The 144,179-nt window shown below is 43.4% G+C and overlaps 1 protein-coding gene across 1 annotated transcript; it reads right to left on the bottom strand.

Annotated features, from left to right (window-relative positions):
* Positions 1–68,903: 68,903 nt before the first annotated feature.
* Positions 68,904–130,711, bottom strand: LOC121285803 (guanine nucleotide-binding protein G(t) subunit alpha-3-like). The gene is made up of 8 exons (XM_041202636.1): positions 130,594–130,711; positions 126,660–126,702; positions 118,149–118,290; positions 110,219–110,376; positions 109,694–109,822; positions 89,872–90,001; positions 86,407–86,560; positions 68,904–69,094 (listed from the first exon to the last, which is right to left on the bottom strand). Exons 1-8 carry the CDS (start codon positions 130,709–130,711, stop codon positions 68,904–68,906), a joined length of 1,065 nt encoding a protein of 354 aa, XP_041058570.1.
* Between the last annotated feature and the right edge of the window lie 13,468 nt (positions 130,712–144,179).

The raw sequence follows: 144,179 nt of genomic DNA, 5'->3' as shown, positions 1-144,179 counted from the left end.
TTACCTGAAAGGAGTGTTTGGGCCCTTGGATGGTAAGGAAGGAGGAGGTAAAGGGGCTGGTGTTGCACCTTCTGCGATTGCATGGGAAGCTGCAGGGAAGGGGATGAGGTGTTGGTTGGGGGTGATGGAGGAGTGGGCCAAGGTGTCCCAGAGGGAACAGTCCCTATGGAATGCTGACAGGGGGATGAGGGGAAGATGTGTTTGGTGGTGGCATCATGCTGGAGTTGGTGGAAATGGCGGAGGATGATCCTTTGAATGCGGAGGCTGGTGGGGTGAAAAGTGAGGACGAGGGGGACCCTATCATGGTTCTGGGAGGGAGAGGAAGGTGTGAGGGCAGAGGCAGAGAAGATTGGTTGGACACAGTTGAAGGCCCTGTCAACCACAATGGGTGGGAAACATCGGTTAAGGAAGACATGTCAGAAGAACCTTAATATTCAGGCCCAGGCTAATGCTCTGGGAACATGGGTTCAAATCTCACTATGGCAGCTAGTCTCCTTAACGCTGACCATGAAACCATTGTTAATTATCGTAAAAACTCATCTAGTTCATTAATGCCCTTTAGTGAATGAAATCTACCGTCCTTGCCTGGTCTGGCCTACAGGTGACTCCATACTCCCAGTTATTTGGTTGACTCTTAAATTCCCTCTGAAATGGCCTAGAAAGACACTCAGTTGTATCAAACCACTACAAAGTCGAAAAGGAATGAAACTGGACGGACCACCTGGCATTGACCTGAACTGACAATGGCAAAACCAATCCTGTCGACCCTGAAAAATCCTCCTAACTAACGTCTGGGAACTTGTGCCAAAATTGAGAGAGCTGTTCCACTGGCTAATTGAGCAACAGCCTGAGGTAGTCATATTCACAGAATCATACCTTACAGACAATGTCCCAGAAACTGCCATCACTGTCCCTGCCTATGTCCTGTCCCACTAACGGAGCAGAGGTGTGGCACAGTGGTATACAGTGAGGAGGGAGTTGCCCTGGGAGTCCTCAACATTGACTCTGGATCCCATGAAGTGTCATGGCATGAGGTCAAACATGGGCAAGGAAACCTCCTGCTGAATACTATCTACCGACCCCCCCACCTCAGCTGATGAATCAGTGCTCCTCCATGTTGAACACCAGTTGGAAAAAGCACTGAGGGTGACGCGGGAGCAGAATGTACTCTGGATGGGGGACTTCAATGTCCAACACCAAAAGTGGGCTCGATAGCACCACTACAGACCGAGCTGGCTTGAGTTCTTAAAGACATAGCTGCTAGCCTGGATCTGTGGCAGATGGAGGGGGAACAAACAAGAGGGAAAAGCCTACATGACCTCGTCCCCACCAATCTACATGTCGGACATGCACCTGTCCATGACAGTATTAGTAGGAATGACTACTGCACAGTCCTTGTGGAGATAAAGACCTGTCTTCACACTGAGGATATCCTCCATCGTGTTCTGTGGTACTACCACAGTGCTAAATGGGATAGATTCTGAACAGATCCAACAACTGAAGATTGGGCATCCTTGAGGCGCTGTGGGCCATCAGCAACAACAGCAGAACTGGACTTGAACACGATCTGTAACCTCATGGCCTGGCATATCCCCCACTCTACAATTACCACCAAAGCGGGGGATAAACCCTGAATCAATGAAGAGTGCAGGAGGGTATGCCAGGAGCAGCACCAGGCATACCTAAAAATGTGCTGTCAACCTGGTGAAGCTACAACACAGGACTACTTGCATGCCAAACAGCAGAAGCAGTATGCAAAAGATAGAGCTGAGCGATCCCACAACCAATGGATCAGATCTAAGCTCTGCAGTCCCAGCACATCCAGTTGTGAATGCTGGTGGACAATTAAACAACTAACAGGAGGAGGAGTCTCCACAAATATCCCCATCCTTAACGATGGAGGAGCCCAGCACAACAATGCAAAAGATAAGGCTGAAGTATTTGCTACAATCTTCAGCCAGAAGTGCAAAGTGAATGATCCATCTCAGCCTCCTCTGAAGGTCTCCAGCATTACAGATATCAGTCTTCAGCCAATTCGATTCACTCCACTTGATATCAAAAAACGGCCAAAGGCACTGGATACTGCAAAGGCTATGGATACATTCTGACAATATTACTGAAGACTTGTGCTCCAGAGCCAGCTGCACCCCTAGCCAAGCTGTTCCAGTACAGCTACAACACTGGCATATAACTGGAAATATGGAAAATTGCCCAGGTATGCCTTGCCCACAAAAAGCAAGAACAATCCAACCTGGCCATATACCAGCCTATCAGTCTACTATCGATCATCAGTAAAGTGATGGAAGGTGTCATCGACAGTGCTGTAAAGTGGCACTAACACAGTAATAACCTTCTCACTGACACTTATTTTAGGTTCCACCAGGGCCAGTCAGCTTCTGACCTCATTTCAGCTTTTGTCCAAACATGGACAGAAGAGCAGAATGCAAGAGGTAAGGTGAGAGTGACTGCCCTTGACATCAAGGCAGCATTTGACTGAGTATGGTATCAAGGAATCCCAGCCAACACTCCACTGGTTGGAGTCATACCTAACACAAAGGATGGTGGTTGTAGTTGATGGAGGTCAATCATCTCAGCCCTGGCACATCGCCCAGGAGTTCTTCAGGGTAGAGTCCTAGATGCAACTGCCTTCAGCTGCTTCATCAATGACCTTTCTTCCATCATAAGGTCAGAGTGGGGATATTTGCTGATGATTGCACAATGTTCAGCACCATTTGCGACTCCTCAGATACTGAAGCAGTCCATGTCCAAATGCAGCTAGACCCGGACAATATTCGGGCTTGGGCTGACAAGTGGTAAGTAACACTTGTGCCACGCAAGTGTCAGGCAATGACCATCTCCAAAAGAGAGAATCTAACCACTGCTGCTTGACATTCAGTGGCATTACCATCGCTGAATCCCCCACTATCAACATCCTTGGGAGTTACCATTGAGCAGACACTGAACAGAACCAGCCATATAAATGCTGTGGCTACAGGATCAGGTCAGAGACTGGGAATTCTGCAGCGAGTAACTCACCTCCTGACTCCCCACAGCCTGTCCAGCATCTACAAGGCACATCAGGAATGTGATGGAATACTCTCCACTTGCCTGGGTGAATGCAGCTCCAACAACACTCAAGAAGCTTGACACCATCCAGGACAAAGCAGCCGACTTGATTGGCACCCCACCTATCACCTTGAGCATTCACTCCCTCCACCATCGACAGTGGCAGCAGTGTGTACTACCTACAAGATGCACTGCCACAACTCACCAATGATCCTTCAACCGTACCTTCCAAAACCCATGACCTCTACCACCTAGAAGGACAAGTGCAGCAGATGATTGGAGCACCAGCACCTTCAAATTCCCCTCCAAGCCACACACCATCCTAACTTACAACTATATCGCTGTTCTTTCACTGTCATTTGGTCAAAATCCTGGAACTTCCTCCCTAACAGCACTGTGGGTGTTCTTACAATACATGGACTGCAGGGGTTCAAGAAGATGGCTCACCACCACCTTCTCAAGGGCAATTGGGGATGGGCAATAAGTGCAGGTCCAGCTAGTGACACCCACATCCCATGAATGAATAAAAAAAGATTCCCCTCAGAAAGGATCCTAGAGCCTGCTCTAGTTTAAAAGACACAATGATGAAGAGTCATTCGGACTCAAAACGTTAACTGTGTTCCTCTCCGCAGATACTGTCAGACCTGCTGAGTTTTTCCAGGTATTTTTGTTGTTGTTTTGGATTTCCAGCATCTGCAATTTTTTGCTTTTATCTGACTTTAATCATTACAGGATGACATCAGCCTGATAGTACAGACTGACTTTAAGCAGTTTTAGCAAGTTACAATTTTGGCCCCCTACTGATGTTTGCAGCCAGTAATAACCACGATTTGCTGCACACAGAAATCACAACAATGAGTAGACAGCCAGGAATGAGGGCATTGTGATCCCCTTGTCTACTTTTGAGCACTGCCAACTCAGGCCCCATGGTCGAGCAAATACACATGTTGCCAAATTAGGATTTTGGGAGATGTGATTTCTCAAGTAGGCAGGAACAACTTGCATGTAATATTAAGGGAACATGATTAATGTGCAGCATTGTGTGTGCTTTCAGACCTGAAGCTGCCACCAGCAGTTATAATGGGCAGAAATTTTAGGTCAGTGGGCAGGCGCGATCGGCGGGTCTGGGATCGGCTGGGGAACAAACAGCCGACTGCGATCAGCCCCCGACTGCGATTTTTGGCCAGTCAGCATGAAGCGTGTGCTGAAATGCTCAGCGCTGCTGAGGTGGGGGCGGGAGGAAGGCGAGCGCTGATGTAAGCGCGGGCACGGGCGAGCGCTAAATGAAAGCTCCCTGAAAGCAGAGAGCTGCCTCAAGGAGATGAAACCTTGAAAAGAGTTAAATTAAGCTTGTAAAATCAGGAAAAAAAATGTCCAAGCATCACAATCACCTGAAGATATACATGATAAAAATGCTGTCCATAGATTTTTATTTTTTTATTTATTAACGGAAACCCTTGGATGAGGTTTCATGAAAAATACAAAGTCCGCCTGCCAATTCGCCCAGGCGGACCAGAAAAATCGAAGACAATTACAACTTTAATGACCTTAATAGGCCTCTTAATTGTCACCGGGGGCGCTTCCAGTTTTTGTGCTCGCCCACCGATTGAAATATTGCGTGAGCGTGGGATGACATCGGGACATTCGCCCGACATCATCCCGCTCGATTTCATGTCCGATCAGGTTGGGCGCGCGCTCACAAGCCAACCTAAAAACTCTGCCCTACATATTCCTTCTGAAACACATTAATTTTGAAAATCCACGTTTTTATATGTGATTTTATTTGCTGTATGTCTGTCTCTTGGATTTTTAATCTTACAGATGTTTTTGCTGACTGAGATTTGCATTTTTAAATAGAATGAATCACAGGACTTGGTGGTGTGCACGGGAGGGGGAGAGGGAGAAATAATTAAAATTAGCTGAAGATTTCCTCTGTTTGGCAGTTCTGTTACAATTCGTGATGTGTGTATAAAAGGCACATTTAGGTTTCCACTACGAAGACCGCACATATTTTCTCCAAGCACTCAACTTATCTAATACCTCTAACAAGAATTTACAATATTGCGTCTCTAATTTCTGGCACTTCATCACGAGGCCTGTCAACAGGAAAACCTCTGATCTGGAACATAAAGCAGTTACTCTCCTTGGTGCCTTTGCATGATTACAATTAGAAAACAGCATAGCGGATCTTCTTAGTTCCTGACTGCTCAGACCCTTCCCCACTCACAATCTGTGACAGTCATAAGGTGTTTTACTGGGATTTGTAATTTCATTGAGATTGTGCATCAATCTTTGGATGTCTCAGTGAAAGAGAAATTGGTCCTTGGTCACCACAAGTTGTCACTTATGGAAAGGAAGAACTTATCCTCAAATGTGTTGCATGCTCTTATTTTGCTGTCTTGAAGATGTTGAGAAAGTTCTATCTTTACATATCTATGGGACATATTTGCAGCAATACTTAGACCTCTGACAGTTCCAAGGGAGTCTAGGCACCTCTGGACCATTCAATTCTTGCAGATTTCAGTTCAAGCACCATGACATTGAAACAAAATCTAACATTACAGTAATAAACCTAATTCACTTTCAGGAGTAATATAATGCATACATTGAAAATTATATATTTTAAACAGTAAAAGACACCAAACGTGGTTTCCTTCCCAAAAGCAGTGAGCATGCCCCCATTCAATTATTCTTTTCCATGCCCCATTTGTGGGACACACACACAAAAGCTTTTGAAAGGCTACCGTTCAGAAGAAAATTAACATATGGCAAGGTTTTTGAACTAAAAATGTCACAGTGGCTTTTCTGTGTCTAAGTATGTCAAGAATGACCATCCGTAACAGGAAACATCAAGGCAAATATTTATCATTAAGTTTCAGAAGCAAAATGTAGGACTCAAATTTAGATAAATATCCAGGAAAAAAATAAAGAGGGAAATAAATTAAGACACCAAACAAAGAGGGAAGACAGAATTAGCTTGTAGAAAAGTGGAGCAGCAAGGGTTACATCTTGTCTCAGAAGTATCTCTTGGTAGGATGACCTTGACTGTAACAGATTTAATGTTGTAGCTCCACACCAACCTTGAGATCACAACAGAGACAGATATGAGACTGAAGCCAAAAATCAGTGGAGGAGTCTGGAGGGCGATACCACTCTCTGGTCCGATAAAAGTCAGCTGTTCCTTTTTATAGTCTTAGTTTACTTTTTAGCAAAAAAGTAAAAGATATGCAATGTCGTCTGCCTTGTATATTTTACAGCAAAAAGACTGTTTATACTCTCACCTTTCAGTGAAGTACTTTGGTGGATATGTTATGCACATTTTATGGAAAATATCCACTGAATTGATCTCATGGAATGTCAAAGTACGAAGAGCTTTTTAGTTTTAGTGCTGGTTATAACCATATACATCTAGGTGATGAAAAAATATTGTTGTAAGTTTTAGTGAATACTAACATTTTCATATATACTAGTGAATCTCCATATTGTTGTTCACAACAAGTCAGAGAATGTGTACAGCAAACACATAAAAAACAGATTATTTGGTTATTATGATGTTGCTGTTTGTGGGAGCTTACTGTATACAAATTGACTGCTTTGTTTCCTACATACCAATACTTGCTACACTTCAATAAAGTACTTCACTAGCTGTAAAGCCCCTTGGGACATCCCGAGGTTATGAATGGCTCTATATAAATGCAAGTCTTCTTTCCTTTCTTACTTTCTTTACCATTCCCATTCCTGTTCTCAATCTCTCTACCCCCTTCATTTTGCTGAGGGCCTTCAATAGGACTGTCTAGGCATTTGCCTCACTCAGGTAGGAGCCTATGTATATTGTACATGCATGTTGTAGGACCCTGTTGTAATTTTTATGACCACTTTTATACACACAGGACGCAATGATCTGGAAATTGGACAGAATGAGTCGGCCCAAGGCACACCCGATACTGGGCCTTGGGCCTCATTTACAAGAGAGTGATGAGCTAGGGCAAACATTGGGAGGGGGCTGAACAGAGCCCAGCAACAGTTGTTGGCATTCCTGCTCCTTTTGGTTCCACATTCAGTTAAGTATTGGCCCCAGTATTCGGGACAGACCATTTTTGGGAATGGGAATTGAAACATGTGCTGGACTCTTTATTTGGCATATGCAAAAGGGCCGACATACATTTCAGCACAGGCCCTGAAAGCCTTTATCACTGCCTTAACCAATATAATGGGCAGCATACTCCTGGTGCAGAATATGCATATACATGCCCATTACACTGAACACCATTTTGTGCCTTTAAAGCATCAACCAATTTCTCCTAAGTTAATACTGGAATAGGTAAACTACTGAATAAAACTGTTTACAAATGTTAATTTAAACAGGCTTCTCAGACCTCTGCAGTTTACATGCATATGGTATGTAAGTCAGATCTGTAGTCCATCAAGATATTTACATACCTAGTAGACATTACAGTAAATTTTCTACTCTGTAATAATTAACAGCAGTGAAATTTCATTGGAAAATATAACAGTCTGTACATTTGTACTTTGGTGTATAAAAATATAAATATCTCCATGTGGGGAACATTAATTATTCACATTAAACCTTGGGTTGATGTAATAAGGTTTGGCAGGAACATGGGCCTTGATAATCTGATTAAATAGTTCTCCATGACAAAGTAATGAGCAGTTTATGTTTTAATCCTTGGAAAATTTCAAATCCTTTTGCTGTTCTTCAGTAGTGAAAATTTTATGCAATTTCAGGTTCCTCGTATGAATCACCAACAGACAGTTAAAAGTGAACTCATTTTATTAGTCTGTTCAGCATCAGTGTTACACCATTAACTGTGACTGCACTTGATGGACTTGCATCAGTATTAGGCGTCTTTGTTATTGTTTCTGGGTGTGGGACGTGGTGCTTTCAAAGGCAATGCATACTGTCAGTTGTCCATGGTTAGACAGTGGTGCAGACATTGCCTTCCAATTACACTATATTTACGTTCTGTTTTTAATTTTTCAGGGATCTGATATGCAGGGAGAGATTATTCAAAGCTTCACAAACCTTGCTGCACAGAGGCTGCTCCCATGCAAATCAATGGACAAGGTGCAGGGGTTGGGTAGTTGACAAGCATCAGGTACATAGCTAGGTCAGGCCTGAATGATGTTATATATGACCCATAAAATCCCTCCTTCCACAAACAACACAAAACATGCTAGAAAGCAGTTACAATAAGCTAGCCACTGTAGTACCAGGTATTGCTCATCAAGTCCATTGCAACAAGTACTAGGCCACCTCAATTCCCAGTGATGCTCAGCAGGCGGCCTCTGTAAATTCTGTTGCCTTTGGAGAAGCGACCTGGAAGGAGTCAAAAAATAGGTTGGAGAAGACATATATCATGAACTATCACTGAGGGGAAACACCAGGGTGCAACATAACAGGCACATACACTTCCATAGTATTACATTCCTTCCTTCTTTCTCTCCCATGCCTAGTGCCACATGAAACAGATGAAGCACATGCTTGTGTCTATTCCTGTAGCTAGTTTTTTCTGGAACAGGTCACCAGTGACTACTTGAGGGGCGTCACCCCACACCAAGAATGGTTGACCAGGAGACTCTCCCACTCTTACTGCTTGCCATCAGGGATACTGGAAGGATTTACAGGTTGATAATTAACTTGTTTGGGTACGTTATGATCATGTCTTCCTTGGCCATCAGATCCTCAAATAGAACTCGAACCTGGAGCTGCTGGCTCAGAAGCAGGGACACTACTCACTGCACCACCTGACCACCCATGGTATTACATTAGAGAACATTTTATTGAAAATTTATTCAGAAAGCTTACTTCTGATGATGCAGGATAAGGTAGCAACTGAGCAAAGGATAAATATCTATGGTAGTTCTGTTAGTACAGATGACATTGTTGGTATTGTTTTGAGTGGTGTTACCGCACAAAGGCTTACACATTAATTTCAATTTCTTCTTATCTAACCCTCTCTGCCTCTACCCCTCTCTCTTCCTTTAAGGTGCTCCAAGGTTTTTATCACCTGTCCTAATATCTCCTGATATGGCTTAGTGTCAAACTTTGCTTGATAATGCTCCTATCAAGCGTTTTACTATGTTACAGGTGCTATAGAACTACAACTTGTTGATGATGTTGCAACAGAGGTGTTACCCTTTTAGCATAATACAGAAAAGAATTTGATACAAGTTCATTAAGCATTTATTTATTAATAGTGATTAATATCGCATTACTATTTCAGATTTATATTTTCTATTAGCTGGTTTATAAAATATATTTTGTACAGGAGACGTTCATTTAACATCAGAATTATTGGCAATCAACTAACTATTCTCTGTGGTATTTTTAAAAAGCTCTTTGTAAACAGATAAAGAACTCGAGCCTGCAGAAAATAATTCACAAGCCATATGTATGAAAACCAATTAGTTTCCAGATGGTTCTTGTAACAGAGGGGAAATAATCTATGGATGGTTACCTTTTGCAGAATGATCTTGTTAATGGTATTCTGATACAAATGACAAGCATCTGAAATCTACTAAACGCACACACTTAGGGCAGGATTTTACCATAAAATCGTAAAATAACGCGAGTTGACGTTGGGCAGAACTCCCGACGTCACTGCGCCCCATTTAAATTTTCAAAATCAGCTGCGCGCCCACCGACCTGTCGATGGCCAATTGAGGCCATTGACAGGATCAATTAAAGTATTTAGTGGACCTGCCTGTCCAACCTTAAGTTTGGCGAGTAAGCCAGGAGTCCCGGCAGCAACTGGAAAAAACATGAAACCTCATCCATGGGCGGGATGAGGTTTCATGTAGGATTTTAAAAATTTTAATAAAGTTTCTATGGAAATTATGAACATGTCCCAACTCATGTGACATTGTCACATGAGGGGACATGGAAGGGCAGTTTTTTTCTATTTTTAATATTGTTGACAGTGGAGCCGATCTCCCTGAGGCAACACTTAGCCTCAGGGAGATGAGTGCACTCTTTTGTGCGCATGCGCGAAAAAGCGCACTCTCGTTTTTAGGGATTCCCCACCATCCCCCCACCCCCCACCCCCAGCCTGCACAGGGAATGCTCAGTGCTTCTGTGTGGACGTCACGCTGGGCGAGCCTTAATTGGCCCGCCTACGTAAAATGGCGCCGCACCTCCGATCGGGGACGTTGATCAGAAGCACGCCTGCATGCGCCCGCACATCAACTTCCCCCGAACGGGGGGAAAATTCTGCTCTTAGAGCTTTCTGTGTTAAACAAATGTAATTTAATGTTTAGTTGTGGATATTTATAGGCAGCATATAATGAAGTTAATCTTTTTGAAGCAGAGATTTAGCTATTCTGTACGATCCAAATTAAGTGCAGTGTTATAGTAACATAAATTATTTGTATTTTACTGCAAGATTATGATAGAAAACGATCTAGAAAACGAACAGAAGCATATATAGCAAATTAGCCCAAGATGTGGCGTTTGGAAGAAGGAATATAAAAGTTTTATTGATTAACCTTTTGATAATATGCAGAAACTTTCAATATTACCCTAGGTCCACATTGTTTTTTTCAAAGATATGTATGAATACATATAAACATACAGACAAAGGTATTTAAAACTAATCTAACTATTATTTTTTAACTTGGCATAGTGGAAAAATATTGCTATTTAAGGATTGGATGCTAAGCAGCTCTCCCATCAGGTTCAACCAGACAAAGGATCTATGGATTAGAAACTCTAAACAAAATTGACAAGGTAGTATCAACAACTTGATCACAATCGTAATTAACAGGGATACACAAGTGCATAGTGTAGGACAGCTTCTTTGTTCTAATTTGTTTTATTACTTTAAACATTGGACTACACACTCATCAGTTGTGGCAATCACTGAATCAGGTCCCTCATGAGATATCACATACACAATTTAGTATCTGCTCTCAGCTACATCATGTTGTGAGTGCAAGGTTTTATAACATGAGTATGTTTTAAACTGTCCATTAATTCAAGGTAATATGGAGTAATAGAGAGGAGCATGTGACTTCCTTCTGGTTCTGTCCAATGATAGGCCTATGTGACCTGGTTACCATGGGAACCAGGGGCCCAGGTCAAGTCCGATTGAAGCCCATGTGCAGTTTTCACACCTGAACACAAAGGCAAAAGCAGCTGGCTTGACTTTGTGCCAACTTACTGCCTCAGGGACCCTGGAAAGAGAGACATTAAAACCACAGCTGTGTAGACAGCAGGGGTAAAGGCTGTTCTGTATTAGCCACCAGGCAGAATGCTGATAAGAACTTGTTTTCTGGTCAAAGAGATGGGACCAGTAGAAATTTAAGGACTTTGGAGGATTTGCTGAAGTTGGCCTTACTGGTGGAAGTCAGTTTGGAGATTCTCAGAAGACTGAGGGAAATGACTCAACAGACAGTGGATGTTACGACTCAGCAAAATGGGGAAAAGCGAGTTGGAGGCTGGAAGTAACTTTAGCCTGGTTTCATATTGACTACAATTCTGCAGAAAGTGCAGTGTAATGTATAAATGCATCATGGGGTTTTAGGTTGTGTTAGGAAGTTAAGGGGGGTATTTTTCTGTAGTTTAGCATATTAGTTGCCCACTAATTACTATTTAGTCGATGCTGATTTTAGTTCGTTTGCTACAGTGGAAAGTCTTAAAGAATGAAATCTTGTGTGATCTTTTGAGCCGGTCACTGTGGGTGGGGGGTGGGGTTTGTCTAGAGTGTACCATTCCTAACAGTGTAACTGGAACTGTGCACCACTTCCAAACTCTTGCTTTTTGCCATTTCCTTTACGATTATATTTAAAATTTAATGTGCTTGTGGTGTGCAGGGGAAGCTTTTCAGTGGTGACCCACCATTAGCTGACAATGCTGCAGGTACGGGTGGGTTATAAAGAGCCTCCTGGTCAAACAGGGAGGCTCAGTATCATGGCCAAAATATCCCTGCCCAACTCCATTGCAATTAACATAAGACTTGATAGCACAAATGTGTTTTTCAAAATTAAATTGCATTGTAAATACATTACATTGATTTCACTTTATTCATGTGTGCACCTTCATTATTTGTTGAGGTTAGCTTAGTCAGAGAGCTAAATGTACTGGCACGCATCATAGTTGGCTTGCATTAATGGTTACAGGGGATTTAGGGAAATTTCATTTATTGTGGAAGAAACAATGTTGTGTTTTTTTGTTCATTCTTTATTGAATGTTCATGTTGGTGCCCCATGTTGTAATCATCACTCTGTGGGACATGGCTGAACCTCTAGGTTTAGCTGGCCCTCCCTTCAATGCAATGTAAAGGAGATTGTCTGAGATCACTCTTAGTGGGGGTAATTGAACTGTTTTAGGTTAACTCAAAGCCTTGTAAGAACTCTGCCAGCCAATGCCCTGAGATGCACCCACATTTGGACAATACTGACACCACCCTTTGGGCCCCTCATTTTCTTACCTTGACTGACTGTTCTCACCACCCCCCCCACTTCCGACCCCCTCCCCCCCCACCACACCCAGCATGCCAGGCTCACTTCACTCTTCAATCCCCCTGTCCTTCCCTGGATCCCTTTTCCATTCTTCCATGCCCTCGATCCACCTTCTGTCCTCCCTTGAATCCCTCTTCCATTCCTCAATATGCCCAATCCCACTTCACACCACCCACCCCCATCACTGACTCGCCCTTGCCCATCCTGAGTCTCCAAGCAAACTGCCATCCTCCAGCTCCCATCCCTTGTGTCACAGAGTTCAACAAGGAAAACCACAGACCTTACACACAGATGCAGAAAGCCGATTGGTGCATGCCATCTTTGAATGAATGTGAACCGGGCACCATGAGATTCTTGTGCACTGCTGACTTTATCTTGAAGGTAGGATGTAATTAAAAAAAGATTATATGTTAATAAGTATTCATGGAATGCAAATGTATTACAAGTATGAACCGAGCACAGGCTGGCGTCAGGCTTGACACACCACAAACACAACCATTGACTTTATCTCTGCATCTCAACCTGCTGTCAGCACATCAAGATTTCACACCCTGCTTAACTAAGTCACCCTGCATGTCATGTTTACGGCTCTTGTGGGCTCTGTAAAATCCCCATCTGTGGATTAAAATCTGTTTTTAAAAGTTATCAGTTTCTATGGGGATTGTAATACATTACACAATGCTAGTATGTGTTTGTGGGTTTTTAATGAGCTCATACTACATGATTCTGCATGAGTACTCAGGTACATTGTTATGATCTCTGTAGTCATTTGTTCACATATATTCTAAATCTACTTGTAATGATTAGTTCCTGCCTGTCTTTTAATCTAGATGATGCATCACTAGCAAATAGAACCTTCTCAATGTTACTATTAATAACATTCACTGGGTCAGTGTTGCAGATGAGCAGCATATTTCTTGGATGAATCCCTGTTTGAACAATTATATCTATTAAAATTTTGAGACTTTGTGTTCAGTAAGTTCATTCAGTCCTACATGATTAAGGCTCACAAGGGCATCATGATTGGCTCCAATCAAAAGAACACTTCACCACTTGCTCTTTCTGGGCACACCACCACATAAAATTCACTCAAATGCTTTATGCAGCTATGATGCTGTCTCATTTGTTTGTTTATTTTCAGCTGTTCCTCTTCATTTGTTTGCTTATTTTCAATTAAGCCTGTCCCTGGTCTTTCATTTACTTGTTTGCATTCACAACTTGTTCTTTCTCATCTGTTTATTTTCCACCCTCAACCATTTCTGCTCCTAAATTATGTCCTTATTTTCCTGGCATTTCCAATCAAGCATGTTTCATTCTTTATTTCTAGTCCAATATAGCCAATCTCAATTATTTATTTCCCCTCATAACTGTTCATTCATTTTGTTGCTGTTTTGCAGCTCAACCCATTCTTACGTTTCGTTAACCCTGTCTTTCGCTCCACAGATGTTGTCAGACCTGCTGAGTTTTTCCAGCATTTTCTGTTTTTGTTCCTCTTTGGTACCTCAGCTCTTACATTAATTTCCTAACTGAGCATCAACAGTAGTCTCCACTATTAATGTATCATGGATAAAATACAATCGATTCAGTTGTCTTACCTAAACCACAGAGACCTAGTATATTATAAATAAGGCATCCTGCCTCTATATGCTACATTATTCTGCCATTATTGTTCAGTATGAGATATATTTTTTACTGAAATAATTGTTCCCACTGGGGTGATTTGGAAAGCAAGGCTATAAAATTCTACGGTGCACAATTCCAAATATTCCCTGTGGCAATTCCATTGTGTGCAACATTCCATACAGACAGATTTTACACTTAACGTGCAAATGTTGAATTTTAATATTTAAATAAAGTCTGAAGTAATTCAAATCGAAATATGTGCGACTTTCTGTCCGTAATAAGGGTGTTTTTACAGCCAATCCTCCATCTCAACCCCACTTTATAGTTGTAAATAAAACTTTGATACATAATAGAGACTTTAATGGGCTGAGGCATTTTAAGATGTAATAAATGACACCTTCTCATTTTTTTCTCTTTTTATTTGTTCATGTAATATGAACGTCACTGGCTAGGCCAGCATTTATTGCCCATCCTTAATTGCCTTTGAAAAGGCAGTGGTGAGCCACTTTCTTGAACCGCAGCAGTCCATGTGGTGTAGGTACACCCACAGTGCCGTTAGCGAGGGAGCTCCAGAATTTTGACTCAGCGATAGTGAAGTTACAGTGATATATTTCCAAGTCAGGATGGTTGGCTTGGAATGAACTGCTGGTACTGGTATTCTCAAGGTCTACTGCCTTTGTCCTTCTAGGTGGTAGACTTCACGTGTTTGGAAGATGCTGTTGAAGGAGACTTTGCAAGTTGTTATAGTGCATCTTGTAGATGATACACACTGCTGCCACTGTGCACTGGTAGTGGAGGGCCTGAATGTTTAAGACGGTGGATGGGGCGCTGATCAAGCAGGCTGCTTCGTCCTGAATGGTGTCGAGCTTCTTGAGTGTTTTTGGAGCTGCACTTAACTGGGTAAGTGTAGAGTATTCCATCACTCTCCTGACTTGTGCCTTGTGGACAGGCTTTGAGGAGTCAGAAGGTGAGTTACTTGCTGCAGGATTCCCAGCCTCTGACCTGCTCTTGTAGCCACAGTATTTATATTGCTGGTCCAGTTAAGTTTCTGGTCAATGGTAATCCCCAGGTTGCTGATGGTGTTTTGCAGAAGGTCTTTGCTTGGCGCTTGTGTGGTGTGAATGTTACTTGCCACTTATCAGCCCAAGCTTGAATGTTGTCCAGGTCTTGCTGCATATGGGCACAGATTGCTTCAGTATCTGAGGAGTCATGAATGGTGCTGAACATGTGCAATCATCAGCGAACATCCCCACTTCTGACTTTATGATGGAGGGAAGGTCATTGATAAAGCAGCTGGGGAAAATTGGGCTTAGAACTTAGAATTGGGCTTAGTTACCCTGAGGAACTCCTGCAGTGATGACATTGGAATGAGATGATTGGCGTCCAACAACCACAATCTTCCTTTAAGTTACACATAAATAAACAATTTTTCATTCGTTTACAAGATAAATATAGCCCTGTTTCACTTAACAGATATATAGAACATAATAAATAGGAACAGGAGTCAACGGTTCTCTGAGCCTCTCTGCTAGTTGTTAAGATCATGGCTGATCTTCTAGCTGAAACTCCACCTTCTCGCGTTATTCCCATATTTCTTGATTCCCTTTGTGTCCAAAAATCAATCGATCTCTGACTTGAAAGTATAATTTTAAAACCTGAAGTCCAAATATACTCAAGAAACTCTCACCAGATCTCTGTTCAGCGTGCATTGTAAGCCCTTTCTCACTCACTTGTAGTTCTAGTGGTAGAATCTGAAATTGGAACACTGCCAGCAAAATAAGTTAAAGAAAAGGAAATCAATAATCTGTTAAATCTTTGCAGAATGCTACAGGTGATGATTTCTAATTTCTATGGAAATGACCTATGGATGGTTGCTTTAGTTTATTTATTAAAATCAGTTGCAAAGAAGTCTTCCATCTACTTGATTTAAATCACAATTGACTTAATAAATTGCATCAATGAAAAGAATGATAGGTCATATTGAAGTGTAACATTTCTTTGCAAAATGCTAAGAATGACTGATTATAAATTTATTAGTGTGACATTGAAGCTTTGATACAAAATGCATCTCTGTAGAATCATTATTCTTTTGCTAAAGAGTTATTCATGACAAAGAGCAAGAATTCTTGTTAATGGAAGGGCACAATAGTTGGCAGACATCACAAATACTGACAGACATATTAAACCTGTCACCTACAAATCTCAGTTTTCTTTCCCTTTCTTTTGGAATCCTTGAAAACATTTGCTGCTTTTCTCTACGCAGTTGTTATGCACTAGCTTTTCCAAATGAAAGGACTGATGGGTGACCTGCTTTATGCCTTTTGCCAACATGCTCCATAATTGTCACAAAGAAGTGCAGAACTCACATTTCTCAACATGGGGCTGGGTTTAGATTCGACTTCTGCCTGAAATGTGCATGAAGTTGGTGGAGATGTTGTGTGCGGCACTCCTGGGAATGAAGATAGAAGGCCGGAACTATTTTTGGGCTTGGGCCTCATTTGAATGTTCCCACTGAACTATGGCTGCCATGCAAACAGGTTGGTGCTGACGGGAGGGAAGAAAACCGCCTGGCTCCAATGAGCTGGTAGGTATGTTGGGCCTGGGATGGAGAAGGGTAGCCGATCCTGGATTGGGATAAGCATAGGCCTGCAGCAAATCTTTGTGGAGTCAAGAAGAGCATCTTCCAGTTTCTCAGCCCCACAAATATTCTTCCCAAAGAAATTCCAGGTCTTTTCTTGAGTGGTCACAATGGGTAACTTTAAGGAATGCACAACAACCTCAACCTTTGATCATTTCTATTCAACAATCGTAAACAGGCTGCTCCAAACGGTATTGGACCCTAATTTGCATACTTAAGTATCCTTGGGCCTAAAACACAGTTTACCACTAGCCCATGACTAGAAAAAGCAGCAGGTGGGCCCTGGGGATCAATGGAAAGGGCAGGAGGTGCCCTCTGATTTTCAATGGCTCTTTGACATATTTCAACAATTAAAAATTGCGTTAATAATAATCTGAAAGGATAACTTGCAAAGCAAGAATACATAAGCAACTTTGGCTACAGCTTCATCTTGAATTCTCCAGCTGAGGGTTACTCAAAGTTGGGAATATAAGGTGTTGATTGATAGTACTAAGTTTATCGAAATAAAAGCAGGGTAGTTTTGGATTTCAGGCCTATAGCTTCAAGTCAAGTTTAGAGTAAGTATGGAAAAGAGCAAGGAAGACTCAAATATAAAAATACTCAACTGGAGAAGGTAAATCGAAAAGGGATCTGGGTTAGATAGATTAGAATCAGAGTTTGGCAAGTATGAGGATTGGGAGGCCTTCAAACAGGAGATAGCAGATTAGACATATTCTCATGAGGGGGAAAGGAGAGGTTCCCTGGATGATTAAAGATATAGGGCAAACGTTTACATCTCATGGATGGGCGCGTGCCTGACCCGATCATACGTAAAATAGGGCAGGATGATGTCGGGCGAGCGTCCTGACAACATCGCGCACCCGCACAATATTTCAGTTGGCGGGCATGCATAAGAGTCGGCACCGCACCTGCTGAGAATTAAACGGCCTCGTTAAGGCCATTAAAGTATTAATTAAGTCAGATTTTTCGCTGCCCGTCCAACCTTACAGTTGGTGAGTGGCTGAATCGGCCAGGTGGCCTTTGCATTTTTGAGGAAATGTCATTCACAGGCAGGATGAGGTTTCTGACAATTTAGAAAAATTGTTTTGGCATAATTTTTATTATGTATATGTTCATGTGAGTGAGTCCTATGTGGGGACATTTTATTCAGATTTTCCAAACCTTTATTTTTGATTTTAAAATTCTTCAGCACCCTGACGTAGCTCTCTGCCTTCTGGGAGTTTTCATTGCGCACTCCCTGCGCCTGCGCAGACTTCAGCGCTCGCCTTCCTCCCACCCCCATCCTGGCAGTGCTGAGCCTTTCAGCATGCATTTCACTCTGGCTGGCCAATTAACGGGGGCCAATCGCGGGCGGCAGACAGTTTCCCAGCCACTCCCGGGCCCACCCACTGTACCTGTCCAAACACCCAAAACTCCTGCCCATAGGGGATTAAAATGAGCATATTCATCCATTTTGCACTTTTGTCAGAAGATGTTTGCAAATATTATAGTCTTGCTTTTGCACCCATGCTCTACTTTGGTTGAGTACGTGAATATTCATTGAACCTTCTCAACTGATTAGCTGCCAAATTGTTCATCACTATTTCTGAACTCAATGTGGGGAGGGCTACAGATTTTTGATCCATTGTTAAGAGGCTGCAGCTATTCAGCCTGTAACAGGGTGCCTTTGATTTTTTGTAATCTTATATTAAACCCTCATTAGATTTGTGTCTCATTTTATGATATGCTGGACACTTCTTTCGGTTCTTCCCGTAAATCAGGGTTGATTTCCCATCTTGGTAATGTAGGAATGAAAAATGTGCTGGGCCGTGAGATAATAGATGATGGTGGTAATTCTGCTGCTGTTAGTAGCTAAGAGCATTCGATGTGGTGGACCTCACCGCAACTTGTCACAGTTAGCACAGTAGCACTGCTATACTACATGACGGAGGGTGTCCTTATTGTAAAGAGATGGACTCTGGTGGATCCATCCCACAGATGAGATGAAACCAAGGGTAGTAATGAACAAGTTTGAGATGTTGGCTGATAGATACAATATAAGTATGACCATGACTTGTTGCTTGACTAATCTGTGAAACAGTTCTCCCAACTTGGGCATCAGTCTCCATTTGTTGGTGAGGAGGACCTTATAGGATTCACTGAGCTTGGTCTCCATCTGACTATCCATCCGTGCAAATGTTGACAAAAGCAAAACAGATAACTACCTGTTAACAGGGACAGGAAGTGAAATGTTCACACTTTAATTTTATTCATTGACTTTTGTGGAAGCATTTGGACGAAGTGGCCTGTTCTCAATTATGTAACTCTTCTTGATTCTCTTGTGAGGCAGACAAAGAACATGCTTACATCTGTTTCTGGAGCTAGTTTCTCGTGGAAAAGGTTGCTAGCCTGTCACTGGAGGCTATAGCTTGAGTGGCCCACTCCATATCAAGCATTGCTGACCAGGAGACTCTCCCACTCTTTACCACCTGTATTGAAAGGATTTACAGTTGATAATCAATCACATGGCCATCAAATCCTAGAGTAGGACCTGAACCCAGAGCTTCTAGCTCAGAGGCAGGGACTCTACCTGCTGTGCCACATGTATGCAATCAATCCTATAATTGGATTAAAATTGTAAGGACAGGTTCTATACTTTCTGTTACTTGGAAGGCAATTCATTATGCATGATAAGTAAGGATTCAGCACGTGGCCTAACAGAGTATGTGGTACTATCTTGAGTTTCATCACTTTGTAGTTAGCTGTAGCGCCAACTCTGTTTCCTGTTGTGGAATGACATTGCTTATATTCTCGTTCCCAATTCCTTTAGTGTTAAACTGATTAGAGCTAATATAATGTGCTCAGATTAGAGACAGTGTACAATTATTGTAATTTGTTTCACTTGTGACTCAGTTGTGAGCTTTGATCCATATATGTGCAAAAGAATGAATCAGAACATTAAACATCTGAGTAATAATATTTTTGAGCTCAAAGTTCCTTTTATTATTTCAATTTAAAATCAGGAAGATCAAATCTGGACAAGAAATAACCTACAGTGACCCCTCACTACAGCTGAATCTATTTGCTATAAAGCAACCTCAATTTGAAAATGGATTTAACTGCAACAAACTTGGGAATTGTCTTTCTCTAATGTAGAGAGATGCATATGGTCCCTTGTGAACTGGCTAATTCCCTAAGTTTACATTGTATTACGACATGGCTCTTGTGTTTACATGGAAATGGAACATTTCCATTACTTTTCCACATTGAGGCCTGAATTTTCAGCTCAGCGATTGGTGGGTCCGGGATCGGCTGGGAAACGGGCTGCTGATTGCGATCAATCCCTGACTGTGATTTCACGTTGGCTGGGTAATCAACGGGCAGCCAGCGTGAAGCGGGTGCTGAAAAGCTCAGCGCTACTGGGGTGGGGGCGGGCGATGATGGCAAACATGGGTGCAGGAGAGCACTACGAGAGTTCCCTGAAGGCAGAGAGCTGCCTCACGGAGCTGCAGACCTTAAAACCATGAAATAAAGTGTTGAAAATCAGAAAAAAAAAGTCCACGCATCACAATTGATGAAAAATGCAAAGTCCGCTTGGCCAATTCGCCCGTCTGTCAACTGTAAGGTTGGAAGTGCCATGAAAAATTGGAGACAATTGCACCATTAATGGGCTTAACTGCCCTCTTAATTACCGACTTCTGCAAACACGCTGAGCAAAATACTACGCGAGTGTGGGATGACATTGGGACACTTGCCCGACACCTTCTCGTACTATTTTACGCTCGATTGTGTCGGGCGCGTGCCCACCTGTGAGGTGTAAAATTCTGCCCTAAGGGTTTACATTGCAGGGTAACTGTGAAATTAGGTTCTGTTGTTCACAGAAACTCCAACAATTCTGTAATAGGGCTGAAATTAAATATTAATGGATACAACATTAATCAACTTGATGGTTAACTGTTGCATATTTCACTTAGTTTGCTGAAATCTAATGGCTGAGGTGTTGCATTATGGCAGCAAATGGATGAGAACATTTCTTCAAGAAGCTGGGTATCCAACAAAATCACCACCTACTTTGAATAGCTTTTTGGGGGGAGAGTCATTTAATAGATTGTTTCTAAGGTGTTTGGAAAAGGTACTGTTTCTGTCAGTCTGTCCTCTGCCTGATTCAAAGGCAGATTCAATGAGAAATGTTCTCCTTACAAGAACAGCATTTATCTGAGACATACAGTCAGATATCGATGCCAGCAACGTTACTTTCAGGCAGCTAAAAGACAGCGAAGAAAAAGCTTATTGCAACTGCATCAATTTGGACAGGATAATCACCAGCAATGCCATGAGGCAGGATTTTCGGATTGGCGGGCAGGCCTGGGAGTGGCCGGGAAACAGTCTGCGGCCCATGACTAGCCCCTGACCGTGATATCACGCTGGCTGGCCAATTAACGGGCAGCCAGCATGAAGCACACACCGAAAGGCTCAACACTGCCGGGGGATGAGATGAGAGGATTTTACTCTTTGCTGTCACTACACAGGACTCATTCACATGAACATACACATAATAAAAATTATGTCAAAACATTTTTAAAAAATTAAAGTCAGAAACCTCATCCCACCTGTGGATGAGGCTTCCTCAAAATGCAAAGGCCGCCTGGCCATTTTGCCCATCCACCAACCGTAAGATTGGATGGGCAGTGAAAAATCTGTCTGAATTAATACTTTAACGGCCTGAATAGCCTTTTAATTGTTGGCGGGTGGGCTGCCGACTCTCGCGCATGTCAGCCGACTGAAATATCGCACTGGTGAGTGCTGACGTCGGGCTGCTTGCCTATTTCACTCCCGAGTGGGTTGGGCACGCGCCCGCCCACAGGACGTAAATTCTGCCCATGGTCAAGATCTTTTGTGTGTTCCATACAACCTATTGCTCAGACAGAATCACCTGGAGAATGCAACTAAGAACTATGTGATCAGAATGTAGCAAAGCAATTTGCAGTTTGTTGTTATTAATGTCAAACAGAAACTTTAATATTTACAGCTAATCACCCGTCTATAGCAAATGAGGTGAGGCGCCTCTGAATTTGTGTTCAGAGTAGTTAAAGGGGAAGGTAACCGTATGGTTCGTAATGCTATTGGTAAGCTACCTATACAGGACTTCCAGTGTTTTGCTTTTCTCCAATGTTAGTAAGACGCCGAATACAAATATAGTCAACTTTAAGCAGCCATTGACAACTCAAGTACTCTGAACTTAATAATATTGAAAGAATACACTTGAAGAAAGCCCTTTGCCCCACTCTCCCCAAAGCATGTCCAACTGCAAACAACTAGTTGCAGAGCTCTCCAGAGGAGTCTTGAAAATGAGGGTATTTTAATCTAAGTATTAACATCAAATGTAGCAATGCTATCTAGTAATAATATTGTATTACTAATTTATTTGCTATGGTGAGTTATCTTCGGTGGAGAATGTAATCAGGTCCTTTGTAATCAACCCAGTACTTCACGAATAAACACCCTACTTTGAAATCATTCTCTCTTGTTGCCTTTCTATTTCTTTAGAATGTCAGCTGGTAGCATTCTTACCTCTGAATCAGAAGGTTGTGAGTTCAAGTCCCACTCTGGGGCTTGAGCACAAAAATCAAGGCTGATACTCCAATGAAATACAGAAGGACTTCTGCACCGCTGCAGTCTTTTGGATGAGATGTTAAACCAAGGCCTTGCCTGCCCTCTTAGATGGATGTAAGAGATCCCGCGGCACTACTTTGAGAAGAGCAGGCGAGTTATCTATGGTGTCATGGCCAATATTTATCCCTCAATCAACATCACAAAATTCAGATCATCTGGTCATTATCACAATCCTGTCTATGGGAGCTTGCTGTGCACAAATTGATTGCTGCATTTCCTACATTACAACAGTGACTACACTTCAAAAAATACTTCAATGGCTGTAAAACATTTTGGGGTGTGCAGTGGCATGAAAGACGCTACATAAATGCAAGTCTTTTTTTCTATTGCTATAGGATGGTAACACAGAACAATGTGACCTCAAATGCTAGAGAGCTATTTCAGATGATGAATCTGTTTTCCTCACAATAATTGTACAAACATAGTAATAAGTCACTAAATAGCAAATTTATCCTACCAGGCAGCTTGAATAACAAATTGCCTATGTCATTACCACAAGGGAAGCATAAGACATGATGCTAGATAAGACTTGATTTAGTTTTAGCTTTATTTCAGTAGGGTTATTCGTGTGAAGAATAATTTATTATGTTTCATGTTTTTTATTTGAAGTGGTGTTTAACCCTTCAGAGAATTTTATGCTCCATTGTGAACTTATGGACAGTTAAAATTTCAACTAATGTATTTGCTTCAATTTTTCTCCTTTCCTTAAAACGCTCACTCAGGTTCCATGGGTCCCAGATCCCATGTAGTACCTCACCTAAGTGATAGTTCTTCATGTATGATTCTGGGGTCTTCATGGAAGATAACCATTGCAACAAAGCTGAATCCTGTTTGTACCTGATTACCTGATGTTCAAACTCTTGTCAGCCAGAATCAACAGATAGCGATCAAAAGTAGGAACTATGTCTGATCTATCTCACCCAATCCAGGAAGGATTGTAGGGTCCTCACCACTGTCCCTGATAAGATTAGATAACACAACACAGCCAAGAGATTAACATATGAGTGGGTGTAGGACATAAAGCCCTTGATCCTGCTTTGCCGTTCAGTAAAATCATGGCTGATCTTGTACTTCAACTCCACGAAAAAGCCTTACCCTCACACCTCTTGATTCCCCTAATGCCAAAAAAAGGACACACTGGACACTCCTGGCAGTGTTCCACCCCGTGCATTGCATTTAAACATTGGAAGCGGAATCATCCCAGATTGCACTAAGTGCTGGAACGGGTGAGAAAAAGGATGTTTTACCTGTTGGCTGCAATTGCAACTCCTCATGCTGCATCGTCCCAATCCCGCCTCAGTAATTGTGCAGCCACAGGAAACACTCCATCTCGCCGGCAGACGGCCTCCGAATTGCCCGCCACACTGACACCTCACTGTTTCCTCAATCTGGGTGCCATATCTCAACTGCATGCAGTTCTCCAGGACTGCTCCAGTGAAGACATGGCCCCGAAAGCCAAGAACAGTTCAGTGACCCGTCACTGGAATGCCTTTTAGAGGCCTGCTGTAATGTCTTCCACCCCAGCTTTGGCCGCAAGAGACCCAGCAATCTCACCACTCGAGCTTGGGAAATGGTGGCAGTGGTGGTCAGTGCCAATGCTGCATGGAAGAGGTTGGCCATCCAGTGCATAAAGAGAATGAATGATCTCACCCATGCTGCCAGGGTAAGGCAACTAGCTCATCACTCTAAGCTCACAGACTCACAAGCCCATCATAAATTCACTGGCATCTCACTCACTGCCTGTTCAAGGGACATTACCACCACCACCCATTCTCTCACGCATACCCTCACATGTCCATCTGGCCTTGTCTCCTCTGGAGACTGCCTCCTCAGTCCTCAACATCTTGAGGCCACTTGCACAGATCAATATGTGCCCCACACACACTCTGGGATACCCCGCTTCCACATACAGCCCTCATCCTGCAGCCTCTTCAGCCTGAGGCCACTTCTTCCCCTTCTCAAGGCATGCCCTAGCCCTGCAGCCATTGAAAAGCCACCCCCCGCCTTATGGCTGGTCTGGTAGGTAGAGAAATGCCCATGAGACCCCTAAAAGTGATATGATGCTGCCTGCCAAGACTGGCGCTGATGGCCATGAGTGCTGTCCAAAGCCAGGTAGGCAAACACACCTTGAAGTACTGAATGAAGTGCAGCTCACCAGGAGCACGTCGCTTATGTACAGTTGTGAAACACATCAGCGTGTGCTCAGATCACACAGCATTGGGGGATAATTCCAGCCAACTCGGCTTATAATGAAATGCAGATATTCCTGATGTGCGGCAGTGGGAAATGCGGCCTGCCATTGACGGGCGGAGGGGAAGATTGCAAACTGCTTTCATCATGTTGTGAAACTGGTTTTTGGCCTTCCCTCCATATTGTCTGCTCATGGCTGCCATGACACCCGATGCCAGTGGGCACTGAAAATTCCACCTTAGGTCTTTACAAAACCCACTTTTGTATATTTCATTAACTCAGTGTGGGCAGGGGTATAAGATCCCACTATTTTCTTCACATTTCATGTTGTGGCAACAGACCATGTATCGACTGCAGCCATGGGTGATCTGTCCATAGACCTCTTGAGATAGATGGTAATCATTGCATGAGTGACTCTGCTCAGCCGCTCCCTGCGTCTGAGATTGACAATTAGCTGAGTCGAGGCAACGGAGGTTTAAACCTGTGGCTATGCAATGGTTTTCTAGTGCATCGTACAACATTCCCTCTATAGCTAATGTGAAGCTAATATGCCTGATTAGCACTCAATTGGAAGAATGTAAAACGATCCCTGATCTGACCTGATATTTAAATATTTATTTGCATCCTTCCAATATATCACGCAGCTAGATATTTAAAGTAGTCTTGTGAAAAGTTATTAAAATGTACTATTTGAAAGTGTTGACTGTGATACTTCAGTTGATGAAACGATGCAGAAAAACATTCTCGTTTCCACAGTTGAGATGGTTTGTGCAAAGAAGCAATATTTGAATGGAAAAGCAGGTTGTAAATCTAGATGGATAGACACTTGGTAAAGGTACAGGTTTTAGGTCAATTTGAGGGTCATTGTTGTGTCAGATTGAGTTAAGTGAAGGCAAACCAGTTACTAAAGCCATCATAATTGGATTATGATTTATTACATATTTTTAAGAGCTAAATTTTATTTTTAAAAGTTAACAGTAAACAGTGTGCTGCCCTTGTAGTGATATCAAAAAGGTCCAGAAGGAAGTGAGTTTCAAAATTTGGGGCTGAATCTTCGAAGGAGTGGTGATCACTGTTGGACTGCCATTCCACTCCTATTTACTACCCTGCACTGCTGCACCACATTTCTCACCTGGTCTTCCAAAGAGGGCTCCTGAGAAATGTGCAGCGTATCTGCTCCTGGAGTCCTTCCCATGTATTGCAGGAGCCTCAGCGGCTATAAGCCACGTCCTCTTTTTAGGGCACTAGCTGCCACATTCTGCTAAGTTTAAATGTCCCACAGCCACTTTGACAAACTATGGAGAGAAAGTACGTGTGTAAGGAGAGTGGGTAAGCGGGTTGGGTGGGTTACAAACATACACACGAACATACAAATTAGAAGCAGGAGTAGGCAACTTGGCCCCTCAAGCCTGGTCCGCCATTCAACATGATCATGGCTGATCTGACTGTAACTTCCACTCCACATCCCTGCCTACCCTGATAACCTTTCACACCCTTGCTTATCAAGAATCCATCTTGTTGTGCCTTAAAAATATTCAAAGACTCAACTTCCACTGTCTTTTGAACCCACAACTTTCTGATTCAGAGGCACGGGTGCTACCAGCCGAACCACAGCTGACACTGAGGCTGGGGTTTTCTGTGCCGGCCAGTGTCGGGCTTGTTTGGTGGCCTGAGCGGACAATGTGGTGTGATCGGTTTCATGACGGCGTACCAGTTTGTGATCATCCACTCAGCTCGCCAATGGCAGGCCGCGTTTCCTGCCATTGGACTTCGGGAACCTCATTGTAATACATTTACATATCATTATGGGTCGGTGGCTGGGTGAATGAATGGGTGAGTGGGTGGGTGGCTGGGTGAGCGAGTGAGTTGGTGGATGAGTGAGTGGGTAGGTGAGTGAGTGGGTGAGTGGGCCCGCCAGACTCATGCCCCCCCGGCCGGCCCACGTTGGCGGGAAAACACGCTGACATATTTCTCAAAAGCACATAAGCAATGTGCACCTGGCATTTTGCTTGGCATTTCAAGGTTTGTTTGCCTACCTTGCTTTGGTCAGCACCTGCAGTCATCAGCGCCAGGCTTCACAGACACTTTTAGGGGAGCTTACGGGTAGATCTCTACCTACCAGATCAGCCATATGTGGATGGCGTGTCAATGGCTTCAGGGCAAGGTCTTGCTTGGGGAAGCAGGGGTATCCCAGGGTGTGTGTGTGGGGCACATGTTGATCTGTGCAAGTGGCCTCAAGATGGTGAGGGCTGAGGAGACAGTCTCCAGAGGAGATGAGGCCAGATGGACATGTGAGGGTATGTGTGTGAGTATGGGGTGGTGATGTCCCTTGAGCTGGCAGTGAGTGAGATGCCAGTGAATGTGTGATGGGCTTGAGTGTGTGAGTTTAGAGTGAAGAGATGGTTAGCATACCCTGGCTGCACAGATAAGATCATTCATCCTCTATCTGTATTGTTGGCACTGCCCACCATTGCCACCACCTGCCATGCTGGATTGGTGATGCTGCTGCCCATTCTGCAGCCAGAGTGGGGATAGAAAACATCACAGTGGCCTCCACAACACCCAAATGGCATTCCAGTGACGCATCATTAAACCTGGGGGTCGCAGTCTTTTTGCCTTTCGTGGAATCATCCCTGCAGTAGTCATGGGCTGGAAGCCTGAAATGTGTGCGCGCGGCTGGACTTTAAATATGACGCCTGGCATGATGAAGCGGCGAGGTGATGGTGTGGTGGGTGAATGAGAGCCCACTCGCTATGGAAACGGTGTGTTTACCAGGAATGCATAATTAACGCAGCGGGTTTGAGATGATATGGCATGAAAACCTGCCATTGCAGCTATCGGGTAAACATTGTTTTACTCACCTGCTACCACACTTAGTGCAAATCTGGGATGATTCCACCCTTACAAACTATATTTCTAGATATTGGGCTAGATCTTCTGAGAGAGGCGATGCACTGAATTTAAGCTGTTGCTGCAAGTTGAGATCTGAGGAAGTCCTGATATGCACACAATGCTGTAATTGCCCAGGAAGTTTAAACTTATGGTGGGCTGACTTGTGCTGCCCAGGCCTCTCCGTGAATGTCTCTTACACTGATCTCAATGTTGGAGACTTGGGCTAGATACCTGCCGCTTAACCGAATACCTATCCTAGAAATTTTGCACTGTTTAACCTCTGGTGTAATTCAATGATTAACAGCATAGCTCTGCCCCCCAACCACCCACACAATCACCCCTCCCACCCCCACCCCACACAAATAACCTCCAAAAGGTGAAGCTGCACCTCCCTCCCACCCCACGCCCCCAACCCCGACTGGACTACGCACCTCAATGACCTAACTACCCACTCGTATCCCACCGCTCACTCAATCACTCACTCACTCACTCACTCACTCACCCACTCACTCACTCACTCATCCACTTACCCACTCACTCATCCACCCACTCACTCACTCACCCAGCCATCCACCCACTCACCCATTCTTTCACCCAGCCACCTACCCACTCACTCACCCCCCCATTCACTCACCCACTCATTCACCCAGCCACCTACCCACTCACTCACCCCCCCATTCACTCACCCACTCATTCACCCAGCCACCTACCCACTCACTCACCCCCCCATTCACTCACCCACTCATTCACCCAGCCACCTACCCACTCACTCACCCCCCCATTCACTCACCCACTCATTCACCCAGCCACCTACCCACTCACTCACCCCCCCATTCACTCACCCACTCATTCACCCAGCCACCTACCCACTCACTCACCCCCCCATTCACTCACCTACTCATTCAATCACTCATTTATTCACTCACTCACTCACCCAGACACCCACTCACCTACTCACCCAATTACTCGTCCACTCACTCACCCACTCACTCACTTACCTACTTAGTCACCCACCCATTCACTCACTCACCTCTTCACCCACTCACTCACTCACTCACCCACTGAACCACTTACTCACTCACCCATTCACTGACTCACTCACCCACCCACTCACACCCCGCCCCAATTCTCTCACCCACTCTTTCTCCCACTGACCCATCCACTCACACCCACTAAAAGACTTGAGACCTTCAAACCTTACCTGAATATGGCAGCTGATGTTTTAAAAAAGGGATCGTGTCCTCTCTGCTGCTTGTCTTCGCCAGTCTCCTCCCTAAGTGGCTCCACCGAGTCTTCTTTGTTTTAGCCGGGATTGGAAGTCCTGGTTGAAGGTGCACCAAAGACAAACATGCTATGACCTCTGCAGACAGCAAAGGTGCATGCAGCATTGCTGCTGATCGGAAGATCTGGCCCATTATCTCCCACAGTTACCCCATGGTAATGGCAAGTGAAGTTGTACATTCATTTCTTTTCCCTTTTATGTTTGCAAGTCATGTAATTGTGACCCATGTTAGTCAACATATTTAGTTAAATTTTTAACCTAGGCAATGATTTGACTGATTTTCTTTAAAAATGTTTTGTTTACTTACAAGACAACTAGATAAGGGCAAACTGCATTGGAGATGATCTGAGATGCAAATATAATTTGGACCAATTCCTTAAAGGTCATCATTTGTGAAAAACAAGCTGTTTAATTAATCAGTAATTTGCACATCCCTATAGTCCAGGATGATCCTATACATTTTAGGCTTTCACACTGTTCTATGAATTACCTCTTAAACTAAAATTAAAAGCAATTATGGCATCATCTTTGTACCTTTAGAACAACACCAATAACAAAAGCAGCTTGTATTTATGTAACATGTTTAACATAAAAACATCTCAAAGGTCTTCACTGAGGTTTAAGGAAAGAAATGGATGCTGAGAAGGAGCTATAAGTTGGGTGATGAGAAGCTTGATCAAGGAGGTCAGCTTTAGTGGAGGAACTTGAATGTGGAAAGGGAGGTGGAGAGGCAGAGGGAATTCTAGATGTTGGGATCAAGGCAGCTGAAGGCCTGGAAGAAGAGAGGTGGATGTACAAGAGACCTGAGTTTGAGGATTAGAGAGTGTGGGAGGTACACTGTAGTGATGGAAAAGGTTAAAGTCAAGGGTTGGGTAAAGCCAGAAAATAATTTAAAAGCAAGGATCAGAATTTTAAATTTATGGTACTGGGAGACTAGGAGTTGTCAAGTCAGATATTTGGCATACATTACCTATTGTTTCCCAACCATTCATTCTAATTGCCATAAAATTGTGATTAATGCATAGTGAATCTGGAAATAGTGAATGCTGCACAATTAGAAAACTCTAAACAGCAACTGAATATTTCTTCACTGGAGTGTGCCTGAATAAATCGGATATTAGATCATTGCTTTTCCTGTTGATTTTGCGCATAAATGCAAACATTCTTGCAGAACAGAGCTGCATATGACCTAAGTGGGAATGTCATAAGCAAATGATTGTAAAATGATCATCTATTTTCAGGCAGCTTGTAATTAGTCACTAGCAATCCAGCTTCCTACAAGCAGAGAAAATGGATAAAGACATATTGTCTTTGCCACTTTCAGGTTCTCTATTCAGGACACAACCAGGAAAGATTTACCTGAACTGTTGGATTATGCTTGCAAGTTATATAATCCTGACCTATGTCAATCAATATATTGAATTAAAATTTTAACCTAGACAATGATTTGATTGATTTTCTTCAGATTGTAATAAAGCTGCAAAATTGGGTCTTCCAAAGCTAAAGACAAAATTATTTCTCCACATCTGCTTATCTGCTTTGCATATAGGTATACAGATAGATTGTGGCTCTTATTCTCTGTGCCTGTAACTTTACTGACCATTTGAAGGTTAATCAAGGGTGTTAGTTACCTGCTTGATAAGCATGCAATATCTGGACAAAATCAACCCTCGTTTGGATCAATGGACAATGGACATTTTGCTTGATACATTCACAAAGGAAACCTGCAAATGGTTGCTCAGCAACCCACCTCAATTATTTTTCCCAAATATCAGGCTCTCAATCTTGGTTGGTTTACAGATACAGAGCAAATATTTCGGACAGGAAGAGAGAAAGAATTAATCCAAATTGAAGCCATACATATGTCTCCCAGTTATACAGCCAGGGCTTCACTCACCTGTCCTCTTTCTACGAGGTGGTACCATTCTGTTGTGATTAACACTAATTTTTCTCTATTTGAAACAGACCAACACCAGAAGATGAAAATTGGCCTCAGTGGTATAAATTGATGTGCAATTAAATTGCTGTGCTGTGCATGATCAAACTATTGTTTCTCTTCCTTTAAATTGAACTGAGCATCAATTCTGGAACATCATGGAAATTATGAAAAGAATATAAAACATTTGATCTCTTGTGGCAATGCTCAAATCCAATCTGGAACATAGCTTTGATGGTTAGCTGTTAACCTGGCCTGTCTTTTTAAGGAGACGGATCAAAACGGACTACACACTAGAGTGCTAAAAGAGATGGTCATGATTTTCCAAAATTCCTTGGATTCTGGAATGGTCACAACAGATTGGAATTTAGCAAATATTACACTGCTATTCAAGAAAGGAGGGAGAAAGAAAGTAGGGAATTGTAGGACAGTAAGCCTGACATCAGTCATCAGGAAAGTGTAGGAATCTATTATTAAGGAAGTCTTAACAATGCACTTAGAAAGACATAGTATGATTAGAACAGGTCAACATGGTTTTATGAAAGGGAAATCATGTATGACAAATTTATTAGAGTTCTTTGAGGATTTAAGTTGCAGGGTAGATAAGGGCATTAAGTAGATTTTTAAAATTTCTTCATGGGTTGTAGATGTCACCGGCAAGGCCAGCATTGGTTGCCCAGCCCTTCCCTAGTCATCCTTGAACTCAGTGGCTTGCTCAGCCATTTCAAAGTCAACCACATAACTGTGGGCCTGGAGTCACATGTAGGCCAGACCAGGTAAGGATGGCAGATTTCCTTCCCTAAAGGGCATTAGTGAACCAGATGGGTTTTTAGGACAAACAAGGATAATTTCATGGCCACACTATATTCCAGATTTATGAGCTGAACTCAAATTCCATCCGCTGCCATGATGGGATTTGAATCCATATCCCCTCACAGGATTAGCCTGGGTCCCTGGATTACTACTACAGTGACATTACCACTACACTACCATCACCACATAGTATGCTTCAAAGGCATTCAATAAGGTGCCACACAAAAGATAAGGGGTGGAATCATCCAGTCCTGTTGGTGGCGGGCAGCATGGCGTGTGGGGGTTGGGGATAACGTGGCGAGAAGGCCAAAAATCAGTTTCACGCTGTCGTGAAACCAGTTTGCGATTGTCTGCTCCACCTGTCTATTGCAGGCCACGTTTCCCGCTGTTGCACATCAGGGACCTAATTTCAATACTTTAGCATCTCATTATAAGCTCACCGGAATCATCTCCCACACCGGATCATGCATGTTGGCATGATTGCTAAACAATTATAGATAAACGACATGTACCTGGTGAGCAGAACTTTGAGGCGAACCTGGAGGTAAGTGCACACAACCTTGCGCAGTGCTCATGAGCATTGTCCGTAGGACATCAAGGAAGAGGTGCCGTGCATTTGTGGGGGGCCACAGGCAAGGCGCTTTTCCCTGACTGGCTTTCAATGAGATACCAGGGCAAGGACTCCAGTGCAGGTCAGGCTGGGGGTGGAATGGGGTTGAGGTGGGGAGCAAGGCAGCACAGACTGAAGGAAGTACACAAGCACATGACGGGGGTTGAGGGGAAGGGGTTGGTAGGGAACTAGTAACGCACGTGAAAAGGCTGGTTTAAAGTGAGCATTCTTCCGCAGATGAGACTGTTCAGCAACAGCTTCATTGACATGCTTGGAGTTGGGCCTCTGAAGCTTTCCTACCTACTCAAAAGCATGAAAGTGCCATCAAATGTTCCAGAATTTTTCACCCCTCAGGTGTAGACTGCAAATTAATGTGTGTTTTAGGGGAGAGCAGAACAATTGGCTGACTGGGCAAGTTGTAGAATCCCTTTGTGAAAGGCGGCCATGGTGCAGTCACTGGTGGAGGTGCTCACAGTCCCTTGCAATATCTTTATTAAGATTTGGACCAGCATCCCTCATGGTTCAAGCTAACAGCACAGCCTTGCAGTGTGGGTTAGGAGAATGCCTGTGCCTGAGCTGAGAGCACAGCATGCAGTCCAACAGCTGAAGCTGCCGCCAGTTGGTCAAGTGGAGTAGGGCGGAGGTGGGTGAGGTTTTGGACAGCCATGAAGTGCACGACACACAGGCCATCCAAGTGGTGGCCAGCACTCTCCAGCATGCGTGAAGGGGCCTTCAGGCTTAACTAAGAGAGATTCTTAGGACATAAAAGATAACCAATGTATCTCTGTCTTTAATCCTGCAGGAAGAGAACATCAGAATCATGGAGTCTGGTGATTTAGTGGTAGGCCTCATGGCTTACGGGAATCAGAGAAGAAGAAGAGATCAGGGGAGGCGTCTGACCCTGGCAAAAGGAGGAGCACCTCTCTCAAAATGAGGGGGTGGCAGGGCCCGCTGCACACGCAGCTGGAGACCTACAGAGAGCCATCACTTGTAGGCTAGACCCAGGGTCTATAGGCAGCACTTGTCATTCCTGCAGATGACCGAGGACCAGTGTCGCTGAAGACTATGCATGTTTAATGTACTGGTCGGGCACATATGCCACCTACTGCAAGACGTGTATGGAAATAAATTTTGAGGATAGTGTGAACCAAAAACAGAAATGTTTATAAGTACAGAAGTTAGCGCCTATAAAGGGAAAAGAAATAACAGACGGGGACATAGAGGGCATCCACTGCCAGTGGCCGTGAAAGTGACCAGTGCACTTGAATTTTACGCAGTGAGTCCTTCCAGGGCTCAACAGGTGACCAGTGCGGGATTTTGCAAGCCGCCACCCACAAGTGTATCCAAGAAGTCACGGACACCATGTTCGCGAAGAATTTTGTGCATTTCGCCTGGGACCAGGAAAGCCAGGAAGCAAGAGCACTGGGATTTGCGCAGATATCTGGCTTTTCACAGGTGTAGGCTGCCATCTGCAACAGGCAGTCAACTATATCAACTGCAAGGGCTTCCACCTGCTAAATGTTCAGCTGGTGTGCGACAACCACCAACGCAAGCTGCAGGTCTGCACACAATTCCCAGGGAGCATCCATGACTCCGATATCCTTCGTCGGTCTCAGATCCCTGACATCTTCCAAGGTCCACAGAGGCTGCAGGGTTGGCTCCTCAGGGACAAGGGCTACCCGCATAGTACGTGGCTGATGATGCCTGTGTGGTGGCCTCAGACTTCAGCCGAATGATGGTATAACGAGGCTCATACTTTGACTTGGACTTTGGTCGAGGAAACGATAGGCATTTTGAAAATCAAGTTCTGGTGCCTCGACAGGTCTGGTGGAACACTGCAATACAGTCCTCATAGGGTGTCGTGCATCATTGTAGCTCGCTGTGCACTCCCCAACCTGGCACTGCTATGAGGGGAGTACCTGGCTGAGGAGGAACTGGAAGAGCTGCACATCTTCTCCATTGAGGAGGACATCGTAGGGATGATGGTGATAAGGTCCTCAAAGGAAAGGATGCCGGCGATGAGGCCATTACACTGGCCAGACGAGGCAGGCACACTCGGGAGGCCCTCATAACCGCAAGATTAATGGAGGATGATGATGAGATGCAGCGAGGGCAGTCCTGACATCCTCACCATGCATCTGTGAACGTTTGACTCCTGTGCGGCTGATGCCAGTGCACATACACTCAGTGCTCAGGCTCATGTCATGGAGATGCAGCGGAGACCCTAATAGTTGCTAGATTGCAGGAGGATGATGACAACATGCGGTAAGGACACTCCATAGATTTTCACATAGCCGCTGTGCATGTCTGACTCCTGTCTGGTTGAGGGAAGCTTGCTTGCGCTTTGTGATCAGGATCATATCATGGAAATGCAGCCGTGAAACTTTAAATGCACCTGATCCTTTGTTCTTCTTCAGCACCTGACCCCTTGAGGAGCACAGTGTCACTGGTCACAGATGCTGAAGAGATAGGGGCCAGACCCACCTTAAAGGTGCTGGGAGCACACAGAGAGAATGAAGGAAATCTGTGATGCCTGCCAACAACATTCTGGCAGCAATGACCAACACCATCGAGGTGCAATAATGTGTCCAGTGAGTGTGAAGCTGGACCATCACTTTGGTCTGAAGGTTACACACTGCACAGGGAAGAGGCCCTGGACTGAGACACCTGCCTTTATCTTGTGCAGGAACCAAGGTTTCACATCTGAGTTACACGAGCACACATCATCTTAACAAGGAGCCATAGGCAGGGAGACATCCTTGGGAGTTTATTTACAGTAGTAAACATTATATGCAAGTGAGTAACACCCATGCCCAGGCTGTGCAACTACATCTTCTTAACCTTCCTAACTCTGCCACTGTGTCTTGGTGCTCGCACTATATCCACAGCGGAGGTGGAGGCAGCCTGATAACTGCTACTCCCTGTTGTCTGGGATGACCTTGGTGGGTGTCCTCTGGAGGGCCGGGACCTGGAGGGCCCTGGCCTGAGTTTGGGGTCCTGCTGTGTGGCAGTCGCATTCTCCTCAGCCTGTGGTGCTGGAGCTGCTGAGGTCACAGGAAGAGGGGATTCAGATGGGCCGGACACACACGGAGTCCCCCGGGTGGATGGACTCAAGGTGCGCACCCACTGATCCTCCTCCCTATGGGTGCCCGAGGGCCCCTGGCTGACTTCTTGAGGAGAAGGAGAAGCTGGAGTGAGATTGAGCTGCCCCACACCCATTTCGTGCTGACACGGTTGGAGTTCAGCCTGCGCAACAGTGCAGGACCAATGTTCTGGACCAAGGTCTCCATGGCAGCTGCCATCTTACCAGTGTTGACATTCATGCGTTGGCATGCCAGCGCTGACACCTCAGAATTAAGGCAGACGGACTCCTCCATCGTGCCTTGCGATCTGAGGAGTGCATTGGACATCCCTTCCTGATGTTCCCGAGCTTGCCTTTGCAGCTGCAGCAATTGAGGTGTGACCTAGTCCAGGAGCTCGTCATCTGACTTGGACTCAGCAGGTTCCTGGTCTCCAGTTGTCCTCCGCATCCCAGAACCCTTGGATTTCCTTGCCTCCACCTGCTGTGGATCAGACAGTGGAGTGTGCACACCAGATTGTGAACCCAAGGATAATGTAGAATTTGGTCCCACTGAAGTATGTGTCTCTGCACTGGTAGAGGGGGTGGGTGAGCGCTTTAATGGGTCTTCATTGTGGGTGTCATCAGATTCTTATTCCAAGATGTCATTGGGCTTGAGTCGCGGACCAGGCTCATGGTCGCCCTTAGCTGCTTCCCAGTTGTGGCTGTGAAAACAAGAAGAGATAATTAGTGCATAGCAGGGGACTGAGGAACAGGGGATGTGACTCACCGCATGGTGTCTGGTGGATGTTGCACTGCGGGATCCTCACTTGGTTGAGCACTACCGACCTCACCATCAGCACAGGAATGGTCCAGATAGTAGAGGGCCAACCGGATGACTCTATTCAAAGTCTGTGAAGACCTTGATGTCAGGCATTCCTCCACCAGTCTGCGAGCTCTCCCTTTTGTTGTGTGCCAGCTTGTCCTGCATGAACACAGATGGAGAGAGTGTAAGCAGGATGTCTGCCAGGCCAGATGAGAAGGATGCTTGGCATGTGCGGGTGGTGAGTGGTGCTATGGATGGAGTGAGGACAGATCCACAGGGCAGATGGAGGTGTGTGTGAGAGATAGAATGGTGATGTCCCTTGAACTGGCAGTGAGTGAGATCCTTCTGGATGTGTGATGGGTCTGTGATTGTGTCAGTTTGGAGTGATGAGAAGAGTGACTTAAGCTGGCAGCAGGAAGGAGATCATTCATCCTTTTTCAGAAGCTGGCTGTCCTCTTTTGCAGACTGTTGGCCTGACCACTGCTGCCACCACCTCCCAGGCTGGATTGGTGACCTTGCTTGCTAATCTTTACCCAGAGCAAGGGTAGAGGACTTCACGGCATCCAGTAGGCACCCTCAAGACGTTGTTAAGTTTATTAGCAGCATTTTTCCTTCCGTTGGCAGCCATGACTTTCCAGCAGGTTTTGATTCCTTAGAGAGTGCTAGCTCTGTGCAGGGACACACTTTAAGTATGGTGCCTGGATTATTGAAGGCTTGAGGTGATGGTGTTGTGGGCAAATCAGAGGCTGCCTCACCAGTGATCCAGCATGTTTCACAGGAATGCATTATTAATGAGGCAGGACGCACCGGGAATGAGATGATATGGCATGAAAACCCACCATTGCGGACAGCAGGTAAAGTGACATTTTTCTTGCCCGCTACTGCACTTGGTACAAATCTCAGATCATGCCAACCATAGACAGGTTACGTGAACTGACAACGAGATGGCAGATTTGGTACAATGTGGGGAAGTTTGAGATTGTTCACTTTGCTCGTAAGACTAGAAAAGCAGAATATCTATTAAAAGGCCTGAAACTTGTAGTGTTCAGAGAGACTTGAGTGTACTCGTACAAGGAACTCAAGAATTTAGCAAGGAGCTACAGCAAGCAATTGTAATTGCTTTTATTGCAAGGGAATTGGAGTACAAGAATAAAGAAACCTTGGTACAATTGTATATGGCTTTGGGGAGACTACAGCTGGAATAGAATGCAGTTTTTGTCTCCATAATTAAGGAAGGATATACTCGCATTGGAGGCAGCACAACGAAGACTAGGTTGGTCCCTGGGATGAAGGGATCATCCTACGATGAGCAGCTGAGTAAATTTGGCATATATTCTCTGGAATTTAGAAGAGTAAGAGGTGATTTCATTTAAATATTCAAGGTTATGAAAGTAATTTACAGGGTAGATGCTCAGGTTTTTTCTCCTGGCAAAGGAGTCTAGAACACGGTGGCACAGAGATGAGGAGATGAGGAGAAATTTCTTCACTCAAAAATCTGCGAATCTTTGGAATTCTCTAATCCAGAGGGTTGTGGATGTTCCATCATTGAATGTATTTAAGGTTCGGACATATATATTTTTTGTCTATGAGATATGGTGAGTGTGTGTGAAAATGAAATTGAAGCCAAAGATCATATTGAATGGCGGAAGAGATTTGATGGCCCTTTTAGTCTTCTCCAGCTCCTATTTCTTATGATCTTACGTTATTAGATTGTTGAAACTCTTTGTAAACTCTTTGTTCTTCAGTTCATAGATTGAGGGAATTGCCATCACTTGTAAATTTTAGGCCTCAGGTCAATGATTGACCTTTTGCTGCTTTTTAAGATAATGTTGTAGCTGTAACAATGTGTTAAATCTGGAGTGTGACAGGCACAGCTTAGATGCAAGATATTTATACAAGCTACTGTGCCCTAAGATAACATTGGCGACCATGGATTGGTCCTTGATTATGCTTGGCAAAGTACTGCAGTGGTTTGCCGTTGCCTTCTGCAGTATGGCTGACTAGGAAATTCTCCCGCTCTTAATACCTGTTATCAGGTGAATTGGAAGAATTTACAGGTTGTCAATCAACCTGATTGGCCATGTTACGAGCACACGTTCTGTGACTATCAAGTCCTGGAGTGGGACTTGAACCTGGAACTTCTGGTTCTTGCAGCTCAAGACCTCCCGATTCCCACATGGACAGTGAATCCACATCCTTGTACATGTGACAAAATCCCATTGCTTTGCAAATGAAATTGGCAACTTTGAAAAATTGGTGCTGTGAGGGCACCGAAAGCCCTAAAATGGCAGGTAGGAAGGAGGTGCACAATTCCAGCACCATCACAGCTGCAATCAGTAAACCAGCCCTTGGAATGAATTACAACAAGAAAGGTAAGTGTTTTTCCTGAATGTGGAACCACGAGTAATGTGTGACCCCCTCAACCCTTTGGCTTCAATAATTCTTGGCTTCCTGAACTGATCCCAACGCATGCACTCCATGCCCCCCAAGGTTATTGCAATCCCAGGCATGCCCTACAACCACTAGAGTTATCTTGCTCCCATCCCTAACTCCCACCATTTCCCTATCTGTGCCCCAGCCCCAATTACCTGAGGGCCGCTGTGGTCCTAGCAGAGAGCTGATTTTTCTCTACACTTCTCTTGTCTTTGCTGAAGGAGTGTGATGCCATGCTGGCTCCATTACAATGAGATCAGAGACATCCCAGGTCTCACCATTCAGGCATCAGGATGGATTACGGCTTCCCTCTGGTGCTCAAACACTCAAGTTTTTTGGCCAACATGGTTCCCAACTTAGCAATGTCTTCATATTAGATCAGTAATTGTATTTGAAGTCAGTGAATTGTTTTGTTGTCTTGTTATCTGCCATTACTGGAATATTGCCTAAATTCCATAAATCAGATAGGAGGTGGAATTTTCCGAGCCTGCTGATGGTGGGTGAGATAGGTGGCGCGTGCGGAAAATACAACACGACCTGCTTCACAACGACGTGAAGGCAGGTCGCGATTGTCTGTTCAGCCTGCCGACAGCGGGCTGCATTTCCCATCATCGGTAGGCAGGGAACTAATTCTAATACATCAGCATATAATTAAAAGGTCATCCTGCCAGATTGTCCGTCCACATCAGCGGGAAAGCACAGCGACGTGTTTCACAACAGCACGCAGGAGACATGCACTTGGCAGCCTTCACTTTGGGGGAACTGATGTGAGTGAGCAGCAGCGTTCTCCACTGGTTGTTTACAGGCCTCAGGGGTGCCGGGAGGTTGGGGTGGGTGGGGCAGGTGAAACTGATGCCTGGCCCTGAAGATGACTGCTGTGTTGGGAGGAGGGGTGTCCAGAGGCAAGTGCTGACCTGCCTCGGAGGCAACCATTGTTGTTGGTGGGTGGGGAGGGGCAGGTCAAGTGCTGCCCTGGCACTGCAACCCGTACATAGGCAATCGAGGTGGGGGTCAGGGTAAGCAAGGGAAGTGGCCATGCATTAGGGACACCTGTATAAACTGACCATGCCTCTGCAACTGAGACAGATGAGGCACAGCCACAGTGATATGACTGGGGCCAAGCTCCTAGCCTGCCCACCCATGCAAGCAAAGGGCCACCAAGTGCTCCATACCTTACCCCCCCACATCTCCCCCACCTCCAGCACAGACTTTGAGTCCGCCACCACTTTATTGGACCGTGGAGCAGTTGAACTGCACATGTTGTACAATCTCCTCGCCAATGCTGGCCATGTAGCAGACACTGCTGGAGATGCTCACAGTCCCTTGCAGTCTCAGCATCCTGGTTTGGACCAGTGTACCCCATGTCACAGGTTGACAGGACAGCCACATAGCGCACTCATCTCTGGCCATCTGAGGGATGACCAGCACTCTTTGGGAAGCATTAAGGGACTAGGAAAGGGGCTAAATACAGCCATGATAACCATGTCTCTCTCTCTTTCATGCTGCAGGAGGACCATGTCAAGATCATGGATCCTGGTGACCTAGCTGTATGCCTGATGGCCTACAGAGAGCGTAGAAGATGGAGGGGAGAGCAACTGAGGCTCCTGGCTGCACAAAGGCAAGAGGAGCAACCTCATGAAGAAGGGGCAGCAGAAGCGACAGTGAACCCTGGCTGGTTGGCGCCTAGCGACACCCAGGATCTATAGACACTGCCTGCCATTCCTGCAAATGACTGAGAACCAGTGTCACCAATGACTGCGCATGACTAGGGACCTGGTGACTCACATCTGCCACTTATTGCAGGACTTGGTGCCAATGGGACATGGAGGGCATCTGCTGCCAGTGGCTGTGAAAATGACTGTGGCGCTCAATTTCTATGCCAGTGGCTCTTTTCAGGGCTCCATAGATGACCTCTGTGGGATTTCACAATCCGCCACCCACAAATGCATCCATGAGGTCACGGATACCATCTTCTCCATGGCACACAATGTTGTGCATTTCGCCTGGGACTGGGCCATTGGATTCGCCCTGATCTTGGGATTCCCACAGGTGTATGAGGTTTGATTGACTGCACTCATGTGGTGCTCAGGTCTCCGTCGCTACACTCGGTGGACTTCATCAACCACAAGGGCTTCCATTCACTGAACGTGCATCTGGTATGTGACCAGCAGAAACGCATCCTGCAGGTGTGCGCATGGTTTCCAGGGAGTAAGCACGATGCCTACATCCTGAGTCACTCGCAGATCCCTGCAGTCTTCCTGGGTCCACAAATGCTGCAGGGTTGGATCCTTGGGTACAAGAGCTACTCATGCGGCAGCCTCAGACTGCAGGAGAGCGACGGTATAACAAGGCTCATGCTGCAACTTGCAACTTGGTGGAGCAGACCATCGGGATGCTGAAAATGTGGTTCTGGTGCCTGGACTGGTCTGGTGGAGCTCTGCAATATAATTCACAGAGGGTGTCACGCATCGTTGTTGTCTGCTGCGCCCTTTACAACCTGGCGCTTCAATGGGGAGATGAGCTGGCAGAGCAGGAGATGAAGGAGCTGGAAGTCTCCTTGCATGAGGAGGACGTTGATGGGGAGGAGGGTGTGGGGGTCCTCAGTGTGAGGATGACAGGGATGAGGCTCTCACACTGGCTAGATGAGGCAGGCACGCTTGGGAGCCAGAGTTGTGGAGGATGATGACGACATGCAGTAAGGTGTCCCCATAGATCCTCACATCGCAGCTGTGAATGTTTGACTCCAGTCTGGCTTATGACAGCGCCAATACCCTCTGAGAGAATGCTCCTGTCATGGAGATGCAGTGGAGGCCCTAGTAGTCGCTTGCATGCAGGAGGATGATGACATGCAGTGAGGACACTCTATAGATCTTCACGTAGCTTCTGAGAATGTCTGACTCCTGTCTAGCCGAGGGCAGCTCACTTGCACTCCATGATCAGGGCCATCTCAGAGACGCAGCCATGAAACTTTAGACGCATCTGATGCTGTGTCTGCCTTCAGCACTTCAGCCCTTCAGGAGCTGGTGCACAGTATCACTGGTCGCAGATGCTGGTGTGAAAGAATGAGAGAACTCTGTGGTGCCTGCCCAGTACATTCTGGCAGCAATGACCAGCACGGCTGAGGTGCAGGCATCAGCAATGTTTCCAGGGAATGTGAGGCTGGACCATCACTTTGGTCTGAAGGCTACACAGAGCACAGGGAACAGGCCCTGGACCGAGACACCTGTGTTTTATCTTGTGCAGAAAGGTTTCACATCTGAATGACAAGAAAACTGCTCATCAGAACAAGGAGCCACAGGCAGGGAGACATTCTTAAGAGTTTATTGACAACAGTGAACAGTATGTACAAGTGATAAACACCCGTGCCCAGTCTGTGCAACTATTTTTACTTAACTTTCCTAACCCTGCCGCTATGTCTTGGTGCTCCCCGGACATTCACAGCAGAGGTGAAGGCAGCTTGCTGACTGTGACACCCTGTCTGAGATGAGTTTGGGAGGCGCCCTCTGGAGGGCCATGACTTGGAGGACCCCGGCCTGCTTTCAGGGTCCTGCTATGTGGCAGCAACCCCCTCCTCGGCCTGTGAAGCTGGAGTGCAGAGATCACAGGAAGAGGGGATTCAGATGGGCTGTTCATTCCCAGAGTCACCTGGGTGGATGGCCCCAGAGTATGCACCTGCTGATCCTCCTCCCTAAGGGTACTCAAGGGCCCCTGGCTGACTCCATGAGTGGAAGGGGTAGCTGGAGTGAGATCGAGCTGCCCAGCACCCCTCTTGCGTACACACTGTTGAAGGTGAACTATGGCATCAGCAATGGGGTTGAGCCTGCGCAGCAGTGCAGGAATAGTAGATGTGCTTGCGAAAGCAAGGGGAGATAATTAGTGCATGGCAGTGGCCTGTGAAAGAGGACACAACATTCACGGCTTGGTTTCCTGATGGATATTGCTCTACTGGATCCTCACTTGGTAGAGCAGTGCCAACCTCACCGTCAGCACAGGACTAGTCCCGGTCATCGCCGGCCAGCTGGATGGCTCTGTTTTTGAATTCTGTCAGAACTTTGATCTCCGACATCCCTCCACCTGTCTGCGGCCTTTCCCTCCTGCTGTGAGCCAGTTTGTCCTGCATGGGTAGAAATTGGGAGAACGTATCAGAATGCCTGCCAGCCCAGATTGTAAGTATGCTTGGCCTGTGTAGGTGGTGAGTAGTCCCATGGATGGGCTGAGGACAATGTAGATGTGTGTGAAAGAGTGAATGGTGATGTTCCTTCAACTGGCAGAGAGTGAGGGCCCTGTGGATATAGGGTGGGTTTGTGAGTGTGTGAATTGGAAGTGATGAAAAGAGTGACATACCCTGGTGGAACGGAGGAGATCATTCATCTTTTTCTGGCATTGGGTGGCTGTCCTCCTCTGCAGGGCATTTGCACTGACCACCACTGCCACTGCGTCCCAAGCCGGGTTGGTGACTTTGTTGCCCATCCTGCTGCCAGAGTGGGGATAGAGTGCATCCCGGTGGGCCTCCATGGCATCCAGCAGTTGCTCGAGGGACCCATCGTTGAAGCAGCAGGTTGCAGTCTTTTTCTTTTGCTGGCCATGTCTCCCACGCAGCGATGGTGAGCTGGTGGCAACAAGTGCTTTGCTGGCAGCTGCTTTTTAAAGATGGCGGCCGGCATGATGCAACTGTGGGGTGATGGTGGGCAGGTAGATGTGATCCCGCCCACCATGGATAGGGCATGGCTCGGGACAATACAGCTTAAAAACCCACCATTTTCGTCAGCGGGTAGGACTTCATTTTACCTGCCCGCTACCGCAGTTAGTGCAATTCTGGTAAGATTCCAACCAAGGTTTGGTATAACCCCAAAAAATTGCAATCTGCTTAAATATTACATTATGATCATTAATTGTATTGAGAACTGTTTTTTGTTTCCAGTTGCAATACATTTGAACTGTTAGCAAAAGTTGGTCAAAGATTGTTGTCAAATGGCAAAATATCACTGAATATTCACCATCATTACAGACCATGACATTGGCCTGGATTTTGCAGGGGTTGAAGGTGTGGGGGTTGATGACAAACTGTCACTGTTCACGTCCCTTACCTTAACTTCAGGATTTCGAGCTGGCAGTAATTCTGAAGTTGGGGTCTGTTACTCAGTGCTCCGCCATAGTTACACTGTGGACCCCCTCGCCCCACAGAGCCAGCAATCATTGAAATCTGTGAGAACTTCTTTCCTACTCCCACTTCGCTGTTAAACCCCATTAAAAATTCAACTATGTTCAATCAGGTGTAATTGGGTTTATAACAGTGATCTGAACAATAACAATTACTCAATAACAAAATTGGCTACACACAAAAATTGTAATCCTGGAGAGTTATATGTCTCCGTTTGATTAATTAATAGATTTTTAAAACTGTTTTTGAAATAATTTTCTTCCAATATGTTTTCTTTCCAGAATATTTCAGTTTCTCCCTTCAGCAATGTGTACATCCCAATCTTAACTTTGTTCTATGACCTCAAACTTTGGGCCATTATTTAATGACACTTATTTTCATTCGGTAAACTTATATTTGTTTGGGGAGGGAATATTGGCAGGGGAGTTGCGTGCTATTTAAATCACAATAGCACTGTGCAAACATAATTTAATGATGTGCGTTGATATGATTTAACCATTTGTCTATTTTGGAAGTTTTCTCTTGCTGGTTTGTGAATACTCTTTCATTGATTTTCCAGTCAATTGTTTTTAATTTTCAGAGGTGAGGTGGATGTTGGCAATAATTTCCAGTTCTAAATTAAAAGTATCATCTAAATGAAGTTAAAGATGGGGAAGCAGCCCCAGGCTCAGTTTGGGTGCCCTCCAAAACATCCGACAGAAGATTTTGAGGATTGTTGTAGGCTGCATGCTGCACAACTTCATTCGTTCTGCAAAGAGGCATCACCATGGAGACCTCAGAAGAAGCAAGATCCCAAAGACATTAAAGTGACAAGAAAGAGGAACAAGAGTGAGCAGAGAGGATGGAAACTGCAAGAGCAATTGGGGAAACTTGGCAAACTTGGAAAGGTTGACTACTGCATTCACAATCCTGTCTACGGTTTCCTATGTGCCTCACTAATATCCCTTTACCTATAGTACCTTAGGTCTTCCAGGAAATTCGTAAGCGTCTTGTTCATATCACCCGAAGAGATATGTTTAAATCATCTACAAGAACACAATGCTCACAGTTTCAGTGCAACCAGATTTTCAATATCTGAACAATGAAGAAGGTGTGAGTACTTACTGTGTGCTTTAGGATGTTTATTCTTAGCGATCAAGTGAGACCTATCCTGCGAAAGACAACATTGCACTTCAATTAATAATGGATGGCTTTACTGGTTGGTATTAAGATGGCTGGCTGCTCTGTATGCATTCAATTTTCTTGGGGTTAAGTGGTCCTCTAGTCGTGCAAGGAATGGGCTCTGCTGCAGCTGGTCATCACAAATTCCATTGTTGACCTCAATGTTACAAGGCTACATACATTTGACAAGCGGTCTTCCTCCATTTGAGCCATCACCTGCAAGCTGTAAGGAGAGGTCCCTGAAGTTTGTACCAGTGTTTAACATCCAGTAATCATGGTTCTTTTCAACAGACCTTGGAAGGGCAATGTCCTCAAAGTTCAACAGGTATATTGGGATGCAAGATGTCTTTCAGAAAAGCAATTTCCTTTTCTATACTGCTGCTCATTCCTGCTATGTGTCTCCGGCAGTGCCCTTCCTTCTAATTCACTACCTAAATCCCTGTGGATGGATGTAACTAAGCTGGTTTCCAGGTGGGATGCAGGTAAGTCATGTCATATGCTTATGAAGTGTTGGCATAGCTGATACAATGAGGGCTGGTTCACCTGCCTCAGGCATACCTGGAGAAAGAGAGAAAGATTACAATGATTTCCTGATGAGCAAACTTTTACATAGAGTTAGGGACGGGAGAGAGATGGTGGGATAACTTATCCCCTTGCTTCTCACCTCTCGGTTGTCCTCAACAAGATGTGTATTTTAGAATGAGTGTTTTAAAACCTTTTGAGTGTTGTGATTTATAATAATAGACATGAGACAGGCTTTCTGGTAAGTTTAATCAGAAAAAAAGATAAACATTGGTTCACATAACACTGCAAAATATAAGTGCAATGAAAATACTCACTCCCTCAAACACATACACACATGAAAAGATAAATTCTAGAGACAAATTGTGCACTTGGGTTATTAACAGAATAACAAGAAGCAAAATAAAAAGCATGTGTTTAAATCAGCCCTTTTTAAGATGCAGAGTTGCAGGCCTGGATGGGCACCCTCTCATTCTTCTTTGGAGACAAATGAAGGTTGTATGTCTCTGGGTTTCCAGACGAAGTTGTGGCGAAGTTTCTATAGAGACAATCTTTTCAGGTGAAGGCAAATTAGCTTCTCTCTAATTTGTGAGAGAAAACCCAGTCAACCTGGGTTCACTGGTTGTATTAGGCAGGATTTCTTTCTTCTTTTTGTAAGGTGGTCCCTCTTGTGTCCTGTTGGTCTCCCGACTGTTTTGTTTCTGGCTGGTTCTTGGAGTAATAAGATTTGTTATCTGATGTCAGTTTTAATAATGTGACCACATGATCAATACAATTGTCCACACAAATGCTTCGAAGTTAGAAGCCATTGCTACATGATGGGGGAATGAATGGTAAACTGGTTTTTCAGTATCTCTCTTTAGTATTGCTGAAAATAAGAGGCATTTTTTGTAGAAGCTTTCCATCTTGCACTCTCAAGACAATTTGCAAGAAAATGCCAATGTCAGGGGAAACAGCATTCTAATACTGTATAAGAGGGTGCTGATTGGTTGGCTTTCCACACAGAAAAAGCATGTACATACATCATGCCTGTTTCAGCTAAACAAAATAAATTCCCCAGGGCAATGTCTTGCCCAATCAGAGTCAAGCTGTCTAGTTTAACTTTCAAACAATACTTGGCAGTCAATTGTCAGTCACCATCAATTGGTGAATTCTCCATGGCAACACCTCTACCAATCAGAGTCTACTTGCCAACCAATCAGTGCGCTCTTCTCATACAGTATAAATATGTTGTTTCCCCTGACATTGGCATTTTCTTGCGAATTGTCCTGATGAGTGCAAGACGAAAAGCTTTAACAAAAAATGTCTTCTTTTTCAGTTACTACATTAGTACCAAACAATTATTTGCATCTCTCTTTGTTAAGTTTTTAGCTTGCAGACACTGACTTTGTGGGGGTGGTGATTGATTTTGAGTTGTTAGACAATGGAAGGTGTAAATTCACAAGTGGTTTTGCATTTTGAATGTTTTCTCAAGGGAGGGTCTGCCACCCATGGACATTTACATTTTAGTGTCTTTCCAGAAGCATGTTCAGACATGAGTTAATCCTTGTCTGTCTAGAAATTACAAAGATCACCTGACCTTTGGCAGCCATCTTTGAAGCACATTGTCCACTTTTTAAAGGGAAATTCAATTTGAAAGAGTTTACATTGGATAAAGCTTGTATCTTGAAAGTTAGGAATAAGGTATCTTTACTGGGCTGACAATAATGAAAAGAATAACATGGTAAATTAATTAAATATATGTGTTGCTTATAGGTAGTGAATGAGAGAATAGGGAAGAAGGAGGGGGGAGTAGTAGATGTAGCTAATGAATCCCAATCTTTGGGTAAACCTTCTACTTTACCATTTACAGCACTCTCTTCCACCTGGTTTTATAGGATTTTGAGGACTCCTTACTCACGGTAGGGGTAGCAGACTAAAGCTAGGATTTGAAGTCCACCTATTGTCGTAAGATGTCATGGTTATAATGGGATATCCTCTCCAGCAATAACAGTAAAACGATGTTAAGATATCACAACAATACTCAAGTGTCAGTATTACGCATGTTAAATCATTGGGTCTTTTACCTTGTTGCTGTAGATTATTTCAGTTTACACATTTTAGAAGACTCCCATCACCAAATCTCTATTCCACGTACCTTTGAGATCTAGGTGAGATTTCAATAGAGCGTGCAGGAAGCAAACAGCAAACACAGAATAGTAATTTGCAGCTGCTGGATTTATTCTGTGCCCTACCACACTTCAGTCTTTCAAAGCAGTGGATCATTACACCAACCTTGTTTTAAATAAACCGAATTGTCTCATAAAAGATGACTAAGAAAATAAGTATTAATGAGATGATATTAACTTACAAGATACTTACATCAAACCATTAACACTTTAAGTAGAAGGATTCCGGTGGGTTGAATGCATTTTAGATTATGAGTGAAGTAATACTTTTAGATTAAAAGTCCCCTCACTACTTTGTGGGTGTATGTTGTACGGTTTGAAAGTATTTTAGGGCATTTTAAAGTGGAGAACACTGTGAATGCCTTACCTTCTTAGTATGTTGCATTCATGAAAGTCATGGTAACATTCTTTTACAGCAACTTGATGTCTTCCAAAGTTAAAAAATATCAGAATGCCTGCTCCATTTAAGCTGTTTAAGGCTTTAAGTTCTGCAACAGGATATGAACAATGGTGATCTCTCAACAAAAGACAATTTTCACACCTACAGCTCACCCACAATGATTAAACTAGACTGTCTCTGGCAATATGTATGGGGTAAATGCATTCTATATTCACACACTACCTTAATTTTGGTTGTAAAATGTACAGAATGTTTGATCCTGCAGAGATAGGACAAATTATTCCTGTTTCAAATTAAGTTTATTTTATCATTATCCTTTACAGAAATGGTATATGTTATATAATAATACAATAAGACTTGTTAACAATGTTATATAATTAGTAACTGTAATGTTATATAATTAACAATAAAACCTGTTAATAATGGTTCCCTATCTTACTGTCTTACGCTTCTGCTGCATTGGGCTTTTTCGTTCCCAACTCATTCCTCAAGAGTTGTCAAAATTGTCTATGCTGCATAACTACATTATAAAAGACAATTTTGTAGAATTGCCAGGGGTGATTTTCATCTTTGCAGCCCTGGTGTTGTCAATGTTATAGATTTTGTTGAATTTTCATTCCACCAATTTCAGTGTGACAGGATTCTTCAATGGCTGAGGACCTGATATGCCCAGGTGGTAAAGGTGAAAATTTACCCCATCTTAAAAACAATTTATTCACAAGGGTCAAACCTAGTATAATCTTTACAGATAGCAATGCGGCAGGATTATGGACTATAGACTGTAGTTTTAAGTATTACTGATAAATGGAGTGCAGCTGACTAACTGAGTGAAGACTTTGAATTTGGTGAGAGGGGACTTTTAAGTGTTAATTTTGTTCTTAAATTTTGCTCTTAAAACCTAATCTAGTCTGTAATTAGCAGTAACTGGAAAGTACTGTGTTAACAGGCTAAGTTTTTTCTTTCTTGCAGTTTAGGCAGGGTAAATTCACTCTGAGCTGTAGGAGCTAATTGGTTGAATCTGATTGTTGCAGCCCCAGTTCAAATTACTATAAATTCAGGGTTCTTTGGGGCAGCCTTGGCAAATGGAGTGCAGTTGACTAACTGGGTAAAGACTTAGAGTTTAGTGAAGGGGGAAGAAGGAGTTGTTCATCTCCTTTCTCACCCCATAGGAATTGGTTCTTTCTCTACTACAGGGAAAGGAACTAACTGGTTAGTGCCTGGTAAGTGGGTAAGTTCTATTCTATCCCTATGGTTTAAAACAGTGCACAATTTGATGGTAAAGTTAATAAAATACATGAGAAAGCAACATAAACAAAGGATTAATATAATTATTTAAAACACATTAAGGATGGCAGAACAGGTGATGTGTCAAGGCTGCAGCATTTGGGTGCTCCTGGATAGCAGATACATCTGCAGCTTGAGGAACTTTGGCTCAGAGTCAATGAGCTGCAGACTCTGAGACATCAGGGAGGGGGAAAGTTACCTTGATGATTTATAATGGGAGGCAGTCACACCACTTAGGATAGGGTCTTCTGATTTGGTCAGTGTCCAGGGGCAGGAGGGTGTGGCTGTGAGTGAGGCAGGTAAGGAGACCTGGAGTGCAGGAGTGTGAGTATCTGAAATTGTCTAGTAGGTTTGAGGTTCTCTCAGCTTGTTTGGATGACAGCAGGGGCTGCAGGGTGGATGAGCTAACTGATTGTGGTACTGTGGTGCAGGAAGCTAGCCAAGTGGGGGGAGCAAAAAGGAATGTGAGGTTGTAGAAGTATAGTGAGTGGGATTGACACTGTTCTCTGTAGCAAAGAGCAAGAGTCCAGACAGCTTTGTTGCCTGCCTGGTGCCTGGGTTCAGGACATATGCTCAGTACTGGAGAGGAATTTGCAATGGGAGGGCAAGAAACCATTTGTCATGTACCATGTAGGTACCAACCACATGGGCAGGATGAGGAAGGAGGCTCTGCCCACTCAGCATGAGGAGCTAGGCACCAAATTAAGAAGCAGAACCTCAAAGTTAATTATTTCTGGAGTATTAGCTAAGCCAAGTGCAAATTGGCATAGGACAAATAAGATTAGAGAAATGAATGTGTGGCTCAAAAACTGGTGTGGGAGAAGTGGGTTCTGGTTTGTGGGGCACTGACACTGGTATTGGGGAAAGTGGGATCTATACTGACGGGATGGTCTATTGCTGAACCATGCTGGGGCTGGAGCTGCATAACTAGGAGTAGAGGGTTTTAAACTGAATAGTGGGGGCAAGGGGTCAAATTTGGGAAGATGTGGTAGAGGCAAGGGATACAGGTATTAATATAGGCAATGATAAACAGACTGACAGTAAGGGACAGAGTACAAATCTGAGTAAATCAGCAGATAAAGCTAGATGCTACAAAAATAATAAAAGGATAAAACTAAAGGCTCTATCTAAATGCATGTAGCATGTTGAAACAAAACAGATGAACTGATAGCACAAATAAAAATAAATAAGAATAATCTTATAGCCATTACAGAGACATGGCTACAGAATGACATAGACTGGGACCTGAATATTGAAGGGTATATGACACTTAGGAAGGATAGGAAGTTAGGAAAAGGTGGCTTGTTAGTTAGTCGGTTAATTAATTATGCTTTTAGCACATTAGCGGATGACCTAAGTTTAGGAAACCAGGTTGTAGAAGTGGTTTGGGTTGAGATGAGAAACAATAAAGGCAAGAAGTCACTTGTGGTGGGACCCCTACTGTAACTACATGGTAGGGCAGACTATAAAAGAAGAGATAATGGGGAACTTGCAGATAGATACAGCAATAATCATGGGGAATTTTAATCTACATATAGACTGGAAAAATCAAAGGGGCAGAGGTAGTATAGATGAAGAGTTCATAGAATGTTTTCAGGATAGTTTCTTAGAACAGCACATTCTGGAGCCAACCAGAGAGCAGGCTATAGTAAACATTGTATTGAGCAACAAGACTGGATTAATTGATAACCTCCTAGTGAAGGGACCCCTAGGTAGCAGCGATCATAATATGATTGAATTTTACATTCATTTTGAGGGAGAAACCAGTGTGTCCTAGGCCACTATTTTAAATTTAAATAAGGGCAATTATGAGGGCATAAAAGCAGAGCTAGCTAAAGTGAAGTGGCAAATGAGGGTAAGGGATATGTCAATAGAAGTTCAGTGGCAGATATTTAAAGGGACATTTCAGAATACACGGAATATATACATCCCAATGAGGAAGTAAAACTTCAAGAGGAGGCCTCACCATCTGTGGTTACTTTAAAAAGTTAAAGACTGTATCAAACTTAAATAAAATGCATAAAATTAATCAAAAAATGGGTGGCAGGTAAGAAGGTTGTGAATAATATAAAGAACAGCAAAGAATGACAAAAGGATTGAGGGGAAAAATTAGTGAGAGAAAGCTAGCTAATAATATAGAGATGGATAGTAAGAGTTGCTGTAGATATTTAAATAAGAAAAGAGTTAACAAAGTGAATGTTGATACTACAGAAAGTGCACCTGGAGAATTGATAATGGAAAGTAGGGAGATGACGGATGAATTAAATAGGAATTTTGCTTCAGTCTTCACTATAGAAGACTCCAGGGAATAGCTGGAGGAGGAACTTGGGGAAACTTACAATCACCAGGGAAGTGGTATTGAGCAAATTGTTGGGGCTGTGGGCTGACAAATCCCCAAGTCCAGATGGACTTCATCCTAACCTTTTCAAAGGTGGCTAGTGAGATAGTCGATGCATTGGTTTTAATTTTCCAAAATTCTCTAGATTCAGGGAAGGTTCCATTAGATTTGAAAATAACAAATATAACTTCTTTTATTTAAAAATGGAGGGAGACAAAAAGCAAACTGCTAACATTTTTCATAGGGAAAATGTCAGAAGCTATTAATGAAGATGTTTATAGCAGGGCACTTGGAAAAATTCAAGGCAGTCAGGCAGAGTTGACATGGTTTTGTAAAAGGAAAATCATGTTTAACCAAAAATATTGGAGTTCTTTGAAGGACTGACATGTGCTGTGGATAAGGGAACCGGTGGATATGCTGTACTTGGATTTCCAGAAGGCATTTGATAAAGTGCCATATCAAAGGTTATTGTGGAAAATAAAAGCTCTTGGTGTAGGGGGGGAACATATTGGATGGATAGAAGATTGGCTAGCTAACAGGAAGCAGAGAGTTAGCATAAATGGATCTTTTTCTGGTTGGCAGGATGAGACGAGTGGTGTACCACAGGGATCAGTGCTGGGGCCTCAACTTTTTACAATTTATATAAATGACTTGGATGAAGGGACCGAAGGAATGGTTGCTAAATGCGCTGATGACACAAGATAGATAGGAAAGTAAATTGTGAGGAGGATGTAAGTAGGCTACAAAGTGACTTAAATAGGTTAAGTGAGTGGGCAAAGATCTAGCAAATGGAGTATAATGTAGGCAAATGCAAAATTCTTCATTTTGGCAGGAAGAATAAAAAAGAAACTTATTATCAAAATGGTGAGAGATTGCAGAGTTCTGAGACTCAAAGGGACCTGGGACCATTCAAAGTTAGCATGCAGTACAGCAGGTAATTAGGAAAGCTAATATAATGTTATCAGTTTGTGATGGGAATTGATTAGAGGTAGGGAGATTATGCTTCAATTGTACAGGACATTGGTGAGACCACATCTGGAATATTGTGTACGGTGCTAGTCTCTTTAAATAAAGAAAGATGTAAATGGATTAGAAGTTGTTCAGAGAAGGTTTACTAGAATGGGTGGGTTGTGTTATGAGGAAAGGCTGGATAGGTAAGGCTTGTATCCACTGGAATTTAGAAGGGTAAGAGGCAACTTAAATATCCTGAGGGGTCTTGAGAGGGTGGATGTGGAGATGATCATTCCTCTTGTGGGAAAATCTGGAATCAGGGGTCCCTTTAAAAATAAGGGGTCACTCATTGAAGGCAGATGAGAATTTTTTGAGGTTTGTGAATCTTTGGAACTCTCTTCCTCAAGAAGTGGTGGAAGAGTCTTTGAATATTTTTAAGGCAGAGCTAGATAGATTCTTGATTAACAAGAGGGTGAAAGGTTATTGGGGGTAGAAAGGAATGTGAGGTTGAGGTTGTTATCGATCAGCCATGATCTTATTGAATGGCAGAGCAGGCTTGAGGGGCTGAGTGGCCTACTCCTGTTCCTATATATTCGTATGGATAAACATGGAGCTAACTCTTTGAAAATAGACTGTTTCAGTGTGTGCTCAGGTGTAGGACTGATCTGCAGGTGCTTAACAATGAATATTATACCAAGGAACTGTTGTTTGATAACACAATACTCGAGGGCAATGACATTTGTTAATCTGTACTTCCTCAGCAGTGACAAAATGCTTGCGAGGATCACAAGGATTAATAAATAGGCTGCTGTCAAAGGTCTCCTGGGGCACTTGTTTTGCAGTATTACAACCCCAAAGCCCAATAGCAGATTACATTAATGAGGTACCTGTTTGAGATAAACTCCACTGTGAGCACTGTAAAGAAAGAGTCATGAACAAGATGTCAGCAGAAATGAATAACGAACATCTTCAAGAGGCAAAATTGCCACAAGAATATAGTCACAATTAATTAACATGACGCTCTCTCTAAAAGAGAAGTCTAAAACTAATCTACTGTAGCAACACACATAGAATAATAATAATAAAAATAACTTTATAATCCCTGTCCTATTTCTATCTCTTCTCTAATTCTGTTCTCTCATTCACCCTGTTTTTCTATTTTTCTTGGAAATTTAGCAAGATTTTTATTCCTCTCTCTGTACAGCCCTTGTTCTTGACTCTAACCTACATATTCTCTGTTTCTGTAAGTCTCTTCTTCCTTCCATCTTCTCTCATTACCATACACTTCTTACCCTCTTATGTTTCCTTGCTACTTGTATCTCTTTCATTTTCTGTATGTCTGCTACTCTGTTTTTCCTCCTTTTGAATGGAGATTGAGGCTGACTTCAGGCCCCAATCTTCAGATAGCCACAGACATGATCTCATCTTTCTGTGGGTACAAAGTCACGATTCTATCAGAAATCAGTATGATCCTGGAACTCCTTTTTGGAACAGTCTGATGCAGTGAATCTTTCAGTGAAATTATAGGCTGAGTGTTAACTGCCTTCACCTTATCAGACAGCATTCTCTATTCTCCCCATCCCACCCCCCTCCAACTTTCATAGCCCATTGGTTTGTAAAATCAACTTGTAAGAGACTGGGATAGAGCTAGTCTCCAAGTCCAAAAAGCACACTATTCAGAATAGTCCTTGGGTAATGTTATTTCACTTTTTAAAAATAGAAACTATACTGCTACAACAAAAATAGGTGGGGTGCAGCAGGGGGTTTGAGGGAAACAGTTGTGCAATTGGAAAACCTGTAAAAAGTTAGCATTCGTCTGCAGCTGAGACTGTTAATGTGCAGCTCCATTGACATGGAACTAGGAGCTGGGCCTCTGAAGCTTTTCTGCCCACTTAAACATAAAAGCAAGAATGTGGCACCAAATGCTCCAGAACTATTCATCCCTCAGGTGCAGACTGCAAATTAATGTGTTTTAGGGGACTGCAGAACAATTGGCCGATCTGGGCAAGTTGTAGAATCCCCTTGTGTAAAGTGGCCATGGCGCTGTCACTGGTGGAGGCACTCGCAGCCGCTGGCAATGCCTTTATTAAGATTTGGACCAGTATCCATCAAGGTTCAAGCTAACAGTGCAGCCTTGCAGTGGGTTGGGAGAATGCCTGAACTGACTGCACAACATGCAGTCCAATGGCTGAAGCTGCTGCCAATCACTCGTGGAGTGAGATGGAAGTGGGTGGGGTTTCGGAGAAGTGCACTACACACTGGCCATCTAAACGGTGGCCAGCACTCTCTGGCATGCCTGAAGGGGCCTTCAGACTTAACCAAGAGAGGTCCTTAGGACTCATGTGATAACCTATATGCCTCTCCCTTTTATACTGCAGGAGGAGAACATCAGGATCATGGAACCTGGTGATTTATCGGCATGCCTTATGGCTTACAGAGGCCACAGAAGAGGAAGAAGAGAGCAGCAGAGGCACCTGGCTCAACAAAGGAGCACCTCAAGATGAGAGGACAGCAGGGCCTGCTGTGCATGCAGCTGAAGATCCACAGAGCTGTCGCTCATAGGTGCCTCACTAGACCCAGGGTGTATAGACAGCACTTGTCATTCCTACAACTGACCAAGAACCAGTGTCGCCAAAGAATGCGCATGTTTAGGGATCTAGTCAGTCACTTATGTCACCTGCTGCAGGATTTGGCACCACAGGGACATGGAGGGCATCCAGTGCCAGCTAAATTTTTAAGGCAGTGTCTCCAAAGGCAACCTGCGCAGAATCTCGCAAACCTCCACGCACAAGTGGATCCATGGATGCCATCTTTGTGAAGGCACAGAATTTTATGCATTTGGCTCAGGATCAGGAAAGCCAGGAAGCACTGGAAATTGTGCAGATCTCAGGTTTTCCACGGATGCAGGGTGCTATAGACTGCACTGATGTGGCGCTTAGATCTCCAAGGTAACAAGAGGTCCACTATATCAACTGCAGGGAATCAACTTGCTGAATGTTCAACTGGTCTGCGACCACCACAAACGCATCCTATAGGTCTGCACATGATTCCCAGGGAACAACCAGGGCTCCTACATCCTTAGCAAGTCTTAGATCCCTGGCATCTTCTAGGACCCACAGAGGCTGTAGGGATGGCTCCTTGGTGACAAGGGCTACCCACAGAGGATGTGGCTGATGATGCCTTTGTGGCGGCGTCAGATTGCAGCAGAGCAATGGAATAATGAGGCTCATGGACTTTTGTGGAGCAAATGATATTCATCATTAAAAATGAGGTTCCAGTGCCTCAACAGGTCCTGTGAGCACTGCAATACAGGCCAGAGGGTGTCACGCAACATAGCTTGCTGCATGCTACACACCCTGGTGCTGCAATAGTGGGGAGGAACTGACTGAGGAGGAGATGGAAGAGCTGCACGTCTTCCCCCCTGATGAGGAGGATGATGAAGGGAATAACAGTAATAAGGTCCTCAAAGGCGAGGATGCAGGCAATGAGGCCATCACACTGGCCAGATGAGGCAGGCACATTCAGGAGGCCCTCATAGCTGCTAGATTTGTGGAGGATGATATTCAGTGAGGACAGTTCTGACATCTTCACATTGCATCTGTGAACATTGGACTCCTGTGTGGCTGATGGAAGTACACATACCCTCAGTGCTCAGGATCGTATCATGGAGACTCAGCGGAGGGCCTAATAGTTGCTGGATTTCAGGAGGATGATTTGCTGTGAGGACACTCCATAGATCTTCACATTGCCCATGTGAATGTCTGGCTGAGAGCAGCTCGCTCGCGCTCTGTGATCTGGGTCATATCACATACACAGCCGTGAAACTTTAATTGCACCTGATCTTTTGTCAGCCTTCAGCACCTGTCCCCTTCAGGAGCACAGCATCACCGGATATGGATGCTGAAGAGATGGGGGGGCCAGCCCCACCTCAAGGTGCTGAGAACACATGGAGAGAACAATGGAACCCTGACACGAGACAGGAAACAGAAGGAATAAGCGGGTATTTTTCCGAATGGCAGGCAGTGACTAGTGGGGTATCGCAGGGATCGATGCTGGGACCCCAGCTATTCACAATATATTAATGATTTACATGAGGGAAGTAAACATAATATCTTCAAATTTGCAGATGACACAAAGCTGGGTGGGAGGGTGAGCTGTGAGGAGGATGTAGAGATGCTTCAGTGTGATTTGAACAAGCTGAGTGGGCAAATGCATGGCAGATGCAATATAATGTGGATAAATGTAATGTTATCCACTTTGGTAGCAAAAACAGGAAGGCAGATTATTACCTGAATGGCTATAAATTGAGAGGGGAATGTGAATCGAGACCTGGGTGTCCTCGTACACCAGTCGCTGAAGGTAAGCATGCAGGTGCGTTAGGTGATAAAGAAGCAAATGGTATGTTGGCCTTCACAGCAAGAGGATTCAAGTACAGGAGCAGGGATGTCTTGCTGCAATTATCCAGGGCCTTGGTGAGAGCACACCTGGAATATTGTGTACAGTTTTGGCCTCCTTTATCTGAGGAAGGATGTTCTTGCTATAGATGAAGTGCAGCAAAGGTTTACCAGACTGATTCTTGGGATGGTGGGACTGACACATAAGGAGAGATTGAGTCGGTTAGGATTATATTGGCTGGAGTTCAGAAGAATGAGCGGGGTGGGGAGATCTCATAGAAACCTTTAAAATTCTAACAGGACTAGACAGGGTAGATGCAGGAAGGATGTTCCCGATGGTGGAGGAATTCAGAACCAGGGGTCACAGTCTGAGGATATGGGTAGACCATTTAGGACTGAGATGAGGAGAGATTTCTTCACCCAGAGAGTGGTGAGCCTGTGAAATTTGCCACCACAAAGTAGTTGAGGCCAAAACATTGTATGTTTTCAAGAAGGAGTTAGATATAGCTCTTGGAGTGAAAGGGATCAAAGGATTTGGTGGGGGGGTGGGGGGGGGAGGGTGGCGGGGGGGAAAGGGAAGGGAAGTGGGTGCAGGCTATTGAGTTGGATGACCAGCCATGATCATGATGAATGGTGGAGCAGGCTTGAAGGGCTGAATGCCCTGCTCCTATTTTCTATGTTTCTGATGTTATGGCAGCAATGACTAGCACCATTGAGGTGCAGGCATTGCAATTGGTCCAGTGAGTGTGAAGCTGGACCATCACTTTGGTCCGAAGGTTACACACTGCACGGGGAAGAGGTCCTGGACTGAGACACCTGCCTTTATCTTGTGCAGGAACCAAGGTTTCACATCTGAGTGACACGAACACTTCTCATCATAATGAGGAGCCATAGGCAAGGAGAAATTCTTGGGAGTTCATTTACAATAATGAACATTATGTACAAGTGATTAATATCCATTCCCAGGCTGTGCAACTCCAAAAGAGTTACATCTTAGGGGCCTTCATGGCTCCTTGCAGGCATTGCCTGTCTTTTACCAGGACCTGACCAAAGTCTGGAACATGGTCACCTCGTGACGCAGCTCTCCCCCGTCAGGAGTAGCAGCTATCGTCAGCTGCTGCTCAGGAATCCGCCCCTCCGTCCCTTTCGGTGGCTGGTGGAGAGGAGGGCTGTGGCTGCTGGGGTGACCTGGATTGGGGATGTGCTGGGTGGCAGAGGAGTAGGCTGGATGCTCCCACAGGAGTTGGCACATCCATGGGTGCCCAGCTCATGGCCATTGCCATTCAAGACCTCAGGACGGCTGTGCTCAGACCCAGAGTCATACTGGGCCTTGAGGTGGCCCAGGTATGTGGTGGTCTAATGTCTGAGCGTTCCCCTGTTCGGACAGAATTCCACATTGGCCCCGAACCCTCCCTCGGGAGCTGGTGCCCCACAATAGGAGCCACCTCGAGGAAATGCCCTCCGTGCCCTTTAGCATGTTGTGGAGGGGCTTTCTGTCCGGCTGCTGCTGCACACCCTTCACTTCCTTGCCCTTGCCCAGACATGCCCTGGCGTGCCTTGTTGCAGTCCAGCAGCAGAGGCCCCCATTGGCGGGCCATCTACAGAGGTGTCCTCCCGTTTTCCGTCGGGGACCTGGGGTGGAGGTTGTTGCACACAGCAGTTCCATACGTTCTGCCATTGTGTCGGTTAACAGACTCCCAAGATACCTGCTCTTCTGCGGTCTTGAGTCCATGGACCATGCTTATATAGGGTGTTGTAGGCTGCACTCCCTTTTCAGTTATTTAAAAAACCTTTTTATTACTGTTTTGTTTGCACTTCAGTCCCATGCTCCTGATCTACGGGCACCCAGTGTGGAGGGGGGCCGGGAGGGAGGAGGACCTCATCGTGAACCTGCTCCTTGGCCAAGTTAGCCATTAAGAGGTCCAGGCAGCGGGCGATGGAGGGTGTTGTCCTACCCGACTGTTTGTCTCTCTTCCGCGGCTATGTTTGCAGTTGGGTGTCCCTGGAAAGGGAGCATGCGATGTCTGCCGGCACTGTCAAGACCGTCCATGCCTGGTGGGCACCATGGGGTCTGGGGTGCTTTATCGACCCTCTTAATCACATTTTGATTTGATGTTTATTAGTTTTCTTTAAACTTTGTCTTTGGTTTTACAGCTAACCTAACTTAGGGGCTATGTTTACTTTTATCCCTCATTTTATTAACTTAGTTTAATTATTTGACTCTGAAAGAGTTACATCTTCTTAACCTTCCTAACCCTGTAGCTACATCTTGGTGCTCCCTTGAAATCCACAGCAGAGGTGGAGCCAGCCTGCTGACTGCTACACCCTGTCTGTGATGACTTCAGTGTGCGTCCTGTGGAGGGCTGAGACCTGGACGGCTCCGGCCTGCTTTGGATGTCCTGTTGTTGGCCAGCTGCATTCTCCTCTGCCTGTGGAGCAGGAGCTCCTGGGATCAAAGGAGGAGGGGATTTGGATCAGCTGGACATTCCTGGGTGAATGGCCCTGGGCTGTCAAGCTTCTCATCCTCCTCACTATGGTTGCCTGATGGCCCCTGGCTGACTCTTCGAGGAGAAGGGGAACCTGGAGTGAGATTGAGCTGCCCCGCAGTGCTCTCACCTTGACACTGTTGGAGATCATCTATGGTGCCTGCAATGGCGTTCAGCCCCTGCAGCAATGCAGGACCAATATCCTGGACTAAGGTCTCCATGGCAGCCACCATCCTGCCAGTGTTGACCTCAGTGTGTCGGCATGCTGGAGCTATTATCTCTGACTGAAGGCGGACTGACTCCTCCATTGACCCTCGCAATCTGAGGAGTGCACCAGGCATCCCTTCCTGATGTTCCCGTGATTGTCTTTGCAGCTCCACCAACTGATTTAAGGACCAAATCCAGAGGCTCATCATCTGACTGGGACTCAGCAGATTCCTTGCCTCCAGTACTCCTCTGAATGCCAGCGACCAAGGATGCCCCTATCGCTGCCTGTTGTGGAACATGCTGTGCTCACCTGATTGTGATCCCGAGGCTACTCTATATCTAGGTCCCACTGAGGTGTGTTGCTGTGCTGGTGGAGGGTGTTGGTGAGTGTAGTGTGGGGTCTTCAATGGTGCTGCCCTCAGTGTTCTCACCTGAGTTGCTCTTGGCGCTTGGGCAGGGGTCACAGTTGCCTGGGGCCAAGTGTCAGATGTACCTAGGAGAGAGTGGAGATTATTAGTGCTTGGCAGCTGCGTTGAACACTGAAGAGTGGAGTTAGTAGAGGGATGATGTCGTGCAGGATCCTCACCTCACTGTTTGGCGCCAATGTCACAGTCGATGCAGGAACAGTCCATGTTGTCTCTGGCCAGCTCCAAAGCAGGAATCTCGAAAGGAATTAGGACCTTGATGTCTGGCACTCTGCCCTGGACTAGGACCTCTCCCACTATGCATGATTGTGTCCTTCATAAAGACAGATGGAGAGAGTGTGAGCAAAGTGCATGCCAGGCCAAATGAGAAGGATGCCAGGTGTGCATGTGTGCTGAGTGGAGCCATGGACAGGATGAGGAGATCATCTCCAGAGATGATGCCAGATGGAGATGTAAGTGTATGTGAGAGGTGATGTCACTTGAGCTGGCAGTGAGATGCCAGTGAATCTGTGATAGGCTTGAGTGGATGAGTTGAGATTGATGAGATGGTTGACTTACCCTGATGGCAAAAATGAGATCATTCATCTGTTTTCAGCACTGAATAGCTGACCTCTTGTGTGCAGCATTGGCATTGACCATTTTTGCCACCGCCTCCCAAGCTGGAGTGGTGAGACTGATGGGCCTCCTGTGGCCAAAGCTGGGGAAGAGAAAATCACGGTGGTCCTCCAGCATCCAGAAGGTATGTAAAACATTTCTCATGCCTGCTGCTGCACTTAGTGCAAATCTGGGATGATTCTGCCCTATGCCTATACAATGTTTATTATCAATATCATGACTGAACAGTATTAGTGACAATGTTGGAAATTACATTTGAAATCATGTAACAGATACTTTTTATGAAGTGTTGTCACGCTGTATAGTGTAAAAACCAGCTGAGTGGAATCATGGACAATCTTGGTAGGAAATTTCATTCACGCAGCTTGAACTGCTTTGGTGCAAAATATAGTTGATAGCATCACTTGTATAATTTAAGCTTGGAGATCCAAGAGGATAGTTTTGCCAAAATATATTTTTAGCTGTACAGCAAAATATAACTTGCTGATCTTTTAGCTGTAGTGTTGTAATACACAATTTTTAGCCGTCCACCTAAAACAAATCTAGCATTTAAATAGTAATTCCTCCCAGCAATTATCATAATTAACAGTGCTGTTAGGGAGGGAGTTCCAGGATTTTGTCTATGGTGTAGGTACACCCACAGCGCTGTTAGGGAGCGAGTTCCAGGATTTGGACCCAGCGACAGTGAAGGAACAGCTGATTTTATATTTCCAAGTCGGGATGGTGAGGGGCTCGGAGGGGAACTTCCAGGTGGTGGTGTACCCCATGTGTCTGCTGTCCTTGTCCTTCTAGATGGTAGAGGCCATGGGTTTGGGCAGTGCTGTTGAAGGAGCCTTGGCGAGTTGCTGCAGTGCATCTTGTAGGTGGTACACACACTGCTGCCACTGTGCGTCAGTGATGGATGGAGTGAATGTTTGTGGATAGGGTGCCCATCAAGCAGGGGCTGCTTTTTTTCCTGGATGGTGTCAAGCTTCTTGTGTTGTGGGAGCTGCACTCATCCAGGCAAGTGAGGAGTATCCCATCACATTACTGACTTGTGCCTTGTAGATGGTGGACAGGCTTTGGGGGAGTCAGGAGGTGAGTTACTCACCGCAGGATTCCCAGCCTCTGACCTGCCCTTGTAACAACAATATCTGTGGTTGGTTCAGTTCAGTTTCTGGTCAATGGTAACCCCCAGGATGTTAGTGGGGAATTCAGTGATGGTAATGCCATTGACTGTCGAGGGGCGATGGTTGGATTCTCTCTTGCTGGAGGTGGTCACTGCCTGGTACTTGTGTGGCGTGAATGTTACTTGTCAGTCCAGGTCGTGCTGCATTTGGACATGGACCGCTTCAGTATCTGAGGAGACATTTTGCAGGACTTGGTGACTTTGGCAATGTTTGGCAATTAATCATTGTGTTTTGAGCCCACAGTTCAGTTCAGTACGATTCTTTACAGATCTTCAGCCCAGGTCCTTCTTATAACTCTATGTCCCATGTCCCCATCATGCGGCATGTCCCACACATAGGGTTCCACCGCCATCAGTCAACACTGTCTTATATCACAGAATCATAGAAGCACACAGTACAGAAGAGGCCCATTGGCAAGTGTCCCATATCAGTTGATTCTCAAGGCTCCAGCAATGATAATTGTGATAAATGCATTTAAGCAGTAAGTGTGGATGAAACAGAACTGTGGATAAACTGTATATTTAAAAAAAAAAAAATAACCAGTTCAGACCAGTACCACAGCTAGTTCAACAATATTACTGGCATTTCCTAATGGGCTGCCAGTATTAGACATGCCACCAGCCAGCTTACTGATTTTATTGCCAGTATTAACCGTTAATCTCAACTGGAACACCAGTTCTCAGCTGCTACACATGAACAGGCAGACACACAAGGAGCAGGAGTAGGCCATTTGGCTACTCAAGCCTGCACCACCATTTAATAAGATCATGGCTGACCTGATAATATCCTCAAATCTCCCTCCAGCCCACCCCCAATAGCCCATCGCACTCCCTTCCCTCCCGCTCGCTTACCAAGAACCTCTCCACCTTGGCCTTAATATTCAAACACTCTGCTTCCACCGCCTTTTTGTGGGAGAGAGTTCCAAAGACTCATGAGCCTCCTGAGAGGAAAAATTTCTCCTTGTCTCTGTCTTAAATGGGCAACCCCTTATTTTGAAACTTACCCCTCATTCTAGATTCTCTCCCACAAGAATTGGCTGAATGGCAAGAAGTAGAGGGTGATGGTGGAGGGGTGTTTTTGTGACTGGGTGCCTGTGGGTTCCACAGGGATTGGTGTTGGGTCCCTTGCTGTTTGTGGTGTACATAAATGATTTACACTTAAATGTAGGAGGGTTGATTAGTAAGGTCATGGATGACACTAAATTTGGTGGGGTGGTAAATAGTGAGGAGGACAGCCTTAGATTGCAGGAGGATATAGATGGGCTGGTCAGATGGGCTGATCAGTGGCAAATGGAATTTAATCCGGATAAGTGTGAGATGATGCACTTGGGCAGGACAAACAATGCACAGGAATACAAAATAAATGGTAGGAACCTGGGAAGTATCGATGATCAGAGGGACTTTGGTGTGCATGTCCACCAGTCCCTTATTGTAGCAGGACAGGTAGATAAGGTGGTTAAGAAGGCATATGGGATACTTGCCTTTATTAGCCAAGGCATAGAATGTAAGAGCATGGAGGTTATGCTGGAACTGCATAAAAAGCTGGTTAGGCCACAGCTAGTGTTGCATGCAGTTCTGGAATCCACATCATAGGAAGGATGTGATTGCACTAGAGTGCAGAGGAGATTTACCAGGATGTTGCCTGGGCTGGAGAGTTAGTTATGAGGAGAGATTGGATAGGCTGGGGTTATTTTCCTTGGAGCAGAGGAGTTTGAGGGGGGGACATGATTGAGGTGTATAAAATTGAGGGGCATAGATAGGGTAGACAGGAAGGAACTTTTCCCCTTGGTGGAGAGATCAATAACCAGGGGGCATAGATTTAAGGTAAGGGGCAGGAAGTTTAGAGGGGATGTGAGGAGGAAGTTTTTCACCCAGAGGGTGGTGGTGGGAATCTGGAACTTCCTGCCTGAAAGGGTGGTAGAGGCAGGAACCCTCATTTAGAAGCATTAGGATGTGCACTTGCAATGCCATAGCATTCAAGGCTATGGGCCTAGTGCTGGAAAATGGGATTAGAATAGTTAGGCACTTGTTTGACCGGTGTGGACTCAATGGGCTGAAGGGCCTCTTTCTATGCTGTAGACCTCTTTGACTCTATGACTATAAATTGGTCACAAATTATTGCTGAGATTTATGGACCTTGATGATATGCATTACCGCTTGCCACTAAACTATCAAAAAATATATTGTAAGCATCCATCCGTTCTCTCCACAGAGCTGAATATTTGCAACATTTCCTGTTTCAGATTTCCAGTGCCTGCTCCTTTTTGGGAATTGTTTTTAAATTAGGGCTGTCAGCAGTGGTAAACATTGGCGGTTTCATCACATGACCTCCCACCTCCAACTACCTGCAAACAGTTCATTTCCCCATCTGTAATATCTCATCTAATAAATGGTGTTCATTGAAAATGTTTTATAATGCCTCCAACATTTTTTCTCCTAGATTGGTCACAGCAATGCCCATGGTGTTAATCTTTAGTTCCTCAAGATGTCAGAACAATCCTGTAAGAATGGCATCCTGATCTGTCCTAAATTTGTTACATTTCCTGTATTCCCTCTGTAATATTATTTCAGGCTGCTGCCTGAATGAGACCTGAGTATATGTAAATGGGAAAGTTTAATTTTTTTTTGCCACTGACTGAAACTGGAGCCAATGTCCTTGTCCTTGGAGATGAAGTCCTTTTATCTTCCATTTCCCCATCTCAGCCAGTAACAATCCTCCTATCACAAATCTCTGGAAAAAAGTGTTCTTCCAAAGAAAAGATAAATCACAGAACATTTTTTTTCATTTTTCTTTTTGAATGCTCCATCTATAAAAGTGAAAAGTGTTGTTCAATCTGTACAAAGCATTGATTAGACCACAGGTGGACTATTATGTACTGCTCTTGGCATCATATATTAGAAAGAAAACAGGTACAGCCACAATTCTCTGGAATTATACCAGAAATGAAAGGCATGAAGAAAAACACAAACAATTAGGGCTCTTTTATTGGAATAGAAAATAAGAGTGATCTAATAGTGGCTTTCAAAGTTAGAAAAGTGTTTTCAGAGGTTAAATAGAAGCTTATCATGACCAGTTGCCAAATGAGTAACAAGGGTATATAAGTCAGGATTATCATTAGACGGAAGTGAGGAAAGTTAAGAATTTTTCACATTGCAGATTATAAGAACGTGCAGTGCTTCACCATTGGCTATTGAAGCAGATGCTATAACATGTTAACATTAACACTATGTATACATTAACATTATATGTTAACACTAACATAGGTTCAAGTGGAGCATGAATGGCCTGTTTGTGTTATATATCCTATGTGATAGTTAAAAGAGAATTGGGTAAATGTTTGAAAACGAGAGGATGCTGAAAGGGTGAGGGGAATGGATCTATTTAAATCCAAATTGAAGAACTGCCAGTGACTCTGCCCGAAGTGTCTAAGTAACCTATTTCTGTGCAGTAATTGCTATGATTATACTGTGCACTGTGGTTGCTCCACTAGAATTTAGGATGGTCAACAGCACTTCTATATGGTGTAAAAAAAAAAACTATTAATAGAACACATTTCATGTCTGTTATCACAGTCTCAACGTTCACCATAGTAATTTAATCCATTTCAAAAACATAAAATCCAAAGGCCTTATGAAATGGATGATACTGCAGTGTTATTACAACAGTAATAAGAAACCTGTTAGCCGAGGACAAATGAGCATACACTTTAGATTATCTCATCAGTTCCTTTAAGAAAGGGGGAAAACTGAATTTTCTTCGGGTTGTGACAAATTGAAATTGGCTAGGCATAAATTAGATTTTATATCTCATCAGAGTTTCTTTATAGTGATGTTCAGCAATGTAAATGGCTTTTAGAAATGTAGAACTCATTTTCTGATTAAAGAGGTACTTCCATGAAGGTGTGCTGCCAACCTTTTCAATGACAACTCAACTTATCACTGCAGCACAAAAGTGTTCATGCATGAGGTTAGAGTAATGGAAATGAAGAATGTTCTTTTTTTATCCTCTGTAGCAATCAAGACCATGGTCAGATCAGTCAACCTTTGGGAGGGAGTAAATGTGCAGTATTGGATCAGTCATCTGTTATATAGCCTGTCTTATTTGCTTCATGGAAAATAGTGAATTAAGCATGTAAAGGAGGCACAAACATCCCATTAGTACACCCTCCCTCCTTTAACTACCCTAAACTGCCACGCCAACAGTGGATGCACAACTCAAAATGATCTCATTAACAGTTACATTCTAAAAGCTTGTTCAATTAATATTTAAGTAATAAAACATAAAAGCATTTGCTTTTCTATTTTGTCATTAGCTGATTAATAATAAATTCAGTGTTCATCTTTTTGTTGAAAATAACTTGTGAAGGAAAAATGATACGTGAGGCATCAGTGCCATTGGCACAAGCTAAAGGTGGGGTGTGCAAAGAGAACTGCAGTAGAATGCCACTGTTCCAAACTGGTCAGGACCAAACCAAGATCAGATAGCAATTTGTTTGGGTTAGTGGTTTACTATAAACTGAGAATAAAATAACTGCATCTATGAATTTGGTAGCCATTTACAGAGCTAACATAAAATGAACCATTTATCAGTTTTACAGTATGCCCTTTGTATGGTCTGGTTTCAGAGATGTGTAAGCGTTTTATTCTTTAGGTAAGACTTTAGTATCTTCGTGCCTACTACTGAACATCTATTGCTACTGAAAGTTAACCCATTTTTTTTTTAAAAGGCAACATTCTGATGATTCCAAATTTTTGTCATTGAGATCAACACCTATAAGCAATACTAATAGCCAGTTAGTCTAGTGCTGGCACGGTGATTGCAAGCAACTGGAGGAAGTATGCTGATTTGAAAATAATGTTTTGAATCTGGAGTCTCAGGTTTGAAATTTGCCAATGAAATAAGGTTTGTTAATTTCTGTCAATAGTTCGGTTCTAAAGTCTGAAGATGAAGCTTATCTTGGTTTTCGTGGAAATATTTTCTTCTTTACCTCTCAGATGTACGTTTAGTACGAATAGATATCAATGGTGGATTCAATCATGGAGATCTATATCCGCGACCCTCTACTGGATTTCCAACCCCAACCATGGCATTTAATGGAGCCAAGCACATTCCCCTTAGGCATGAAAATCAGAGACAGAATCAGGCTGCACTTGTATTTCTCCCATTGATCCAATGCAGAAAAGCCTTGACACAGAGCTGGGAGCAAACAGCATTGGTGGATGACGTGTGGGGCCCAAAGAAAGGGGAAAATTGCTCAGCATTAATAGCAAAGCTGCGTTTATTTGTGCTGCAACACTAGGAGGTGCACTTTCTTCCTGCACATACGCTGATGCCATGTCAGTATTGGGCTGTTTAAAGTGACAGATGCTTTTAAGTGTAACTTTGTTTTCTGTCACTGAATTATGCACTTGTTTGCAAGCTGTTGTTGTATAACTGTTTCCATTACAACATAATCAGCCAGTGGGAAAAATTGCAACTTCTAAGACTACACCCATTTTAACAGTCAGGTTCTTGTAATGGCAAAAATAGATATTTCTTCCCTCAGAAACCAATTTGTTTGGCTGAGATCTAATCTTGGAAAACAAAACTATGTATTCTTAACTGTGAAGTTTCACCATTAGTAAAAATCAGCAAAAGATATTTTGAATAAAATACATAAGGGGGAAAAAAAATCGTCATCCAATGTGGGGTCAAAATCAAGTCCCATTAACTCCCTACAAAAACCTTTCCAACTTGTTCACTTGTTCAAGTTGTTCCAATAAATTAAAAGGAAAATATTGTTTTAGTGGTTAAAGTTGCAGTGTTAAACTGGCCTTTTTACCATATAACTGCATTTTCACTTAGTTTCTTGCCTTTTAATTTACTGCAGTAGCTAATCCCAATGTATTATAATTAGCAGTCTTCTATGTACTATTGCAACTTTAATTGCTTCCATTTGTATAAAATGACAGCCTCTCATTCTTATGATTTAAGAAGTTTTGATTTTAAAATTGTTGGGATTGATTTCAATGGGACAGTAGTTTGTGACATATACTTCAAGTTAGTGGAGTACAGTAGCTGCTCTGAGAGAATCTGCATATGCTCCTGCTGCCACAATGCAGGCCAGTGTACATGCACAACTGCTCCTGAAGCCTTTCTGATCAATGGCAAGAGTTAGTGTAATAACAACATGGTAATCCAATTCTGATTAAGTTCTCCTCTCATCCCATAATGAATAATGCCTGTCGCTGTTGTCAGCAAAGCTGAACAAATCTTTTGGTTGTAATTTATGTGTGTTGCCATGCATATTGTGACATGGTGATAAGCATGATAAACCGTTTGTAATGTATTTACCAGATATATATATATATATATATATATATATATATATTAAAAATAACTAACAACAACTTGTATTTAAACAGAGCTTTTAATGTAGCAAAATGGCCTAAGGCACTTCACTGGAGCCTTATCAAACAAAATTTGACACTGAGCCTCATAAAGAGATAATAGGACAGATGACAAAAAACTTGGTCAAATGAGCTAGGTTTTAAGGAGGAAACACAAGTAGAGAGGGAAATCCAGAGCTTAAGTCCATGGCAGTGGAAGGCACTGGAACAGTCCTCTCAGCAATGGGCCTGGCTCAGTTACTATTTTGACTGAAAAACAAATCGACTTATTAGTTTGTAGCTATCATTGGTGCATTTATCTTGGTCTCCATTTCTTTCATTTCTACCTTACTTTCTCACAGAACCTGATCCATGGTGGTCTATTACAGCATGTCCCTGCCTCTGGACCAAAGATGATTTTGTTATTTCTTAGAACTATTCTTTTCATCCTGAAGTTCAAACAATATCTGGCCAGTGATAAAATAAAGTGGAGAACAATCCGACCTACAAAGTGGCAGTAAACCACATGAAAGAAAAGGTTCACCTATCATGATTGGGTCTAGAGTTGTTTAAAACATTATAATTTATTTTGAAGCATAAATCAAGATCTTCAATATACACAAATGTTCAATAATCCACTATAAAGTTGTAATTACATAGTGACAAGGACTTGTAATTTCTGCATCTTCATAATTATTGATATTAATGTAATGGTTTTACTGCAGCGACCTGGCAGGAAGCAGAAATGGGAGGAATCAGAAGAGACCACAGCCCTTCAGATTTTCCTTGATAATTATATCTACTACTGCATCAAACACAAACTTAACATTTTGTGTGTCTGTAGCACAAGTCATATGTGAGTAAATCTCTTTACTATCTTGTCGCAGGTTGAGATCCAGGTATTGAGTCTTGATGTAATTTCCAGCATCTTCAAATGTGTTGGAGCCTGGTGAAAAAGATGAACAAACTCAAAGGAGACATATATTTTCATACTAAACAGAGGTAAAGAAGGTTTATTTATCCCAACTATATTTGACACATGGCTCAGATTCAAGCTCTCTACAGGCTTGTATCCTGTGTAATCTTGCACAAAAAAGCCCACGGGGATGACAATAAAAATATTGAGATGATGGGCTTGATGATCAAGTTGTTTGATGCTGGTGAAGTTCAGGCATGAAGGGTTAATCAATTAGGACTACATTCTTCCATGCACTATTTTAGGTAAACAATCTAGTTAAAGTAAACATGACTGAAACTGGAATAAAAAGTTACTAGGAAATTAAATGTAAACACATTAGTTAATACAGAATCAAAACATATACTCCTATCTCCATAACAGTGAGGCCTTGAAGCTTTATATTTTATACCAATTCTTGCCTTCCTTATCTCTTTTCTGTATATTGTATTATCAGAGATGCCCTGTCTCTCTCCTGCCCCCTAGGTTTCCAGCTGCCTATCAAGCAGTTCTCTCCCATTCACTACCACCCTGAACCATGTCTCTTATTTCTTAATCAGTCTTGATGTCTACTATCTTCATTTTCAACAAGGCTCTCATTGCTCTAAATTTTCAACCCTAAAATCGGCAAAAAAAATTGAGCGGCAGGAATTCCTGATTCTGGAACCTACACATCAAAAAAGCTTCAAGTGCTTGTAGTAGCACCTTATTTCCCTCAGGATGCTTCCTGTTACTGGGAGATTCTTAATTAACAAAAAGTAATCAAAACCAGCAGAAAACAAATAGAAAGTCTTCTGGTCAAGTATACGTAAGATTTCAGTTCATAATTCTTAAATGTTTTAGAAATAAGAACCTTTAAACCTGTAAAATTTACTCTTAAAATCTGTAGTGGACTTCCCACCTTTGAATGTTTCTCATTATCAACTGCAGCCACCTAATGACAGTCTGCTGTCAAATACTTTACCAGATTTAATTTCCAGTTAACTTCAAAGTGAATTACAACTTCTTAGTGGTACATTCTAATTTTAAAATTACAAATAAAAATTAGCTTTTAAAAGCACAGCAACCTTGTCCATATTTTTATTACAAATTACAGGACCAGCTTCAAGTTTAATCTGCTCACACAACCACGGTTATATTCCTATCCACCTCCTGCACACTTGATTGCTCAAAACCTTTAGTTCAGTTCAATTATTTCGTGCTGATTTTACAAGCTATTCTACTTTTTTTGGAAGAAAACATCGTAAATGGAACAATAAACAAATAAATTATTTGCACTGGGATGTCATTTCAATAATTTGCTCGTCGTCTTGGTGAGTCAGACAGGAGTTTAGACAACTTAATTAATTTGCTGGAAATATCAGGCAGTCGTTTCACTGAAAAGCTCACTTTTTTTCCTATTAAATACTGCAGTTGGCAATCTCTGGTTCCTCTGTATATTTGTCTGCACAACATTACAATAAAGGATCCTTCAGTTTATTCATGATAGGGAATAAAAAAACATAGGGCAGGATATGGAGGTTGGTGAGCAGGGGCGGGACCCACTCGCCGACGCGGGATGACGGGCGGAACTCTTGACGTCACCCTGCCCCATTTAAATTTTCGGGTCGGCGGAGGTGCAGCCGAATCAGCTGTGCACCCGCCAACCTGTCAACGGCCTAGTGAGGCCATTTAAAAAGTAATTAGACTAGTTAATGGACCTGCCTGTCCAACCTTAAGGTTGACGGGCAGGCCGAGAGCTCTGGTGGGCTTCAGAGAAAGCATGAAGCCTCATCCATGAGCGGGATGAGGTTTCATGTAGGTTTTTAAAAATTTAATAAAAGTTTACTTAAATGTGATGGACATGTCCCAACTCAAGCGCGCCCCCAATCGAGGGTGCCGATCGGAGGCACGTCCACTCCTGAACCAACCTAACCCCTGATCAATCTTGCAGTATGAATGATGCTATTGAGAGTAATTTCGAAGGGTTGTTCTTGTTTTTTACTGGGATATATTTATTCTGGATTTCATAGAATATTGCTTGCAATGGCTTCTTTCACTCCCAAGGCATCACATCCAGTGTTCCTTAAGAATCTATCCTTGACCCCCTCCTATTTCTCACCTACATGCTGCCCCTCAGTGCTATCATCCAAAGGCACAGCATTAGTTTATACTTGTACGCTGATGACACTCTGCTCTACGTCCTCTCTTGAGTCTTTGTCAAACTATCAGACAGCTTTTCTGACATCCTGTACTGGATGAGTAGAAACTTCCTGAATTACATATTAGGAAGTCTGAAGCTGTTGTTTTTGGTCTCTGCTCCATTCCCTAGTCACTGATATCATTCCTCTCCCTGGCTACACTCTGAGATTAAACCAGTCTGTTGCAAATTTTGTGTCACGTTTGACCCCGAAATAAGCTTCTGATCTCATTTTCATACTGTCACTAAGATCATCTATTTCTGCCTCAGTAACTTTGACCAACTTTGCAACTATCAAAGTTCATCTAACGCTGAATTTCTAATTCATGCCTTTGTTATTTTTAGACTTGGCTATTCCAATGCACTCTTGGCTGGTCCTCCACATTTTAACCTTCATAAACTTGAGGTTATTTAGAGCTCTGTGTCTTACCTCATACCAAGTTCTGTTCACTTATCACTCCTGTGCTTGGTGACTTACTTTGGCTCTCAGTCAAGCAACGTCTTGATTTTAAAATTCTCATCCTTAGGTGGGCTTTTCTCCTGAAGTTGGGACCATTCACAGGTCCAAAGCCCATGCAGGCAGCAAGACCACAGCAGTAACCTTCCCGATGGTGGCCTTTTAATTGGCTGCCGCTGAGCCCGCTGTCCAGTTACGTTCACTGGGCTGGTACTCCATACTGCCAGGCTAACCAAATGGCAGACAACTCTACAGCCTTGGGCAGTGCCACTGAGAGGTGGTCACTGATGAGGCTGCAAGGAGAATGAGAGGGTGCCCTCGCAGGGGAGTTAGAAACTTTTCTCACTAGGGCTAGGCAGGCCCCAGCATTTGGAGGGACAACCCCTTCAACACTGGCATTGGGGCCATGGGGGTGGCCTTTGCTTTGGGGGCCCCTTCCTTAGGCCATAAAGCCTTTGCCTCCAATGGCTCCCCAACTGGCAAGCTGCCTCCTTGCAGCTGGCAGAGTCCACATGCAGTGGGGGATGGCACTCTGCCAGCAGCAAAATGTTGGCAGTCCAAGAAGATGGCCCTCAATCGGACCTTCAATTGGCTAAATCTGATTAGAGGCAACTAAGTTTCTGCCATTCCTGCTGCTGGTATAATGGGCTTGACAGCAGGATTGCACTGGGGAGCTATCCCGATTTGAATCCCTGATATTTTTCTGGACCCGCACCCCCCCACTCCTAGCCTGCCAGCTGTTCGCCGCTGTTGGGCAGAATTTTACAGTCCAGCTGAAGTCAATGTCTCGCTACATTTTATGGCCCTGCTCCCGCTGTGATGGGGCTTTAAAATTCGGTCCCTTCATTTCTAATCCCACCTGGGGTTCTTTCCTCCCCACCTCCAACCCCAGAACAAGATATCTGCACTCGTCTAATTCTGGCCTCTTGAACTTTCTTGATTTTAATCACCCCACCATTGGTGGCTGTACTTTCATTGCCTTGGCCCTAAGCTCTGGAGTCCCTTCTTATACTCTCTGCCTCCTGACACCTTTCTGCCTCTTTGCCTTGTTTTCCTCCTTTTAAGATATTCCTTAAAACCTACCTCCTTGACCAAGCTTTTGGCCATATAGTTTAATACCTTCTTATGTAGCTTGGTGCCATATTTTGTTTTATAATGCTCCTTGTGAAGTACCTTGGGAAGTTTTATTATAGTAAAGGTGCCATATAAATATCTTGTTGCTGTTGGATTCTATTGATCACCATTTTAAATGCTTCCCACTTCTGTTCTATTCATTTTTTCAGTAAATAATTCTAGTTTATTTTCCCTAGTTCCATTCTCATCCTCTTTAAAATCTGTTTTTTCCCCAATTTATTACTTTAGTCTTTGATTTATCTATGTCCTTCTTAATTTTTGTCTTAAGCTTATTATTTTGTGATCATTAATGCCTTGATGTTTCCTCTGAACTTCTCTGATCTATTCTGGTTCATTCTCCCTTACTAGTTCCCTCCCTCCCTTGAGCTTTTACATAACAGGTAAGAAAGGACTCCTACACACACTGTAAGAACTATTCCCTGTACTCCTTTCACTACCTCTTCTTTCCTGTTTACTTGGGGGTTATTTTTCATTGCTGTCTATGTTAGTAGGAATGGTCACATGGCGGTAACTTAGATGTCAGGTTTCACATTTCAGAATTCAACAGAATCAGAAAGAGGCATGATAGTAATACATAGAACAATACACTTGTACAAAGAAAATTATCCTTGCTTGTGTAGTTCATGCAATAGCTGGTGTGATAAATAGAAATGATAAACAGGTTCTTTGAGTAAAGCAAAGAATCAATCTTGGGGTTTAGGTGACAGTTATAGACCGAGCTTTGATCTTGTGCTTTATGATCTTTGAAACCTGAGATTTAAGTTACTGCTTTGTGATCATTCCAACTAACATAAAACACAGCGAAAAATAATAAATTGTCAGTGAGTGATTTTATCCAGGCAAATGGAGTAAGGATTATAATCTCTCTTCTCGGAAATGAAGAAATTGAAAATGGCCTGTGGTGAGTTTTTTTCGGAAGTTCTGCATGGGGTCTTCCAAAGGAAACCCAAATATTGGCCAGGCTTTTCCCCTCGGCAATTTGGGGACGGGGCCCGGTCACCGGGGGGAAAATGATGTGGGATGACGTCGGGAAGAAAAGTTTGTTTTCCACTGTCAGTATTCTCCCTGAGACAGGCCTTTGCCTCAGGGAGCAGCGCCCTGTTTCATGCACATGTGCGAAAGAGCGCACTTTGACAGTTGACAGTTGGAGATCCCCCCCCCCCCCCAAAACACAAAAAGCGCATAGCGCTTCCCTTCAGGGATGCTGCTGGGCGGGCCTTAATTGCCCCACCCATTTAAAATGGCGGCAGGCCCCGTTTCAGTGATGGGGGTCCGCTGTCTGCCCGCCACCGAGCCGGTGGGGCCCGAACGCCATCCGAGGGCAAGATTCTGCCCATCATATTTTGTTATTCCAAAGACTCATAGGATTTCTGTACATTTATTTAGCGGAACTCAGTAATAGAGTTTCGCATTGCTATGTTCTTCAAATGTTCCCCTTGTGTAATCTAACATCTTCTCTAAACTATTCTCTGCCTCTCACCATGCTTCAATCCATCTCCCTGCCTGGTCATATGATGCAGTAGTTAATTGTGGCACAAATACATTGAAACTGAATATTATGTAAAATGCTCAAACCTTAATTTATTGAAGATATTAATAAATTATTATTTTTTCATCTAATATTTTAATAATTTCAAGAAATATTTTCTCTCTGGTCTATCACTACATTTATATGTATGGAATATAACAGTTTCAACATGACTTATACAAAGGGCCATTCAACATTCTAGTACACCATCAGACAAAAGCCCACACCTGTACAAATTTAATAGAGGGCTAGACCTAGTTCTGATGAACAGTCATTGAACTGAAATGTTGGCCTGGATTTTCATCTGCAAGGCCGGTAACGGGTATTAGGAAAATTCCTGGCTTGGCCTGTCCATCTCAGGAGAAAGTGCCCGCAAAGGCGGGATTTTCATTGTAGTCAGAGATCAGAGCCTTAGCTTTCAATCAAGCAATGTTTTCTCCTGAGGCTTTTGGTGTTTTAGTACTCTAATGGATGTCTGGGCTCTCAGCCAAGAATACATAATGAGGCTTGGCTGAGAGCCCAGAAATCCATTAGCCTTTGAAACACAGCTACTGCCAGAAATGCTGAGTATTTCCAGAATTCTGTTTTATTTCAGATTTCTAGTATCTGCAGTATCTTGCTAATTTTTTTTTTTACTTGGATGATGCCTGGTATAAGAAGTACTATATTCGAAAAACTTTTAAAAATGGAGCTGTTTTCATTAGAAAGGAGGAGAAAAAAGGATGATTTTAAAGAGTATTTTACAATTATGAAAGGATAGAGTAAATAGAAACTCACTGTTCCCAGTAGTGGAGGAGTCTACAAAAAGGGGACATAGATATATGATGAAGAGGTTTAAGACAGAAAGCAGAAGCAACATTTTACACAGTGGAGCTATGAGATCATGGAATGAATTATCAAAGTAAGTGACTGGTAGAGGCCAAGCCAACTTTTATTAATGGTTTAGATAGATAGTTGAAGGAATGGGGATTAAAAGATATGGGGCAGAATCTTCTCATTGGTGTGCGGGGGTGGGCCCAGCATGCTGATGCGTAAAATAATGCACTGTGACGTTGGGCGAGTGTCCCGACCTCACTGCGCGCCATCATGATATTTCAGCAGGTGGGTGCACGATGATCTCAGATGCGCGCCAGCCATTAATTAACGGGCCACTTAAGACTCTTGAGGCACCAATTGACGGCGATTTTTCGGGGCCCGTGCAATCTTCAGATCATTGCACAGGCGCAATGGGTAGGACATGTTTGTATCAACCTCATGCACGTGTGGGATAAGAGGGGTCATTGGACTCGCGCATATGCTCAGTCAGATATTTAATTTGGAAAGTTACTGAAACTTGCCTGTGTGAGCAGAAATACTTCGAAACTCATACCAGCTGCTTGGACAGGACTCACAACTTTCAGGTCAGCACTCTACAGTGAAGACCCTTTTTGGGGCCTACAGGTTTCAGGAAGCCTTCCCTTAGCCTGGGAATGGGAGTTGTGCTCTCCACTGGAGGCACCTTCTCTGAGGAGGGAGGGCTAGAAGGGGGAGGAGGTCAGAGGTGCACATTCAGCCTCCAGGGGAGACAGCTTTGGGAGGAGAGGTGCAGGCACAAGGGGCGCAGGGCCAACAGGAAGTCCAAGACGGAAGGGGCCACAGGAGATGCCACTATCCTGCTGGCAGGGTATACAGGCAGCGAAGCAGTTACCTCAATATGTCTGAGGTGCAGTGCCAAAGGAGGCTCCATCTCTCAAGGGTGACAGTCAACTCTATCTGTCAGATGATTGGCCCTGAGATCTCCACTAGCTGTGTGGGTGGATACCCAATGCCAGTTGTTCTAAAGCTCACAGCTGCCCTCAACATCTATGCCTCTGGCTCTTTCCAGGGGTCAGTGGGTGATCTTTGCGGTGTCTCCCAATCAGCTGTCCACACTTGTGTCAAGCAGGTCACAGGCGCTCTGTTCAGGCGTGCATTGGCATTCATCCACTATGGCTGGGACCAAGCAAGTCAGACACAGCGAGCCAGAGGCTTCTCGGCCATTGCTGGCTTCCCCCACGTCCAGGGTGCAATACACGTGGCCATCAAGGCACCAGCAGGTGGGCCCGGTGCCTTCGTCAACAGGAAAGGCTTCCACTCCATGAACGTGCAGATAGTGTGCCGCGGCTCTTCAGTGCTCCAGCCCGGCTGGATGGATGGCTGGTGGGTGACAAGGGCTATCCCCTCAGAAGGTGGCTCATGACGCCTCTCCGCCATCCAAGAACAGAAGCTGAGCAGTAGTACAATAGGAACCACGCCTCCACAAGGCCTGTGGTGGAGAGAACCATCGGCCTTAAGACGCGTTTCCGATGCCTGGACCATTCAGGGGGCGCACTCCAGTACCCCTCAGATTGTGTCTTGGTGATAGTGGTTGCATGCTGTGCTCTGCACAATCTTGTGCTCAAAAGGGGGGGAACGCAGTGGACGATGAAGATGTCGACGCAGTGTCTGCGGCTGCACACGATGAGTCCAGCAGTGAGTCCAAGGATGAGCACGCTCAGGGAAATGCTGAGGGGGTAGACGGTCACCCGGGCATACAGCAGGGAAGTAGGGACACCCAGGAGGCTTTAATCCAATGAATCTTCAGCTGGACCTTCAACAAAAGCCTGTGCTGCAGGCTCCATACTGGATACCTGAATGCTAAATCTGCCTCGATAGGAATATTAACTAAGGGCCTTGTCAGTAAAGCTCAATGTGACACAACTCACTCGAAACATCATGGGTAACAATCCACCTACAGAGGAAAAGAGTCACCCTCAGCCATGGCCACATGTCTAAATTTAATGATGTAACAAAACGAACTTAAGGAACCAAAATGACAAAGGTGTTAAACACCACACCAACATGACCTCTTGGCAGGGCAACACAAAAGCACCAGTGAAAAACCTGTGATGTGCCTAAGGTGCCTTAAATTTATGCTTTCGGGTGCTGTCCCCTCGTTGGCACTGGCATCTGAGACAGCCTGCTCACTCTGCTGTCCTGTTGGCCTTGATGACCTTGGCTGCCGTCCTCTGGCACCGGGAACCTGTGCTGGCCCCGCCTGGGAGGGAGAGGCCAGTTCCACAGCTGGCATCTCCCCAGTCGTCGCTGCCTCATCGGATGCCACGGTCACTGGCAGAGGGGCGGAGGAGCTTCTGCCCTCATCCAGAGTGTCCTGAGAGGAGTCTGCAGAGATGACAGGCAGCTGCTGCACTGGCGTGAGGTCACTTCGGACCTCCTTGCTCACCGTAGATGGGATGGGCACCGAGGTGGGAAGCTTTGTGCCCAGACCATCTCCCATGCTGGCACTGACCAGCTGAGGTCAATGCCGACGTGAGGGCTTACTGATCCGCGCACATCCCCAGGAAGCCCTGACTGGTCTCCTGGAGGAGCCTCTCCACAAGAGTCACCACTCATTCCACGGAGGAAGGATGGTGCTCGGCCATGAGGCTCATTGAAAGTCCGCATGGACTCCTCCACCACAGAGACCAAGCCAAATATAGCCTCATGTATCTCCACCAGTTCACTGCAGCGCCCCCCACCCCCCCACATCCTCCTGGACTTCCAGCATTTTCTGCCTCATGGGTGACTCTAGAGGCTCACCATCAGGCACTGACTGAACATATGCCTGGTCCCCAGCAGTCCTCTGACTGTTGGAGCCATGGGCACTTTCTGAACCTGACAGCTCCTCCGGCGACTGTCAAGTGCCCTCACCACTGTGCTCTGGGACACTAGCCAATGATCTAATTCCCGCTGAGGTGGTAGTAACTGTGTTGATGCCTGCCTGGTAGAGATGGTGTGACGCTGGTGGGTCAGAGGCTTCAGGGCCCTCGGGTGTGAGAGGGGAACACTGTGCCTCCTCCTCTGGCCCTGATCTGCTGATGCTGAAAGGAAGAACAAGGACATTTGATTGTCTCCACGTTAACTAATGTCAATGTGCATCTGTCCCCCGGATCATTTTGCGCTCATCCTTCCATCAGTAATACTCAAGCCAGGTTGCAAATTTCAATCACTGAACGTGGCTGCTGGGACACTAATAGTGATGTCAGGGCTGGGCAAACATACCTGCCCGTGGTACCCCAGCCTCACTGACACAGGTGGACCTGTGCCCATGGCGCCTCTTCAGATCGAGGGCCTCCTGCTCGAATCTGGTAATGATGGCCAACTGGGCCGGCCCTCCACCAGTCCTTGCCCGCTCAGCGGCATTGTGAGCATTCTTCTCCTGAAAAGGAGAAAAGAGCATTGATTAGTGCAACTTGTACCTGGAATCTCTTTGCTGCCGTCCACCCCAACCAGACTGGAACATTGCAGGGCCCCAGGGGCCTCCTCACCCCTGCGGCTGCCACACACTCACAAAGATGCCAGTCCTGTACCCCTCACCTTGTCCAAATGCAGCCTACATTGCATTTGGCACCACGTGGTTCAACCTTGCAGAGCAAGGAGGCACAAGCACGTGGAACACAAAGGGAAGCAGATGGATCGGTGCCTTGTCACCTGGAAGCTCCCCTCCCAGCATGTCAGCTCCCTGACTTTGACATGTCCTGCAGTTCCAGCACTGCGCCTAGTTGCAGACCCTCCAGGTTGCCCCCAAAACAGTAATGTGGGTGTCACTGTACCACATGCTCCGGATGCAGAGCCCATCTCTTCACTACCCTCTCAGCGTAACCTCGGCATGGGCAATATCTGCTGGCCCACCTAGCGAAGGAAACACGCCCTCAATGATTCAATGTAGTAACTACACTCAGAGTTAGTGGGGGGTGGAGAAGCCTACCTGCTGGGTTAAGTGTCCAATGCCAACATGATACTCACCCTTACAGAGCGCAAAATGTTGTTGAAATGCTTGTGACACTGGATCCAGTTGTGCCGCACCATATTGCAGGAGCTCACTATCTCTGCCACCTCCTCCCAGGCACATTTGGTCATGTGGAGGGGCCTCCTCCTCCAGTCCCTGGGAACAATGACCTCCCGCCGTGCTGCCAGCTCCTCACAGGGCAGCAAGGCAATTGTCTGAGAAACGAGGGGCACAGTGGTCCCCTGCCCTACCCTCCTGCCTGGCCTGCTCACCAGCAGCGCTCCAGGGAGTCCACCTGCTGGCCATGTCTGACAGTCTTTGCAAGGCTGCAGGGGCACTTTTTAAATAGGCCGCCTGGTCGCCATTGGACCCAGAGGTCATTGCAGTCCTGCTGCCACCCGCCCACTCCCGCTGTCCTCGGGAGTCGCGTTTTATGTCGTGTGGGCCTGTAAAATGGTGGAGCGGACCCCATTGCAGGCGGCAATCGGGTCCATGCCCACTCCCGTACGGACTGCTCAACAGGCAGAAAATTCTGCCCGTGGGAACAGAGCTGACACATAGGCCAGGATTTTCTGTGCAATGTGCAGGGGCAGGCCCCTCACAGCGACGCGTAAAATGATGCGTGGTGATGTCAGGCGTGTGTCCCGACGTCACTGCGTCTCATTCCGATCTTTCAGCAGACGCGCACTGGGGTCGGCTGCGCGCCCCGCCAAATTGTCAAAGGCCTGTTAAGGCTATTAATAAACTAATTAAGCAATTTGACAGGGCTACCCATCCAACCTTAAGATTGGCGGGCAGGCGAAGAGCCCAAGTGGTCTTCACATTTTTCATGAAGCCTCATCCATGGGCAGGATGAGGTTGCATGAAGGGTTTATTAAATTAATAACTATTTATTAAACATTTGACAAACATGCCCCAGCTCATGTGACCCTGTCACATGAGGGGACATGTGTAAATAATTTTTTTTATTGTGAAGTTTCAAATTCAACTGAATCTCCCTGAGACAGCTTCGTGCCTCGGAGATTTCTGCGCTCTTTTGTGCACATGCTTGAAAGAGCGCAGGCCCCAACTCTCCCTCCTCCACCCGCCTGCACAGGTAGCGCTCAGTGCTACTGGACGTATGTCATGCTGGGCAGCCCTTAATTGCCCCACCCATGTAAAATGGTGGCGCACAGCCGATCGCGAGTGGTAATCGGTTCCGTGCCCACCTGTGCCCACTCCCAACCAGCCCACCCGACAGGGAGAAAATGCTCCCCATAGGATAAGGCCGACTTTTCAAATAGAAGACGGGCCATCGTAGGTTGGTTGAGCCATGCAGATTGCTTCCATGTCATAATTTCTGTTTTGGACTTCAGCCTTAATCAACTGTTCCCATTTTGTATTTGGTTATAACAAGATAATAGTTATCTGCCTAACTGTAGAAAAATATCATTGGACTTTTCAGAATGTTGCTAAATTATAGTAATGTAGGTAGACTGTTACAGGGAAGATATTTTCAAATAGTAAGTTACAGATAAGGTTAATTCTTTGAAGACATGGGACAAAGATGAGGACATTTTTATTGGAAGGGGTCAAGAGTTCCTGCTATCCACAGGATTTGCAGTATCACCATAAATGGCTGAGCCACATTTTCCCATATAGTTCAAGACTAAGGGGACACTCCAAATACATTTAGAGATTGACAGGTTGCTTACAGATTTGCGTCATGCTATTTCTGAAGGAGAATGACAGCTGAGCTGTATCTTATTCATCATTGCTGCGACACAATGTGCTTTCATTTTTAAACCTAGAAACTGAACTTAGAGTACCTGTCAAATTTAAAGTTTTCTCTGCAGCTGTGCTTTTTCACAGGCGTGCAATGAAATAAAATCACCTCTTTTCAGGGCCATTTCCGTAATCTTTGTCATGATGCAAAATGGCCCTCACTTCAACTGTCAGGTCTTCAATTCACTGTAAAATCATTTGCTTCTCACTGAATCTTATAAAAACTACCTCACCTTTTCAGGCTATTTGATGTTTCTCTCACTCACTCCCTCTATCCTAAATCTCTTACATTTAACCTTTTTATCTGTGTGCCTTCACTAGAGACTGCTCAATCTCTGGAAACAGTCTCTTTCTTAAGATTTGATCCTTTCTGAACTTGAAATAACTCTATCAATGTATCCCCTAATTTTCTCTGTTTTAAAACATCTCTTATGCATGTTCAGCAGTATCTGCAGAACCACATGATGGAGAAACTCATTACTTGTTTTTATTTTATTTAGTGTCCTAAACTATGGACCTTAGGTTGTCAACTAGATTTCTCAAATAAAAATGTATAATAGCATTTGAAAGTTGCCATTTGCATTCATTCTACACACCTTAATGAAAGAATGAAATAATATGTCTTGGATACTTTAAAATGGAACAGAATTTCATTTTTCCAGAGCAGCATTTTCATTTTTTTTTTTGCAGGGCAATAGATATTGGGGTCACAATTCCCCATCCTGATTTTGAACCTATGTTTTGCATTGTGGCATGTAACTAAATCTAGAGGGCGGCCGATTGATCCGAATTCTTGCACGGACCTCTTTGACATACTGGGACTTAGATGCCAGCACTGGTCTTAACTTCACAGGTAGCTCATCTGATGTAGCATTCATGGCTCCACAAGACTTTTTAAAAAAAAATCTCAACTTTTAGTGAATGGCTTTAGAGGCTGAAGAATCTCGAATAGGTTAGGCTCGCTGATTAGAATTTGATTTTTGCCAGATGGTCCTTAACAGACATTAGATCCCTATTAACATATTCAAGGATGTTTAAGCGGACACTTAAAAAAAGTGGCCATAAATTTATACTTGAGGACAGGATGTGGGTTGTTGGCAAGGCCAGCATTTATTGTCCATCTCTAATTAACCCTGAGAACATGGCTACAGCTATGGTTAGGTCATTTCAGAGGGCAGTTAAGAGCCAACCACATTGCTATTGGTCTGGAGTCCCATATAGGCCAGACTGGGGGAAGGCGGCAAATCATCTTCTGTAAAGACATCAGCGAACCGGGTTGGTTTTCACAGAAATCCAATAGTTTCATGGTCATTCCTGATACAAGATTTTTTATTCCAAATTTACATAATGAATTGAATTTAAATTCCCTACTGGCATGGCGACATGTCCCTGGACCATTGGACCAACCCTCAGGATTGTTAGTTCAGTAATCTAAACACTACCCCACCAAACTTCCAGTAAGGGTGTACTTATACAGAGGAGAATAACTGACAAAGGCCAAGTCTGCAATATAGGATATCATATAATTATACAAAAATTACTTTAAATGAAAATTACAACAGCATACAAAATTTGGAAAGAGTCATAGTCAGCAGTGTTTGTTGCAGAGGCTCCGGAAACAAATGTGAGAAGCACATTGATGGCCACATGTATTTGTTACATGTCTGTTGCCCATTTGTCAACAGTTACTGACTTGGATTTCTGTGGTGATGACTTTCATCTGCCATTCACACTGTTTGCTTTGAAATGTGTGGCATTATACTGCATAGCAGGTTGCATAATCTCTGACCAAATATCCCAGTTTTCTGAATGAATGTCAAATGCTTTAAGAGTTTGCTTCAAGTTATCTTTGAAACATTTCCTCAGACCTCCTAATGCCCCATTTCCTGTTATTAACTGGCTGCAGAATAGTACTTTGGGAAGTCATTTGTCTGACATGCGTATCCTGCCCACTGCAGCTAACACGACTGGCATTGAAGTCATAATTCTACAGGTGATTTTTTTTTTTGGTGTTTTTCACTCAAGCTTTCAACTTCTTTTTGATGAGGGATGAGGTACACTTTGATGAATATTTTTAGCATTCAATTGGTTGACTGTACATGGCTGTAGAAGGTTTGATGGAAAGAATGGCTTTCTTCATTCCAGTTTACTGATCACCCTTTCTTCCATTCAGGATTGTGCCTCTTGTCCGTTATGCAACTGAAGCCACAGACCATTCTCTATTTTTGTAACTACCTTTAGATTTTACACCAGATCTGGCCTGCTCACCAGCTGCCATCTTATCTTCTATTCATTTCTTGACACATGGGGGTAAATTTTCAACTAGTTGTCCAGGTGTAAAACCAGCCATGTCGATCAGCTGCCCTTCATAGAAAACACACGGTTTTTATTTCCAATGATGTGCAGCTCTCATTTTATGTACAGTCAGGAAGTTAAAAAGCTATCATAGTGACTTTTCACTATTCTTTCTTGTACTCAATGGGTCTTCAAATTACTTTTAAAATAAATATACTGGACTGAGAATGATATGGAGAAAAGAAACCCTAGAAAAAGCTCCTAGCCATTGTTCAGGATATCTGCTCAATAAAGAATCTTAGCCTCGATGCGCAGCAGTCATAAGTTACCTGGGTGGGGGCAACTTCATGTATTGAGCAGATCTGTCATCACAGTAAAGCTTGGGAAACCTATCAGTTTAACTGTGTTGGCAATGAATTTTTGTGACAACAAATGTATGGATCTCTAACTTCTTTCTCACTTTGATTCAGCTGCCTCTGCTGCTTCCTCCTATCTTATCCATTGTCATCACCTTGCCAAAAAATCTCCTCCAGCTTCTTCCTGCTCGAGTTCTGATTTCACCTCTTTCTTGGGTTTTTCCTCTGTCTCCCTTATACCTCTCTGACCTCATCTTGACAATGACCCCCATCTCCTGTAACTTAGCCCCATTTCCACCTGACTGCCCAACTTCCCACCCTGACTGCCATGACATTGTAAACGGTTCCCTGTTCTCAGGCACTGCTGCCTTCCCTTTCACATTTGGCATCATCATCTCCTCCTCATAAAACTCACTCTTGAAATCTCTGCCATGCAAACTACTGGCCCATCTGCAACTTCCCTTTCCTCTCCAAAGTAGCTGAATATGTTGTCGCCTTCCAAATCCACCCTCATCTTTCCCAAATCTTTGTCACAATGAATGCATGGATCTCTTTGATTTCTTTGTCACTTTGATTCTGCTGCTTCCTCCTATCTCACCCATTGTCATCACCTTGCCCATCAGATCTCCTCCAGCTGCTTTGAAACTCCAATCAGGCTTCTATCCCTGCCACAGCACTAAAACAGGCATAATCAAAGTTACAAATTATATCATCAGTGACTGTGGCCATGATACAATTATCCCTCCTTGCTCTCCTTGACCTCTGCCAGGGTTTGACTATAGAATCCTCCTCCAATGATTCTCCTCTATTCCTCAGCTCCATAGGAATTCTCTTGGTTGGTTGCACTCTCACCTATCCAGGCAATCATAGCCTGAACATTCGCAGCACTCATTTCTTCTGCTATCCTACATTATTATTTCTGGTCCCCCAAGGAGCTATACCTGACCCATTCATCTTCCTTGTTTACATGCTGTTCTTTGGGCACCATCTGAAGATTTGGGTTCAGCTTTCACATGTAAAGCATAAGGCAGCCTTATGATGGCACCGTGGCATGGCAGTCTCTGCCACATTTAATGCAGAGGAAGACTGGGCTGAGAAGGTGCATGATTCACTGGCCTCTGTTTCCCCTGGGCCCTCTTCTCAGACAGCTGAGCTTTTAGTTTCTGCACGCCTCTTTCAATGCCCTTCCAAATGGTCAGCCTCCAGAGGTCATGGCTGTCATTGACTGATTACATACCCCATCCTTGGCCACTGTCTCATGTTTAGTCAGACAGTTTGTGGCCTCAGTGTCCTATTGAACCTTAATTGAATTTCTGACCAATTTTCTCTCTACTGCAAAGTCTGCCTACTTCTAACTCGTTAACATGACCTGTCTTTGCTGCAGAGTCAGCTCATTTATAAACTCTCATTCCTGCTTTTGTCCCCCTCAGATTCAACTATTCCAATGCTCTCTTGGCCAGTCTCCCAACCTCTTTGCTCTATAAACTTTAGCATATCCAAAACTTCACAAATGAACAAAATTAACTTCTCTCACAGCTAAACTGTCAAACAATTATTATCTTTTCAATGGTTTTAGTTTATGATAAACAATTATAGTGACCATCATTTAAAATTGAAGTTCATGAAGATTCTTAGTTAAAAAGTTTTCTATCAGTTATCTTTGAAAGCCAACAAGTGGGGCATCCTGCAAATTTCAGTTTCAGCCAATTAAAAATATTTTAATTCCACAATGCCAGTTATTGCACTTTCCCCCACTCATGACTGACCTTGCTATTTGTCATGACTGGACATTGTAGCGGTAATTTTGTATATTTGCTTTCCTCATGTGAAGCTTTGCCAGTCAGGAACTATATCGTAACTTCAAGCATATATTGACTGCAATTTTCCAGTCATTAAAATTAATAGGGAATGCCATGGGCAATATGCACCCAAATTCCTGATATGTGTGCCCCATGAGCAAAGCTCCATGTTAGGAGTGTATATTCAAAAAAATTAACCTTGACTGATAAAATTCCATGGGCAGAATTTTCCATTTGAGGTGCAGGGGACGGGCTCAGCACATTCACTTGTAAAATGATGCGCGGTGATGTCGAGCGAGTTTCACTGGGCGGGCGCGCGATGAAGTCCGACGCACGTCCGCCATTAATTAGTGGGCCACTTAAGTCCCTTTAGACTTCAATCGACGCAGATTTTTTGACGCCCGTGCGATCTTCGGGTCGACGCACGGGCGCAACGGGCAGGCAGGTAGGAGACGAAATTTTGTGTCCTGGCTTTACACAGCAAGAAAGAGAAAGGAGAGACTTGTTTTTATGTAGCACTTTTCATGACATCTCATTGCTTTACTGCCAGTTATATATTTTTGAAAAGTAATCACTGTTGTAATGTAGGAAAGCAACAAATTTGCGCACAGTGAACTCCCACTAACAGCAACGTGCTATTGCTGGATAATTTGTTTTAGTAATAGGAACAGTTGCCTATATCAAACCTGACATAACAATCTATTTCACTTGTTTTCCATTTAATTTAAAAGACTAAAATAGTATCCTAAAAATAGATGCCAAAGTTAAGCTTGAAGTATAATTACAGGCTTTTGCCAGCTCACCCAGAATTACATAGCTTCCAATGTAAAATTGAAGCAGATGAACCCCTTGGACAAAATTTATGTAACTCCATCTATCACAAAAGTTGTTGTCCAGTGATGGATCTTATTGACAGATCTAAGACTGTAAACTATAATCATCACAGGAAAATCTAAGATTCATTCTGATTCAATGCAGTGAGTGAGCACAGCTATGGATCCTTACCAGTGTATTCTGGAAAGCAGATCCTGAGGTGAACCTTTTTCACCTTTTCTTCAAAGAGATCTTTTTTGTTGAGAAACAGCACAATGGAAGTGGTGGAAAAATATGTGTGATTGCAGATGCTGTTGAAAAGTTGCAGGCTTTCATGCATTCGGTTCTATGAAAAAACAACAGTTAAATGGTAACAAAGCTGACAAGAAAGGAAAAGCTCTCTGTCTCCCTTTGTTGCACCTATAACCCAAATCCTATTTAATCTTAAGACTAAACCACTAAGTTTTCATGTGCTCACTTCCACATCAATGGAACAAGAACTAATAAGGAGCGATTCCTTTATAGTGACAATATCTCTTGCCCCTTATATCTCTGAGAACCAAAAGATGATTGACAGGTAAATATTGTACACATTTGAACATTGGTTTCATGTTTATCTGATCAAAACCTCTCAATGTTGAACACCTTTATCAGATCTCCCGTTAACCTCATTGTTGCAAAGAGTTTCTGTTTCTCAAGTCTCTGCTGTCAACTAGATGCTGTTGTGCATGGCATTACCTCTTCTGCACCTTCTCCACCTTTCTTAAAATAGGGCACCCAAAACTAAACAACTATAGCCTAACCAGATTTTTGTATATATGTAGCTTTTCTACTCTATACCCCTGTTTTTAAAACCAATGATCGCATATGCTTCTTTTGAAAACAGTTTTATTATCTTATCTTCCCACTTTTAAAGATTTGTGTATATAAAACCCTGTATCTCTGGCTTTCCACTCCTTTTAATGTTTAACTGTTTAGTGTATGTCGTCTCATTCACACTTCATATCAAATTTCATTTAGCATCTATCTATCGAATCTGAAGTTGCTTATGGTGCTCCTCGTATTTATTTCATGCTCCTAATTTTTTGTCATGTAAATTTTTCTAGTTCGCGCCCTATGCCAAACCCAGAGTATTCACCTCTATATTAAGAAGAGCTGGTTAAGCTCTGGGGTCACAAATTCTCCAACCCAAAAATATCCGTTAACGACTTTTCTGTTTTCTATCCTTTAACCAATTGCTAGTCATTTTTCCATGTGACTTTGCTATCATAGTCCTTAATTTTAAACAAGCCGTATGTGGCTCCTTATCAAAACACCTTTTGAAATTCTGTACATAAAAATATCCTACGTGCTTCATCAAAACACTATATTCATCAAGAGCTCTATTTGTCAGACACAAGATGCCTTGCACAAATTCACTTGAGCTATCCTTAATTAAGTCATCTTTTTCTGGATCAGTATTAATTTGAGCCCATATTGTGGCCTCTCATAACTTATCTTCTATTAATGTTAGGCTGGTTTATTACTTCCTCCTTTATCGAATACTGTGAACCCTTCAGTCCTGTGGTGCAACTTTCATATCAAAAGGATACCTGAAAAACTCTCGTAGGGAGTCTCTGGTATTTCCGCCCCGATGTTCTTTTATCATTCTAGGATGCTTGCAAGCAGGAGCCATGAGTTTTTTTTCCCACTTTGAGTTTCACCAATTTTTCAATCTTACTTCTTATCTCAGTTATCCTATCTTCACCTCCTCTTGCACCACTTCACCATCACACTCTTGTGAAAATTAAGGCAAAGTATTTGTTCAGTATCTCTGCTATTCCTCCATTTTCCATATAAAAGATTTCTCTTTTTCAACCTTAAAGGATATACCCTTTCTCTATCTAATGTTCTTAACCAGCTCCATTTATATTAATTGTTTGTCTTCCTTCATACCTCCTGAGCTTTTATAATCATTTTCTGCTTCCATTGTACATCTTCTACATTTAGTTTGATCCACTTTCGTATTATTTATCTATATTTGTAAGAAAAGAGCTTTAAAAAACACAGCACCATAAATGGAGCAGATTGAAACAGAATTGCGTATATTTTTAAAAAAGTCATCAGTTGTAACCCAAGCACATTTTTCTGTGACTTAAATTAATTAGAACTTCACTCAATAATAGAGAATGTCCAACATAAATATTTTCCAGTGAAGCAAATTAAAGGAGCCATCTTCCTTTTCAAGCATTCAATCACCCATATAATTCTTGGGATACGTGACAGAACAAATAACTGTGCACACCACTTACAAAAATATATGCCTCTTATGAAAGGTACTTGAGTGGAAACTCCTTCCTTAAGATGTGAGGTGCCTATACTTCCTATTTTACAGAGGGTGGGGCGGGTGTAGGTTTGGACGGCTTGGCTCCTCCCATCCCCACCCTCACTCCCCAGAAGCAAAGTCAACGGGAAGCCGACTTGCTGAACGCCAGCCAGCCCCTTAGCCATAATGGCTGCCGGTGGGCTAAATAGACAGCAAGTGGGATATCCATTCCTCACTGGGGAGGAGGTGACACCCTTGGGAGCTGCCAGTCAATCAGATTGGCTGACGGCTCTAACACTCATGGATGCTGCTGGGACCACAACCGGTCCCAAAAAGAAGGCCCAATGGATCCCAGAGCAAGGTAAGTTCATGGTATCGGGCGTGGAGGGTTCGGCCAGTTTAAGGAGGGGGGGTGGTGGGATTTGGCGAGCAGGCAGGTAGAAAGAAAGGGAGGTACTATCTTAGGGCGGCTGCCCCCGTATGCGCAAAGGGCACACCTGAAGATAGTACCTCCACTTCCTTCCCACCCTTTCAAAAAGTTTTGTTTAAAAAATGCCTGCCCACTCCTGCCTAACTGTCCATGCCAACCATATTATGATGTGGCCAGTGTATTATTGGGGTGAATCAGCTTGTTAACAAGTTCAATTGACCCTTGATTATTTACTTAAATATGACATGTGGGCTGCCGATTTCGACGTCCATTCACATCCCATATTATGGGAGTGAGCTCGGGAGTGGGCAGAAAGTTGGTAGGGTTTGTACCTGCCCCATTTTGCGTCCTCCCCACTCCACCAAAAACACGCTCGGTGTGGACATGTAAAATCCAGCCTGTGACTTCTGTAGCTGGGACATACCATATATCTATTTATAATAAATAAAACCAGAAAGTGCTGCAAAAACTCAGCAGGTCTGGCAGCATCTGTGGCGAGAGAAACAGTTAATGTTTCAAGGCAGTATGACTCTTCTACGGAACATCTGTTAACTTTTCACTTATTTATGCCTGTTTCTGTTGATGTTAAATGTATAATAAATATATGACAAACATTGATTGCTCTGCTTTTTACTCAGGTCCACTTATTTTGCTAAAGTAATGTAACTTAAGTAGACATGAGTACAATTGTTTCCCTGTTTTGTAGCTTGTATCGCATCCACTAAAATTATAATCCCTTCTGGCATTACTTTAGAAAGGTTTAGCAGAACATCTGACTATTGTGTCAGTACCCCTTTTAAGATTGTGGGCGTATTTACATGACAAAGTCACAATACATCTTTTGAAACAGGATGGTGTCCAAGGGAAACAACCGAAACGATAATTAAACAATGTCAAGCTGCCCTGATGTTGTTACACTCACCACTTCCTCATCTTCAATCAACACCATGTCGTATGCACTCAAAGCAGCACAAAAAATAATACATGTAACTCCTTCGAAGCAGTGAATCCATTTCTTCCTCTCTGACCTTTGTCCTCCAACATCAATCATTCTGAGAAAAAGGAAAAAAAGAATGGTGTACAAAAGAAAGAAGACAATTGTTTGAAGTAAATCAGTATTTTCAGAGCTGGCATCATGGCCAATTATCTGACATAAAAATGCTCTTCACAGCTAAGGTTGACTGGAAAATTCTGGATAACAGAATTAAGATATCCATTCAAAGTGTTTTAACTCACTGCCGACTTGTTTGAAAAAGAATCCAGATTTTAATATAAAAGCAAAATACTGCAGATGCTGGAAATCTGAAATAAAAACAGAAAATGCTGGAAAAATTCAGCAGGCCTGACAGCATCTGTGGAGAGGGAAACAGGATTAACGTTTCGGGTCCTTCTGCTCTGAAGAAGTCAACATTTACTCTGATTCTCTCTCCACAGAAACTGCTGAGTTTTTCCAGCATTTTCTGTCCAGGTGTTAATACTTTTTTTTTTTGGTTGGCCATGAATATAAAGCTGTTTTGCAGTTTCATCTTGGAATCATCCCAGTAGAAATCAGGGTTCATCTTACTACCTGATGTGAGGGAGGATAAAGGTGGGTATTGTATTTAATCAATAGGCAGATGTGAAGGCACCAACCCTCATGCATTATAATGAGTCGTAGATTAGATTATGTATTTGGTCCACAGGGCAAGGTGAGAAAATATGAGTAAATTAAGAGGGAATTGTAGCAGATATTGAGAATGAGGAGCAGGTACAATATTTTAGGAAAAAACACCATCCCATGAAAGTAAAAAGATAATTTTGCATTTCAACATTTTTCTCTTTGTCTAGTAGAACTCAGCTATTTAGGACAGATTCCAATATATGAAGCAATATCAAAGAAAGGCAATGAAAGTAGAGGGACTATCAGCAAAGTAGAACCTAAGTCTTAGTGTATAATAATGCTTGAATTTATATGAGATCTTCCATGGCAAAACATCTGAAAGTGCTTTCCGCAGTAATTATTTTTTTAAATTATAGTGACTGTTGATGTGTAAGCAAAACGTGGCACTATTCTGCATCAGCGATGTCCCACAGAGACCCAGCGCTAAATGAATGAGTGAATGTGAATTTTACGTTGCATTGACTGTGGAAGTATCAATGGAAAATATACCAGGAGATTTCCGTGCCATCAATTTTTAGCATTCAGCTGAAACCTCAATAGAATCAGATAGGACCATAAGGCTAGCACTATAATGAAAATATTGGCAACTCCAACATTGCAGTGCTCTCTTAGTATCCATTTATCCCAGATTGAGCACTGAATCACTGGTATAAGGGCTCATCACATAATCTACTGATCAAGAGATGAGGGCAGAATATTCAGGCCTCTCCAGGTCAGGAAAAGAGCTGGCTGGGTCCAAAGAAAGCGACGGTGGACAGCGTGTCAATTTTCCAACACTGTTCCTGGCGCCAGCCATTTTACAGGAGACAGGGTTCCTGATTGACAGGGCTACCCGTCCCCAGGAGGCAGGCAGTCAATAAGGTTCGTTAAGAGTCTTGCAAAGGGCACTGATAGGAGGTTGACTGGGATTTTCCAGTCGGCCTCAAGTCTCATAATGTGATGAGGGGCAGTTCAACTGCCTGGAGCTAGGTACCCGACAGCAGTGGGGGAGGGTGGAGGGGCGGTGGGGTGTGTGTTTAGCCTTCCTGGCAGGCCTTCAGGCCCTCCTTTCCTTCCTATATTGGGTGCAGCTGCCCTCCCTACAATCCCTACCACTCCACCACTGACAGTGGTGGGCTGACTGTTTTTTTTTGTTTTAATTTTTAAAAGGTTAATGAGAGACCACCTTCATGTTGAAGTGCTCTCCCAGTTACTTACCCTTCTTTACTGTTAACAGCTGCTGTTTTCAAGCTGAAAGGGCACTGGCCCTTCAAATTTGAGAGCTTGCTTGTCACCCTTTATTAGACAGGCCAATAACAATAAAAGGGGCTCCTCTGTGAAAATCTCTGATCGGTGGCTGCTTTCCCCCACCAGCCCACCTCCGAGGGTGGGTTTAGGGTCTAGAAACTGTCCTGGCTCCTGTTTCCCACTCCCAAAGTGAAAATTCATAGCCTGAGGTTTCTACCAACTGAGTCAAACATACAAAATAATGAACTGCACAAACAGACCGAAGCACTGGCATTGGATAAGTCTGAGGAAGATGAGCAGGTCAGATTACTTTTTAATGGCTGTTCCTTGCTTTACTATCAACTTGCTTGCATAATGGTCACAGGGTATAAGCACCTATCTAGATTTCATAATATTTAATGGGTATGCACAGACTTGTTGAGACCTGTACTATAGGGTACTTTTTAAGCAGTTTAATACCGCAAATAAAATAACAGATAAAAGGAATATCACATGATGTTTGCCTGCTTTTATTGCCACAGCAGTGATTTATACGTTCATATTCATATCAAGTTAACAGAGAAATAATGTAGAAAGCAAAGCTCGCATTGATATAGCACTTCCCATGACTTCAGGACATCCCAAAGTGTTTTACAGCCAATTAAGTAGTTTTAAAGTGTAGTCATTGTTGTAATGCAGGAAAAATGAAGTATTAGCCTTCAGCTGCCTACTCCCTAGGCTCTGAAATTCCCTCCCTAAATCTCTGTGCATCTCTATCCTTTAACACACTCCTTAAAAGCTACTGCTTTGATCAAACTTTTGCACATCATCCCCATTATCTCATGTGGCTGTGTCAAATTTTGTTTGGTAATGTCCCTGTGAAGCACTTTGGTGTTTTGATATGTTAAAGATGGTGTATAAATACTAAGTTTTTATTGCTGCTGTTGTAAAGATGATGCAGCGTCAGCTGCCCTTTTAACCTAACTTCAACTTGTCCTCTGAGTTGTACTGGCCAACAATCATTACAGGTACACTCACTGATAATAATCATCGAAGCTGAAAATTTAGCCACCAGATGTAAATTGATTGAATAAAAGGAACTGACCGACACAAAAGATATTGCTTCATTAACATCTTCTGGGTGTTCATGGGAACAACAGGCATTCAGGTTTCACATGGTGATATCTCAGCTGGGAATTGCTTTCATTAGTTCCTTTGCTTGTTACTTACACTATTATTCTGAACAAGTCAAGATTGTAAATAACTGAATTTAAACAAATGAGGGAAATGTATTTCCCATTTTTGAAGATGAGAATGCTCTATGTGACAAGTTAGACATTAATAGCTTGGTGATTAGTAGCCCTTTGTTAATTATTAATGTAGATATTAGCAAGTTTATTTTTACTATAGTACAGGATATCATGTCTGCCAGGAATTGCTCTTTTGTGTTCTCAAGAAGTCCAGTGTTTAAGCACTAATCAAACAATAGTGCTATTGAAACCTTGCAGTTAATGACTGGCAGCAGATTCCAGGTGCAATAGTGCTTATTACACTGCAATTTACATTCATCCTTTGCTCAATAGTTTTTGGTAGTGGAGTAAAGGAATAACCCGTTCAGACACAACAGAGATAAAAATTGTTAAAGGAAAAGGGAGGTAAGTATTAAACACAAAATCCCCAGTTTAAACCACTGATGGGAGTTCTGTGGGTGGGGTCTGTGGCGGATGTTGTATGATGTCGTATGTGCCTGCTTGCCATTGTAATGTAAAGGTACTCGGCAGAACTAGAGTTAACGTGAGACTGGAGAATGGCACTGCCATGGTATGATCCATAGAGTCACATGGTAATAGACAGAGAGAACAGTCGAGAAGCAGCCTATCTGAATGGTAAGTACCATGCATGACATTAACTGGGATCTGAACATAAAGATTAACAATAAATGGTTCATGTTTAAACATACAAGTGTCAAGATCTCATCATTGCGACATCAAATGAACCTATAACACAACAGTGGACAGGAATCTGTCCAGCCTTTCATAGCATGAGAAGCAGGAGATTCTAATTGCTGGAACTCATCAGTCTCCATACTTGGACTTAGTGAACATAGTTTAAATATCTCACATCTCTACTAAGATTACAGCATTAGTCCCCAGGAAATCAACATTATATAAGTACATGTTGATATTGAGATAAAATGGTTGGGGGTGGGAATGCGATGGGTTCTGCACAAATTTGCATGCAAAATTTCTTTGAATGCTATTATTGAATTTTTGTTATCTTAATCACTGTGGGTATTTGCCCTATATCAAGCCTAATGTTTCAGTGTAGAACCTGTCAGCAGTGGAATTCACTTATCTTGGCAGCACAATCTCTCGAGCTGCCTATATTGATGACAAGCCACGTGCAGGAATTGCCAAAGCATGTGTAACCATTGGCAGACTTCGAACATCAGTCTGGGAATGAAGAGGTGTAAATCTGTCCACTGAACCAAAAGTCTGTAGTGCAATAGTTCTGCCCAAGCTGCTGTAAGCATGCAAAACTTGGACTGACAGGCTTGCCAACTCTCCAGGGTTGGCCTGGAATCTCCAGGAATTGAAGATTAATCTCCAGGACACTGCAGTATGCAACCCTGGAGAAAAATCATTGGGACATTTAAGAAGATTTTTTATCATTGAACATTTCTATTTTGGGGGGGTGGTGGTGCTGTTATGGTGGTGTGTTGGAAGGCTGTTTGGCTGACAGTCATCACAGAATTACACAGTGCAGAAGAGGCCCTTCGGCCCATCAAGTCTGCCCATCAAGACACGTGCGAAACACCTGACCTACCTACCTAATCCCATTTACCAGCACTTGGCCCATAGCCTTGAATGTTATGATGTACCAAGTGCTCATCCAGGTACTTTTTAAAGGCAACCCGCCTCCACCACCCTCCCAGGCAGCGCATTCCAGACCGTCACCACCCTCTGGGTAAAAAAGTTTTTCCTCACATCCCCCCTAAACCTCCTGCCCCTCACCTTGAACTTATGACCCCTCATGACTGGCTCTTCAACTGAGGGGAACAGCTGTTCCCTATCCACCCTGTCCATGCCCCTTCGATCAGTTCACCCCTCAGTCTTCTCTGTTCCAACGAAAACAACCCAAATCTATACAACCTCTCTTCTTAATTTAAATGTTTCATCCCAAGCAACATCCTGGTGAATCTCCTCTGCACCCCCTCCAGTGCAATCACATCCTTCCTATAATGTGGCAACCAGAACTGCACACAGTACTCCAGCTGTGGCCTCACCAAAGTTCTATACAACTCCAGCATGACCTCCCTACTTTTGTAAACTATGCTTCGATTGATAAAAGGAAGTGTCCCATATACCTTTTTCACCACCCCACCAACATGCCCCTCTGCCTTCAGAGATCTATGCACACACACCCCAAGGTCCCTTTGTTCCTCAGAGCTTCCTTGTGTCATGCCGTTCATTGAATACTTCCTTGTCAAATTACTCCTTCCAAAGAGTATCACCACGCATTTTTCAGGGTTCAATTCCATCTGCCACTTATCTGCCCATTTGACCATTCCGTCTATATCTTCCTGTAGCCTAAGACACTCAACCTCACTGTTTAACCACCCAGCCAATCTTTGTGTCATCCGCAAACTTACTAATCCTACCCCCCACATAGTCATCTATGTCATTTATATAAATGATGATAATAGGGGACCCAGCACAGATCCCTGTGGTATGCCACTGGACACTGGCTTCCAGTCACTAAAGCATCCTTCTGTCATCACCCTCTGCCTCCTAGAACTAAGCCAATTTTGAATCCACCTTATCAAATTACCCTGTATCCCTTGTGCATTTGCCTTCTTTATAAGTCTCCCATGTGGGACCTTGTCAAAGGCTTTGCTGAAATCCATATAAACTCCTCAAAAAATTCAATCAAATTTGTTAAGCATAACCTCTCTCTGACAAAGCCATGCTGACTATCTCTGATCAAACCTTGCCTCTCCAAGTGGAGATAGATACTCTCCTTCAGAAATTTCTCCAATAGTTTCCCTACCACTGACATGAGACTCACTGGCCTATAGTTCCCTGGCTTATCTTTATAACCCTTCTTAAATAGCAGAACCACGTTAAATGTTCTCCAGTCCTCTGGCACCTCCCCAATGGCCAGAGAGGAATTAAAAATTTGGGGCAGTGCTGCTGCAATCTCCTTCCTTGCCTCCCTCAGCAGTCTGGGACACAAATCATCCGGACCTGGAGATTTGTCCACTTTTAAGCCTGCCAACACCTCCAATACCTTGTCACTCCCTATATCAATTTGCTCAAGAACCTCGCAGCCTCTCTCCCCGAGTTCGATACCTTCATCCTCATTCTCTTGTGTAAAGACGGATGTGAAGTATTCGTCCAACACACTACCAATGTCCTCTGTCTCCACCCATAGATTGCCCCCTTTGTCCCTAATGGGCCCTACTCTTTCCCTGGTTATCCTCTTCCCATTGATGTGCTTTTAGAATATCTTGGGATTTTCCCTACTTTTACCAGCCAGAGCTTTTTCATATCCCTTCTTTGCTCTCCTAATTGCTTTCTTAAGCTCCACCCTGCACTTTCTGTACTCCACTAATGCCTCTGCTGATTTGCTTTCCTTGTACCTGCTAAAAGCCTCCCTTTTCCTTCTCATCATATCTTGAATATCTCTGGGCTTGTTACTCCTTCCTATCACCCTAGAGGGATCCTGTTGAGCCTGTACCCTCCCCATTTCCTTTTTGAATGTACCCCCCCCCCCCCACCACAACAACCCCCCGCCCCCCCCGCCCCTACTGCTCTTCTGTAGATTTCTCCTCAATTGGCTGTTCTCAGTCTACCTTGGCCAGATCCTGCCTTGTTTTACCTAAATCCACTCTCCCCCAATCCAAAACATTTTTTTTGCAACTTGTCTATTTCTTTGTCCATAACAAGCTTAAATTGTCGCTATCACTAAAATGCTCCCCCACCACCACCTCAGCCACCTGTCTGGCTTCATTGCCCAGAATTAGGTCCAGCACTACGCCATCCCTTGTTAGACCCTCTACATATTGATCTAAAAAGTTCTCCTGTACACATTTCAAGAAATCCACTCCATCCAAACCCTTAACACTATGTCTATCCCAATTAATGTTGGGAAAGTTGAAATCACCCAATATAATTACCCTACTGTTATTGTTTTTACACACCTCTGCAAATTGTCCACATATTTGCTCCTCAATTTCCTGCTGGCTATCTTGGGGTCTATAATAAACACCTAACAATGTGGCTGCCTCTTTTTTATTCCTAAACTCTATCCACAAAGCTTCATTCAATGCTCCCTCCAAGATATCATCTCTCCTTACTGCAGTAAATGACTCCCTAACTAATAATGCAATGCCTCCTCCTCTTTTACCCCCTCCCCTGTCTCGCCTGAAGATTGTATAGCCCAAAGTGTTGAGTTGCCAATCCTGCCCCTCTGTCAACCACGTCTCAGTGATGGCTACTATATCACAATTCCATGTGTCAATCCTCACCCTTAACTCATCCATTTTACCTGTAATACTTCTGGCATTAAAGTGTAGGCCATCCAGCCTTGCCTTACTCCCGTGAAACTTATTGCAGCTGTACTCCCTCTGACTTGATTGTTTTACTGTATTATGATGTGTCCCTATTCTGCTAACATTCTGTGTCCCCTCCCCTTGCCGAATTAGTTTAACTCCTCCCAACAGCACTAGCAAACCCGCCGCAAGTATGTTAGTCCCGCTCTGGTTCAGATGTAGCTCGTACAGGTCCCACCTTCCCCAGAAACAGTCCCTGTGATCCAGGAATCTAAAACCCTCCCTCCTGCACCAATGCTTAAGCCATGTATTCATCTACACTATTCTCCTATTTCTGAGCTCGCTAGCATGTGGCATTGGGAGTAATCCAGAGATTACAACACGAGAGGTCTTGTTTTTTACTCTACTGCCTAACTCCCTGAATTCTTGATGCAAAACCTTATCCCTCTTTCTATCTATGTCATTGGTACCAACATGTACCATGACCTCTGCCTTATCACCCTCCCCCTTCAGGATGCCCTGCAGCTGTTCATTGACATCCTGGACCCTGGCACCAGGGAGGCAACACACCATCCTGGAGTCATGTTGATAGCCACAGTAGCATCTATCTGTTCCCCTGACTATAGAATCCCCTATTACTATTGCTCTTCCTTTCTTCCTCCCCTCCTGTACAGACAGGCTGCTTATGGTGCCAGAAGCTTGGCTCTGTCTGCACTCCCTGGAGGAACCAGCACCCTCATCAGCCTCCAAAATGGAATACTGATTTGCGAGCGGGACCTCAGGGGACTCCTGAACTTCCTGCCTGTTTCTCTTGGATTGCCTGGTGGTCACCCATTCCCTTCCTTCCTCAAATCCCTTCAGCTGCAGTGTGACCACCTCTCTAAACATGCTATCCATGATGCTCCACAGTGTCCCCAGCCACCATTCCAGCTCTGAAACCCAAGCTTCCAGGAGCTGCAGCTGGACACACTTCCTGCACACATGCTGGTCCTGGGCACTGGAAATGTTCCCAGCTTCCCATGTGGAGCATGAGGGGCACACCACAGCTTTGAGCTCTCCTGCCATGACTTATCCCTTTAAATTAAACCTTTTAAATCATTTACTCTAGGGCCCTTCTTTCCTGATCCTCATTACTACAGAATATACAAACTATAAATCACAAAAAGACCTTAAACTATAAGCAATACAAATAGTAAATACTTACCCGACCTTACCCAATACTTACCAGTCATTCCTTTCCCTTGTAGCCTCTACTACTGCAGCATGGCAAGACCACTCTGAAGATTTAAGAAGTTGGATAGCAAAGAAAAAATACAAAGAGCACCTCTTCCCCTATGCACTGAATTCCCACTGTGCACCAAATTGCCAATACCCACACTCACTCTGGCTGTGTCTCACTAAGGATGAGGTCTCTCCCCTGTCCATGTGCAAGCACGCTGTAGTCATGTGTCATTCAATTGGGTAATGAGTCTTCTGGCTTGCCAGTTGGCATTGGAAAACAGTGCATCACAAGGATGGATGTGTTGGCTAACTAATGGCTGGAATGTGGGGACAAGTCATGTAATCAAACCTCCAGGATTACATTTACTCACAATTGACAACCCTGTGCACCAGCATCATGCCAAGAAGCTCAACCATTTTCCCTTGAGCTGCTTTCAGAAGTTTCTGAAGATGAGATAGCAAGTCAAAATACTGAAGTGCTCACCTGAGCTGGCATGCCAAGCATGGGTCCATTTCACTCTAACAGATTTTGTGTTTTTGGATACTGCTGGAGATGTTTTTTCAGGGGAATACAGCAAGAGCCAAGTCCTTTGCACCACAAGTTTCTCAGCTACATAGGGGAGGAGAAAAAAGAGTGGGAGAGCAATGGTGATATGGGGATGCTATCATAAGGGGAACAGATAGACATTTCAGCGGCCGCAGGCGTGACACAGGATGTTATGTTTCCTCCCTCGTGCCGAGGTCAAGGATGTCATTGAGCAGCTGCAGGACATTCTGAAGTGTGGGGGGTGAACAACCAGAGGTCCTGGTCCATATTGAATCCAATAGCATAGGTAAAAAGAGGGATGAGGTCATGAAAACAGAATGTAGGGAGCTAGGAAATACATTTAAAAGCAGGTCTTCAAAGGTAGTAATCTCAGTGCCACGTGCTAGCAAGATCAGAATAGGAGAATAGATCAGATGAATGCTTGGCTGCAGAGATGGTGTAGGAGTGAGGAATTTAGATTCCTGAGGCATTGGGGCCGATTCTGGGGAAGATGGGGCCTATAAGGTTGGGCGGGTTGCACCCCAGCAGGACTGAGGCAAATATCCTCACAGGGGTGTTCACAATTACTGTGGGAGAAGGGTTAGAGTGGCAGGGGAATGGGAACCTGAGCAGGGAGATACTAGGGAGGGAAACAAAGATAGAAATGAAAGACTGAAAAGTAGAAATTAAAAGTGGAAGGCAGAGGCAAGAGGGGCTAGCAGCAAATAGGGCCATTGTACAAAAAGTGTGTTAAAATGTTAAAAAGTCAAGTCTAAAGGCACTGTATCTGAATGCACAGAGCATTTGCAATAAGGTAGATGAATTTACAGTGCAAATAAATGCAAATGGGTACAATACAATTGTGATTATGGATACATGGCTGCAGGGTGACCAAGGCTGGGAACTGAATATCTAAGAGTATTAGATATTTAGAAAGGACAAGCAAAAAGGAAAAGGAGGTGGGATGGCATTGTTAGTTAAGGATGAAATCAGTGCGATAGCGAGGAGGGATATTAGCTCAGAAAATCTAGGTGTAGAAACAGCCTGGTGGTGCTAAGAAGCAACAAGAGGCAGAAAACATTAGTGGTAGTTCTCTATAGGCCCCCAAACAGTAGTGTAAGGTAGGGACAGCATTAAACAAGAAATCAGAGATGCATGTAATGAGGGTGCTGGAGTAATCATGGTGACTTTAATCTACATATAGACTGGGCAAACCAAATTGGCAATAATACTGTGGCAGATGAATTCTTGGAGTGTGCACAAGATGGTATTTCAGACCAGTGCATTGAGGAACCAATGAGGGAACAGGCTATCCTAGATTTGGTATTGGGCAATGAGAAGGGGTTAATTAATAATCCTGTTGTGTGGGGTCCTTTAGGAAATAGTGACCATGAATGATAGAATTCTTCATTAGGATGGAAAGTGAAGTAGTCTAATCTGAAACTAGGGTCCTAAATCTAAACAAAGGAAACTATGAAGGTATGTAGGGTGTTGGCTACAATAGATTGGGGAACTTCATTAAAAAGCATGATGATGGATAGACAATGGCTAATCTTTAGGGAATGAATGCATGCATTGCAACAGTTATACATTCCTTTCTGGCACAAAAACACAACTGGAAAAGCAGCTTACAAAATAAGTTAAGGATATTATTACATCCAAAGAGGAGTCATATAAACTTGCTAGAAAAAATAGCAATCCAGAGGATTGGGAACAGTTTAGAATTCAGAAAAGGAGGACCAAGATATTGATTAAGGGAGGGAAAAAATAGCATATAATTGCAAGGAACATAAAAGCGGACTGTACATAGAAAAAGATTAGTGAAGACAAATGTAGGTCCCTTACAGTCCGCAACAGGAGAATTTATAATAGAGAAGAAGGAAATAGCAGAGCAATTAAACAACGACTTCAGTTCTGTCTCCATGGAAGAAGACACAAATAACTTCCCAGAAATACTAGGAGAACCAAGAGTCTAGTAAGCAGGAGGAACTGAAGGAAATTAGTATCACTAAAACAATTGTGCTGGAGAAATTAAAGGGACTGAAAGCTGGTGGCCGGGACTTTCCAACTCACACTATGGCGTGACACGCAGCAGGAGTTATGGCGGGTAAGCCAGAAGTCCATTGACTTTTGGTGGGATCGGGCAATCCTGGCATTGGGTAGGGCTAGGAAAATCACACCTGATAAATTGCCAGGGCCTGATAGATTACATCCCTGGATACTAAAGGAAATGGCCGTGGAAATAGTGAATGCGTTGGTTGTCATCTTCCAAAATTCTGTAGATTCTGGAACAGTCCCAGCAGATTAGAGGGTGGCAAATGTAACCCTACTATTTAAAAAAGGAGGGAGGGAGAAAACAGCGAATTACAGACCAGTTATCCTAGTATCAGCAGTAGGGGAAATGCTAGAGTCCATTATAAAGGATGTGATAACAGGACACAGAAAATTTCAACGGGATTAGACAAAGTCAACATGGGTTTATGAAAGGGAAATCATGCTTGACAAACCTACTGGACTTCTTTGAGGGTGTATCTAGTATAACAGATATGGGAGAACCAGTGGATGTGGTATATTTGGATTTTCAGAAAGCTTTGATAAAATCCCACATAAGAGGTTACTGTGCAAAATTAAAGCACATGGGATTGGGGGTAATATATTTGCATGGATTAAGAACTGGTGAGCAGACAGGAAACAGAGAATAGGCATAAATGGGTCTTTTTCAGAGTGGTAGGCAGTGACTAGTGGGGTACCGCAGGGATTAGTACTTGGGTCCCAGCTATTCACAATATATATCAATGATTTAGATGAGGAAACCAAATGTAATATTTCCAAGTTTATTGATGACACAAAACTAGGTGGGAATGTGAGTGGTGAGGAGGATGCAAAGAGGCTTCAAAGTGATTTAGACCAGTTGAGTGAATGGGTAAATACATGGCAGATGCAGTATAATGTGGATAAGTGTGAAGTCATCCACTTCAGTCGGAAAACAGAATAGCAGAGTATTATTTAATTGGTTTTAGATCAGGAAATATTGATGTAGAAAGGGACCTGGGTGTCCTTGTACATCAATCACTGAAAGCAAGAATGCAGGTGCAGCAAGCAGTTAAGAAGACAAATGGTACAGGGATGGACAGACTGGCTTCAGGGATAATGTTTCCTCTGGCTGGAAGTTCTAGAACAGGAATCACAGTCTCAGGATACAGGGTAGGCCATTCAGGGCTGAGATGAGGAGAAACTTCTTCACTCAGTGGGTGGTGAACCTGTGGAATTCTCTGTCACAGAAGGCTGTGCAGGCCAAGCCCCGGAAATACTTAAGAAGGAAATAGATAGATTTCTGGACATTAAAGGCGTCAAGGGGTATGGGGAGAGAGACGGAGTATGGTGTTGTGATAGAGGATCAGCTATGATCATATTGAATGGTTGAGCAAGCTTGAAGGGCTAAATGACCTACTCCTGTTCCTATTTTCTATGTTCTGTGTTTCCCACCATATTGATACAGTCACAACTGAGTTTGGGCTGATGTAGACAGAATGCCTGACACTTGCTTACCAAAGGGAAGATTCTATGGAGAGCTTGCGTCTAAGGTGTGCTCTTATGGCAGTTAAAAGAAGCTCTACAAGGAGACTCTGAAGGTTAATTCAGGAGTTTTGATATTGATGTGGATTCTGGGAGAAGTTCGTCTCAGCTACACCCAGCTAATCCAAATAAAAAATGGTGCGGCCTCCTTCGAAATCAACTGCACATCAGAGACAAAGAGAAAACACAAGGAGAGGAAATCCTGTGCCAGCAACTCGTTCAAAGCACAATCATCAGTGGCATCCTGTCCTATGTAGCAGAAACCTCCGGATGCAGATCACCCTTAGCAGTCACCTATGTACCGACCAGAACCCTATCGAACACCCCAAATAACGGTCATAGTCATCTTTGCCGCTAAGGATGAACAAGAGGCAATTGGGTAAAAGAAAGACTTAGATTTATACAGCAGCTTTCATAGCTCTAGGGCTTCTTAAAGCTTTTTACAGCCAAATAAGTACTTTTGAAGTAGTCAATGTTGTCATGTTGGAAACTTGGCAGCTAATGTGTGTGTAGGTCATAGAAGTTTGAATAGGATGAGTAATTAGACTAAAAACAAAAAACTGCGGATGCTGGAAATCCAAAACAACCTTCTGTGGAAGGGTCATGAGGACTCGAAACGTCAACTCTTTTCTTCTCCGCCGATGCTGCCAGACCTGCTGAGTTTTTCCAGGTAATTCTGTTTTTGTTTTGAGTAATTAGACTGCAGTACCAAAGAGTCTTCAATGAGATGGTGACAAAAGCTTCAAAACAGGAAGACTTATCAAATGCCAGTGAAGCCTGTCACATCCTTTAAAATGTAAAGTTTGGCGGGGGGGTGGGGGGGGGGGGGTGTCGGGGGGTCCGGGAGGGGCATGCTGATTATTTTTCACCTTAACAAGGATGTGTTATTTTTCCAGGGGCAAAGCTCAGGAAATAAGGAATTATAGACCTGTTTTATCAAGTCTTCACACACTTTATGTTGCCCTGGGATTTGTGAGGCTTCTCAGGATGTTGGGAGAGTTAGAGCTGCACCTGTGCTAGATACAATCTCTTTGCAGAGATGGTAGTTTAAAGTCCCCTCCAAACTGTTTGGATACAATCATAGAGTAGTGGTGAACAATTGTTTTTCAGACCAGAGAGAAGTGTGCAGTGGTGTCCCCAGTGTTGCGGGGGATCACTGATACAAAAGTATACAAAAGTTGGGAATGTGGTAATGGTGAGGAGGAACAGCCTTCAGGAGGGAAATACAGATTGGTGAAATGGCCAGACACAAGGCAAAGGGAATTTAATGCAGAGAAGTCTGAAGTGATTCTTTTGGTGGGAAGAATGAGGAGAAGCAATTTAACCTAAATGGCTCGATTTTAAATGGGTGCAGGGACAGAAGGAACCAAGGTGTACTTACTCAAGTCTTTGAAAAGGGCAGGGCAAGTTGAGAAGGGGTCCTTGGCTTTAAAAAAAAGCATAGACTGCAAAAGATAGGAAGTTATACCAAACCTTGAATAAATCACTGATTAGGCTCCAACTGGGTCGAGGCCAATTCTGAGCATAAAATTTGAGGAAAGATGTCCAGGCCTTTGGAGAAAATGTGGTAAATATTTACTAGGATGGTACCAGGGTTGCGAGACTTCAGTTACGTGGAGAAGCTAAAGAAGTTGTGGTTGTTCTTCCTAGAGTAGGGAAAGTTAAGGGGAGATTTGACAGAGGTGTTCAAAATCATGAAGGTTTTTGAAAGAGTAAATATAGGGACCTGTTTCCAGTAACAGAAGGGTCGGTAATCAGAGGAAACAGATTTAAGGTAATTAACAAAAGAACCAGCGATGACATAAGGAAAAAATAAATATGCCATGAGTTATTTTACTGCCTGATAAGTCTGGTGGAAACAGATTCAATATTAACTTTCATAAGGGAATTGAAAAGATACTTCACAAGGACAAATTTGCAGGAACTATGCAAGGGAGTAAGGCTATTTGGTTAAGCATGACTGGCATGTTGGGCTGAAGGGCCTTTTCCTGTGAGGCATTATTTCTATGATAATCATGATAAGTAGCCAGAAAGCCTGGATGTAGGCTTGAGAATGTGTTGCTCCTATCCAGCACTGGGACAGGAGAGAAAGAGAGACAGGAACCTGGCCTCGTGATTTCTAAGCCACAGCAAACATTTTTTTCCTTGTCTTTTCCTTAAAAAACATTGGCATATAAACTGTTTTGATTATTTGTATTCTGTCCCAGACATCAACTGCTCAATGGGGTGAAGAAAACTATTAAGACTATGGTTGCAAATCAAAGGTTCAAATTACTCTTTGAGGTTTCAGAAATAAGATTCACGGAATAAATTAACAATAAATATTACTTGGAATTTGCTTTGCATGCTAAAGGCACACTTACCTTTTCCAAAGAGTTGAACAGCACCATCTTGTGGAACTAGAGTGCTTTACCAGACTTTTGGAATCACAGTGACACTAATTCCTCAGGTTTCAATTCCATTGGTTATAGTAGAATCACACTCAATGCTAACGCTCACCCTTGGAGTTAGCAGGTGGAAACTACATTTGTAAGGGCAAGGCAGGTGCAAATGTGAATACAGCATTATTTCTGTTGGTAACTTGTTCATTAGGTGATACCCACCCTATTCCAGATCCACTCATGGACCTGATGAGCATGGAGGACAATCTATGAAATGTTTAAAAAGGAACAACACTTTGGGTACATGCAGACACCATCATGGAGACCAACACGCCTCCAGTTACTTCATGAATGAGTTACCACTTCAGTGCCTGATCTTAAAAAAATGCTTATGAAGGTCCACTCTCGGCCTGTCCCCCGCCCATTATGTTCCTAAAAGATTGGGGTGAAAGTTCTACCGCTTGCAAGGCATTAAGGAGACCGCTGAGAAATCGCAGAGACTTGGCACAATCGATGTCTGCCACTTACCTGGACCCACTGATGTTACAGCAGAAGGCTAGTGGAACCCATTAGAAATTTTGCTAGGGGGAGAAACCTTGTATGATGGTCAGGAGGTGAAGCCAGTTAACATTAACATGGGCCCTATTACAAATACACTGTTGTGAAAAAACCAATTCTGTGTGTGCAACACATTTAAAATAGCCAATATGTTAATTAACTATTATTTCACTAACACTAAAAGCACTTCACAGAAATGATGCCCGTGAGGCATGAGAGATGACAAGTTGGAGAGAGGTGATCAAAGATCCTGTGAAATCTCTGAGGAGGCTTTGGAAAGGAGGGGAGAGGAGTTATAAGGTGGAGGTGTTTAGGGGTATGATTCTAGAGTGTCGGACCAAGGTGGCTGAAAGTACTGAAAGGGAAAAGGGGGTACAAAGGAGATTAAAAGTTGAAGAATGAATGCTGCATGCTTGCAAATCAGGCTGAGATTTATGTCAGGTAAGGTGAGAGTGACTGCCCTTAACACTAAGGCAGCATTTGACCGAGTGTAGCATCAAGGAGCCCTAGCAAAACTGGAGTCAATGTGAATCGGGGAAAACTCCCCGCTAGTTGGAGTCATATCTAGCACAAAGGAAGATGATGTGGTTGTTGGAGGTCAATCATCTCAGATCCAGGGCATCACTGCAAGTTCCTCAGGGTAGTGTCCTCGGCCCAACCATCTTCAGCTGCTCATCAATGACATTCCGTCCATCATAAGGTCAGAAGTGGGGATGTTCGCTGATGATTGCACAATGTTCAGCATCATTCGTGACTCCTCAGATACTGAAGCAGTCCATGTCCAAATGCAGCAAGACCTGGACACTTTCAAGGCTTGAGCTGTCAGGTGGAAAGTAACATTTATGCCACACAAATGCCTGGCAATGACCATCTCCAGCAAGAGAGAGTCTAACCATCTCCCCTTGACATTCAATGCCATTACCATTGCTGAATCTCCCACTATCAACATCCTAAGGGTTGCCATTTCTTGATATCAAATGGAGTGAATTGAATTGGCTGAAGACTGGCATCTCTTATGATGGGAACCTCCGGGGGAGGCCAAGATGGATCATCCACCAGGCACTTCTGGCTGAAGATTGTAGCAAATGCTTCAGTCTTATCTTTTGCACTGATGTGCTGGATTCCCCCATCATTGAGGATAGGGATATTTGTGGAGCCTCCTCCTCCAGTGAGTTGTTTAATTGTCCACCACCATTCACAATTGGATGTGACAGGACTGCAGAGCTTAGATCTGATCTGTTAGTTGTGGTATTACTGAGCTCTGTCCATCATTTGCTGCTTCCGCTGTTTGGCATGCAAGTATTCCTGTGTTGTAGCTTCACCAGGTTGACACCTCATTTTTAGGTATGCCTCGTGCTGCTCCTGGAATGCTCTCCTGCACTCTTCATTGAACCAGGCTTGATGGTAATGTAGAGTGGGGAATATGCTGGGCCATGAGGTCGCAGATTGTGGTTGAGTACAATTCTGTTGTTGCTGATGTTCCACATCGCCTATGGATGCCTAGTTTTGAGCTGTTGGATCTGCTCGAAATTTATCCTATTTAGCACAGTGGTAGTGCCCCACAACACAATGGAGGGTATCCTCATGTGAAGGCGGGCTTTGTCCCCACAAGGACTGTGTGGTGGTCACTCCTACCAATACTGTCATGGACAGATGCACCTGCGGTAGGCAGGTTGGTGAAGGTGAGGTAAGTATGTTTTTCCCCACTTGTTGCTTCTCTCACCACCTGCCATAGATCCAGTCCTTCAGGACTCAGCCAGCTTGGTCAGTAGCGGTGCTATCGAGCCACTCTTGGTGATGGACGTTGAAGTCCCCTATGAGCACCCTCAATGCTTCTTCCATCTTGTGTTCAACATGGAGGAGCACTGATTCATCAGCTGAGGGAGGATGATAGATGGTAACTAGCAGGAGGTTTCCTTGCCCATGTTTGACCTGATGCCTTATGAGACTTCATGGGATCTGGAGTCAACGTTAAGCACTCCCAGGGCAACTCCCTCCTGACTGTTTACCACTGTGCTGCAACTTTTGGTGTGTCCTGCCGTTGGGACATGACATACCCAAGGTTGGTGGTGGTGATTTCTGGGACATTGTCTGTAAGGTATGATTCTGTGAGGATGACTATGTTAGGCTGTTGCTTGACTAGTCTGTGAGACAGCTCTCCCAATTTTGGCACAAGCTCCCAAATGTTAGTAAGGAGGACTTTGTAGAGCCAACTAGGCTGGGTTTTCTGTTGTCGTTTCCAGTGCCTATGTCGATGCCGGAAGGTCCTTCTGGTTTCATTCCTTTTATACTTTGTAGCAGTTTGATACAGCTGAGCAGCTTGCTAGGCCATTTCAGAGAGCAGTTAAGAGTCAAGTACATTGTTGTGGGTCTGGAGTCACATGTAGACCAGATCAGGTAAGGATGGCAGATTTCCTTCCCTAAAGGGCATTAGTGAACCTGGTGTTCTTTCCCGACAATCGACAATGGTTTCATGGTCACCATTACTGAGACTAGCTTTTAATTCCAGATTTATTAGTTGAATTTAAATTGCACCAGCTGCCGTGGTGGGCTTTGAACCCATGGCCCCAGAATATTAGTCTGGGCCTCGGGATTACTAGTCCAGTGACATTACCACAACACCACCACCTCCCCAAGTGTCTGGTTAATGACTTGAAATCCATCACCTCTCCACTCTGTTGTTAGGTTGATATAGGTGACAGGGAAGCGATGTTTGGCATTGGATAACTGTAGATGGTGTTTTTGTTTCGGTGTTAGCTTATGTAGGGTGGAAGGCCAAGAGACAGGTAAGGAGAGCAAATGAGATGAATGACGAGGTGATTTTTGGTATTTGTTGAGGGAGAAATGTGATCCAGGAGAGAAAAGTAACTGCTTTTCTTCAAATAGCATCATGAGATCTTTTATGTCCACATGAGAAGGACCAAAGTTCACATCTCATCCAAAAGATAACTTATCCATCAAGTCCCACTGCACTTAAGTAGTGGTCTACAAAATGGAAGTGTATTTTTGTATTCATTCTTCCAATCATTTGCCATTATTTTGGTAAAAGAGCCATGGGAAAACTGGAGAAACAGCATAAATGATCAGGAGAACCCCCATGGAAATTCACTCCTTATGTGCCCATGTACTCGAAGGAGACTTGAACTTAATCTTCTATCCCAGAATCAAGGGGTCAGAAGGAAACTAATGGGATTAGATCAAGTGCCTGCTTCAAAAACCCCACCTGATTTTACTTTTCGTCGATTTTAAAGGGGCAGCCAATCCGATCCTGCCTGTTTTATGTCAGAGGAGTTTGTTACCGCAATAGTATTACCAACTGAGCTAAAATGCCAATGTTGAGCATGAAATATTTCTGGAACTTTAAAACATAAAATCCTCAAGACTGAATTTCCCGCTTGCTTCCAAGGATAACATGGCACTTGAAGCTATTTTTAATAAGCATTTGCAGGGTGCAGTTTTGCAGCAATAGCCTCCTCCAACACTTCAGTCTTCTAACATGTCAGGCACTCGCCTCCATGTATCTCCACATCACATTGCTGCATAAGGACAGGCTGTGACTAGTGGCAGCTGTGTGGCTTTGCTGTTCAGTTGAACAAAGCCATGAGTAAGAGGGATGATGAATGAAGTGGTAACTTACGTTCTCCTTTTCTGAAGCAAATACTCCAGGGAAATGGCCAGTTAATAACTTGAAATTCATCAGCTACCCACCCTATTGTTTGGTTAATCTAAATTTCAGGCACGGCTAAGTTTCAAATCAATATATTGGTGTGACTTGATTGACTCGTTATTGCAATGGTCGAGACGAAGCTACAGTTATTTTAGGATCAAACTGACAGCAATGAAAAGTCCCTGTTATTCACATTCTCTTTAATTCAAGATACTTTTAACATCTGTATCAATCAGTCTGCCATTTAATGCTGGAACATGAATTTGTGGGTAACAGATTGCAAGTAGAAACAGTTGAGTCAAAGTAAGGTTTAAACTAGATGTTGTTATGTGAAAATTGGACCAATCTAGCATTTGATCACCTGGGTAATTCAGGTTATCACATTGAAGAATTACCTGAAATGTAAATCCTTGAATGTAAACTGGGTCTCAATGATTCCTGTTGTCTTTACTCTTGATCGTAAGACATCTTGTTCTGATGGGACATACTGAGGAGCTGTAAGTCTGTCCAAAGAATTGAGGTAGCTGATGAGATACAAAGAGGGACCAGTGATTCTCATGGTATTCACTCCTTTTTTACACATTTCTCTCTGAGCCTTACAATTGCCAAAAACATTGCAGGAAAAAGGTTAATACATAATGGTATTCTAATCTTTCGCAAATATAAATAAAACTGGATTCATTTTGCAACAAGAATAAACTGCATTGATCCAGCACTCTTAACATAAAGAAAATGATGATCAAAACTATTTATATTAAACTAGTTAGTTAAAATATCATGCAAATTAATATCATGCAGCTTTTCAAAGATCCCGATTTCAAGCCATTGGCTCATTATTTTATAATACCTTATTATGACGCTATAAATATATATAGTTTTCCATATTATGTCTCTGAGCAAAGAATATAAGTGTCACCTACTATGAGGCAGAATCATTGAGCTGATACTCTGACGCTCTCTCAAAGCAAGCCTGAATTCCTGGATCATTCCAAAGCCGATCAATGATTTCTACAAGTTCTGTTGGCAAACTCCCTTCCTCTACTGAATCAGCCAGATTAAAAAGGTGCTGCGCATCAGCCTGTAAAGAAAATGTAATAAATGTATTGTTCCTGAACATTATCATAGAAATGGGTTTAAATACATCTTGAGTTTCAGTTGTTTGACTAACTGAGGTGTGGAATGTGCTGTGTAATATAACAACACAAGTCAAAAGAAGAATCCCTCAGCTACCAACCAATTTGTTTCACACAACCTATCTTCACACATCAGTGGTTTCTCCTTAAAATTAATGCTTTAAGGCGATCAGTATTGCAAGCTGATTCACCCAAGATATCTAAGAAATGGTTTGCATACCTTCTGCCAGCTTCTGTAAATCCATGAAACTTGGGCTTGAATCTTACGTTTGTCGGACACACGCGATTGGCGGGCCCAGAAGCGGACGTGAATGTGCTTCCGCCTGCAATTGGCCCCTTAACGTGATTTCAAGCTGGCTGGCCAATTAATTACTGCTGGGGGGAGGGAGGGGAGGGGAGGGAGGGGGGTGTGCGGGAAGAAGGCGGGCGCTGACAAAAGTGGGGGTGCTAGTGGGCACTTCTAGCGACCTCCTGAAGGCAGGCAGCAGCTGCAGAGCTGCCTCAGGGAGCTGCAGACCTGGACAAATTAAATGGCAAGAAAAAACTGCATCATATGTGTCTATGCAGCACATTCAAGCACCTGACAGCAGAACTCAAAAAACATCAGTCCCCAGATTTTTTTAAATTATATTTCAACCCGGACATTTCATCCCGCCCTGGATGAGGTTTCAGCAAAAATGTAAAGGCCGCCTGGACAATTGGCCCATCTGCCAACCGTAAAAGTGGACAGGCCACGAAAAATCAATTTCAATTGCTTCCTTATTGGAGTGCAAGTGCACCAAGATTGTGGCTCCTATGCTGATTTACCCCAGACGCTTTACATAACTGTTACAAAATCTGAGAGGATACTTTTCATTGGCCTGAATAGGAAAACTTGAAGGTTAAGAATGCTATTTTATTTTTTTATAACTATTAATGCACACTAATTTTTCACTGATTAATGAAGTTGGTATACCCTCCATCTGTATTTCAATGATAGCATCAGTTTAATAAAACAGAAGTTGAGTATATTTAACACTTTCATTCAATGTCCACCTTATTTTATAACTCATTTGTGTTTTGATTCCAGGATTCCTGTTCCATTTCCGGCATTGATAAGTTTCAGTGGTGTGGGCAAGGGGGAGGGTTGCAAGCTGGCACCCAGCTGCCCTGATGTTGCTGGTTCCATTGTAGAAATGGACACTCAGACCTTCTGCAATTTCCAAGGAGTCGGGCTAGTTTTGGAAAGCAAAGTTTCACACCAGCATAGAGGTGTCATGAACCTTGGGGGAACAATGGTTTGGAGTCAGGAACTGTATGACAGATAAGTTCAAAAGGTGCCACCAACTTTGGATGTCATAATCAAAAACTGTATCATAAGTTCTATGTGTTTTTAATAATGTGTGTGATGATAGGGTTTGTTTCAAAAAGGTAAGTGACCTTAAATAATGTGTTTTCCAGGTTGTCACTTCTGACATCTGGCAAGCTGTCAAGGCAATGAAAAGCATTTTGAAAGTGGAAAAGTTTTCATGTGCATTAGTGTACATTAGCCACTGGTAAAAGTGCTACTCTGCATTGCAGAATAGTGAAATTCAGGTTTAATTGCTTGAAATATCCACTTTGCTTTCCTGTTTTCCTTGAGGTTCAGCACAACCATTTGTTGGGCTTTACAATGCTTTCACTCACTTTGAAATTCAGCTCAGTCACCTGTTTGGCTGTTTCAGACAATTGACAGATGGCTGGGCTTCTGTTTGTCTTCAAATGCTTTAATGTATTCAGCTCAGGAGGTTTTGATGACACAGTTTTTCAATGGAATCTTGTTATGAATGCTTGGCTGGGTTCCAAACCACTAATAGATTCAGCTCAGCAGGGCTTGTTTATGCAGCCATTCAGTGGAACCTCATTGTGAATGCTTGGCTGAGTTCAAAACCCACTAATGGATTCTGCTTAACAGGGCTTGTTGATAAAGCTGTTAAAGGGAATGTGATCTTATTTTGATAGATGTATGAGCTGTTAAAAGGATTATAGTTTTTTAAGTGGATCATCAAGCACTATTTCTTTATTTTGACAGATTTATGAGCTTCTTAGAGACTTCCCCATGTTATTAAATGGCTTGTGAGCTGTATATATAGTGGATTTTGGTTTGGGGTGTGTGAGGGATGCTCGGGATTGAGGGGATATGGGGGTGAGGCTGCGTGAGGGGGATGAGGGAGGTAGGGGGTCACATCTCAGTAACTGGGATGGTGTCTCAGCAAATAGAGACAGGCCTTTTAATCCGGCTGCATGAGCATTGGCCTGCATCAGCCTCAACCTTGGGCCTGCTATGGGGGAGCAAGCCCAACGCCAACCCCTCCCCACCATCCCACCTTGAAAATGGTATGGGCAGGCACTGTCAGCCAGGAGGCTAAAGCAGGACATTAGGAAATCTTCTGACTCCTAATTCCTGCCTCCAAGATGATAATCCGGCCCCATGTCTTTAGATTTTTTTGTCTCTGATTCCTACCACCTGATGCCAATAATAATTGTCTAACACTGATGAGAAAGAACAGGTTGTGTTAAGGGGATGCAATAAAGTCCTGACTGGGTAAACTCTAGATCCACTGATTTTCCAAAAATAATTGTATTATCATGCTCCACATCGAGCTTCATTTGTGCTTTTTTTCAAAGAAGGTTTACTTAACAGCATTGTTGTCTCATAGAGGTTACATCAGTACTTATAAAATGGCTGAAGTTAGCTTACTCCAGCCACTTTACATGGAATTACAACTCTCTTTAGTGACTTCAATATGCTGTCAACATCAAACTTAAAGAAAGTAGTACCTATATATTCCTCAACCTTGCATCAATCCTCAGAGTGAATCAAGATAACATTTTAACCAATTTGTTCCGCATACTATTGAAGTGCAAGTACTATCTAGCACTACGCAGATGAACAAGTTCACAATGAACAGAGTCATCACAGGACTAAAGCTCCTTGAGACCAGTATAATTTGTTCAGATGAATCATTATTTTCATTCTCTACCTCAGAATTCTCATCATCATATGTCATTTTGAGGACCATGTCTCTCCGCTTTGGGCAGTTCATTGCATAATAGTGCTTCTAGTCACACCTGACATAAGTATTTACTGTTCCTTGTACACCACTGGGATTAATTCACCTATTATTGCTGCTCCAATTCTGTCTTCTGCTAAAGGTGCATTCGTCCTCATTTTGCCTGTCCTTAATCCTTCCAATGTGTTATTGCTTGCATCCTGTGTCTGGAGCATTTTGAAATCAATGGGCCCTCTTTGTGGTACCACGGAATATTCCACTTGTTCCATGAAGGCTGAAGGAAATGACTGCCCTCAGGAATTTTTTCAAGGTCCACAAGCACCCTTTCCAAGAATCAGCTCCAACTGGAACCAGTAGCTTGTCTGTATGAGATAACTTAGTACAATCCAGTAACTTGAACCATAATTCTGATCCAGGAATCCTGAAATTTAATTTCATCAAACCTTTTATACAACTCCTTCATGGATTTTGTTTTCTGAAATCTATCAAAGTTTGACCATGCCTCATTGGTATTTAACTGATCACCTTTCTTGTAAATATCATCCAAGGACGACGACAGAATGTCAAAACCTTCATCACTATCCAAGTGATGGGCATCCACCTCACAAAATACTTTACTTCTGCTAAGAATCTACAACACTTAAGTCATGCATTGTTCCTTTTTTGATAGACCATAACCCATGTCCATATATCCACTTCTTTCTTCCACTGGTAATATGATTCAAACTCCAAGAACATCAGAGGGTGATCATACACTGACAAATTAGACTTGCTTTCTGCCGTTTTCCACGGTGGCTCCTGGGACTGTAACTTACTCTTTTTAAAAAAAATATGGCTTCAACCTTTGCCTTTAGGCAACCATTCTCTGCTGCCATGTTCTATTCCAGAAAGTCAGTTGGTGAAGGATAGAACTGGAGCCAATCTGAACGCACTTTTTTTTATTTATTTACAGTTATGCATTACAAGTGTAAACCAACAGCCACAGTTTCAGCTTGTGTCAATTTATAGGGATTGAAGTAAATCACCAGTTAATACTTACCATTGCATACTATTAAACACAATTAGTATACAATTAACAAACAACACAGAGAAAACAACCTTGAATTTTTCATAGTCAATATTGGATAACACTGCTGATTAAAAAGAAGACCCATGGACAAAATTAACCAAGATAAAATGAAGATTTCAGTTTTTTGACCTGTCAGCCTTTTTAGGACTTTGTTAGTTTAATTGGGTGAAACAGGTTTCACTTGTGGAAGATGTACATCAGCACTATGGGCAACCAATATCAGGTAATCAGCCCCTTATTTTCAATTAAATAGAATATTGAAAAATAATCAGCTGTGCTTGGAATACAGTCCATTGATGGTAGAAGGAAGCCAGCTTTAAAATTGTATTTTAAAAAAAATAGTAATATTTGAGAAACCAATAGAAGGTATTTTCATTCTAGTGTTAAGGAGCACACCTGCAGAAAACATCACATTTCAATTGTTTGGTTGCTTAGGCAACCTGAATGAAAAATGTTTCACTGTTTATCAGAAGAGAGAAACTGTCCTTTCACAGAAAAACCTGGATTTGCTGTGATCTTATTTGGAAAAAGTACGTGACAATGTGTAAAATAGATTCTCTCGACCTAAGTCCTATTCTTCAGTTGAATGAACACATGCATATGAATGTGACACTTATCTGGAGGTTTCAACAATTCACTTAACCTTTTCAAAAATCTATCCTGAGTTCTGAATATTTAAAGTAGAATTCCGGTAATTTCAGAGATTGAGGAGTCTCAGAAGAAACACATGTCAGGAAAATATTTTGCATGAGCAAAGCAATGACATTTTTGTGATGAGATGATGATTTTGGGATATGAATGACAATTTGTGTGATGTGAATAATATCTGTATATTGATTTATAGAAGGAATAAACTTTCACATCTCATTCACAGGTACAACAATGAGCCTTTTATTCTACTTATATGAATAAAACATAACAGCTTGGTGGTAGGCAAATTATTTGACCCATAACCTGTACAATTTGGGACATAGGGAAGAATTTTCTCCCAATCGGGCAGGCTGGGCGGGAGTGGGCAAGCAGCCGATCGCCGCCCACGATCGGCTGGACGCTGCCATTTTATGTTGACAGGCCAATTAAGGCCCGCCCAGCGTAACAAGCACCCAGAAGCGCTGAGCGCTCCCTTTGCAGGCATGGGGAGGAGGGAGAGTCAGGGTCTTCAAGGCCCATGCACGCGAAAGAGCGTAGAAATCTCCCTGAGGCACGGAGTTGCCTCAGGAAGATTAAGGAAAGTCATAGAAATTTGATTATTAAAAAAATAAAATTATTCAGACATGTCCCCTCATGTGACAATGTCACATGAGGTGGGACATGTTTATCAATTCACACGAAACAATTTACTAAATTAATAAAGCCTTCATAAAACCTCATCCTGCCTGTGGATAAGGTTCCATGAAAATTGCGAAGGCTGCCTGGGCTCTTCGCCTGCCGCCAACCTTAAGGTTGGACGGGCAGCCCTGTTAATTATTTCAATTGCTAATTAAATGGCCTTAATAGGCCTTTGACAGTTCAGCGGGCATGCAGCCGATTCTGGTGCGTGCTCACCGAACTGAAGATCAGAGTGACGTGTAGTGATGTCGGGACACACACCCAACGTCACCACGTGTCATTTTACGCATTGGTGAGCGGAGCCCGCCCCTGTACGCCGACCAGAAGATTCAGACAATAATCTAGATGAGTCAAATTTGTAGAGTAATTTGTCCAGAGCATTTTACAACTGAGATGAAAGACTTGCCGGTTAAGGATCTTAAATATGCTTCATTCATCTCAACCTAGTTCTAAATGGAGGCCAATGTGTACCACAAAAGTATTCTCTCTGATGAAACATTTGAGGCAGATGAAGATACAGGGCTATAGGATTAAAGTTAAATAACTCTAATAAAGAACTTGCATAGGGAGCTGAGTGATTTCCCCAGGGTCGTAAAAGTTCCTTGACTCGATGGATCTAAATGGATAGTCTTAGTGACTGAAGCTTTAAAGATGGATGGTTTGAAAAATAGAATTGCCAAAGAGCTGTAGGAGATGGATTTATTGTGGCAGTTTAGAAGAATCTTTGAACTGCGTATAAAGCATAAGGTTTTAAAGTGCAAGTGCTGTCACTCAGTGGTAAACTATATTCCATTCATAACTTGGTCACTTTAACAAGGAGAGATACTGCTTCCCTTTCCTTCTGAGAGTCATGTTACAGATATTTCAATGGATTACCTTCTAATAAGTTAAATGAAATATTGGTGATTACCCTCCACTTTTGGTGCCAAGCTCACCCATTGACTGCACCCAGGTCTCACCTTCAGTACAGAGACATACAGAACGTTAACTCCAATGTCTTGGTAAGATTGCTATCTCACAGTCCATTCTTTATTAGACCAGTCAAATTGAAATGTAGGATTTAAAAAAAATCTTCTTCTGAAAATGGTCGTTATGATGATTGGGGAATTTTTTTTTCCTCAGAGGGTTGTGGGGGTCGGGAACACACAAGTAGAGGCAGAAACCCTGAATAAACTTAAAAGGTATCTGAATATGCATCTCAAGTGCCGTAATCTGAAGGGATTCGGACCAAATGCTGAAAAGTGGGACTAGGCTGGGTGGCTCGTTTATTGGCTGGTGCAGACACGATGGGCCAAGTGGTCTCTTTCTATGCCATAAACGTTCTATGATTCTATGAAGCCTTATTGAGAAAAGTAGAAAGGTCACAATTTAAAAATCAATTCCATTAACAGGTTTCAGGTGATTATAAAGATGTGATTCAAAAAGAAGAATAACACTAAACTAAAATTTTACCTCTGCTGAAGAAATCCAAATTTTGTCAAGTGTTTTGATTGAATGACACTGCTGCAGACACATAAAACGCTAATTGAACTAGATGGGGTCGATTTTTAACCAAGCTCTGAGTTTGGTCTGGTCTAAATTTCAGGTCCAGCTGTATTTCAACTCCTGATCCACTTTGAACAAGGACTGGGCAAGATCAGGGTACAGGAAACCCACCAGCAGGTAAAGATTGGACAACCTCAGGTGGGGAGGGTATTTCAGGAAGGGATGGAGGAGACAGTGGCAAGTGAGGCGGCAACTTTCCTTATGGGGCCCAGAGAAGAATTGTTGCTCCTGGCCTCTCAAAGGAAAGATATGGACTTGCCAGAAGGGATTCTTCACACCTGTTTCTGCCAGGAATGCCGTTGCAATTTCCCAGCTGAGGTCACAGTTCAAATTGCACTGGGGTCTTACAGATGAAATAGGATCCTGATTTTTGTAAATTTATGAGGCTCCCATCTTCTATCGGTAGGCCCCTCATCCTCCTACAAATACTCATTTGGAAATGGTTGGGATCTGAGTAGGTAAGAAACCCATTCATTTATAACTCCTCACTCACCTAGTGTGGAAGAGACACACATGAAAGAAATTGCTCCAGTTCCTGCCACTACTGCTGTGGAACAACAATAACCAGTCTACATTGTACTGTGAAGCCAGGCAGAACATTTGCAAATAACTCTGAGTAGGGGGAACAACACCAGAAAAATCAGTAGGAAAGAATAATTTCACTTTCATTTTAAGCAAGTGTTGTAATTGGTATTGCACACCTTATCTTTGAACATCACTCAGAATGAAAATTGTTACTTACTTTCCTGGCTGGATCTTGGTAGCTGATTCCGAGTAAGGACATTGCCCGAACAATTGCCAACATGGACTGTAATATGTTACTATAAATGATAGTTTTAAATTCCATACATTCCTGATCTGTATAGCCATCTTTATGAATAATTCTGTGAGGGAAGAAATATATCAGTTTCAGTGCAGAGGACAGACCTGACAGTAAAGCTGCAAAGGTGATGCTGAGAATACCCACTTTAATCAATTATTTAACACATAGATGCAACACATTAGCATTCATTTCTTTTGGTTAAATGCATGAGGGATAATCACAGGAAGTAATAGCTCAGTTTATAAATATATAATAAAAATATTGTACATAGGATATCCAAAGAAGAATATTTCCATTAGTTTGAATGAATGAATGAATTCATTTTAATGAGCAATTATAAAGATTCTGCAGTTCACTATTCTGGGATCATCCTGGAGTATAAGAATAATCCCTGGCTTCCTTTCTCCACTACAAGCTGTCCACTTAAACCCCTATTCCCTATCACCTCTACCTTCATCTCCAACCACAAGTGTGAGCATCTCCTGGATTTCTTTGTCACAAAGATTGATGATATCTCCATGGCTGCCTCTACCGCTCCCTTCCTTTCACCTAACCCACTTGGGAAAGCTTCCTCTGAGGTTCCCTCTTGGTCTAACCTGAATGTGCATCTTTCTCTGACTTCTTTCCCAACTCCCATCGTGTCCCTTCAAGCTCATTTCATCATGAGATGGATGTCCTGCTTCCTCGATCCTATTCCCACTAAAATGCTGACACAACTTCCCTTCCTAGCCCACCCCAAGTGAACTGATATTGTTAACAGTTCCATCTCCTCAGGCACTGCTCTCTTTTCAAATTTGCTGTCATCATCCCTCTACTCAAAAAGTCCATTTTGACCCCTCCTGTATGTGAAATTACAGCCCCCTCTCCAAATCTTCCTTTTCTCTTTGAAGTCCTTGAATATGTTGCTGCCTCCTGAATAGGGACATAGGGCCAGGAGAAGGCCATTTAGCTCTTAGAGCTTGTTCCACCATTCAATGAGATCATGGCTGACCTTCAACTTAACTCCGTATTCCTGCCTTTGTCCCTATATCCCTTTATACTTCTGATGAACAATAACCTATCAATCTCATATTTAAAATTAGCAATTGATCTGACATCAACTGCCAGTTTCAGAAGAGTTCCAAACTTGTACCATCCTTTGCTTGAAGAAATGCTTCCTAATTTCACTTCTGAAAGGTCTGGCTCTAACTTTAGGACTATGTACCCTAGTCTTAGACTCCCCAACTGTTGGGACTTAAAACAGCCAGAAGCTGATCAGAATTAAAAGTGCATGAGCAACATGGCCTCTTTTGTGAATGGTGTTTTCTGCGCTTTGAAGAATGACATGTTTCGTGTGCTGATTTGTGAACCGTGCTTAGCAGTGATTATTGATCCTTTTGTGTTGTTCACAATGAATGGCCGGAGGTCTTAAGCGGTTGTTTGCTTTCCGGCATGACCATCATGTTTCACAAGCACTTTACCTCTTGGCTTTAGTGGTCTGGCTCTAAGTTTCATGTTCCGCTCTGCATTTGCTCTCATTCGATCCTTCTCTCCTCGATCACTTTCACGTATATGTTGATCATTAGCTCCACAGGTTAGCTCATGAAGATGTGTGCTCATGGAATGCGCAAAGATGAGTCTGGCTGGTGGCTTTCCAATAGTCAAGTGAGGAGTCAGTCTGTAATTGAGAAAAAAGCAACACATCTCCTGCTTCCATGACTTGCTTTCGGCAGTAGCTACAGGTATCACTTTTTTCAAGGTACGCATAAGTTTCCCAACTTCTCCATTAGCCCTTGGCCAATGGGATGTGATTTTTTGATGAGTGAAACCTAGGTAGTTTACAAATTTACTGAACTTATCGCTGTGGAATGAGGGTCTATTATCATTCCTCACTGTCCAAACAAGGTGAAATCTGGTCAAGCTTTGGATGACTGCTTTCATTGAAGTTGACATAGCTATTTCCATCATCAGTCATCAGTGATAAGCAGATGTTCGCCAGTGGGAAAGTCTGCAAAATCAACATTAACTTCAATCTATGGTCCTGGAGGTAGTTCAGGCACCTTAAAGGATCATGAAGATTTGACATTATAATTGATTGACATGGCAAATACTGATTTATTTTGTGTTCTTGCATTGGTCAATTCCTGGGAACCATACCTCTACCTAAGGAGTTGCTTGGTTTTGACAATTCCCTAGTGACCTTCATTGGCTATGTCAATGATACATTCCTTCAATGACCATGGAAATACAATGCAGTTGTTGAGTAACACGAGATCAGATGTGGTTGTAAAGGTAAGCTCATTTTGAACATTGTGAAGACCTTGTAGTGTGCAAGTGATTTTGTTTGTAGATGCCCTTTTGATCACATCTTTCCAGTTTTGTGATTACATAGCCATCATACATTGTTGTAATGCCTCATGTTGCTTTGAAGTCAGCACGTTTTAGTGACTTTATCACTGCATTTATGCTTATGTAGTTAAGAGGTTGTTCAGCAACCTTTTCCTTACAACCAGAGGACTGATGATTGGCCACAGATGTCACAAAAGATAGTCAGCTGGGTTGAGCTTACCTGGTTGATTTTCAACATGGAATTCATACTCTTGTAGTTTGAATATCCAATGCTCTATTCAAGTAGATGGTTTGCTCTGTGGATTGTTGAACAAGCTTACTAGTGGACTATGATCAGTTATCACTTCAGACTCGCTTCCATACAAATAGAGATGAAAATGTAAACTACCTGAATGTGATTGAGAGGCTTCTCTCTATGTTTGTGAATAACACTGCTTTACAGGTGTTAGTGATCTACTTGCCATCACAACAATTGATGGATTCCCTGTCTTGTCTTTTTGCATGAGAACTGCACCTAAGCTAACTAGGCTTGCATCCATGAGTTGCTGGGTGGTTTTCGCAGGGTCAAAATATGCATTTGCATTACTTGCTGACAACTGTTGTTTGATCTGGCGAACAGCCTGTTTGTGCGATGTAATCCACTCCCACTTGGTGGTCTGTTTTGTCATATTGTGTGGGGGTGGTGGGGGTTGGGGGAAGATAGGGTAGCGAGGTCAGGAATGAAGCAACTATGGTACATGATGAGTTCGAGCAGACTCCGGACTTGCTGCATGTTTGTGGGATCCGCAACATTTGTAACAGCTTCAACTTCCTGTGGATCAGGTGATAATCCTTCACTGCTGAACACATGACCAAAGTAATTGATTCTGCTTTCATTGAGCCAGCACTTGTCATTGTTCAAGGTGAGGTTACATTCTCTAAGATGCTTGGCCTAAATAGCCAAGTGGTTATGGTACTGGGTTTGTAACCCCAAGATCAAGAGTTCAAATCTCACAATGGCAAACTATGAAACAATGTAACTTCATCTGAAACAGATGGAAACAGGTTTGTACTCGAAAGAGTTACATTCTCTAAGATGTTGCAGGCATGTCTCGAGTCACTTTCAGTGTGACCGTAGATAAGAAAGTCATCACTGATGTTCAGCATGCCTTTAAGTGCCTTGTAGTGCAGACTGAATCATATGCTGAAATACCTCAGCTATTGAACTGACTCCAAAATTGAGTCTCTTGTATCGAAAAAGTCCGATGTGAGTGCAGAATAGTGTAAGATACCTTGATTCTTCGACAAGCTCAATTTGATGATATCCTGCATTGAGGCCAAGTTTGGCAATGTGTTTAGCACAATGTAATTTCTCTATAATGTCTTCAATAGTTGGTGTCAAGTGTCTTTCCCGTTGTATGGCTTGATTTGGTAACCGCATGTCAACGCAGATTCTAAATGGTTCTTGCTCGTGGGTTTCTTGACAACTTGTATGGGTGAGGCCCAAAGGGTAAGGTCATCCCCAACTTTCTCGATAATGTCAAGGTCAAGTAGATGCTGAAGTTTGTTCTCATTCTGTTTCCTGACTTGAAATGGTATTCGTCGTTGTTGATACACTACTGGGGGCACATTGGTGTTCACATGCAACTTATATGTATTGCCTTTCAGTTTGCTGATACCAGTGAAGTGGTTAGCATACAGTTCGAGAATGTTGTTGGTATGCACAGGAATCACTGATGTGATGGCAAACGTGTGGAGATCTGCTGCTGTGTGAAAACTGATAAGCGTGTCACATTCTCTAGATATGACATATTTCATATATGTCATATCTTAATTCTGATGTCTTTGAATGAGATTGGCATTTCAAAAGTCCTAAGAAGTTTTAGTGGTTTGTCACTGTTGCAAGAGAAAGTCTTTGTATTCCCTGGTTGCAGAGAATGGGACAATCCTGAAGTTTCCTGAACGTTATGTCTCTCATGACATTGACAGATGCTCTGGTATGTATGAGAGCCTCTATGTCCAAGCAGCCAACGGTCACTGTCATACACGGCTACAGTCTTTGGCTGCATTCTTTCATTCTTTTGCTGTGGCATGTGTATGTGACACCCTTTTGTTGGCATTGATCTTGGTAGATGGTTTTTCTGATGAGCGACAAACATGAGCAAAGTGGTTGGGTTTTCCACAAGCTTTGCACTGTTTACCATGCTGACAGGACACTTTGTCCAATGTGGATAAGCACAACCACAGTGGAAATATTATTTGGACAAGCTACAACTCTTGTTTGCGAGAATGTTGTTGTTGCTTTACAGGTGGTTTCCTGGCACTTGAGTGATGAACAGTGTTCATAAGAGTTTAACTTGGAGTATGGTTTTTGGCAGCCTCAACTTCCGTAGCTCTGGACTTGGGAAGTAGGAACCCAGAAACTAGCTCTGAACTAGGGATCGTTGATAAATGCTGGCCTGGCCAGTGGCACCCACATCCCACAAACAAATAAAAGAAACAGTAGTGATCTTGCTACCTCCAACAGATTTTCTTTCTTTCTCAAGTGCTTTTTGGAGTAATTGGCTAGAGAGCCAACCTTCGATGATTTGCAGAAGATAGGTAAAACCCTTCAAAAAGATTCATACCTTCTGATTTTGCATTATCCTCGTTGTCAATATGAGGTTCTTGGAACTTGAAACAGCCAGAGACAGATCAGAATTAAAAGTGCATAAGCAACAACTGGCAGAAATAGTTTCTATCTACCTAACAGCTCCCATTATTCTCTTGAAAACTTTAATCAAATCACCCCTTAAGCTTTCAAATTCCAGGGAATATAACCCTAGTTGGTGTAATCACTCCTCATAACTTAAATCTTGACATCCAGCATTCCATTAGCCTTTTAAATTATTTTCTGTACTTGTCCATGACATTTCAGTGATTTATATACCTGGACCCCATAGTCTTTTTGGGCCTCCACCAGTTTTAGCTTCTCAGCATTTAGCAAGTTCCCTGATCTATCCTTTGTTCAAAGCAGATGACCTCACACTTATCTGTATTGAAATCCATTGGCCAAAGTTTTGCCCATTAACTTAATCTATCAATATCTCTTTGTTAGTTTATCACTGCTTACAATATTGTTGTGTCATTGGCAAACTTGGATATGTGGCTCTTCATTCCATAATCTAACTCTTTAATAAATATGCTGATTAATTGAGGCTCCAGCACAGATCCCTGTGGAATGCCATACCAATCTGGGCCCAACTTGCCTGCAACTCCATGTTTGAATCCCTCCAGTCAGATTTCTGCACTTTCTATGGCACTAAATTGACTATTATCAAAGTCACAAATTACATCCTCTGTGACTGTGTCTATAGTAAACAATCCCTCCTCATCCTGCTCAATCTGTCTGCAGCCTTTGGCACAATTTACCACACCATCCTCCACCATTGCCTTTCCTCCATTATCCAGCTTGGTGAGACTGAGCTCACCAAGGTTCCATTCCTATCCTTTCATAGCCAGAGAATAAACTGCAATGACTGCTCCTCCAGCTTCCAGGCCATTACGCCTATCCTTGCCCCCTCCACCCCCCCTCCCCCCACCCCCCACCCCCCCACCCGCCTCCCCACTCTATCTTTCATCGACATGCTGCCTCTCAGCGACATCATCTGAAAACAGGTTCCACATGTATGTTGCCAACACCCATCACTGCCTCACCACAGCCTTTCTCAATTCTCCTACTGCCTCTGATTTTTCACATTGTTTATCCACCATTCAGTACTGGACAGAAGTTTCCTCTAACTAAATGTTGGTTAGACCATAGTCATTGTCTTCTTTTCTCACCACAGATGTTGTTTTACAGGCTCCCACTCCTCTCACTGGCCACTGTCCAAGGCTGAATCAGACTGTTTGCAACATTAGTGTTGTATTTGACCCAGAGGTGAGCTCTTGACCGTTTATCTGCTCCATCACCAAGACCTTCTACTTCCACCTTCATAACATCTTTTGACTTTGAATCATTTTAACTTCATCTGTTGCTGAAGACCTCATCCATGCCTTTGTCACCTCTAGACTTGATTATTCCAACGCTCTCCCAGCTGTTCTTCCACCTTCCCACCCTACATAAACATGAACTTATTAAAAACCTGGTGCCCGTATCCTAATTCATATCAAGTCCTGTTCATCCATCACTCCTCTTCTTTCTGAACTACACTGGTTCCTGGCAATGTCTCAATTTAAGAGTTTGTATCCTTGTTTTCAAATCCCACCATGGCCTCTCCCCTCCCAATCTCTCCAATTTTCTCTAGCTCCACAATCCTCCAAGATATCTGTGTTCCTCTAATTCTGGCCTATTGGGTATCCCCGCTGCACCATTGGTGGCTGCATCTTCAGCTGCCTAGATCCTAAGGTCCCTAAACCGCTCTGCCTTGCTACCTCTCTCTCCTTTGAAGATACATCTTTAATTAAGCTTTTGACCATCTATCCTAATACCTATTTATGTAGCATAGTGATTAATTTTGTTTTGTGATGCTCCTATAGGGTCAATGGTTTGATTGATCTATGATTGATTATGTTAGTTAGCTTAAGCCTGTGTGTGGAGCTAGAGGGTTGAAGAAAAACATAACCTGGCAAATACATAACAACTCCTGTGAAGCATCTTGGGATGTTTTGCTATGTTAATACTATAGAAATGCAAGTTGTTGTGAGGGACTAAGACCTCATACCATACATTTTTATTTAAAAAAATATATAGATATATAAAAAGCTCATTGCTATTTCTAAATTTAAAAAACTGGACCCTGGCTGAACAAGATCCTTAAAATGGCTAAATCTATATCTGTCTGTGACCCCAGAACAAAAGAAGCATCTTTTCAATGTCGGTAAAACTCACACCTCATTATCTCTGAGGAGACACTACCGATCATGTGGGGATTGTGCTTCAAAGAGAGCTATGCAAAGGTCATTTGCATTTGATAACCCATGCTTACCAGCAGGTGACAGAGGGTCTGCTAAGACAAAGGCCATTCTAACCTTCCTTTCAACTTATAATGACTGGGATGTTTTGTAGTATTTGAGACCCAGTCAAATTCCAAATGACAGATATACATTCTTTGTTGAAGACCTGGTGGAGAATTGGGGGTCATGTGACATAGCCCACTGGCTTGTTGAACAAGTAATATTGCCATGCTGAGCTGAAGATCTCAGTCTGCTCTTTAACATCTGACTAGCAGACACAGACAGAAAGGAGCTTTGCCCAGGCTGAATACCTAGCCCCATCTACACTGCTCTGTTGGAAGTTCTGTGACACTGCCTACAAGACTGATTCACCTCTGTGTGACCATCTCCCCTTGTGAAGTCAACACCACTGGAAAAAGGAATTCTACAACACAAGTTTTCAGTCTGCTGACCTCCATGAAGGAATACCTTATTGGACTGTGATTCTGGACTCTGGATCCAAGTGAACCAATATTTATTTTCTCTGTGGTCTCTGTACTGTAAAATCTTCTTTTCTCTATCCCTCTCTTTACTGTCTGAGCTTGGAGGCAACATTGTGATCTTCCTTTCGCATTTTGAACGTTTGCAATAAACTAACCCTTTTTTTAGATCATACTACCTAGAGTTTACTGTGGGGTTATTAATAGAAAATTGGACCACAAAAACTGTGAGGTTGGGAAATACACCACTGTTTAAAGAGGGAAACAAATTAAAACACTTTCCTGTTTATGGACAGGTGGTGAGAAGAGAAGTCACTGCTGTTTAAATGCACTCCCCTCCTGTCCCAAACATTATTAGCAGATAAAATGAAGTTTTAATAGTTTTGGCAGAATTTGATGGTAAATTACTCTGTGGGTTTCAACAGCCTCAAAACACTGGTTATTCTGTATGCTATTGGGATTGTTGTAATACATTTTCCCTGTGATGTTTCCCTCTTCTTAATTACCTTTCTGCTTATACCATGGGTAGTTGGAACTTTGACAGCAGATTGGATCATTTTCTTTTCTTTGATTAATAATACCTTGCTGAAAACTTCATATGATTAAAAACCTTTACAAAGGTCACTAGTGCTATTGATTATTTATCACAATAATAATAATTGTGTAATACAATACACAACACGAATTAAGCTCAATTTCCACTACTTACTTCATCTGTTTGACTATTGTGCTTTTACCCGATTCACCAGCACCTGTAACATGAAATGAAGTTAATAAGCAAGACAATACTCACTTTAATATATTAAATCTCCAGTGTGTGTTTTGGTGAGGCAGAGAAGCCCACTCATTTACTAGCACTGTTTTCATCTGGGCAAAGAGGACAATCATTAGCCAAAAAGGGAGCCTGAATCTGTTAAAATGGTAAAAGAAAATTTAATGAGCTGCTGTGGGGAAGTTACTGCTACAAATAATATGGAAGAATTCAAGAAGCAAGGACATGTGCTAATGGAAGAATAGATAGATGCAGTGAGAAGATAATAAGATGGGGTTAAAATCAATGAAAAAACAGTAGGGTTGTTGGTCCAAATATTCTTTTGTTGTTATTAAGAGTTGCTACATTATCTACACAAAAATGAAGGGTTTGCGGAATTGGATGCTCCAATGGGTTGGACCCTAGCTTTTCTCCTCTGGGACCTGAGTTCAATTTCTGTGTCAGCTGCCTATAAGGCTGCTTTGTGAATTGAATTTGGCAGCTCTACCTCAGTTCCTACGGTTGGGGGTTGGGGCTTGGCCTCCAGCACAAATCTGTTTCTGATTCAAGCATCACTTGGCAATCTCGCTCAGTGAGACTGCAGGAGGGCTGCTGTGGGAAAAGGAGAAAATGTCATTCTGGTGTGGTAGGGGCTGTTCTTTTGAGACTCTAGCTGAGGTGTGTTGTTGGGGCTGAATTAAATAGAGTTTGGCTGTGATACATCTGACCTAGGAGTGCTTGCTGAAGACATTGGGTGTTTGAAATGAGAAGAATTCCATTCCCAAGCACTAATACCCTCACCTATATGAGCAAAAAATCAAAAAATCAGGATAAATGCAAGAGACTATATTAAAATAGTTAAATGGGATAAAAAGGAGTAATGAAAAACAATCTGCAATACAGGAGATAATGAATTCCAAAGATCTTAATGGTCATTGAAATTTAAAGAAATGAAAATAACTATACTTGGTTGCTTAAATCTAACTACATTATTAAAGCAATTGGTGTAAAATCCACAACATTGTGTGGTACTGAGCCACAGTGAGCAAATAAGTTCCAGATTCAACCACTGGCTTGGATTGAAGTGATGGTTACAATTGACCTTAGCATCCTCTTGATAGAAGAAAGAATCCTTTGCTGGAAAATGTATATCTTTGGGACTCTAGGGGAGGACAAGATTTGGTTTGTCAAGCTGCTGAGATGTAACTAGTCTGTGGAACCTCATTGCCTATGATCATATATTAAGATTTGATGCCAATGCCCATGGTAAAATGATCCAACATGAGTGGTTTGCAGGAGAGAATGTTAGGAAACAATATTTTAAAAATATGATGCCTAGCTTTTGGCAGCAGTTTTCCATAAATCATTCCAACAAATGGTCTTTTACTCCTGTAAAAGTCTACTCAACATAACTTCTCAAGAAGAAACATCAGTCTATATTTTTCTGTCAGGCTACAGTTTATCGATTGATTTTCTTATTCCATAGGCTTTATTGTTTTCAACAAAATATTGACCGGAATCCTCCTAGAATGGCCTATTTGACCCTGAATGACGTAGATTATATCCTCATTATGTACGCCAAAATGTGCTGTGAGCCCATTAGAGTCTACCATTTCGAGCTTAGTGATGATTTGGAAGCAGTGCAATCAATAACCAATGACAAATATTGGCTATCAATTCTAATTTTAATCTCTTGAATGATATTTTAGAACTTGTTCAGTTGTTATTCTGGTAAGTAAAAACAAGTATTCAACTCATGAGATCTGTTTCAATTATTTAGCAAAAATCTGTTTGCTGCATTATTTAAAATTCTTTTAAAGATAGTCCTGAGTGTAATATGAGTAGTATGTATGGCTGCAGGCACCCGAGTTCATTAAAAGCTTCTAAACTGGAGTTGTTTTAAGATGTTGGTGGGCAAATTAATTTCAAAACATCCACACTGTGTTTTACTGGGGGTTATATTAAAAGCTCAATGCAAGATCTGTAGGAAGTTTCTATTCAATAATTTATTTCTCTAAACCGACAAAGCTCAGTAAAAAGGCATCTTTGTTTCAAGGAGATTGATCTTGGAACAATAAATCATGCCTCTGTCAGGTTACCAGTGCAGTTCCAGTTCAGTCTGAGTGGCAGAGGTGATCAAAGCAGCAAATTGGACAGAGCGATTGATCTTCCTGGGGTTGTGGGGCAGACCAATGGGATTCTCACTGTTGAACAAGGTTCCCCCAGCTTTTTTAATCCACTCCTGTGGAGTTATGAACCTTTTTCTTCAACATACAGTCTTGGATAAGGTGCAATTTCCACAAATTAAATATTGGGAAGACCAAAGTTATTAGCTCTGACCCCTGCCATCAACTTGTTCTCTCACCAATGATTCAATTCCCTGTTTTGGACATTGTTCTTTTTTGACCCTGGGCGCAGTTTCTGACCTCGTTTTCTCTCTATCACCAAGATGGTGAGCAAAGAGAAAACTTTAAACAGGGCCATCACAGCAAGTTTCCATCTCCATTTCCCATCCCCATTTCCCATCCTAAAGGCATGAGCACATACTCAAAGCTGACACTTCGATGAAGGACTGATAGAGCTCTGCACGCCAGAGGTGCCATCTTTTGGTTGAGATGTTAAACTGAGACCCAGTCTTCCCTCTTAGGGGGAAGTTAAAGATCCTGTGGCACCAGTTGAAGAAGAGCACAGGAGTTCTCCTGGTGTCCTGCCCAGTTCTTATTCCTGAAACAGCATCACTAAAACAGATTAGCTGACCATTAACTCATTGCTGTTTCTGAGAGCTTGTGTATGCTCGAGTTGGCTGCCACGTTCCTATATTACAACACTTCAGTGGTACTTCATCAGTTGTAAAATGCTTTGGAGCATTCTGAGATTGTGAAAGATGGTTGAAAGATATAAGTTCTTTCTTTTTGTCCTTTCTTAATTTCCCTACTGTTGCAGCATTGCCCAGGAAACCCACCTCTAAATGATACATAAGCTAGGGTCAACAGAGTGCCTCTTGGGAAGGTAGAAGTCTCCCTCCACTGGAGATGAATGCCAATCAAGGCATAGGCTGGGCAAAAAGCCTGCACCAAAATACAAATTAACAGATAAAATACACAACATTATGATTAGTTATTATTAGTTCCAGCCACAGCCACGCTTCAGGCTAGTCTTGTGATTCAGAGACTTCATCCAATGAGTAATACAGCCATACATACAAGGGAAATCTTGGATTCAATCCCCATTCTATGTTGAGTGAGTAGTCATTTCGATAGGGATTACTGTAAGGGTATGATAGTTGTCCACCATCACCCTAGGGTCGTGAGAGGAAAGTCAACTTAAAGTTCCTGCTTCACATTACTATTTCCAACTGCTCCATTAGAAGTGTCTGTGTATGAATACAGTACAAGGACAGCTCAGACTCAACTGCAAGCCTGAACTAACCAACTGACACTCACTATGAAGTTTTCACAAATGAATAAAGATTGAGCAAAAAGAAAACTGGTGAGTTTTTTGAAAAATATTGAGGCATTTTCATTTTGTGAAACTGGATTTTGCAATAATTCATGGTAATCACAGTCATACAACATAATGTATTAAACTGATAACTTTAAAAAAGACTTGCAAAAAAATGATAACAATGCATTGTAATTCTATGCACTCTACTTCATATTATTCTAGCACTCATGGCTACATGTGACTTGTCATCTTGGGACCAATTAGAGTGAACATTCAGTTTATGGCTTTTGAAAGTGTTAGGAATTGTGCAAACTGCATGGAATGGATCTGCATGGAATTAAACTTGATCCGGATCCTCTGCTCCTAAAATTGGTGTAAATTGCAAGCAATTTTCTCCTTTGCTAGAATGGATCAAAATGTCAGCATTAATAGTGCTAAATTCAATTACCCAGCAGGAGCAGCTTCACAGTCCTGGCATCTTTCTTTGCATCTTCTTGGATTTTCTTTTCCAGTTCCTTAGATCTCCTGGCTAATTTCTTACTTTCTGAGCTTGCCGCACTTCCCATAATTTAACAGATCTCCTTTGAACCAACTGAGATGTATGTGAATCCGAGAAAATTTCAAACCCCAGGTCACATCAGGCCGAACTACTGTACAACCTCCTCCAAAGAGCGAAGACTAAAAGTAAAGCTGTAAGCCCATTTCCATTCTACAGTCTGCTTTCTGACCAGCCTGTTTGATCCATCATGTGACCCAAGGAATCTAACAGGATATTCATACATAAGAAGTGCCTTTGAAAGAGCTTTCTGTGCCGCGCCAGTTGTTGAGATGTAAAAGAAAGATAATAGAAATGATCATCCACAATAGACTTCTGCTGCATGTTTGAGGGAAGTAAATGTAATTCTGCTTTAGGCTTTCAATATGTGAAAATGACTGTACTTGTATAATGAGAAAGGTATGCTGGGCTGTGTTAAAACAAGCAAGATTTCTCCAAGTATTTCAATGTAGTTTGCAAAAAAGAAATATATAATTATTTAATTTTTGAAAAGAAGAATGAAGTCTTTTTTCATTTTGATTTTTGCCTTTCTTTGCCTTTTTCATGTTACATTTCTTTCCTCATAATATTTCCTAACAGAGAGCACTGCATAAAGCAAACAACCTGCTCCATTAAAAAAGACCAATCCCAGTATCTTCATCATCACTTTATATTTAAACCTTTTTTGACTAGTTGATTGTCTTAACTTTGAGTGGGAGAAGGGATCCTTACACTCGAGTTGGTTGCCTTTGTAGTAGAGCTGCCACATTGCACAAAGACCTGGTATTGTAAAAGATGGCACTTTACATTAATCCAGTCCTTTTTGGGTCCTTTTGTAAAAATCTATCAGCAATATTCTGCAATACATGAGCTTTCAACCTTTGAATACTACTTACTGAATGACTGATCCAACTGCTAAAGGTAAACATCCAGATAAGCAGGCTTTTATAATAGGACGTCAGCACTACCAATAAAGCACCCACCGTGTTAGAAAGCTGCCCTTGGTTCACTGTGACCTGGTTTGTTCTAATATCCTCAGTGAACACATCCCATCAACACGAACAAATGCAATTTCTGTTGCTTAGCAACAAACAGGTTCAAAATATGGTCTGCACAGTCTCTGGTTGCATTGTTTTGACATACTACCGAATGTTTGGAAAAATCCAATGGGGATATTAAAAGATAATTATAAATAAATATAATCACTGGACTGGGAAATATCCCCTAAATAACAGATCACTAAATATAGTTTTAAGCTTGATTGAATGAGTCCTGTTGTTATTTGAGAATCCTCATATCTTAATATTTTAGGAAATATTCAGCTGACATTTTGCGGCTGCAAAGGATGCGAATGATCAGTGGCTACTTTCAAACAGCAAATTAGACTGTCAGAAAATAATACAATATAGCACAATATAATCTCTTAGCATTTAGAAATTATGGTTAATATACAAAATGAACATTGTTTATCATACAAAAAGGATACAGCTTTCTGAGCACTAACAAAATTATATACAAATAGATGTTTGTGCAAATCCATTTATATGTGTATATCATATTGGAAGTGTTTGTGGTTATTCCAGCATTAGAATCACAGTGTGTTCAAATGCCAACAAGCACCTAATATGTTCAGAGGTTGTACTGATGTGCTGATCTGAGCACACTCAGGGTTTTATTTACCATTTTAGTTACCAGACTTCGAAAGAGGCATGCATATTCCATATAAGACCATTCACAGAAAATTAATGAGACACCAAGTTTAAAAGAGCCAAACCATCCATGAAGAATTAGAAGAGAGGCTTAAACTCTAAAGTCTAGAGAGAGCGTGATTAAGAACTGGTCTCACCTAGGAATGTTAAATACTAAGTGATATAGATATGGTGAATGCAGGAATTAACTAAAGCTAGATATGACAAAAGGACAATCAGACAAGACAACATGAATTTTAATTTAAAATAGTTCTTAACTCAAAGATTGATAAATATTTGGAACATGGCAGTAAAATTAGGGGGCCAGATATGTTCCAAATAACGTTGGGTGCCAACTGGGTGCATTGCAGTACCAGAGGGATGTGTTGTAATGGACCAAATTATTTTTTATCATCCTGGACATTAAGGGAAATTGGGTGGAAGTATCTTAGCAAATGGAAATAGACTTGCTAAGTGATTGAACAAAAAGGACCATTGAAACAATAACTATAACTGGGTCCAAGACATGGGTGCATTTCGGGGGGGGGGAGAGAGAGAGAGAGAGAGAGGGTATAGGGGGAAATTGTTGAATAGGGTGAGAAAACAGGAAATGAGGTTGAGCTCAATCAAAGGATGCGCTTGTTGGGTCTAATGACCATTCCTACTGGTATAAATCTTTATATCAAATGAATTACATTATTTTCCAAGATTATAAATGCTACTGATATTGTTGCTGTGTATTCAAATATTTGCCACACCCGTAAATTGGCTTAGAACCTAACTTAATGGAAGGTGACATGCCTTTAAAGTGTAACGACCACTACCCCCAGCCCTCCCAACTCCCCACCCCCACCACACCCTTCGTACTAGAGGAGCTGTTCTGGCCTGAGCAGCATATATTCCCTTTGTTATCAATTTCTCTTCATACCAGTCATATAAGAGCATTCACAATTTCTTCTATGTGGGCAACATAATGAAAAATTCTAACAATCTGAACTATATTACTCACTCAAATCACTCAAGGTGATTTGATTGCAAACATAAAAATACCTGTATAAATATTGCATCTTTCATGACCTTCAGATGTCCCAAAGTACTTTACAGTCAATAATGTACTTTTAAAGTATAGTTCCTGTTATAAAGTAAGATATATGGTCAAAAACTTGTGAACAATCAATGGAAAATGATCAGATATTCTGTTTTTCAAGGTGTTGATTGAAGACACTAGGGAGAATTTCCCTTCTCTTTGAAGCAATGCCATGGGATCTTTTGCATCCACCTGAGAGGGCAGATGGGGCCTCGATTTAACATTTTATCCAAAAGATGGCACCTCTGACAGTGCAGCACTCCCTCAGTGCTACGCTGGAGTACCAGCCTAGATGATGTGCCCAGTCCCATGTAATAATCTGAGGAGTGAGTTTATTTTTCCTTTTGCACTATCTCTTGACTGTAAAATGGAAAATTTCAATCATGAAATTGTACTGTCACAATGCTTTGGAAAAAATAACAAGGAAATTACATGGGACATGCCAATGTCCAGGGTGACCATGTGTGCAGGAAGTGTCTCCAGCTGCAGCTTCTCAGAATCCACGTTTCGGAGCTGCAGCTGCAGCTGGGGTAACTGTGGAGCATCCACAAGGATGAGATCTTTGTGGATAGCACAGAGAGTGAGGTGGTCATACCACACCACAGGTAAACAGTGCACATGTGACTGCCAGACAGAGTAAAAGCACTAGGCAGGTTGTGCAGGAATTGTCTGGGTCCATTTCCCTCTCCAATAGATTTTCCATTTTGGATACTGCTGGAGGAAATGGTTTCTCAGGGGAGTGCAGCAGGAACATAGTCCGAGGCATGATGAGTGGCTCAGCTGCACTGGTCGGGGGTGGGGGGAGAGAAAAAAGAGTGGGACAACAATAGTGATAGGGGATTCTATTGTAAGGGGAACTGATAAATGTTTCTGCAGCAGCAGATGTGACACCAGGATGGTATGTTGCCTCCCTCGTGCCAGGGTCAGGGACATCACTGAGCGGCTGCAGGACATTATAAAGGTGGAGGGTGAACAACCAGAGGTCATGGCCCATATCGGTACCAACGACATAGGTAAAAAAGGGCATAAAGTCCTGAAAGCAGAATATACGGAGCTAGGAAATAAATTAAAAAGCAGGACCTCAAAGGTAGTAATCTCATGATTACTCCCAGTGCCACATGCTAACAAGATCAGGAATAGGAGAGTACACTAGATGAATGCTTGGCTGGAGAGATGGTGTAGGAGGGAGGAATTTAGATTCCTGAGGCATTGGGGCCGATTCTGGGGAAGATGGGACCTGTACAAACTGGATGGGTTGCACCCCAGCAGGACCGGGGCCAATATTCTTGTAGAGGTATTCGCTAGTGTTGTGGGGGAGGGTTTAAGCTAGACTGGCAAGGGGTGGGGACCTGAGCAGGGAGAAGCAAGAGAGGGAAACAAAAATAGGAATGAAAGATAGAAAAGTAGAAAGCAAAAGTGGAAGGCAGAGGAAACAAGGGATAGCAGCAAATAGGGCCATAGTACAAACAAAAGTGTAAAAATTTTAAAAAGACAAGTCTAGAGGCATTATATCTGAATGCACAGAGTATTCGCAATAAGATAGACAAATTAACAGCGCAAATAGATGCAAACAGGTATAATATGATTTTGATTACGAAGACATGGCTGCGTGGTGACCAAGGCAGGGAACTGAATATCCAAGGGTACTCGATATTTAAGGCGGACAGGCGAAAAGGAAAAGGAGGTGGCGTGACGTTGTTAGTTAAGCATGAAATCAGTGTGATGGTAAGAGAGGATATTGGGTCAGAAAATCTAGATGTAGAGTTAGTCTGGGTGGAGCTAAGAAGCAACAAGGGAGAAAAAACATTAGTGGGAGTTGTCTATAAGCCTCCAAACAGACGTGATAAGGTATTATTAAGAATGACAGTAAACAGGAAATTAGAGATGAATATAACAAGAGTGCTACAGTAATCAAGAGTGACTTTAATCTATATATAGACTGGGCAAACCAAATTAGCAATAATACTGTGGTGGATGAATTCCTGAATTGTGTATGAGATGGTTTTTTTAGACCAGTATGTTGAGGAACCGACTAGGAAACAGGCTATCCTAAATTTGGTATTGAGCAATGAGAAGGGGGTCAATTAATAATCTTGTTGTTTTCCTTTAGGGAACAGTGACCATAACATGATAGAATTCTTCATTAGGATGGAAAGTGAAGTAGTCCGATCTGAAACTAGGGTCCTAAATCTAAACAAAGGAAACTATGAAGGTATGAGGCATGAGTTGGTTCTGATAGATTGGGAAACTTCATTAAAAGGCATGATGGTAGATAGGCAATGGCTAATATTTAAGGAATGAATGTATACATTGCATCAATTATACATTCCTTCCTGACACAAAAAACACAACAGGAAAAGTGGCCCAACCATGGTTAGCAAAAGAAATTAAGGATAGGATTAGGTCTAGAGGAGTCATTTAAAGTTGCTAGAAAAAGTAGCAAACCTGAGGATCAGAAACAGTTTAGAATTCAGCAAAGGAGGACCAAGAGATTGATTAATGGGGGAAAAATAGTGTATAAGAGTAAAATTGCAAGAAACATGAAAGCAGACTGTAAAAGCGTCCATATGTATGTAAAAAGAAAGAGATTACTGAAGACAAATGTAGGTCCCTTACAGTCCGAAATGGGAGAGTTTATAACAGAGAACTAAGAACTGGCAGAACAATTAAACAACTATTTTAGTTCTGTCTTCACGGAGGAAGACATAAATAACTTCCAGAAATGCTCGGGAACCAAGGGTCTAGTGTGAAGGAGGAATTGAAGAAAATTTGTATTACTAAAACAATAGTGTTGGAGAAATTAATGGGACTGAAAGCCAATAAATCCCCAGGGCCTGATAATCTATATCCCAGGATACAAAAGGTGGCCATGGAAATAACGGATGCATAGATTGTCATCTTCCAAAATTCTGTAGATTCTGGAACAGTCCCAGCAGATTGAAGGGTGATAAACATAATCCCACCAATTTAAAAAAGGGAGAAAACAGTAAATTACAGACTGGTTAGCCTAACATCAGTAGTATGGAAAATACTAGAGTCTGTTATAAACGATGTGATAACTGGACACTTAGACAACGGGATTAGACAAAGTCAACAAAAATTTATGGAAGGGAAATCATGATTGACAAACCTACTGGAGTTCTTGAGGACATAACAAGCAGAATAGATAAGGGCGAATCAGTGGATGTGGTGTATGTGAATTTTCAGAAAGCTTTTGATGAAGTTCCACATAAGACGTTAGTGTGTAAAATTAAAGCACATGGGATTGGGGGTAATATATTGGCATGGATGGAGAATTGGTTAGCAGACAGGAAACAGAGTGGGAATAAATGGGTCTTTTTTGGAGTGACAGGTGGTGACTAGTAGAGTACCACAGGGATCAGTGCTTGGGCCCCAGCTATTCACAATATATATCAATAATGTGGATGAGGAAATGAAATGTAGTATTTCCAAGTTTGCTGATGACATGAACCTTAGTGGGAATGTGAATGGGGAGGAGGGTGCTAAGAGGCTTCAAGGAGATTTAGTCAGGCAATTACATGGCAGATGCAGTATAATGTGGATAAGTATGAAATTACCCACTTTAGTATGAAAACAGAATGGCAGAGTGTTATTTAAATGGTGATAGATTGGGAAATGTTGATGTACAAAGAGACCAGGGTGTCCTTGTATACTAATTACCAAAAGCAAGCATGCAGGTGCAGCAAGCCATTAAGAAGACAAATGGTATTTTGACCTTCATTGTGATAGGAATTGAGTACAGGAGCAAGGACATCTTAGTGCAGCTGTACAAATCCTTGGTGAGATCACACCTAGAGTATTGTGTGCAACTTTGATCTCCTTACTTAAGAAAGCATATACCTGCCATAGAGGGATTGCAGTGAAGGTTCCCAGACTGATTCCTGGGTTGGCAGGATTGTTGTATGAGGAGAGATTGGGCCGACTAGGCCTGTATTCACTGGAGTTTAGAAGTGTGAGAGGAGATCTAACTGAAACATGTAAAATGCTGACGGGATAGACAGGCTGGATGCAGGGATGATATTTCCTCTAGCTGGGGTGTCTAGAACAAGGGCACACAGTCTCAGGATAGGGGGTAGGCCATTTAGGACTAAGATGAGTAGAAACTTCTTCACTCAGAGGATGGTGAACCTGTGGAACTCTCTACCACCAAAGGCTGTGGAGGCCAAGTCACTGAATATATTTAAGAAGGAAATAGATAGATTTCTACACTCTAAAGGAGTCAAGGGGTAACTCTTTCGAGTACAAACCCGTTTCCATCTGTTCCTTTTCAGATGAAGTTACATTGTTTCATAGTTTGCCATTGTGAGATTTGAACTCTTGATCTTGGGGTTACATATTGAATGCCAGGGCAGGCTCGAAGGGCTGAATGGCCTACTCCTGCTCTTATTTTCTATGTTTGTATAGGCAGAATTTTGCCCTTGGCAGGCGGGCTCAGCGGTCAGGGGTGGTGGGGATGCTGACCGCCTGCGATTGGCACTGCACTGTGATTTCACGCTAGCGGGCTAATTAAGGCCTGCCCAGCGTGAAACACGAGCGGCAGGACTGAGTGCTGCCTGTATGGAAGGGTGGGGATTGAAGGGGGGGGCGAATGCGAGCCGGCTGAAAGTGAACTTTGTGCATGCGCACAAGCGAGCGCTGCATAATCTCCCTGAGGCACGGAGCTGCCTCGGGGAGATGAAGAGATAGAAAAAAAATAAAAACGTCATAAAACATGTCCCCTCATGTGACTCTGTCACATGAACAGGGATATGTTATTAATGAAAAATTAAAGTTTTATTTTATTGTTATTTGCTTTTGGAAACCTCATCCTGCCCGTGGATGAGGTTTCCAAAAAATTGCAAAGGCGGCCTTTTCGCTGGCCCACCATGTGTTAGGTTGGATGGACAGCGAAAATTTTAATTGAATTGACAACTTAATGGCCTTAACATGCCTTGTAATTGTCAGCAGGCGCACTGCCGACTCCAGTGCACGCCCGGCGACCAGACTATCGCGCAACTGCGCATTGATGTCAGCACGTTTGGCCGATGTCAACACGCGTCATTTCATGTTCGAGTGGGTTGGGCGCGTGCCCACCTTCCCCCCGAGCGAACATTTCTGTCTATGTTTCTATAACAGGCAATGGACCTAATCACTTAGGCCATATTTTAATGCCCTCTACCGAGGCATGTTTGGAGGTGGGGGGCATTTGATCAGGCGGGAGGATGCTGGGAGGGAACCGTGGTCCCTTCTAGCCTCTGCCCTGATTAAGTCTGTGGCAGGGAGACCCTTTGATGGCCTTCCCGCCTTCCTGCCAATTGACTGCGCAATTAATGCCCAGCTAAGGGCCTCATCCTGCTGCTGCTGGTATTTAACCAGTGGCAGGCAGGGCAGCTGCCACATGGGAAGCACAAACAGGGTTACTTACAGGGTTCTGGCAGCAGGGAGAGGCCATGTTAGGGGGCATCCCTCATTGTCAGGCATTAGGTGCTGAATCAAGACCCCCAGCACTGGGAAGGGGGGGGACTTACCACCGGTCACGCTAGCACTGATGGCAATGGAAATCTGCTGGCTTCTGAATGTCCGGCAACTCTTGAGGAGGGGTGGGATTGCTGCGTTCCGGGTCCTTGACCCCAGGGAAGGCCCACCACTGGCTATTTAATTACCTGTTCACCATTTAATTTGGTAAGACCTCCATCACCTTGATTAAATACAGCCCTAAGGGTGAGATCTTATGTCCTTTAAAAATAATCGTGCGTTGGAACCATTTCCAGGTTCTGCACTTGCCGGCAGTGTGCATTGGATCACAATCCTATGTAAGGCAACCTCCTAAATGGCCTCCTCCATGTTCGCTGCCCAACTAAGGACAGTGGTCAGGTTCCTGAAGCTGTGGGCCCAGTCAGACGGCCTGCAGCCATGGAAGGACAGTAGCCCCACCTGCAGAGTTGGAGGGTGGGGACCATGAGGGCACCTCAAACTTGAGGCACCCTCTGAAGAGGATTGTACCTTATTAAACTAAAACAGTAGCCAAAGCTGCTAGGCCACCCTTGTGGAAACCCCTCCATAGGATGGCCTGCGACAGTAGCTGTAGCCCACTTACCCCTGCGGTTCTTGTGGGATGGGATCTAAAGGAGGCTCCATGGGCCCCCCACACACCTCCCCCATCTCCAGGTACTTGCCATGCTTTGGCCTCCATGTGGTGCAAGTTCGCCACCAGGAAGATCCTGATGGTGTCTCCAATATGCCCACAACTGGGCACTGAAATATGCAGATTGGCTACCCACCACTACCAGGCAAGTGCCCCCACCCCACCGCACCCCACCTACTGATCTGACACCCTCCTCTTCCACCTTTCTCTCTCCTTTAAACTCATCTCCATAGAACTGGGATTATTCCACTCTGAAAACCAAACAAAGCTATTTATAGATTTAGTGGCAAGGTGACCAGTGATGAAAAACTTCACTTCCCCTACATGAATGTCACATAGATCAGCCAATATTTTATCTAAATGTAATACCCAGAAGCATTTCTAGACATCAAGATTTTTAGCCTTATTCGAGATAGGGAGGGATGCTTTGTAGCCATGGTTATCTTGATTCTCTTTAATATTGTTTGTTGCCATTTTTGAAAATGAACTGAACTTTAGAAATGAGTCACGAAGTAAAGACTTCAAAGAGGGACATCATCAAAGGTTAGCTATTTTCACTATAAGCAGCTGCCCTGTACTTGCAGTAGAACACGAGGAGTCTTTCATTTAAGATATGGTTCAAAGCCAATGTGGAGAGAGCTGCAGAAAGTTTCTCATAACTTTGTGCATTATTTCAGTTCATGTGTAAAACAACCATGTGCCATGTTATGTGAACCAAACATGCTCCGTAGGGGCACATACCATTGCTACAGCACACAACGTAGATCATTTTGACCGTATGATAGTGTAAAATAGGTGACAGTGAATCAGCAGCCTTGAAATCAATGTGATTTATAATTTCCGAGGATATATTTACAACAAGATAAACTCCAACTTCCATATAATAACTCTCCTGTGACTTAAGTAACAATAAGAAACAGTAAGGTAAAAGCAAAATACTGTGGATGCTGGAAATCTGAAATAAAAACAGAAAATGCTGGAAAAAGTCAGCAGGTCTGGCAGCATCGGTGGAGAGGGAAACAGAGGGCAGAATCATCCCAGATTTGCACTAAGTGCGGTAGCGGGCGGGTAAACTGAAGTTTTACCTGCCAGCTGCAATGGTGGGTTTTCACACCGTATCATCCAAATCCGGTCACGTTATTTATTCATTCCCGGGAAATGCGCCGTTTCGATGGCAGGCGGACTCTCATTCACCTGGCCGCCATCACCTCAATGCTTCATCTCACTGGGCGCCATATTTAAAGTGCAGCTGTGCACACACATCTCAGTGCTTCCAGGCCATGACTACTGCAGAGCAGATGTCCACGAAAAGCAAGAAGACTGCAGCCCCCAGGTTTAGCGAGGCCTCACTGGAATGTCTTTTGGATGCCGTGGAATCCTGGTGCGATGTCCTGTACCTCCGCTCTGGCTGCAGGATGGGCAGTGACATTATCAACCAGGTTTGGGAAGTGGTGGTAGCTGTGGTCAGCGCCAATGCCCTGCAAAAGAGGACAGCTATCTAGTGCCACAACAGGGTAACTCACTCTTTTCATCACTCTCAACTCACACACTCACAAACCCATCACACATCCACATGGATCTCACACCTCAAGGGACAACACCACTAACTCTCACACACACCCTCACATCTCCAGCAGGCTCATATCCTCCTGAGCTTGCATCCTCATCCTGTCCATGGCTCCGCTCACCATGCAAACGTTCCGTGCAGTGCCATGTGTCCTGCTCACACTCTCTCCATCTGTTTTCATGCAGAAGAAGCCTGCTCACATCAGCAGGGAGAAGTCCCAGACTGGAGGATGGGGTGGCCGACATTAGGCCCCTCACTCACTTTGAGGAGTGTGCCATCGGGCTGACTGGTGAGGATGTGGACCGTGCCTGTGGCGAAGGTAAGGTTAACAGTGAACACACACCTGAGGATCCTGCACCACATTATCCCTCCCTCAACGCAAATGTGAGTGCTCTCCCTCCTGCTTTTGACTCAGCTGCCATGTACTAATTATCTTTACTTTGGATCACAGGCAGCTCTGCCAAGGGACCAACACCCTCAGCAGCCAGTCCCTCAGCTCCATCCACAACCGCATTAGCAGCCAGGAGGATACCTCCTCCAGTGAAGAGCTGGAAATAAGCAGCCTGGGAGACCTGTCAACATGGAGGGAGCAGCTAGCCCACGAGTGATTCTGGAGGGAAAAGTGTGTGTGTGGCAGGGCCATTCAGAGCCTAGTGCCAGCACTCTATCATGCATGTGGATCCTTCCTGTATCACACGCATCTCAATGTCCTGAGCATTTTGAAATCTACCTGCTGGGGTTCACTTTCAGTTGTCCATCTGAGCTGACCTGCATCTCTGCCCACCCACTGCTCAGAGTCCCATGCAGCACCTGATCTCGAGCACCACGACTCTCGTTTCACTATCAATTTAGCAAGCATGGTCTGATCACACTGCACTGTGCGCTCCCCTGTTTTTTACCATCCTCCAGTCACCAGTTTCCTTTCCCCCATCACAGTTGACCCTCCTGGTATCACCCTCCATCTCCCCTCCGTTATCTACCAGCCACAACCCTTTTCCTTTGGGGATGTCCACGTGAATATGCATGTACCCTTTCTTCCCAAAAATCCCACTCCCATCCACATTCACTTACCCGACCTCCTCCTTCCCACTCCCGGGGTCCATGTCTGCCTCCAGATCCCCACCATCCACCTTCGCCGTCCCTTCTGTTGCTACTGTCAAACGCTCACCCTCCCTGCGTCACTCTGCCCTCGGTCATTCTCACCCTTCCTCCATACCACGCCCATCCTCAGTTCACTCCTCTGGAGGCAGACATGGACCTATCTGAACCCTCTGGTGAACATTCACCTGCACATCGTCCCCCCCGCACCCCTTCCCACCTTCCCACCTCTTCCCCACTTCACATCCCCTCTTCCCTTCACACCCCTTTCCCCCAGGAACCCTTTCCCACCCACCAGATGGCCGGCATGGACACGATGGGCCAAGGGGCCTGTTACTGTGCAGTGTAACCCTATGACGATGACTCCTCCCAACCGCCCAGACTCCGCCCCCGCTTAATCCTTCCCCCCCCGGACTCCTTCCTCCAGCCTTACTTCTTCTTCCAGCTTCACTTCTTCCTCCACCCTTACTCCTTCCTCTCTCCGCACTCCTTCTCTTGCATCTTCCACTCCCCCCTTACTCCTACCTCCCCAGTTGCCTTCTTCTCCCCCCTTACCCCCTCCTCCTCCTGTTCTCCCTCCCCCCCCAACCTCTCATCCTGACACCTTCATTTTTCCCCCCCCCTCCCTACCTCAACCCCCTGACACCTCTTACACTCTCAGCCGATCCTGGCCCTTCCTCTCCCACCCCCTCGATGATTACCTGTTGTAAGCATCAACGGTGACTTTCCAACTTCGGCGCACTTCTTTGCAGCAGAACCATGTCCATGAGAATCCACCCAGCATGCGATGGACATTCCCCCAGTGTGCCATTGGTGTCGGGCTGCAGCATCTTCTGCTCCTCAGATGTCTACGCTGTGAGCAAAGCCTTGGCGGGTAAGTCCCGACTTCTGCACATTACAGTTGTCAAGACTTGTTCTACACGTGCTTTCCCGCCGAGGCAGGGGGACGATTCCAGCGGGCAGGCCTAATAATATGCTGATGTATTACAATGAGGTTCCCGATATTCCATGGCGGAGAACGTGGCCTGGGCTAAGCGGATGATTGTGAACTGGTTTCATGCCATTGTGAAACCGATCGTGCCATATTGTCTGCTCCTGCCATAGAGCACGCCAGACGCCGGTGGGCACGGAAAATCCCGTCCAGAGTTAACGTTTTGAGTCCGTATGACTCTTCTTCAGAGCTCTGAAAAAGGGCCATATGGACTCGAAAGGTTAACTCTGTTCTTCTCTCTCCACAGATGCTGCCAGATCTGCTGAGTTTTTCCAGCATTTTCTGTTTTTATTTAATTAGGGGCAACGTTGGTCTTTCTTCTCTTGCCAGGTTCACCTGAGCAGCTGGACAAGTTTCAATTTTGTTTCAACTAACATAGGATCTTGGCTTCATAATAATACTTTCAGTTACTAGGAATAGAACATCTGTTGGGCTTTTCCTGACTTCCTAGGTTCTAGGTGGGGGGGTGGGGAGAAACGAATTTCACTCATAGTGTTTTTCACAATCAACTGACATCTCAAAGCTTTTTACTGCTAATGAAGCACTTTTGAAGTGTAATCACTGTTACAATATAGGAAATGCGTAGCCAATTTGCACTCAACAAAAGCAAAGCTCCCACAAACAGCAATGTGATAATGACCAGATAATCTGTTTGTGTGATAAATATTGGCTAGGATACTGGGGATAACACTCTTTTCCCTTCTTCAAAATAGTGCTATGGGATCTTTTATGTTTACCTGAGAGGGCAGACCGGGCTTCACCTTAACATCTCACCCAAAAGATAATGATAAATATCCGATAGTGCAGTGCTCCCTCACTACTGCAATGGAGTGTCAGCCTTGATTTTTGTACTCAAGATCTGGTGTGGAACTTGAATCTGGAATCTTGCAACTCAGAGGTGAGATTACTATTGACTGATTCAT

Source organism: Carcharodon carcharias, chromosome 13, assembly GCF_017639515.1.
Source record: "Carcharodon carcharias isolate sCarCar2 chromosome 13, sCarCar2.pri, whole genome shotgun sequence".
Lineage (NCBI taxonomy): Eukaryota > Metazoa > Chordata > Chondrichthyes > Lamniformes > Lamnidae > Carcharodon > Carcharodon carcharias.
This window is presented reverse-complemented; position numbering and strand designations above follow the sequence as displayed.

Bases quoted from the DNA above. Each gene is read 5' to 3' on its own strand.
- LOC121285803 (XM_041202636.1), bottom strand. From the start codon at position 130,711: ATGGGAAGTGCGGCAAGCTCAGAAAGTAAGAAATTAGCCAGGAGATCT. The intron at 109,823-110,218 runs GTAGGTGACACT...GTATCTCATCAG, and splicing joins CTCAATGATTCTGCCTCATA to CTACCTCAATTCTTTGGACA. The intron at 86,561-89,871 runs GTGAGTGTAACA...GTTTTTTCATAG, and splicing joins TGATTGAAGATGAGGAAGTG to AACCGAATGCATGAAAGCCT.